This window comes from Bemisia tabaci, chromosome 9 (assembly GCF_918797505.1).
Source record: "Bemisia tabaci chromosome 9, PGI_BMITA_v3".
Classification (NCBI taxonomy): Eukaryota; Metazoa; Arthropoda; class Insecta; order Hemiptera; family Aleyrodidae; genus Bemisia; species Bemisia tabaci.
The window spans coordinates 29,807,862-29,926,656 of record NC_092801.1 but is presented as its reverse complement, the minus strand read 5'-3'; the positions used below and the strand labels follow the sequence as shown (position 1 = coordinate 29,926,656).

The following is a 118,795-nucleotide window of genomic DNA, read 5'->3' as shown; positions in this document are numbered from 1 at the left end:
ATCGGATCAAATTGACGTTCAACAAAAGCGCCTTCAAATAGTAATATAGATAACTTATCGTACTCATCATGTACGTTAAATTACATACTTACAAGATTGAAGGCGTTTTCCCCCACCGATGTCGTAAGGCTGCTTTACGAAATTACGAGGCATGCGAATGTGTTCAATACTCTTGATGATTGCGGTGGGTTTATACGAGCTCTTAGGGTACTTAATTATAATTTAAAATTATAAATGACAGCTTTCTGGACAATTTCATGGCTTTACTTTGGATTTTGAACCAACCTCGAGGGAACTACAAGGGACGGATGTATTTTGGGTGACGGATCAAAAATACGTGTTTTCATTTTCGTCGATTTTGCGTTAGCTGCATGAATGTATTTATTTCACTGCCGGAAAGAGATTATGGCCATAAATAGTCGAGAGATTGCTTAATAACCACGAAAAGTTTCAACACGCATATCCCGCTGAGTTCAGAAACACGTACCTCCGAACCTCGTCCTCGGCGCCTTTTTTATTGCTTCCGGTTTCCACCATCAACTTCCAATTTTCAAGATCTTTCTAACCTAACCCATGAAATGATTAGAAATTCGAGGCATTTTATGTGCAAAAACAATTCGCCTTCAGTTGCGTCTGCAGCAATTGTTGTTAAGAATATGTTGTGCGTGCTGATTTTAGCTCAATACGTACTCGACTCTCTGAAGGCGTCTTATGTGCACAAGTAGCGACATCTGTCGAAGATTGAACAAATTTACAAATTTGAGCAATTCATTCAATCTCACTTCTGTTGTTCTCCAAAAGGGCGCTCTACTTTCGCAGGTAAAACGCCCTCAGAGAGTCAAGTATGTAATGAGCTGAGATCAGCACATCAGCACGCACAATATATTCGCAACAATTGCTGCGGACGCAGCTGAAGGCGAATTGAAAACAACTGTATAATTCACGTTGAAAAACATTTTAGCTCTTTCATTAATTGTTATCAATGGGGAGTTGTATTTTATGGACTTTTCAGGGGGGATACTAGAAAAACTTTTCAACATAAACTAAGTTTAAATGCAAAATAAAATATACAAATATGTATGTATGAGCCGCTTTTACGGCGCGCTAAGGCGCTCTGCGACGCCTATTCTCCACAGGAATCTGTCACGGTAGAGATCCTCCGGAAGCTGGCATCTCTCCATCTCTTCATGGATGCCCTCTACCCACCGTTTGGCTGGACGCCCTCTCCGTCGCCTACCTGGGGGGACCCACTCCAACACCTTCTTCGGCAATCTGGTATCAGCCATTCTCTGCACATGCCCATACCATACCAATTGCTTGGTCATGATATCGTGCACAATCGTCCCCTCAACGCACATTATCTCTCGGACACGTTCATTCCTGACACGTTCTCTCCTCGAGATTCCAGCCGATCTTCGCCAGAAATCCATCTCGGTCGCCTTGAGCATTTCTTGAGTCCGCTTCTTCAACTGCCACACTTCACTGCCATAGGTGATAATAGGCTTGACAACCGAGTTATTAATCCTCTTCTTGTTGTCTTTGGAAATCCTTTGGTCAAATACAAATATAATATATAAATAAATCGCGCTTTCACAGGAACACTCGTTTCTGACGGTTTCTCGGTTCAGGAAGCCTCACCAAGCGTCGGGACTATGCGCAATCGATTTTACGCATCGAATTATTTGGGATTCGACTCTAATCCTAATTTTTCCCCGTCCAAAATTGAGAAAAATCGACAGGGTTACATGGACTATATTTTTAGGGTTAAAATCGGAGGTTCTTCGCTTGAGCCTAAACTAAGCTAGTCCATTTGAAAATGACTCGCTGAGTCCGTTCTTCCGGTCGGACAAGCTCCGTGAGTCAGCTGGATCTCGCATCGCACGTAAAGCAACCTTACGACATCGGATGAAAAAAACGCCTTCAATCGTGCAAGTATGTAAATTAACATACAAGCTGAGTACGATAAGTTATCTATATTACTATTTGAAGGCGCTTCTGCTGCGCACACACTCGCATGCCTCGTAAAGCAACCCTACGACATCGGCGGAGAAAAACGCCTTCAATCTTGCAAGTATGTAAATTTACATACGTGATGAGTACGATAAGTTATCTATATTACTATTTGAAGGCGCTTCTGCTGAACGTCGAATTGATCCGATTGCGATCTAGAAAACTCACACAAGTTTTTAAAAATTGAAGTCGAGTAACTTTCCATTTACAAAATAAACTACGATAATAAGTTTGTAACGCTGTGAACTGAAATACCAAAAACATAGGAGAAAAAACGGGAAACAAGGCTAAAAATTGTACATACAAATCCGAGACGTTTCGGCCCAAAACTGAGCCATTTTCAGTCGGAAGAATAAAAATAAATTATGAAAATTCCAAATTAGGGTTTTTTTTCTCGGCCAAAATGTAGTCTGCAGGTTGCTGTTAGGAATTTTTATATTTTATTCTTATTCTTCCGTCTGAAAATGGCTCAGTTTTGTGCCGAAAAGTCCCGGATTTTTGTGTGTCATTTTCCGCCTTGTTTCCCGTTTTTTCTCCTATGTTTTTAATATCACCATTGTCACGAGCTACTGTTTCAGAAATTTTAACCTAGAACCGAGACACGTAATTTGGGCGTCTTACCGTCGAATTCTTCCTCTTGCCCTCACAAGATAGAAAGCCTCGTGGGTCGTGGAGTCAGAGTCAAGACTCGTAAAAAAATTGACAGGGAGAAATACTCTTGTTTCAATCGGATTTTTGCTCGAATCAAAAGGAAATCCGCTAAACTAATAAGCCTTGATTCTCGATTTAAGAAAAAATCCGGTTGAATCAAAAGTATTTTTCCTTGTCAAATTTTTTGAGGGTCTGGACTCTGGATCAGTGGCGTGGCGTGCTTTGCGATGTATCGATATCTCTCCATTTAAACCAATGGAAAAGGATCGATAGACAGGGTGTTCGCAACGAAACCTTAATAATCGATTCTTTGCCATAGCTTCAAATGGAGAGATATCGATAGTCGATCATTCACGCCACGCCACTAATCCAGAGTCCAGACTCACAAAAAATTTGACAAGGAAAAATACTTTTGATTCAATGTCGGATTTTTGCTTGAATCGAGAGTCAAAGCTTGTGAGTTTAGCGGATTCCCTTTTGATTCAAACGAAAATCCAATTGAATCAGGAGTATGTGGCCTCGTTAAATTTTTTAAGAGCCTGGACTTTGAACCGGAGATACTTTTTTCACCGCGAGGGCAATAGGAAGAATTCGACAATGAAACGTCCAAATCACGTATCTCGGTTCATGACTTTACAGACTTTACAGACTTTACAGACCCGTTGCGAGATTGTCAAGACTGAACTGCTTTCAGTCTCACAAGTTCCCGTCCATTTCTTTCAAATGAGATTCTACCGCCGTGGATTCGTCGTATCGTGATGCAAATGTAAGCTTGTATGTAAAAGAGCCTCGCAACTCAGCCCTAGGTCAAGGGGACTCCATCCGCCGGCGAACATTTTCATGCCGCCTGTCTGACGCCTGTTTTCTGTTTAGCCTGATCGCAATCCATTGCGTTTTCTCTCTCCGAAAAGACAGCCACGAATTTTCATTTTCCAGGGAAAAAATATAATAAATAGGGATCGAGCACATTTTGCACGAAAGCATTATAAGCAGCATAACAGAAGTATAATATTAACTCCCGCTGGAATCTAAACAATTCATTGCAAATAAGTTAGTCTCTTTCCCTGCCATCACGAAAAGTATTAAAAATCATTACCTGAGTCAACAAAAATCAGAATAAACAATGAAGGATCGGGATATTTCGGGTGAAAGGGTACCTAAATGGAGGTTGGGAAGGGGTTGAAGAGGTTTTCTTTTTTCTTTCCTCCTTTCTTCCTTCCTTCTTTCTTCCTTCTTCCTTTTTCTTTTCGTGTCTTTTCTTTCTTTTCTTTTTTCTCTTTTCCTTTTTTTCTCTCATTTTCAAATGATTATTCATCAGTTAAGTTTATCAGTTAAAAAGACCCCATCCGACACGAGGTAGACCTCGTGGTGACCTTAAAGGCAGGGCCGGATTTACCTACTTGCCGCCTATATTTTTCCGCCCCCTTCTCATTCGTTTTGAAACATCAATAGATCGTATTCGATATAGAGTACCTATATTAAGAGAGTATGACCACTGGGCCCCATTTAGAGGCTTAGGACCCAAAAATGGCGGTGCTTTGTTTTGGTTTTTGAGGATGGGAGGGGGGTCATTGCCAACTTTTGACGGTTATCACCAACCGCACTTGCTGCCAACCTTACTACATCTAAGATAATTTTTCTCGAAAATTGCACACGATTAGCCGTAAAAATATGTAAAAAATTTGGGCAAATTTCTCGTTACGACAAGCAAAGAAAACTACATTTAGAGTCATTTTGCATTACATGAACTTATGGCGTCCGCCATTTTTGGGTCCTAAGGGCTCCATTCAGCCTAAGATGGCTGAGTCAATCAGAGGTGGTAACACCAGTGGCCATACCCTCTCAATATAGGCACTCTAATTCGATAGTGGTTCGATGTATCGTTGTGTTCAAAACAATAGAACATAAGCTCAAACAAAAATTTTAGGATTTAATTTGGAAAAGCTGAAAATGAGGAAATTCCTAACAATTTCACATTTCATTGCCATTTGGTATTCGAGAGAATAAAAATGCGATCACATAGGACCCGTTACCTCAGGTTTCTAATTTGACTTTTGGGGCTGTGTTTACATATTGGACCAATGGATATCAATATAATCTCACCTGTTTGATGTATCGAATACGATCTATAAAAATCATCGAGTGAACGTGCCGGTGGAGGAGGGGTGTATGAGACGTGTTTACTCGTGTTGGGCACATTTTTTGTGAAAGCCCTGTCAACACTGACAAAAGTTCACGGAGCTTTGAGCGAAAGTTAAGTTCCGTAAACCCATCCCTCTTTGGACAAAGCTTTCCATTTATAACAAACGAACGAAAAAATTATGAAAGAACAAACATAAATGTGGTTTAATAATTTTAACTTCCGCCGCCGCGCCGACCGCACTGCGTTCGGCGCAATGCGTGAAGCATTCATGCAGTCTTATAGGCGCTATGCGTTCCACGCCGACCGCTGCGCTGCTGACGCGCTGTTTGACGCAATGCGTTAAGTATTCATACAGTCTTGTAAGCGCTATGCGTTTCAAGCCGACTGCTGCTGACCGCAGTGTGTTTGACGCAATGCGTGAAGTATTCGTGCAGTCTTGCAGGCGCTACGCGTTTCATTCCGACCGCCACGCCGAGGGCTTCTCCTTTTCATCTCAGTCCTCGTCATCATTGCTCTCTGCGCCGCTCCGCTCAGGGTCAAATTGCTAGTTTGGTTTCTCTCCTATAAGTCGACTAATTAAAGGTGCTGTCTCTTGTATCATCGAAAGACGACAAAATTAGAAATTACTACCTATACTTATTTTACTCCCAGGAAATGAGAGATTTTGTCGCCTCTTGTCATGGGAACGGAGTTCCCCATGATATTACAATCGTTCCGTTGCTATCGCTATGGGATTCCCTATGCCTCTGCGACCTTGAGCGTTTCGCCCAGTCTTCGATTTTTGGTTGATTTTCCGATGTATCAAAAACCGTTGTATTTTTTAGCCAATCATGTCTCTACGTCAAGTTGTGTTGATTTCTAAAATTCGCTTTCAGCGAGTTTTTTTCCACCTTGAGATGTCGTGTCTGACTGGTAAATCTGCGCAGAACCACGAAGTTCCGATTTTGGGCAAATTCTTTTTTTTTTGGGAGGTTCTGATTGGTTATTTTTCGCCATCAGTTTTCTGTTCGTTGGTGCAAAAGATCGCCTACCTCGGTGCTCTTGAGAAGCCGCCATTATCCCACCTCAAATTTGAAAAATAGAAGTAAAGAAATAATAACCATCGCACAAGGTGGAAAATTGTTCTGGAGGACTCGTTACGGATATATGAGCCAAAATCAGAACTCGATTGATTGATTTAATCCATGAATACAGAAATATTGCCTCAGCTTACTGCCGCGATAGCAAATGCACGCTGAGATGAACCTTGAGACATATGATAGCATAGGTAAACAATGTCTCGCAGAGAAAGGCGCTTAGGTCATTCCTTTCATATCCCAGGAGCTACAAAGCGTCGAAAACAACTCTTGTGATAAGCCCCGCCCACCGTCAGAGTCTTTTGTATGCTATTTTTACACTCCTGACCGCGGAGCCGTGTTAGCCTGGTTGACTAAGACCCCACATTTTCATGATAAGGAGCGGGCAATAGGCAATCGGGAGTTCGATACCCGACGGTGGGAAAGTTAGATTTTAATGGTTGTATTGAATGTTTTAGACTAATCATCAAAAAATAATTAATACTAGATGATAAATGTGCGAAAATTTTCTCGTGAGTTAATATGTTAAACATAAATACTGGAATATACCTCTTTCATATAATCAGCCACATGTTCCCCCAAATTAATGACGTTATTTTCTTTTTTCAATAAAGTTAATTTGCATTCAACGTTCGTAAGTTAAGCAAAAAGTACCTATTGATACAAATAGAAAGACATGAAAATAGTATGTCTAACATTTCAGTTTTTTTTTTTTTTTTTATTTATTTTTTGTTTTTTTGTTTTTTCAATAAAACAAATTGACTGGGACTAGAATCATTGTATCTCTGAAGACAAAAGCTAAGTTTTTTGATACAGAAATACTAATATATTCATCCTTTATATAATCAGGGAGATGTTGACCCAAATATTGATGTATATTTTCTCTGTTCGCCCAAATTAATGATGGTATTTTCTTTTTTCAATAAAATTAATTTACATTCCACGTTCTTAAAGCAATATTTTCTCCAAAATTCAGCAAAAAATAACAATTTATACCTACGCAAAAAGTAAATAAATAAATAAATAAATAAAGCAATGACATGAAAGTAGTATAGATAGTACACATCTAACATTTCAGTTACATCTATTTAAATGAAAAAAATGGCAACTTAGGAAGCACATAGGTCACTTATGATGCGTATTCGGGCATATGCGTAGAGTAAAAATATCATACTTTACGCCGAAAAAACGAAACTGAAAGTTAAATGCGTTAACTTCCAAAAACCATACATAATCCAACGAAAATAAATAATTGGTAAATAACAGCTTTCTTGTATGCAAAGAAAAAAATTAAAAATGTTAAAAAAGAGATGTCGACACAAAATTACATAGCCCCTTCAATTCTGAAGATACTACAAACGAACTGTACCTTAACATTTTCATATCCCAGAAGCAAAAGTTCCCATGACGAATATTGCTATCGCTAGCGATTGCAAAAACCAACTTGTTCTCGTTTGTAATTTATTCTCTGAATCCGATTTTTTTCTCTACGTTTTTGTTCGAACTTGTGGACCACCCTGTAAACAGAAATGAGTTTAAGGTCAAGAAATACTCAAAACTTCAGCGTAAAATTATTATTTTGGATTTTACAAGGTTTGAGTCATGAGGTGCAGTATTCAAGAGATACGTGGGCATAAGCAACCCATTTTTAGGAAGGTAGCTAGGGTTGGCCCCCTTTTTTTCGGATGAATCTGGGATTTTTTTAATCACAAGGGAGTTTGAAGGGGGTGTTTTTTCCGGCAAATTTCTGTAACTTGACCTCTTCTTGGTGCAATCTCAGGCACAGACCTAAGGTTCAACACTACCGTGAAGTGGCGGTACCTATATGCACATCCCTGCATATTCTACGTAAAAACCGCTTTTTATTGAGAAAGTTTCGGATATCAACCCTTGAGTTGGCGAGACTTGAGTATGTACACTTCACAACGAGTGACGTCATTCGTCCTTCAATTATTCATGCACTGGAAAAAAAACATTGGATCTAGAGTCCAGACTCTTAAAAACATCGACAAGAAAGAATGCTCTTGATTCAATCAGATTTAAGCTTAAATCAAGAAGCAAGCCTCTTAATTTGAGCGGATTTCCTTTTGATTTAAGCTTAAATCTGATGGAATCAAGAGTCCTTTTTCTTGCCAATGTTTTCAAGAGTCTGGACTCTAGATCCACTGTGTTTTTTTCCCAGTGTGAACGTAAGGAGGGAGCGATAGGAGGACCTAGTTGCTCAGCCAATGGTATATCAAACATTGATTCCCTGCGGCGGTGTACAGATCAGAATACACGTTACGCTAATGGGCACTTCCTATATTGCATGCAACAGTGTTAAGTTTCGAGTCAATGGACTAGTTTCATGAATGAATCTGCCTTGGTAGTAGAGATACTTTGAATGAAAGCAACAGTGAATGTTAGAGAACACCTAGAAAAGTGGGATAGGAAAGAGAAGAAGAAAAGGAGTCATCCCGAGGATAGTCTCGCAGGCAACCACCAAAAGGCAGGCAACAAGAATAACTTAGGAAGAGAAAGAAGAAGACAGGTGGATAGGAAAGAGGAACGTGTGTTAACGTTCATATTTTCCACGCCCGAATTGATTGACCTTGAACTCTCCTCGAATTACGCGCGGAACTGCGCGCAAGCGTCGGCCATGATGAATATCGCCGACGATGGAGCGACTCCTCTAGCAAAATGTTCACCTGTGCTGTAGTATCGTTTTTGAAGCGGGAAGCTTAAAAAAACGCAAATTTCTTACGCAGATTGTGAAGTTCTGAGTGCATTTCAGAGTCTGCCGATGCGCTCATCGTGATTTTTGAGGCATTATCTACAAGAAACAACTCTTATTTTTGCTCTAGCAAAAGTTTGCAACAGGCCCATTGTATTCAGTAGCCTATGCCCTCCACTGCACTGTGTTCAAACTTCATTTTTTGTTGTCTAGCAAAAAGCGTCCTTATAACTCGGACTGCATGTTCAGAGATTTTGTGTGATGTGAAAATGGGCTGGATTTTTAAGCGAGGATTCGCAATACAATTCTGAAAAAAAATGTCTTACTCTGACGGCAATTTAAAATTGAATAGGGTGTAAAGTATACCCTTCAAAGGACTTTATTCCAGAAAGGGGATGGGGTGAAGTTGAGATGATTTCGTCCCATACCTGAAGATTTATCTTTCAGGAGCTAATAATGATCAACACTTTTTTCGTGTTACAGCGCAATGAATTTAGTTTTTATTCTCTCTCATTCTGTATACCTACGAACAACGATTTTTTTCTGCACACATCACGTGCTGTTTTCGAGTCAATAAAATCAAATATTTAACTCCACTTGAAATCTAGGTATAATCTACGTTGTTTGTATGTCACAGACAAGCCTAGACTTCTTGTTAAACATTGGGTTTTTGGAAGGAAATAGAAAGAGAATACTGAAAACATTAAAATTGATGCATTCATAGTCGAAATTGATGCGGAGAGCTTAAACTTTTTATCTTCATGCAGTTGAGAATGCTTACGTCACAATATTAAAGTTTTTGAAAATTCAGTCTTTTTTCAATGTATCAGTGACAAATATGCCTCCTTTAAGTTGAGAAGGCCGAAAAAATACCATAAATTCAACTTTGAAAATAGACAAAAAGTTTTAAAATTCATTTGAAATCACGTTCCAAATTTGAGGCTTCCGAGGGCATAGCCCATGAAAAGATGAAATACTGAGTTGAATGCAAGGATTTACCTACTCTACCGTGCTAAGGAAGAACACCGTATGAACATTCGAGAATTGCCAAATTTCCCTCGATAAAATATTTATTTTTGAGGAATGTTACGAATATTTTTCCTTGAAATTTTGAGGAACTGTAGTTTATATTGCGAACAAAATTATCTGAAAACTTGGAGGGAAAATTTCATAACTTTACGAGGAAAATCGTGTTTCATCAAAGGAAATTTGGCTACGCTTGAAGGTCCATAACGCGCTTTTACTTGGCACGGCAGTACTCAACACTGGAAAAAAAAACACATAGGATCTAGATTCCAGGCTCTTGAAAATATTGACAAGAAAAAATACTCTTGATTCAATCGGATTTTTGCTTGAACCAAAATGAAATCCGCTTAGATCAAGAGGTTTGGTTCTTGATTTAAGCTAGAATCTGATTGAAGCAAGAGTACTTTTTCTTGTCGATGTTTTTAAGAGTCCGGACTCCAGATCAAATGCGTTTTTTTCCAGTGAAGTGTGTGGCCTACTTTCATGGTGACATTGAAAAATGCGCTTCACGTATTTTCGCATTTTTGCTCGGCAATGCATTTCCTACGACATTTGCATAAAGGCACTCGTAAACTGATGTGCGTATCCGCAGAAGACCACGATTACGGTAAATGACGCGTCATTCCCTCGGACATTCATCCATCAATTTTCATTTTATATTAAATTCTGCTTTTTAGCAGTCACTCCGTCGCGAAGGAACGTCGTGGGAAGCGCGGAAGGCCTCAACTTTTTAATATCCCAGGCGCAAACTTTTTGATTTTTGAATTCATTTCTAATTTGTTTACTTTTTAAAGGAGACTCTTACCTCCATTCAAACTGCCGACTCAAATTTTCTGGTGTGACAAACGTGTTTTGGGACAACGTTGAAAAAGTTTTTCTATGAAAATAGTTCAATTTATTCGTGATTGAGTCTCCATGAAGGCGCCTAGTCGGTAGCTTTCACACCCGTGTTTAAAATATTTCCCTGGATAATTTTTTTCGATTAAAATTCAAGCGACGCGTATAGGTAAGTTTATCAAATCCTAAACGACCAGAAAAGTTTAATTATAATTGTTTTCTTTTCTTAATTTCTAACTGGGTCATAATGCTTCGAATCTGAATTCCAAAGTGTCCGGACTAATTTTTGCTTGTTTTAAAATTATGAAACTGTACATTCTGAGAGGAAAAACAATTTAATCTTCGAAATAAGCACATACTAGGGGCTTATGGGGCTGCTTCGCAGCCCCTTATTTTTCCTGTACACTTTTCACTTTCACATGTTTTTTTTTTTTTTTTTTATTTATTTTCATTTAATTTTCTGTTTTGTCTTTGAATCGGGTCTAATTATTTTTTTGAGAGAATAAATATAACAAATGTTTTCAAAAATTGTAATTTTATTTAGTAAACTTTAAACTAAAATTTTGTTTTAATCTTCATACAAAATTATTTTTTAGGTTTTACATTTGTTTTCAAACTAATTTTAAAGAAGATCTTTTTTTATTTTTTAAATACTTTGCTTTTTTTTTCGATTAAATTGTTGATTCTTCTTTTGCCATTTCTGTCCTGCTTTTCTTCCTATATTTCCTACAACTTTGCTCTTCTTCTTTCCTCCTTTTGTCTTTTCTTTTTTTGCTTCTTCTTTTTCTTCTTCAGTAGCTGTTCCTTCTGGTTCTTCTTCTTTTTCTGCTCCTGTTTTAACTTCATCTAATTTTTCCGCTTTTTCTTCTTCGTTTTTTCCATGTTCAGTCTGCTTTCTGGTTTCCGGGGAATGCAGCTGCATTCCGGATGCGTTAAGGGGTGGGAAGGAGGGAGGGACGGACTGAGAAACTGAAAAAAGTACGTTACGTAACGGTAAATATTAAATAAACTTACCTATATATGGATCCTTGAACTTTAAAGCAATAAGGTCCATCACCCGGAATATCAATTCGATTTACAGAGAAAGAGGCAAAAGCAACAGCACTATTATAATTTCTGATACGCTTTATGAAATTTGGAGAATATAAATACTCGGTAAAGAAATTAAGCCATTTTGGCAGCAGTTATTAAAATGACCATTGGACATTTCACCCTGAAAATGGCGAGCATCACAATGATGACAAATTATATTCATTGAACCGACTGAAAATTTGGTAACAAAATTTTCATCAAAGTTCTGATCATCAATTTTATACTTCCGAAATGAAGAAATGAAACTTTGATTTTCTATACTAATAACAGAGTTAAGTTCTTGCTTCACTAAACGAACATGCGAAGAATTCTGGAAAACGCGACCACGTTTTGGAGGACGACCGCCTCGGTCATTGAAAATTTCACTCATAACAACTGTTAAATTTAAAATTAAAATTAGTAAAAATTATTATTATTTTAACAAAATCATAACTGAAAAGTTCAATTTTTAAATTAAAAAAAATAAATCAGAAGAAAAAGGATGAAATGAAAATGGAAATTAATAATAAACATATTTATACACATTGAAAAGAAACAGCGTGAAAAGTTCTGATCGGAATTTTTTTTTTTTTTTTTTTTTTTTTTTTTTTTTTTTTTTTTTGGTATGTTAAAATGAGAAAAAAACTTGGAGGTTATTGACTTAATGAGGAAAAATTGGCAATAGGAAAAAGATGGAAGCAATCATGAAAAACCGTAAAAAAAAAAAAAAAAAAAAAAAAAAAAAAAAACGCGGGAAAAGAAAAATGTAAGTTGATGGCAGTTGAGTGTTGGAAGTAACCTCACTTAATGATGATTGTTGAATGAAAACAGCTGATAAAAAGACAGCAAACAGTAAAGTAAGATGCGTAGCAACAAAACTTTTCCGAAAAACAAAAAACAAAAAACCCCCACTTCCCCTCATCCAATTTATGAGTTTTTAGGGATTTAAAAATCGGGGACGAACCCCAGAAAATAATTTATAGTTTTCCCGAAGCATTGAGAACAACACCTTTCAAATGAACCAACGCCCCTCGCAATTAGTACAGTGGTTGATTCACAATTTCATTCTATTTTTCAAATTAAATATTAAGATATTAATATTTCCATTTGGACCGCGTAGGTATAGCAGAAAGGAATCAAGTCACACAAGTAACTGCCGAATTGATCGAGCCATTTCATTTTTTACAATGGAACGTTTCTGCAGATTCCTTTGACAATTATAAGGAATTTGCATCGTAATTATTATGCAGAAAATTCACTGAAATTTGCACAAAAATCCGCATAACCGTTTTCATGTGAAAAATTATATTGCCCAATTAAATATGGCAATTGCTGATGTGGATTGGTACCTTTCTGCTTTTGACCCCTTTATTTTGGATAGTTTGCCTACTACAGGAGTTGTATGCAATCAATCCACTTAAAAGGTTAAGAATTGACTTTTTCAGAGAAATACATAGGCATTTTACCTCGGATTTCAGGTGCAAAATGGATGAAAAATTCGAGGTTGTAATATCGGGCGTCTCAGCTCGAATTCCCGATTGTGACAATATTTCAGATTTCATGGAGAAGATTTACAATAAAGCAGCCATGACGGGGGTCAACACAACTTGGATGAAAGGTAACTAATAATGTAATTTCGATGAAGAATATGATCATCAATTGTAAAATTAATTGTGTCTCTCTTCTCCAAAATGAGTTATTTGTTACATATGTATGTTGTACGTCAATTTTCAAGTCATTAGTTTTATTAAAAATGTATGGAAATAATCTATTACTCCCCCTAACAATGCAATTTTTAAATATAGACGGTTTAGGTCGGTAATCGCATATCTCGTTTGCGGTGTCTGAAAATCTCCGCCTCTGTAATTTTTATAAAGAGGAACAAATTATTGACATCATTTCTTGAAGTTTTTACAGAATTTTCCTCGCACAGAGAAGAAAAATCACGGCACTTTTAAAGAATTGCCGTTGAGTAGTTTTCCGTTTAAAAAATAAAGTAGGTATGACAAGAAGTCTGTGACGTCGCAAACCGAGTTATGTGATTGCCAGCTTACGCACTGTCGATATACTTAAAGAAGATGAATTGCATCACAAAGTTTCAAAGTTCCTTTCGAACTTTTAACAATTTACTCGAGAATGATCGCAAATTTTCTTCGAAAAGATTTTTGTCAATTTTGATCACATTTCGATGGAAATTTTCTAACATGTCGAGACCTTGCCATGCGATTAACATTTTCTAGGTCTGATTGCTTCAAATTGTTTGTATTTTATTATTGCTATTTACATGCTACTTGATCTTTATATTTTATGGTTCCTGTGTTTAGGATTTGAAGGAGTTCCTTACTATTCAGGCACAGTCAAGGACTGGGATCGCTACGATACGTACGCCTTTAACATAAACCTTGCGCAGGCCAAATGCCAGATTCCCGCAGTTCCAAAGCTCCTTGAGATGGCTCATGAGGCTATCATCGATGCAGGTTTGCTCATCATTGACTCACGCAACACTAACGGAAAGAAAATGTTTGATTTGTTTCGCTCCAGCATTGGTGTGGTGTGCTCTGCGATATTCCGATCGATCTGCCATTTAAACCTATGAAAAAGGATCAATAAACACAATGTTCGAAACGAACACCTTAATAATCGATTCTTTACCATGGCTTCAAATGGGGGAAATATCGATAATCGATCACTCACGCATCGCCACCGCTACGTGGTGCTAAGTTAAATGAGTAATAGAGCGACAGAGCGTATTTCGCCTTCATTTAAACGGCTAGACAAAACCATATCCCACACGTCAAACTGGTCGTATCATCGTTCAGACGTTTATCAGACGATTCACCAGACGTTCTTGTGTGACTCTGGGTTTGAATTTACTCGTATATTATGAGTAGCATCATCAAATCTGTGTACTTTTTAACATAGCTCTCAAACAGCCAGTGTTTTATAGCGCATAGTCCGTGCGACATATTTTTTACATTATTGTAGAGTTTTCTTGATAATTTCTTCTCCTCCTGTAAAGTTACGGAGGACTTGAAGAATCACCCGCAAAACCCTGGTAAAAATAAGCCATAAAGGCGATAGAGAAATCTTATGGCCGGCTGTAGGATTTTCTATAGCTTTTATAGCTGGCGATAGGATTTTCTTATCGCCCTTATGGCCGGCGATAAAAAGCTCTATCGCCACGAATGGCCGGCGATAGAACGCTCAATCGCCGGCTATAGCCACGAATGGCCGGCGATAGAACGTTCAAACGCCGGCTATAGCCACGAATGGCCGGCGATAGAACGTTCAATCGCCGGCTATAGCCACGAATGGCCAGCGATAGAACGTTCTACAGCCGGCGATAGCCACGAATGGCCGGCGATAGAACGTTCTACAGCCGGCGATAGCCATGAATAGCCAGCGATAGGACATTCAATAGCTGGCCATTTGTGGCTATCACTAGATAGTGGTGATAGGATAACGGCAATAACCATCCGCTGCCAAGACAGCCATCTGTAGCCGGCAACAGAATGTTCAGTATCTGGCGATTGGAAATACGCGTGTGCACGAGGGGCAATCAAAAAAGTAGTTTTTTTCGAAAATCATCATAAGCGCCAGTGAATCTATCCTGGAAATTCCTTTTCTAAAAATATTTTTCTTCCATTTTTTCTCAATAATTCTTTCTTTTCCATAATTTAATTTGATTTGATTTTGATTTTTTTTATTTGAATCGGCCAAATATACACTGTTAAAAATCGTTGATTCCGTCCGACGGAAAATCCGGCGTGAGAATGAATAGGGGAGTGAGATTTAGCGCATAGGTGCTGAGATGTGTCACATGAGTGCGCAAAGCATCCGCACCGGAGCTTCAGTTGGATCCTAAGTCACGCGCACCTCTCTTTCTCGCACTAGCGCTATATACTGTCTCTTCTTCCCTTTAGGCCTACCACTCCCATAATGAAAATGAAATATTTAAAGAGAAAAAAATAAATAAAATAATAGAATAGTGGAAGTAATAGAATATCAGATATAATAGAATTACAGAGACAACAGAAGAGAAATAAAATAAAGTGAATTAAATATATGATAAAATGAAGTCAAAGACTAAATTGAAGTAAAAAATTAGAGAGAGCATGGAGATGAAGTAAAAAAATGAGGTGAAGAAAAAAATAAAGTATAAGGGAAAATCTAAATGAGGTTAAAGGATAGAATGAATTCAAAAAGTAAACATTATAAAGTATTAAAATAAATTAGAGTAAAAAATAAAACAAAATAAAGGAATAAGAAGTAAATAATTAAAGAAGAAAAATTAAGTACTTGAAAAATAAAATAGAGTGAAGAAAAAAATAGAGTCAGCAAGGAAATAAAACAAGTAAAACGATAAAATAAATTTCAAAAATATAGTAAAGTAAAAAGTAAAATAAATACACGGACAAATCCAGGCAGATTGAAAATAGCCCGTTCAAATCGACGTTAAATACCGGTTTTGCGTCAAGTTAAGGCATCATCTGGTATAGCTCAATTGGTAGGGTCTTCGGTTAGTGTTAGGTAGGTCCCGGGTTCAATCCCCAAGGTAGGTAGGAAATTTCTAATCCTCAAAATCGATTAAATTACATCCCAGAAGTTTCATTATTTTTATTTTTCATGGTTTCAAAATTTATTTCCACAATATTAACCCTTTTCCACCATCCCCTAGCTGCGAACCCCTAAATTTTCTATAGCCGGCTATTGAAAATTCCTACAGCGAGCCATAGGAATTCTCAATCGCCGGCTATAGAAAATTCCTATCGCCAAAAGGCCATGTTTCAATTTACCATAGGATTTTTCCTATGGCCGGGCTATAGGTAATTTGTATGGCTTATTTTTACCAGGGAAATCCCGCGCGAAAGAATTTGAAGATTGTCAACCATCATATCATCTAAAAACGCACTCAATAAAATAAGACACTTTGAGGTCAGAACATCACAAATCACGGTTTCATCGTATCCATGGCAGTGACCTCCAGAGCACGATGAATCTGATGAAGTTGGCCGGTCCATATAATCCATTAAAGTTTAATAACGATCTGATGAATCGTCATACTTCGTCGCTCCTCTGACGTAAGTGCGTATCTCGATTTCAGAATGAGCCCCTGAAAGCATTGAATTTTAAGGGAAATTAGGACTCACGCGGAAATTGAGGTACGCCCTTACGTCAGAGGAGCGACGGCTTGTCTATCATCCAAGCATACAGACCAACATTATAAAGGGTCCATGGAACTCAAGATCGCTTTGATGGAGTTCGGTTGAATCTAACGGTACTTGCATGAATTTCAAAAGGAACTATCTCTTTTGTGACACATACCCTGTTGTACATATATTCTCATGGGCCTTAAGAAATAAGTCACGACGGAAATAGTTCCTTTCGACTTCAAGGTGAATCAATGGACGCTATATTTTATGTCGTGATGTATCACATCAATTAGTTCCATTTTTTCAGCTACGTGTCATTTTTCTCGAATTTTGAGATCGCAATTCTGTTGTTAGAAGACTAAGAAATTCACTTACTAATTTTGACAAACATCAACGTAATAAAGGTGTAGTTTTTTTAGGGAAAAAATATCGCGTTCGATAATGATATCGAAAGTGCACTCGAATGCGATATTTTCTCTCTTTAAAAAAACCATGCCCGTAATACGTTGAATTTGTTTGTCAAAATGGGCAAGTGAATTCCTTAGTTTCCCGGCAACAGAATTGGGATCTCAAAATTGGAGAAAAATGACGAGTAGCTGAAAAAATGGAGCCATTGATGCAATATGTGGCATGTCCTCTCGACAAAAAATCACCGTAATACGTCCACTTTTATATGTGTCGCAGGCAAATAGTAAAATCAGGCATTTTATCAAATGCCTAGGCAGTTAGTTAAATTTTGAAAGTCTACAGAATTTTGTGAATTTATGGCGGAGATCTCACGAGTTTTCAATATTTTAGGAAAAAATAACTCATCAAACCTACGAACTCTTTTTGTCTATGCCTCTCCGATAGCTTCTCATATTTTTAAACGTTGAAATTCTAAAATTTCTGCTTTTTATGACATGCTGCAAATTTCCAGATAAGTGTCCGCTCAGGAGCTAAAAATCAATTAAAATACTATTGTGTGACGCAAATTTTTACTGATAATTTTTTCTTACGGGAGCAATCACATATTTTGTCTAAAATTAGGAAAAGAATCAGAATTTCAATCTAAGTTAATTTATTTTATTATTTGCCTAGGCATTTGACAAAATGCCTGATTTTACTATTTGCCTGCGACATATGTCTTTCTCACAGGAGTTCACCCAAAGTCGCTATCGGGTACCAACTGCGGCATATACACGCTGTCTTGTCAGGCAGACTTCAGCCCTCGCCTACTGAGGGGCAACAACAAACGCACCATGACTGGCTCCACCACTAGCTACGCAAGTGCTCGCATCGCCTACTGCCTGAATTTGAACGGTATGAGATAATTTCCACCTGCATGTTCAACCAATCTAACAATACCACCAAAAAAAATCTAATAAAAGCTATTTTATTTACTTTATTTCTTATATCGACGTTGATTTAGTCAGCAATTGCTACTCGTTTGCGACGTCGCAGACTTGCGATGTACATATATATTTTTTACGGAAAATTACTCAATCGGTACATTCTTCTATCAAACGGCCGTGATTGTCGCTCATATGTGCGAGGAAGATTCTGCAAGAATTTCAAGGATCTGTCGAATTGGTTCGTCCTTTATACCACTACTATAGTCGCAGATGCTTATCCACCGCGCGAGTTATGTGATTCCGACTTGACACCGTCGCTATCTTGATTTATTAGTATAATTGCTCAGTAAAAACTACAAATTGGCGATAGTACCTTTAGATGGTTTACAAAATTAGTCCAATCGCAAGTCATATGCACTTTATTTTGAGCCATTGGCATGTACCATCTGTCCCTTTTTTCATCCTAAAGGGCCTCGAGAAGATTAAGACGAGTGAGCCAATCAGAGGACCATCCACCAGTGGCCATTCTCTTCCTATGAAAAACTCAATACAACCACAGACAATCGAGATACTACTAATTATGGTAATCTGTTGTAGGTCACAACGTGGGTCTGGATGGTAGTAACAACAGCTTGTTCTACTTTCTGAGAAAGGCCGTGGAGGAGATACGAGAGGGACGGATCGAGGCATGTATCGTGGGATCCACAGATTTCATCCACGAGCCATTCTACAGTCAGGATTTTATGGCCCTGGGTGCACTCGCCGAAGACGGAGAATGTCTCCCTTTTGACGAGAAAGGTACTTATGGGGACTTATAGGTAGTACATATAGGTATTGCGGGGACGCCCGGTGAAAGCTTGGCGACAGGGGGTTATGGATGAGCCGAGGGAATGCCAAATCCCTCACTGGAAAAAAAAAAACACATTGGATCTAGAGTCCAGAATCTTAAAAACATCGACAAGAAAAAAACTCTTGATTCAATCAGATTTAAGCTTAAATCAAGAACCAAGCCTCTTAATTCGAGCGGATTTCCTTTTGATTTAAACTTAAATCTGATTGAATCAAGAGTCCTTTTTCTTGTCGATGTTTTCAAGAGTCTTGACTCTAGATCCAATGTGTTTTTTGTTTTTTTTTTTCCAGTGCTGATGACCTGTGGGAGGACCGAGTTTTGTGGCGGTTAAGCGTCGCAGAGCGCCGGAGAGCGCTGTGAGAGCGACTCTTATGTATGTAGGTACATATAGAGGTGATGCGTCAAAGGGTGTCCGTTATTTACAGCAGCCGGCTGATTATTGAAATCGATAGATGAAGCGATAAACAATGCTTTTCAAAAATACAAGAATTAAGAATGGGTCAGTTGCGCTGGTCACAGAATCGTGTTTTAATGCTTTATTCGGGCGTGTTTTAATGATCTTATCGCGATTGTATCGCCCGACTGTTAATCATGATATTATAGAAATATAAATCGTGATGAATGGCGATTTAATCTCGATTTTACAGACGAAAATTAATCGCGATTTTATCGAACCAAAAATTGCGACATACAGAGATTGAATCGTCATAAACGGCAATTTTTAATTCGATAGTATCACGATAAAATTCATCGATATAATCACGATAACCAACCGACAAAATCTCAATTTATCACGATCACTGCTACTTGGGCACTTGGGCAAGGGAAGTGGAAAAAAGGCTGCTCTGAGATTTTCAGATTAGCTATCCATTGACATGTTCTGCTTTTCGTTTTAGCTCACGGCATGGTACGTGCCGACGGCGGAGTTGTGTTCTTTCTGCAAGAGGCCAGTAAGGCAAAACGATGGAGGGCCATACCGATCGGCTTCGACTACAAATTCTTGGGGAATCATTCACTTAACTATGTCCACCACGACACGGATCAGATGATTAAAATGCTCAAGAAATTTTACGCCGACTGCAAAGTTGATCCCACAAGGGTAAAGTACATCGAGGCTGACGGTTCTGGTATCAAGGTAAGTGAGTTGGACAGCAAAGAAAGCATATCGATGGGCCAAAGTGCAAAACCACGTAAGTCCGTTTTGTGACGTTGCAGATTTCTTTTTATGCTTCATTTTTTTTGTGGAAAAGTAGGCAACTTAATTCCTTGAAAACTCCCTTGAATTCGCCTCTCTATTAGCACTTAATTTTGTACAAATCTCAAGCTATGAGGTCGGCTAGTTTCTCTTCGAAAAAATAAAATATGGGCGGAGATTTTGGAACACTGAATCGGAGATACGTGGTTTGGCACTTTAGCCATCGATATTCCTCGTCTTTAAGAGACCCGATGGATTCAGACGAAAGCCTTAAGGCTTAAGTCAGACAAAAGCCTTAAGGCTTAAGTCAGACAAAATCCTTAAGGCTTAAGTCAGACAAAAGCCTGACTTTATCGGGTGTATATTGCTTTATCACACAAAAACACTGAGATAATTGAACGAAAAACCAATACTAACAAATTGACAAGCAATAAGGCTGTTTCAGGGCAAATTTGTGTTGTAGTCAAGCGAATGGAACATTAAAGTGGGAAAAATAGGAATCATAACTGAGCGACAATTGCGACATTCACACCTACACAGTTGCGACAGTTTGAAGGAGTTAATTCTGCATCGTTTGGCGCAAAGAGCGCCCAGAAATTGACAATTTGACTGCAAATTAAATTTTGAGGAGACAAAACTCGCCATTGAAGTTTGCAGAAGCTGTTGCCACCCTTCAGGCTGATTACTTATAAACGATTTCAACTCAGTCATGTATGTGAATTAAGGCTTGAAACTTTGATTCTATTTGAGGCTTTTAGATTATTAGAGAAGGTATAGCGCAGCAAACTGATACTCGATTTTTTTGAACACGCAATTGTTCTTTTGATTCCAGTCGCTGGATGAGGCCGAGATTAAAGTACTGGCCAAAGTGTTTACCGAGAATCGTGCTGATGAATTGCTGGTTGGCTCGGTAGCGAGTAACGTTGGACGCAGTGAAACTTCGTCAGGTCTCATAAGTTTACTAAAAGCCGTTTTGGCATTCGAGAAGGGAACTATTCCACCTACCAGGAATCACACAACTCCCAACTCAAACTGTCCTGCTCTGTCACTTGGCTCCATCAAGGTTCGTTCCATCACGAAAATTACTTTGGTTAATAGAAACTTTAAAGAGAAACCTTATTGCGGGAACAAATGAAAGAATCAAATTATCGCTCGGCATACGCAATAAAAGTCTGCACTGGAAAAAACACATTGGATCTAGAGTCCAGACTCTTGAAAACATTGACAAGAAAAAGGACTCTTGATTCAATCAGATTTAAGCTTAAATCAAAAGGAAATCCGCTCAAATTAAGAGGCTTGGTTCTTGATTTAAGCTTAAATCTGATTGAATCAAAAGTATTTTTTCTTGTTGATGTTATTAAGAGTTTGGACTCTAGATCCAATGTGTTTTTTTCCAGTGTGGTAACACTCTGTTTCATCAGAGGAAAATTCAGTGCGCTTTGATTTCTCCGTATATGCAACACGGACTCGTATCCCGTATGCAGGAATACTTTCATTCTGCGTATTGGATTGTGAAACTTAAAACCTTCCACGGCATAGCGTTGCGAATTCGAAACAACGTATTTTTAGGGATTTTAAAGATTGAATATTTCCTCTGGGGAATGATTTTGCAAATTTTCATCAGCTTTTTCTTTTTTTGAATTACTGATTCCCAAAAATTTTAAAGTTTGCAAAAAAATTTAGTCCTCTATGTCTTTTATGCAAGCTAAAAAATTGCTTAGTGTATCTTAGAATTTGAGATCCAAAATTAATTCATGCCATAGAGAGTTTAAATGCTTCTTTGATCTCAATAAACACACAAGGCACGTAATGGGTAGGGTGAGTGTTGAAATACTTCAGGAAATGGTGAACAGAGCACATCAAATGTGTTGAAAATGTCTACCGTCTTAAAGTTGAGACATCCAATGATGCCTCACATCGACAGGAGATCACATCAGAGTGAGTACCTTAAGACTTCCCGCTCTTAAAAATGAAAACCGACACTAGCGCAAATCAAATTGGATATTAAATTTTAGTTTAAACGTTTGTGAAATATCTGAGGTTTAATTTCCTAAAAATTGCGTTCTTTCTTTAGCAGACGGTCCATAATTCATAAGTTGTCAAGGGAATTTCAATACTCTGAGAAGTATAATTTTCAGCGCATCAACTGTAGTTTATGTGACATTCTGATAAGGAAACATGATTTGGAGTGCTGAATTTTTTGGTATGTCTAGTAGCCCAATGAGGGAGGCTTATTTTGCAATGTATTGGTCAATACACGTATTGTCCAGTGGACAAGCTACCGATTGAGTCTCAATATATAAATTCCGATGGACGCAATGTCTGCTCATGAGGATGACTGTGTTACAATTGTTGCATATCTGAAAGATGAAGGAACTTTGCTAGTCGAAGTTTAACACTTCCATCATTTTTTGTTGGACTATTTGGGATTATGGAAGAGGCGTCCGCCTTAATTCGAGGAGATGAAAGCCTATGTAGGCTAGAATGGATGAAGCCTGGGGACCACTAACTTGTGGTTGACTGCTTTATAAATGCTTGTCAACGGAAACGGTCTAATCATTGTGTCATAGTATACAGGGTGCCCGGAAGTTAACGCTTTTAACTTCCAGGATCGATTTTTTGGCTCAAAATATGGCTTTTTTTCCTATACACATATACCCGAAAACGCTTCATAGGTACGTTAACTTCCGGACACCCTATATGACTTGAAGTTCATTAGACTTAAGTTGAACATATTCCAATTGTTTTAATGTAGCCCTGATCTTGATGTATTCAACATTCCTCACAGGTTGCAACAGAGGAGACTGAGCTTAAAGGTGATCTCATTGGGGTGAATTCGTTTTCCTTAGCTTCAGATTTTGCACACGGTTTGATCAAGAGACCACCTCCGTGAGTTTCTTCTCTAAAAATATATTTCTTCATTTGACAGACACAGTGCAAGTGCGTAACTAAAGTTTAGGCGATAAATGAATATCCGAAACACGTGTTTATAATGTGCACCCGTGGTACATAGTAGTGTTTAGATGCGGCCTCACTCCTATAAACCGCTCTACGCTGTTTCTTAAGTAGCACCACGAGATATTTCTGCGCTAAATTCAACGCAAACTATGCCCAAATTAACACAACATTTGTATAGTTTTGTGTTTCACTTCCTATATTAACCAAAAGTAACGCAAAAACACAAATATTTCTATCAGTGTTCGCAGTGACTGGAAAATCCTGAGGAAAAATTAGGAATGAAATGTACTCTGGGAAGAGTAAAAGAGACTCGCGCAAGAATGTAACGGACTCGGAACTGTGTCCCACGGTTTTAAGTTAGAAGTGCCAAAATAATTTGCTCAAAGACCATGAACCTATTTCGGGCCATTTTTGTTTTGTTTTTTTAAACATCTCTACTCAAAATTATGAGACTCATCAAATGAAACACTCACTGAAATTCTAAAGTTTTTTTTTAAAAAATAAAAGATTATAAAATATTATTTAGGAAAACTACGGAAGAGCCCCAAGCGGAGCATCACATATATTTGCTCTCTTCGCGGACAGAGGAGGGATTGGAAAAAATCATGGACAGAGCTGCCAAAGTTTCACTGAGTCGCGACTTCACGGATCTCTTGAACGGGGTGTTTCACAAGCAGCTGCACGGACACTACAACCGCGGTGTCATGGTCGTCACTGAAGCCGAAAAAACCATCATACGGAAAACAGGAGTAAGTAAAGTCTTGGATTCGCTGCGTAAAGCTTTCTAGTTGTAAGCTTTTTACACACTGAAAAAAGGTTGGTAGAATTTGATTCTGTATTTCACACATCATCAATTCAGAGTCAATTCTGCCAGAAGAACGGTAAACGTTACCATATACTGGTACAGGTAACCATTCCTCTGGCAGAATCGACTCGAAGATTGGTAGAATTTACCATTCCTTCACGCTGTATTTTGCACAGCTTCAATTCAGAGTCAATTCTGCCAGAAGAACGGTAAACGTTACTATAAACTGGTACAGGTAACCATTCCTCTGGCAGAATCGACTTGAAGATTGGTAGAATTTACCGTTCCTTCACGCTGTGTGAACTGCAACGCGATGGAATGGTAAATTTTACCAATTTTTTTTTTCAGTGCATTAAGCGTTACGCAGAAAGGGGCCAAGCAACATCAGCTTTTGCTATTGTCGTATTAAATTGGGCATTTTAATTTTCTACATGAGAACAATAGTGCAGATTTTGGTGCAAATTTCAGTGAATTTTCTGTATAGTACGACGCAAATTTTTTAAAATTTCAAAATAATCCGCACAAACGTTCTCCAGTAAAAAAAATCAAATCGCCCAGTTAAATTTGGCAATAGCTGATGAAGCTAGGTTCCTTTCTGCTAAACGCGGTCTATGTAGCACTATTCTGAAGAAAATTTAGAGCCTCCTAGGGTCTTTACGAACCTTTCATCCCTCAATATATCAGGAGGGGGCTCCCAAATCTCCTTTTGGAGATTTTGGACTCCTTTGGACTTCTTTTGGACTCACCCCCACAGCCAGTCCACTCATGGTGGCCCACTTTTGGCATGTCGGAAATATGAACCGTGCTGCCCCCTAGATTTGTTCCATTTAACCAGAAAAAGACCCCTACCAAGTGACAGATCTCTAGGATAATATTAAGTGGCGGCACATTGGCCTTGAAGTTGCCTCGCGGGAAGTTCAAATTATTGAAAAATGGCATTTTTATCGCCATTTGGCGGGACCGCCCGACCCTGATCAAATAGTCTCAAGGTCTTGAAATTTTTTTTACAGGCTTATTTTATTAGGTCCTTTTTGTGAATGTGAACAGTTTTGACTTGGTTTCATGGTGAAAAAGGCTCCGAAGTGAAATCCACTCCGGATTTAACTCCAAGGTTTTTAGCAGCGTTTTTCCGACGTGCGGCAAAAATCCACCCAAAAATTCCAGCTGAAATTTCGCAAAAGGTATATCAAATGCATGTTTGGCGGTAGTTTGTTATTTATTTGCATTCTATCTATGATTGTTATTTACCCTTCACATAATTAATGTTGCTGATTTTTTCGTTACAGCACGCTGACAGCTCACGGAAGAAACCTCTTTGGTTTTCATTTTCGGGGATGGGATCCCAGAAGAACGGAATGGGGAAGGCTCTGTTACGCATCCCTGTGTTCGCCGAGGCCATCGACAAATGCGACGCAGTTCTCACCCCGAAAGGGATCGACATCAAGCACGTATTGACGAGTCCTGACAAGACCGTGTTCGATGACGTCATACACTCTTTCGTCGGCATCACTGCCGTTCAGGTGACGAGCCCGATAGTAAAAGCAAGATATCAGAACTCAGACAAAATGGGCCTTAAGGAGTCCAGCGGGGCGATTATTGAAACTGATAGACAAAGCGATAGACAAAGATGACATAGGAGGTATAAAGCAATTCTATTGGTTGAAATGGGTGGTTCTCATCGACTAAGGGGGAAAATGATAGACTAACTGTCGGGTTTCTCGTGGGTTGCCGTTACTTAGTCGATTACCTACCTCCTTTGTCCATTGCAACAACCCGTTTCCACCAATAGGATCCCTCCAAATCCCTTTTGTCGTCTTTGTCTATCGCTTTATCTATCAGTTTCAATAATCGGTCCGCAGTGCTCCCATTCCATGTCCGTCAAAAGTTCTGGGATTCGGAACTTTTTTATTTCAATTTCTCCCGCTTAATGACCGTCAAAAGTTCTGGGATTCTTCTAATAAATTTCCAAAAGGTCCCGGGAGGTTTCGGAAAATGCAAGACATCCGGAACATTTTGGGAATTGTTCCGGGGAAGTTCCGGGGAGAGTTCAGGAAATTCTCAAAAGTTGCGAAATTTGGTACCATAGTTCCGGGAAATAAGGTAGAGAAATGGTGCTGGGTCCACACCATTTCGTGGGGAAACAAAGCCAAGAAATTCCAAAAATTAAAATTGGAGTAAAAATTAAATTTTTGAACTCTCGCGTTAAGCAGAAAGGAACCAAGCCCCATCAGCTATTGCCTTTAATCGGACAGTTACATTTTTTACAAGATAATAGTTTCGCAGATTTTTATGCAAATTTCAGCGAATTCTCTGCTTAATACGAGGCAAATTTCTTACAATTTTCACAGGAAACCAAATAAACATTTTCTTTAAAAAATGAATTTTTCCAGTTAAATTTGGCAATATAGCTGGTGTTCCTTGGTTCCTTTTTGCTAAACGCAGCAGTCCAAATATGCTGCCTCGGAGAGCTTATGACATTTAAGCGGACAATAAAATCGAGGAAAATCATGCATGATTCCCTCTGTGCACAATTATTTTGTAAATATCTGCACAAAATAATCACCGCTGCGAACAGGATTTGAACCTGTGCGGGCATAGCCCATTGGATTTCGAGTCCAACTCCTTAACCACTCGGACATCGCAGCTGCTGAAAGTCTGCTGCTACCAGTTTGCAAGGAAAAGTAACCATCTCATAATTACGCTCGCAAAGCTATTACCCGGTAATAGTCATCGCGTGTGCATGTGCTACTTAACGCGGCTTTGGGATTCCACGTCCATTGTTGCCGCTTCGCGATTCAATATCCGAATTTTTACGCTGATACATTTAGTGCCCGTCTTTTAATTGAACTTGGCAACTTCATCGAAGAGTTGCTGATTGTTTTCAATTTAAAGATGAGACTTTTCGGAGTTTCAGCGAGGTTTTTTTTCAGCCCTCACCCTCATCCTATCTGACACCATATCCACCAAAGTTGTTTTCCATTTATTCTGGGAAAGAAAATCAATAGCTGTGAAGCTACATATTGCTTTTCATTGTTGACCCCTTAGAGCACATTATAAACAACTAAACAATTTCTTTTCTTGATCGAGTCAAAAAGTGGTTAGCTAAATTAGACTACATTTTGCAATCATGAACTAATCATCATAACTATCAATTCTAGCTCAGTTTAGAAACAACGTATGCACCATTAATTTCCCTATGAACATAAGTGTTTTTACGGATGAGCAAGAAATTGCAGTTCCTGATTGCAAAATGTAACCCAACTATACTGCCGTGCTAAGGAAGAACGCCGTACGAACATTCGAGAGTTGCCAAATTTCCTTCGACAAAATGTTTATTTTGAAGAAGAGTTACGAATATTTTTACTTGAAAATTTAAGAAGCTTTCGGAGAAAGTGCAAACAGCATTATCTGAAAAATTGGAAGAAAAATATTCATAAATTTACCAGGGAATTCGTTATTAATAAATGGAAATTTGGCAAAGCCTGAAGGTTCATACGGTGTTTTTCCTTGGCACGGCAGTACAAGAGTGGTCAGCTGTAGGAATACAGCTAGTAATAATAATAAGAGAAATTAGTAATAAAAATACAGTAAGTTAAAGCTGATCAAATGAAAACCCTTACAAATATATCTGATCGATGTGGAACACTAAACGATCGGCTCCAACCCAAGTAGCACAGTGCAACGAAAATATTGAAATTAAATTGCAATTTGATTTCAATAAAATTGTAATTTTTTTACCATTAAATCGCAATATTTTTACATCATTTAGTCGATAGATGCCGATTTTAAACAATCAACAAAATGAGCTCCATGTGTCAGAAAGATAGGCAATATGCAATGCAGTGAAACATTGCAACTTATTTAAATTTTATCGCAATGAGTTTCAATGAATAAGTTTCCCCTTCAAATAGGAGCTAGGCAACATGCACAACACTCAGTGGAATTGCAATATTCTAACAATGTAACTGCTTCTTATTACAATCTGTGCTACTTGGGAATACGATTAACTTTTACATTTCAGTTCTGATGTGTTGTTTGGATTGCATTTTGCAAAAAGGAACCAGGAGCATTGCAATGTTGCTAAAATTGTGCATCTTCTTTTGTCTTGGAAGAAAAACCTGATTAACAGTTTCTATTTTCCTCGCCAAGACTGTAAATTTAAGACAAAAATTATCATGTAAATTTCATATTTTTTCATGGTTTCAGTAATTTCATTGCGAAGGATGGAGTTGCACAATCTTAGCACCATTGCAATGCTTCTGGTTCCTTTTTGCAAAATGCAATCCATTTGTCGTAGACCCTTTATAACAAACATACACACAAATAAAAAAATAAATATGAAAGATCCGAATGTTTGTCCACAGATCGGGCTGATTCATGTCCTGCGGAGTTTGGGAATCGAGGCTGACAAGTTCGTGGGTCACTCGCTTGGCGAGCAGGCGTGTGCATACGCCGACGGGGCCCTCACACTGGAAGAAGCCATCCTCTGCGCTTGGGCCAGAGGGTACGCCTCCCAAGAGGCTGCACGTGAAGGAACACTCATTCCCGGTCTCATGGCCGCTGTTGGTGCGTTATAGATATTGGCCAGCGGGCCGATTGCTGAAAACTGATGGACAAAGCTATAGACAAAGATGACAAAAAGGATATGGAGGGATCCTATTGGTGGAACGGGTGGTTGCAATGGACAAAGGACGTAGGTAATAGACTAACTAACGGTAACCCACGAGAGACCCGATAGTGAGTCCATCATTCACCCCCTTAGTCTAGTAGAGCCACCCATTTTAACCAATAGGATAGCTCCATACTCCCTATGTCCTCTTTGTCTGTGGCTTCGTCTATCAATTTCAACAATCGACCCGCAGCGGGCCGATTGCTGAAATTGATAGACAAAGCGTATGAAGCGATCCAATTAATTAAAATGGGTGGTTCTACTAGACTAAGGGGGTGAATGATGGACTCACTATCGGGTCGCTCGTGGGTTGCCGTTAGTTAGTCTATTACCTACGTCCTTTGTCCATTACAACCACCCGCTTCCACCAATAGAATCAAGTTTTCAGAAAATTTCGTCAAAATAGAAAGCATAAATCGACTCCCCTCAGAAAAAATGACTAATTGCCGAAAAACTAAAGCTTAAAAACTTAGGTAGTAATCCAAAATTGTCTGCTCTGAAGTTTTTCCGAAATTCAACAAATGGAATGATGCAAACGCTTATTTTATTTAGTGAATTACTTTATCAAAGTTTCAGAATCTTCTATCAATGATATTTCATGTTGTTATGAAATAACTACAGGTGATTTTTTTTAATTTTATTTTTATTTTTATAAAACTGGATTTTCTCTCTCCCCATTGTAGGTCTTGGGTACGAGGACATAAAAGATAGACTGCCACAGTCCATTGACGCTGCTTGCCATAACTCTAACGGTAGCTGCACTATTTCGGGTCCAGTGGAGGATGTGACGGCATTTGTCGAAAAGCTAAAGGCTGAAGAAATATTTGCCAAGGAGGTCAACGCTGCCAACATAGCGTACCATTCGCGATACATTTCCCCGATCGGAGAACGACTTAACAAGCTATTAAAGGAGGTACATATCGACGGTGAAACTACCAAAACACGTATCTCGTTTGCGGTGTTTAAAAATCTACGCTCACATTTTATTTTTTTGAAGTAGACCAAATCAATATCATTCCTTGAAATTTTCACGGAATTTCCTTCGCACAAAGAGGAAAAATTACAGAAGTTTTCAAGAATCAACATTGAGAAGTTTCCTCTTTAAAAAATAAAGTATGACAGGAAGTCTGCGACGTCGCAAACCGAGATACGTGGTTTGGTAGTTTCACCGTCGATATATTGAAGTACGAGAGCTCTTATTCTACTTCCTCTTTTACCCTCAAAGAAAAAAGAAAAAACTAAATTCGTCGTTAAATAAAATTAACTAACTATATATATATATATATATATATAAAGTCGCTTTATAACGCACTCTGGCGTTCTACGACACCCAAACGCCACATATGCCTGTCTTCCCAGAGGTTATCGGGCAACTGACACCGCAACATCTCTTCGTCAACGCCCTGCCGCCAACCCTTTACGGGACGTCCCCGTCGCCTCTTCCCAGGTGGTACCCAATCCAAAACTTGTTTGGGCAACCTCTCCTCCGACATTCTTTGCTCATGTCCATACCAGCATAACTGCCTGGACATGACGTCGTGCACTATATCTTTCTCAACCTTCATCACCTGGCGAATTCTCTCATTACGGACTAATAATTAAATAGACTAATATACGGGGGAAAATCTCAGTAGCATTTTTTGCGCCGAGCGATTTTGGTCATGATGAAGTTGCCAACTCCCCTCTTATTTCTGCTGGTTTTATGGCTTCGTGCCTAGCAACTTCAGCCAACTGTAGACTTTGTTTATTGTCCGTAGACATCGAAGGATTTAGGCAAATTCATGCTCAACTAACGAGTGGATCTGCAGAAACAGATTCTACTCGACCTTAATCCCTGAAAATTTGTAAGTCGGCGCATGGATGTGCCAATATCCCCCTGATGTCTACTGACAATAAAATAATTTCTATGTTAAAAGTCATGTATATAGATGGCTGTAGATTCCTGAGTTACAAAATAAACAGGAATAGAAGCCAAATAAACTGCAAAAAAACAAGAAGAAAAAAAAAAAACATTCATGCTCCAGCTCGAATTTTAGACACCTGCGGATTTTCCATTTTGATTCACGATTCACAATGGAGATGTTGCATGTTTGAGGTATTTGCGATTTGACAATTAATTCTTATGTAAAAGTTCGCGAGAAACACGATGGTGCCACTGGTTTTCTCTGAAATCAACTCCCAAGCTCAAAAAAAGCTCTCGAGTTGAGGCGAAAATGGAGGGGCTATCCCACGCTATCCTGAAAGTCCACCTCTACATCAAAACAAACTCTTCATGCAAAGATAGGGAGCAAATACATTGACAGGGCTGCCACTTTATTTGGTGACTCTAAAAGTGAAAACACGGCATCACTGCTAATGTATTTGCTCCCTATCTTTGCATGAAGAGTTTGTTTTGATGTAGACGTGCACTCTCAGGATAGCGTGGGATATCCCCTCCATTTTGGCCTCAACTTGAGAGCTTTTTATGAGCTTGGGAGTTGAAATCAGAGAAAACCAGTGGCGCCAACGTGTTTTTCGCGGATTTTACAAAAGAATCAATAGTCAAATTGCAAATTCCTCACACATGCAACATCTCTATTAGCGACCTATGAGTGTAATCTGTAATATTGGTGAATGCCTTGGTTTTTCCAGATCTTGAAAACCCCTCGAGAGCGATCCGAAAAATGGATCAGCACCTCGGTGCCGCGCGCGAATGGGGTGAGGAATCTGCCAAATTTGCGGGCGCCGAGTACTTCACCAACAACCTGCTCAGCTCGGTACTCTTCGAAGAGGCCTTCGCGGAGGTCCCTGCCGACGCCGTCATCTTGGAGGTGGCCCCGCAGAGTCTCCTCTTGCCCATCCTCAAACGTGCCTTCCCGACCTCCGTCACCAGCCTCTCGCTCACCGGCCGCATCAGTGAAGAGAAGCCAGCTTTCGTGCATTTCCTCGGCTCTGTCGGAGAGTTAGTGCCGTGTTATTCAGTCATTCCTGCGGGCTGATTCTTGAAATCGGTAGACAAAGCGATAGACAAAGATGACATAGGGAGTATGGAGCGATCCTATCGATAGAAATGGGTGGTTCCTCTTGACCAAGGGAGAAAATGATGTTCATACTGCCGTGCTAAGGAGGAACGCCGCACAGTGGATCGAGTCAATATCAGAGGTCGGACAAGATTTGGAAACTTTAAACGCTTATAGCTCCGTTTATACAAAACTTTGAGGTTCTAAAAGTGTTTCCATTGGTTTCCTAGTAAAATTTTCCTCTAGAAGCATCCCTTGAAATTTAAAATGTGACGAAATAAGCATACAAATTAGTAGTTTTAGTCAAGAATTCCATGTCCGACCTCTCTAATTGACTCGACCCACTGTGCGCCGTATGGACATGCGAAAGTTGCTAGATTTCCTACAGTAAAATGTTTATTTTTGAGGAAGGTTACGAATATTTTTCCTTGAAATTTTCAGGAACTTTAGGTGAAATTGCGGACAAAATTACCTGAGAAATTTTAAAAAAATTTCCTGAAAATTGGTGATTTGCTAGGGGAAATTTGGCAAAGCCCAAAAGTTCATACGGCGTTTTTCCTTAGTACGGCAGTATACTACAGGGTCCCGCGTGGGTTGCCGTTAGTTAGTCAACTACCTACCTTCTTTGTCCGTTGCAACCAACCGCTTACACCAAAAAGATCCATCTATGCCCCCTTTTGCTTCTCTGTCTATAACTTTGCCCATCAATTTCAAGAATTAGACCACTGAACTGTTTTTACGACAAAATGCAAATAAGGTTTTATGCATAAGGTCATCCAATGAACAGCCATTTTCCCCGAGAGGGCTCTATGAAGCTTACTTTAAGATAAAGGAAGGATATAGGAAGTATAAAGGAGACCTTTAAGAAATAACTGGAACGATTTTCGGGAACTTGAGTAAAATTCGATAATGTCACTTTGGACATAGATCTTTGAAGGGATCACAATAATTTGTCACCGCAAGAAATACAAAGAAAAAATTCCACGGTTTTACATAGTTTATGGAGCGCGCAGACCTGCCGCAATATATTTAAAACCTGTAATATGTTTACTTCTTTGGTACATCTCTTTTTTCAGGTGAAAAATTACCGGTTTTGCGTGAAGAAATCTATTTTCAAAGTTATTCACCGTTAAATTTTACATAAGGTCACGTCAAGATTGTTTGTATTATCATGTTATTATGACGTGAAAGCAAAGATACCTAAAACGCCTTCAACTTTGTGCATATGCAACACGAGCACCTCCTTCCGTCCGCGACAACGAATAGTTAATTGCAACAAGGCCCAAAGATCGCGGAGCGACGACAACATTACGATCTTAGGACCTGGATGCAACTATTCGAGCTTGAGGGGTGTTTGTGTTGCATATGCACAAAGTTGAAGGCGTTCCAGGCACCTTTGGCCTCTTGATATGTGTCAGACAACTCAATGAACCTCGCGTAAAATTCGAGAGTAAACAATTGCAATTTGCTCCTTGGGTCCGCCTATGCATTTGGGGAATTGATCCTTTATAAAACCTTAAAATTTGAACACAATTTTTCTTCTCCTCTCTAATTTTTAGACTTTATCTACTTGGATACGAGCCAAACCCTGCTGGTTTATATCCCCCGATCAGCTATCCAGTTGCAGCCAGTACGCCAGATTTGGCTTCGTTCGTCACATGGGAGCACTCGTTCCGCTTTGATGCCAAGAAGTTCTTGCTTGTACCCGATGTAAGTGTTTTTTGATCATGCTGGTAATTACTGGTGTGCGATATTTTTTCTTTTCTTTTTTTTTTGTATAATACTATGAATGATCGATGAAATTAGGGGAAATTTCTGAGGAAAGTGTCGGAAGGAAAAATTCACAAACCATCAAAGGAGCTGATTTTAACACAGGAATCAAATTCTAGGATTATTTCTAAGATAAAAAGGGTACCATTGATTTTCTCTATGCAAATAAGTATTTTCATGTACGGATGGAGTCCATCACTTTCCTTTAAACATTTACACTTTATTCATTTTACCCAAATATTCGACTGAAAGGCTCCAATGGACTACTTTGTAAGGAGGAGCATCAATTTTTGGCTTATCCGTAAAAACGCATATGTGCATGGGAAATTGATGGCGCATGCGCTGTTTCTAAGCTGAGTCAAAAATTGTAGGCCCTAAATTGTAAAATGTAATCCTGATATCATCGTAATTTTTCAACTGCGAACACATTTTAAAGCAACTTCCTAAAAATTACAAAATTGTATTTTATGTCCATCTATCATAGCATGTACAATGCAATCGTCTAATGTGATCGCAGACTGCTCCACTGCTCAGTTGAATTATTAGGCGTTTGACACACGGATGAAACCTTTCATGTTCATAGCTTCCTCATCAAATTTAGAAAGCCAGTCAGATAGATTTGAGACATTATTAATTCCGTCGTCGATGAGATTCTTGTTACATTTTACATTTGTTATAACATTAGGAGTCCCAATATTGGCCCAAAAATAAATTCGACGAGGAAATATTGACAGGAATTTCTCTTAGGCGCACTAGGAAAGTTTTCTCCATGTGTGTATTGTTAATCTAAGAAGCTGATACTGTATAAAAAGAGTTTTAACGTTTCAACAACTTAATTTTATATTATTATTATTTTTTTTTTTTAGGAGTTTGACTTAGTGAGCGAACCTCAGGAGAAATCTATGGATATGATCATAATGCAATTAAAAGAGTTCAGACACTTGTTCGAGGGTCATGTCTTGGTGTCCCGACCGATGATCCCGGTATCTTACTTCCTTGTAAGTTTTTCACTGTTATTATTGTCATTGTGTTTCCTTCAAATAATCAAAATATCCGATAATATAGGAGAAAGGTAAGGAGTAGGGGAGACCGGGGCTATGTTGACCAGATTTTTTGAAAACTTGTGTCTGAAAACAGAAGAATAGAATGCCATTTCTTTAATGCTCTAATCCTTGAGCATACAGTGTAAAATTAAAATCAACGGAAAACATTGTACAAAATACTTTAATTTTGTGAGTTTCATGCGTTTTTATAAGAAAATCCATTTTGGTCAGCATAGCCCTGCTTGGGGCTATATTGGCCACCCGGGGCTAAGTGAGCCACCTGTAAGGAAGCTATGTTAACCTTGTTCAGTTGATTGTAATTGCACTTAAAAGCTTAGTATTATGCCCTTACACTTATCTTTCGTAATGTTTGTAAAACTCAATACCTTTGGAGCTGAAAATTTAAAAATAAAAAAAAAAAATTTAAAGAACAGTATCAAATTTAATAAGTGAGTTGGCGTGAAAAGCAACTTAACAAATAATAAGAAGATCTACTTCTCCACTAAATAGGACCGTTTTAAACTCAAAGAAAATGGATTTGAACCTTACGCAAAAAAAAGTATAAAATGTATGTCTTCTTAGTAGGTCAACATAGCCCAGAAAAATGGTCCACATAGCCCCGATCGAGGTTACCTCAAATCAAAGTCATCCAACTAAGAAACAAGGAGTCAAAAGCCATAAATCCATACACTAAAATCAAAGGAAAGGGGTCTACTTCAAATAGAAACAAAGATTAATAAGATACACAATAAATACTCGCCACAGCAAACAAAATTCAAAATTAAAAAAATCGCGTTTTCGGGCTATTTTCGAAGGTAAACAAGAATGTTACAGCACAGAGCATAACAGAGGGGGACACCATCGATGTTGATATTTTAAATTGTTAGTCTACATCGCTGCCAACCTTTTTGCTCATCAAAACATCAAATTTACATTTTCCTCTACAAAATTCTCACGATGGTTATCATAGCCCCGTGGCCAACATAACCCCGGTCCCCTAAAACACGAAAGCTTGTACTTACGCTAGCTCAGTTGCGCTGGTCATAGAATCATGTTTTGATGTTTGATTCTTATAGGTCAGCTAAAAATAATAAAATCCGTCCAAACAGAAATTATTGCCTACGTTCAATATTAACCGAGAAATCGCGCTTTGAAAAGTTCGGTTTATGACGTCATCCACTGCGGCAGTGACACTCTTCGTTTCTTCTACCTTGCTTTCATTCGAGTTTCATGTTGAGTAACAGTGGAAATGTGTGTCTTCCTGATGAATGGAAGCAAGGTGGAAGAAACTAAGGGTGTCATTATTGCGGTGGATAACGTCATTCAACGAAATTTTCAAAGCGCGATATCTCGGTTAATATTGAACGTAGAGAGTTGTTGCTTGGACGGATCCTATTATTTTTAGCTTATCCACAAGAATCAAACATCAAAGCAGGATTTGTAACATGCGCAACTGACCCATTATACGTTCGTAGCAAACATGAAGGTTACATCGAAATCCATAGGCGGATCAAAGGGGGGCTGTAGGGGGGTGCGCCCTCCCCGCTCACGGAAGGAAAATAGGAGGAAGAAGAAGGGAAGGAAGAGAGAAGGAAGAAACGGAGGAAAGAAGAAATAAGAATGCATTCGGTAATTATATCCATAACGAAATTTACTCAAACTGCATATTAGATGCTTAAAAATGTTGACTTTTTTTTTTTTTAAAGAAAACCCCCACCCCTCGAGTTCGAAGTGACTGGATTTTTTGTGATGATTGTTTATATATTTTATGGAAATATTTTTACTTCGGACATGATTGCTTGTTTTATTTTTTTGTTTCTTTTGTAGAAAGAGATTTGGTTGCTGTTGGCACCGAAAGGTAGATTCAAAAAAGATTTCGACGAAATAACTCCACATTTCACTGACATTTTGGTGCATTCTTTAATTTGGATGGATGATCTTCCAGGTGAGGTATTAGGCGTCAATTTTAGACCAGCTAATCAGTGCTAACTACAGCGAGGCTAGTAGCGACCATACAGGATAGTTGACTATTCAACCTTTGAGATGTTCATTTGCCTATCCGATAATCTGAAGGAATTTTTCCCGAAATCAGGGCAGATCAAAACTGAATCCTAATTCTCTCACGAATTGAAATATGATAGATTAAACTAAGAATCCAGTCAATTTTGGCGCCTACCATTGAATAAAATCAAGTGAATCAATTTTCAAGTATTTAAGGTCTCTTTATTTTTAACCCAGCTCTGCTGAAACACTGGTGAATTCTTATCATATTTTTTGGTTGTCACGGTATGCTTAAATTTATCAGGTATTTTTTTAAAACATGCTGATTGAGGTAATGCCTCGACAAGTAGCAATAATCTTCCTATTCTGTTTGTTGTATTTTGCAATCGCACATACTTACTTCCTTTTTTTTTGCATCCTACATAAATATTTAAAGTGTGAAACCACGTATCTCCATTTCGGTGTTTCAAAATGTCCGCTCCTATTTTAATTTTTCGAGAAGATACAATCCAGTTTTATAGCTTGAAATTTCTACCTATTATTCTGATAACGGCGAAGAAAAATCAAGGAAGTTTTCTAGATTTATGTGAACTGGTTTTCCAAGGAAATAACAAAAAATGACAGGAAGTCTGCAATATTGCAAATGGAGATACATGGTTTCGCATTTGGTCATCGACTTGTTGAAGTCTCACTCACAAACATTATCCAGCGAAATGAAAACTACTTCCTTTTCCTTCCTCCTCGATTTTCTCCGAAAAAATCTCAATGGAAGGACCAAAGAGTGTTTGCACCTTCAACACATTTTATAACACGGAATTATAATTGTTAATTATTTTATTTTTTTAATCACAGAAGAAGCAAGTCTGGTTATTCAGTTAAGTCCCGCATCCGGCTCGTTTGAAGTGTGTCTGGCTTATCGGGGAGAGAAAACGCTCCCGCTAAAAGGTGACGTCATTGTGAGCGGAAAAGCAGTAATTTACGAGAAAGATTTTGAAAAAGAAAGATGGTGTTGCGAGCATCCACCCACATCTTGTATCAGAAGGACTCTCAACATTCAAGATTTGAAGAACGCTTACGGCGCTAAAGGCTATGATTTGAGCCCGGAATTCCAGAATAACATCAGCGAATTACAAATTTATGACGAAGGTAAAATTGACCAATTCTTTGACCAAGCTTCTGAACCTATTGGTCACGGTGATTCACTTTAGGTGTGTGATGATGTTGTCCAACTTCATGAGCATTTTCATTAAGGGGGTCTTAAGTGAAATTTTTACGCACATGCAATTAATCGCAAACAGAGGTAGTTGATGTAAGGGGGATCTGCAGCAGTAGATGTTAAGGTCGCACTGACTTTTGATGAGTCTCGCTTATTCAGCCGTGCTAAAAAAACGCCTTATGGATATTTGAATGTCGTCGAAGTCTCTCTCAGTGAATATTTATTACTGAAGAGAATTATGAATTCTAAAAAAAAATTCTTGACATTTCTAGACACTTTGGATCAAATTATACGATCAAACTGCGCTGAAAAATCGGACTTAAAATTTTTTCAGAAAATGCGTGATTTGTAAAGGGAAATTTGGCAACATCTAAAGTCTCATACGACGTTTTTCCGTAGCACATCAATATTGGATATTACCAGTTCTACATATTTTCAGAGGAGAGAAATTGCCAGCTATAATAATGAAATTCATGAATTCCAAGTAACAAAAAATCATTAATTCTGAAAACTCGAATCAAATTTGTCAAAACGTTTATTTCTGATAGGGCATTTGCAACATTTTGCAATATTTTTCGTGTAGAGTGAAGCTATATATTTTGTGATGCGTTGTTGCAGTTTCCGTTGGGAAGCTCACTTGGAAGAAAAATTGGCAGAGCGTGATTGATGGCGTCATCAAAGCCGGGTTGTTGATTAACGTCGACGACACAGAGGTCAGCTGCCCTGTGGCTATTCAGTCTCTCATTATCAAGCCGGATGATATCAAACTCATGGACTACGGTAATTTACAACCACATATTCTTGTAATAATGTAATATTATGAAGTGGTCGCAATTTTCACCGAGAGAAATTGTACATTTTGTGACTTTACGGTCGCATCATTTTTTTAATATTTGAATTGATTTTTTACATCCAATTTAACTGATGGTGAGACACAAATAAAATTCATTTTTATTCATTCGTGTTATTATTCGCAGGCTCTGATATCACATTCGCTCTGGATCGACGTCAAAATGTGCTAGTTGCTGCGGAAGGAATCGAAATGAAAGGGGTCATTTTTAAAGCTCCACCAAAAAGGGTCTCTGTCGCCCAGACCTTGGAATGTAGCAAATTTTTACCGTATTTCACTTCAAACTTCCAGGTGAGGGTAATAGCTCCATATATCGTCACCTTCCGGCCAAAGAATCACAAGTGCCATGCGACGTTTAAAAACTTCCACCGTTATTTTATGTTTTTTACACAGAAATTGTTGGTTGAATCTGTTTGTAAATTTCACTGAATTTTATTGGCAGCACATAGAGAATTCAGTGAAATTTTAGGACAGCTTTGTTGAAAAAATTCTCTGTAAAACAATGCAATGGCTGCGGAAATCGTCGCAAGGCGCCTGTGATACTTTGGCCGGAAGGTGACTATATCTTCTCCGATACTGTTTCACAACTTTGATTCACCTATATTATAAACCTTAAGTTTTGATATCTTTATAAAGACCGCCATAACAATTCAGCATGACTATTCCGTAAGATTGAGAGTTCTTTCAAATGATCATTTATGACATTGGAGCTACAAGAAGTCGGAACTCTTACATCACGTCGTATGCTTATTTCATGTATTCAAATTTTGCGTTTATGCTTTATTGAATTTTTTTTTTTTTTTTTTTTTTTTTTTTTTTTTTTTTTTTGCGATCATTTTCTTTGGTATGACTTGTGTGTAGACTCGAATATCTATAGTATTTATAGACTGTCATGTTGAGGGGACAAAAAAAGGCATCACTTTAATTTTGAATTTTTTTAATTTTTCTTTTTATTTTTATTTTTTAGCAAGTAGAAGAATTTCTCAGCGCAGCTTTGGATATAATGTTGGACTGCTGTCCAAGTCACAAGAAAGAGACGCACAAAATAAATATCTGTGAATGCGGTAGCTTATCGAGAGAAACCGGGATTCTGAGTGATCTCAAGAGGACGGTCCACAACCACTATTCGTCGGAGGTATTCAGATAATTCCGTCTACCCTTCATTAGGTTTTATGAGCTATCCCCAAAACTTGAAGGATATGTTTTGAAAATTAAAGATGGGCAAGAAGACCTTGGTGGGCCTCTGCAAAATTTGTAGTAAATTCATCGCATCGCCACCCAGTTTTCTACAAAATTCAAATCTCCCGTTAAAGATAATTGAACTCTCTTTTTGCAATAATCAATCAATAATTTCTTGTAATGCCGTGATCGTGGAATTTTTTCCATTTTGCGTGGAAAATCAGAAAAACCGTTTCTATTTCTGCACATAAAACTTGATCACATGACTTACTTTGTAAAGTTTTTGGTTTGATCAGCTTTCAGTGAATTTATTTCAAACGTAAAAGTTCTGTAATCTTGGTTAAATTCCGATGCTATATAGAAAATCGGCATCGCTAAGTATGGCTCCGTAAGCATTCTTTCATTTTATACCGATTGGAAAAATAACTAATCCTTTTTGAAAAGAGCCAAGAGCATGAACACGATTATTTGAGGTGAATCTCTCAACAAAGAATGAGACTAATTTAAGGGCAGGCCCTTCCAAAAAGCTGAAAATTTAGTAAAATCTAATTTTGTACCGCTAAAATTTGACAGATCAGTCTAACTTTTAATGACGAGGCTGCTACGAAGCATGATTTCCGTGGTCTGAATCTCTTGGTGACCAGTGAGAATGGATTAAAAGCTGGGTTCATCCAACAAGCTGAGGATCTGATGAGCGATTTCATCCTTTGCATCGCTGAAAATTTTAAGTCTCTACCAGTACCAGGATTTGCGGAGGTTATCCGTTACGTGGATCCCAATCAAAATGGCCAATACATCCTTCTGAAAAAGGTAAGTGACGGAAATAGCAGCAATTTTGAAGATTTTATTGGCTCCAATGTTTTTTGGCAAAAACTAGAGCAGAAAGTCAAGAATGATGACCTACAGTCTTGTAGGCAGGCGCTAATATGCGTTTCACGCCAACCAATTGACTGCAGCGCGTTCGGCGCAATGCGAGAAGTATTCATGTAGTCTTGCAGGCGCTAATATACTTTAGACGCCTGCTGCACTGTGTTTGGCGCGATTATACGAACTCGCGATAGAATAATCGCGGCATCGAATAAAAGAGCTTTAAAGGTCTACGTTATGCCGACGCTTTATGCGCATTCAGATGTAGCCTAGTTTCCTTCGATTATAAATTTTTTCAGAGAAAAGTTAGGATAGTTCTTTATACCCACGACTAATATTAAATCTTTTCACTTCATTTATCACCAGACGGTAAGATATCGATGCCTTGTCAAAATGCGTTTATTTTCCGACTGTTTCCTGTCTTGCCAAATTTCTACCTTAAATTAACTTCATTTTAAATTCGCGAATTTCTGTAGCATATGATGAGGTTTCTATTCAGGCAATCCTTGTGCATTTTTCGCGCAATCCTCATGTATTTTTTAGACCTTTAGTGCAATCCTGGATTACCGATTTTATTCATGTTAAAAAAACCCGGAATGACCACTTTCATGATTGAAATTGTAAAAGTCTGTTCTTTAAATAAATTACAGCAAACATTCCCTAAATAATGCCAGAACAGTGAATTTTAGACCGGTTTAGGAACATTTTTGAGAAAGATGATTATTTATTAAAAAAGTGTTCTTCCGACATTTTCACTACAAATATTTAATGTTGTGATACCACTATCTGTCACTGATTTTTCTCCTGATGTTGATTTACAAGTTTCCATAAGTAATGTTTTCATTGCTTGAATTTTCAGATGTGCCGGTCGAAGAAAAACATCTTTAAAGTAGTCAGTAAAAACTTGTCCAGGACTTTAGACGGTTTAAAGATGCCATCAAAAGATGTAGTCACCACTTTGATTTGGGAAAAACAATCGACACTCAACCCACATGATGTTATGGAGGAGTTGAAAGCCAACGAAAACTTGAGTGAACATATGAGGTATATACTTCCTTGGAATATGATTGAGGCTAAAATGTCTATAAATTTAAAAAAGAACATAAAAAAACAAATTACCTTTACATGTGACCGTCCAAGGGAAAGATACTTATTAAATGCAAAAAACTTAAACTAAGAGCTTTAATTAGGACCGCGTTAAGCAGAAAGGAACCAAGCCACATCGGCTAATTGGTCAATTTAATTTTTTACATGAAAACGGGTTTGTCAATATTTGTGCAAACAGTGAATTATCCACATAGTACAAATCAAATTTCTTGAAATTTTCAAAGGAGTCTGCCCAAACGCTCCCTTGTAAAAAATAAAATTGCCCAGTTAAATTTAGCAATAGCTGATGTGGCGTAGTTCCTCTCTGCTAAACCCGGTCCATTACTACATAAGGAGTTTTCGCGAAATTAATATTAAATTTTTATTTTGAGTTGAAAACCAAAAATGTTTCGTAACTTTAATCAACTCGAGTATCAATGAAACTTGTATATTTTAGAGAGTTTAAATCTTTTTTTTAAATCAGTGCATCTCACCTCTGCCTTTTTGCATCTCTTTAAATGTTTTAGCAATAATTTAAAAACAAAATAAAACTAAAAATGTTATTCTTTTTACAGATATGTCTTCATTCTGGACGACGACGCTCCCTCTTTTTCGGAACGAAACCCATTCTACTCAGAGCAGTTGCGTCTTGGTCTTCCTGTCAACATTCTGCGAAACGGCACATGGTGCACTTACAGAAGATTCCACTTACCCGGCGCCAATCCGGAACTGTTGCCCGATATAGTTGATATCTCGAAAATCAAGAGGGAGGACATTGATATTCACTATATCAGCTTGAACACGCAGAAGCAGCGAATTAAAAACTACGAGGTTAGTCATTCCATTAGGTTTTAAAACAAGTCGGGTTGTATTTTGCCGGAAGGAAGCATACTAGCATTGCAATTTTGCAACGTCTATGTTTACAATGAATTAACGGTAACTGTAAAAGATATATTTTTTATAACTAATTCACACACGGAAAAAAAGTACGAGGTTGTTGGACGATATGGACATTTCCCATTATTTGTGGTAGTACCCCAATAAATTAAGTAACTAACCTAAATGTTGCGTTACTACCCAACTTTGAATTGCGTTACCACCACAATTAATTAGAAATGTCCATATCATCCAAAAAATTGGGGTAGTACCACAATTTTAGGGGATAACCCCTGACACTTTTTTTTCCGTGCACATTTTTAGTGTACAAATAGTGCTAATTTTACCTTTTACAGAAATATCAATCCTTGAAATCAAGATACATGTATTTATGTTCTGTTCATTTTCAAATCAATTCATCCTCAGCGAATATATAGACATCGATGTGGGCGAGCTCTTCGTGTTTTGAAGAGCTTGTTGAATTTTGTAATTTTTGTAGTGGCAAATTAGTTTAAAATCTTGCGCAGATTATTTGTCATAATTATACTTTTAATATTTTTCTCCAGGCTCGTGAAAGATACCCTACACATGGTACTATGATAAGAGTCTCCTTAAATTTATCTTAGTCACAGTACAAATAAATTAGAACTTCTCTCAAGAGACAATCTGTTTAAGAACGGCTACAAAAACTGCCAACTATAGAGCGTCGCGCTGCAACGCGACCAACTCGAAGCGACGCACATCGCAATTAAAGCGCCTGAATAGTGAATACAACTATTCGTGCTCAAAGGATGTCCGCGTTGCATATGCAAAAAGTTGAAGGCGTTTTAGATATCCTTGCGCCCTCAACGCCAATCTTCGACCGTCACTATCCGTCCTTGCACGTTCTCCGAGGCCGGAGTTTTATCTCGAGCAGGTAGTAGAATCAAGACCTGAGACATCTGCTTTCCTCAAGTTTATACTCTTTACTCAATGTCTAAATAATAATTCGACGGATATATTAGTTTTAAACCTTTCGCAATTTTTCATTAACCAGGAGAAACATTATTTCACGTACTTCTTTCGTTTCATTTTAATTATCTGCTCAAATGTTGCAGCAAGATGTTTACGTATTGGAGTATTCTGGCGTGACTAAAGATCAGAAAAAAGTAATGGGATTAGCACGATATCGACCGGACATATCGAACATGGAAATCAACATCGACCCAAAATTAATTTGGGAAGTACCTCCGGGTGTGTCTATGGAAGATGCTGCCACAATTCCTCTGTTGTGCGGGATGGTAAGAAACATATATAATGAATTTATCAAGCATTCTATGAATGACAGTAAGAAGGAGCTCCTACAATGTATGGATTGATAAGTTTGCAGCCATTACAATATTAAGTAAATATTTGCGAGAAACATGATGGTGTCACTGATTTTCGTCTTAATTCAATCTATATAAGTCGAGGAAGGCTTATTTCAAAGAATCTATGATGCTAAAAAAATAACACCGTTACTGGGCTGACAGTTTTTATAAAGGGATATGACTGAATATATGATGAGGGTCACCGTTGTGGATTGTTTCAGGACATTCCGTCAACTATTTTTCGTCCGGGCACCTGTTTTGTGCGCTTAAGTCCACGTGTAAAATAAGCAACATTGACTTGGTTTAAGCGTTATATTTTAGTCAAGATTAGTTGCAAAAAAATTTCATTCACTTGTTCTCCAAAAAAGAAATAAATTATGAAAAGAAATCTGCAGCATTGCAAGTTGAGATACGTGGTTTCGAACTTTGTTCATAGATATGCTTCTTTCAGTAAACTCATTTTATTTGATTTTAAATATAGAGCTTTAAAAGACCGAACATGAATTTCACTTAATTTATTTATTAAAAACAAATTGAAGGTAAAGTAACGCGATCCTTTTATTTTAGGCGAATTATGCTTTAATAATGTGTGTCACGTCTTACGATGTGTACTCTGCACTTGTTCACAACGGTAGCAGCCTTCACGGACTTACCTGCATTGCCGTCGCCTTCCACGCGCAACTTGAAGTTTTTACAACCGTCTACAGTGCTGAAGAGCGGAACATCGTAAAGCGTCACTTTCCACAGGTAACTTGGAGTCATTGTCAATTAAGATTATTCTTTACCGTAGCCAATACATATAATGCAGCAAATCGTAGTTTTAAAGAAAAATGAGATTAGGTTTCTAGCGAGATTTTTGTGGAATAATATCTGGCAGATCATGGTGGCTTCTTAGCCTTAAAGAAATTTCATTCCCTAATTAAAATATTTGCAGTGGCGTGGCGTGAATTGCGATATATCGATTGTTATGTCATTTAAACCTAGGATAAAGAATCGTTTATTAAAGTGTTCGCTGCAAACACACTGTTTATCGATCCTTTTCCATAGGTTTAAATGGCATAACAATCGATATATCGCAATTCACGCCACGCCACTGAATATTTGAGATCATGCCTCTAATCAAGCCAATGTTTAATGGTTTTAGAAACTTACTGGAATGAAGAATAGAGTTGCTGCTTGCCACAATATCACAATAGAACAGTATATTTGATGGCTAAAGTGCGATTCCACGTATCTCATTTCTGCCTTGATAAGTAGAAACGTCGTATAAGCATTCAAATGTTGCCAAATTTCTTCTTTGAAAATATTTATTTTTGAGGAAAATTATAAATATTTCTCCTAAAATTTCAGACTCTTTCGATCAAATTACGAACGAAATCTTTTAAAAAATCGGAGGAGAAATATTCACAAATTTTCCTGAAAATGCGTAATTTTTCGAAGGAAATTTGGCAACGCCCGATGGCTCATACGGCATTCTTACTTAGCACGCCAGCGAGCCGATTATTGATAGACAAAGCTATAGACAAAGGCGACAAAAGGGATTTGGCGGGATCCTATTGGTGGAAGCAGGTGGTGGCAATGGACATAGGAGGTAGGTAATGGACTAACTAACTGCAACCCACTGAAGACCCGACAGTTAGCCTATCATTTTCTTCCTTGGTCTATAAGGACCAATCATGTCAACCAATAAGATCGCTCCATACTCCCTATGTCTTCTTTGTCTATCGCTTTGTCCATCAGTTTCAATAATCGCCCCGCTGGTGACTAATTATTGAAATTGATAGACAAAGCGCTAGACAAAGAAGACTCAGAAAGTATGAAGCGATCCTATTGGTTGAGACGGGTGCTTCTCATAGATTTAGGGGGGAAATGACAGACTAACTGTTGGGTCTCTCGTGGGTTGCCGTTAGTTAGTCTATTACTTACCTCCTTTTTCCAATCCAGCTTCATTTTTCCTCTGCCTCATATGTCTATCGTGTTGTCTATAAATTTCGATAATCAGCCCGCAGCATTACGGTACTTAAAAATTCCCGCTCCTTTTTTATTTTTTCGAAAAAAACCAAGCCAACTTTATAACTTGAAATTTCCAATGGTCCACTTGAAATTGATTTCAGCTGGAGGACAGCCACATTATCGACGCTTGGGCCGAGCAGTTCGACCTGCGGCTGAAACTCCTGACGGGAGGTCGAGGAGCGGACCTGGTCGTAAGCGACGTTCCTGCAAGCCGTATCACGGCCGCGTGGGAGTGCGTTGCACCCCACGGGAGCTTCATCGACCTGAACGAGACCAACATGACCGTCAACGCCCCGCTACCCATGTTCCACTTCCTCAAGTGCACCACCTACTACTCCTGCCTCAAGACCGGCCTCTTCTCCCTCGCTGATTGGCGCAAACAGGAGCTCTGGAACCTTGTCCAGGCCACTCTTACGGCTGGTGTTCTCGTCAAGGTCCCCAGGCGAGTCTTCGGCGCCCACCAGCTCGATGTCGCTGCCAGGTATGTCTAACCTGCCGGCTGACCGTTGACATTGATAGACAAAGCTATAGACAAAGAGGATATCGACGGTGTAAGTCGGCAATCACATAACTCGGTTTGCGACGTCGCAGACTTCCTGTCATACTTTTTTTTTTAAACGGAAAACTACTCAACGGCAATTCTTTAAAACTTCCGTGATTTTTCTTCTCTGTGCGAAGAAAATTCTGCATAAACTTCAAGGAATGATGTCGATTTGTTCTCTTTTAAAAAAAATAACATAGAGGCGGAGATTTTCAGACACCGCAAACGAGTTATGTGATTGCCGACTTACACCGTCGATATGATGAGTATGGAGCGATCCTATTGGTTAATTTTGGTGGTTCTTATGGACTAAGGGTTAAATGAAAGACTAATTAAAGGGTCTCTTGTGAGCTGCCACCTACCTCCTTTGTTCATTGCAACCACCCGCTTTCACCAATAGGATCCCTCCATATCCTTTTTGTCTATCGCTTTGTCTATCAATTTCAACAATCAGCGCACTGCTCGAGATAATTCTTTCCTGATATTGGGGATAGAATCAAAACAGATTTCAACGTGAGAAAACACACCACCTGGTGACGTCATTTGGCGACATTTCCCATTCAAACACATGTGCCGCAGGATAGTGGACCATTTTGTCATATCTTCTCCAATAGTTTTTCAATGAGTAAACCAAGGAATTCTTCGTGTTTAGTCTACTCAGGAGTTTCCACTTAGAGACGAAGCTCATCTAATTTTGGGCACCTAAAAATTCTATATTTTGTCTTATTTTCCCAGTTTATTCTCCTTTTTCCCCATACATACATAAAGTCGCTTTTATAGCGCCGCCTCGCGCTCTGCGACGCCCAATCGCCATTGCCCCCTATCCTCCCAGAGTTCATCAGGCAATTGGCACCTTCTGATCTCCTCCTCCACCCCTTGTCGCCAACCTTTCACAGGACGTCCACGCCGTCGCCTTCGGGAGGAACCCAATCGAAGACCTGCTCGGGCAACCGGTCGTCTGCCATCCTTCGCACATGTCCATACCAGACCAACTGCTTGGACCTGATATCGTGCACGATGTCCTTCTCCACACCCATGATCTCGCGTACTTTTACATTGCGGATACGCTCTCTTCTTGAGATGCCAGCAGACCTCCGCCGAAAGTCCATCTCAGTTGCCCTAAGCATGTCTTCAGTTCTTTTCTTGAATTGTCAGACCTCACCCCCGTAAGTTACGATACTCTTCACGATGACGTTGTAAATTTTCCTTTTGGTCTCCTTGGAGATACTCCTTTTTCCTATATCGTTTAAATGTAGCTTCTAACAGTCACGCAAAGACAAACTAATTACATTGCTTTTACTTTACAGGGTCCTGAATAAGGAAAAGGGCCAGCAGAAAATTTTACTATCTATGAAAATCCCTCCTAGAAACCCCACGAAAAATGTGTCAATGAACAAATCAATTTATCATTGCAATAGTACCGATGCGTATTTCATATTGAGTAAGTTCAACATTTTTTCAACGAAAATAAGATTATTTGGTACCTACCCTGATTTTGGACATTTTATTCACGTTAAACTTTCTATTATCATCCAAATTCACTAGAGAGTGTTACAGGACCTTGATAACTCACTATTCTTATACTAAACAGTATAAAAGCATGAGAGTAATGCTGCCACGAAGCGGCCAGCGCGGCGCACAGTGGATCGAGTCAATCAGAAAGGTCGGACATTAATTGTTTGACTAAAACTGCGAATTTCGTTGTTTAATTTGTCACGTTTTAAATTTAAAGGGGTGTTTCTTGAAGAATATGTTACGAAGAAACGAATGGAATCACTTTTATAATCTCTAATTGCTGTATGAACGGAGTTATGAGCTTTCAAAGTTTCCAAATCTTGTCCAACCTCTTCCATTGACTCGATCCACTGTGCGGCGTTCCCCTACCGCTTAAGATAAACATGCATAAAATCATTTTTCACACAATGAGAAATCTGAATCATGAAAATGAGAAAAAATGCATGTAACATATTGAATAAAAACAGAGTAAATTTAAGGCAGCTGAAAATGAGAAAATCATGGTTAGCTCTGTCTGGGCGCATTAAAATAGATTTTTGCAAGGATAAAATGAGGATAAAAGGATAAATTGACAATGACTTCTTTTGAGTTACAGTCTTGTGGAAGGAAAAATGCCCTCTTGATTTCTAGTATAGATGGACCACGTTAAGCAGGAAGCCACATCAGCTATTGCCAAATTTAATCGGGCAATTTGATTTTTTACATGAAAATGGTTGTGCGGATTTTTGCGCAAATTTCGGTGAATTTTCTACATAGTATGAAGCAAATTCCTTAAATTTTTCTAAGGAATCCGGACCAACTTTCTCTCGTAAAAACTTAAATTGCCCAGTCAATTTTGGCAATAGCCGATGTTTCTTGGTTCCTTTCTGCTAAATGTGGTCCAGATACAACTAGATAACCTCACTTGTATTCATAACATGACGAGGTAATTTGCTACTGTAACCACACGGAAAAAATTAAATTTCTGATTTAACAATTCAATCGCTAAAAAAGTGACTGCAACGTTTCAACGTAGATTTTGCAACAAAAAAAATGCAACTGTAACCACTATTGTATGCTAAAGTAACCACGGGGGTGGTTAAAGTAGCATTTTTTTGTTGTAAAATCTACACTGAAACATTGCAGTCACCTTTTGAGCAATCGAATTGTTAAATCAGCAATTTAATTTTTTCCGTGCAATTTATTGCCTTTAATGGGCAAGGATGGCTGTTTAATTAAATGCTTTCACATGTCTTGCAGGTCCTTCGATTGGGAAGAGTCTCAGTTTAATTGAGTGGATACTGATTCGTGGTGGACGGAAAGTCGTCTTGGTAGTGTCGAATCAGATTGGAGGAACCAAAAAACTGAACGATTTGATCAACAAATATGGAGCTCAACTCTTGATCTCTTCGATAAAGAAGTTCAACTCAGGCGCGGAGACGGCAAGTTTGATGGACCAGATAAAAAAACTTCGCCCTGTGCCTATTTTATTTAACATATATATGGTAAGAATGTTACTCTTAATCAGAGTGTTGCACTAAACTACATTTCGCAAGAAGGCGCAACTAATTCTGGCTCATAAAAGCACGTAACAGAATTGGGTAACTAGTGGCACACATGTTGTTCCTAAATTGAGTAAAAAATAGTAGTCCCGTCTTGAAAAATATCACTCAACGCATCAGAAACGCACGTTGTGTCAGCAGATAAATGTAAAATATAATGTCTCTTCATCATGGTATCACACTTCTTCAGTTAGTATTTACAAAAAGAACACGGGCCTTTTCATATCATTTTTTCTCGCTACGCAGTGGTCTTAAAGCAAAAAAAAAAAAAAAAAAAATACGACAAAAATGTACCCAAAAATGGTTTGCAGGGGATGAGTCTATTGCACGCGTGGATCCAAAATCGTGTAAAATAAAAATCTTACCTGATCCTAGATTTGGGACACCGCAATTTGAAATTTTCACAGTGAATGCAAGTTTTCTACTGATTTTGATTAGTTTTTTTTTATTTATTTGTCCTGAATCTGTCCGGAATCTGTGTTGATCGGTTCACATTTTTATTCTTCGTTCGATTCATGTCGATCAAATAAGTGCTCTCTTGTTGCATGCAGACTTCCTATCATTCTCTCTTTTTTAACCGAACAATTCGCCTTCTGCTGCGTCTGCAGCAATTGTTGTTACGAATATGTTGTACGTGCTGATTATAGCTCAATACATACTTGACTCTCTGAAGGCGTTTTTTGTGCACAAGTATCCCAATCTGTCGGACAACGAACGAAGTAGCGATTAATAGATTCATTCGACCCCACTTCTGTTGTTCTCCAACAGGGTGCTCTACTTTCGTACATTAAACGCCTTCAAAGAGTTAAGTATGTAATGGACTGAGATCAGCACGCACAACATATTCGTATTAACAATTGCTGCGGTCGCAGCTGAAGGCAAATTGAAAAAAATAACAAATTTGTAGCAGGACTTTTTAGGACAGACAATTGTAACGCGGTAATACGCGGTATATTTTATTTTGAATATAAACTTAGTTTACGTTTGAGTTATAAAATAATAAAACTAATTACACAGCGGGCAACAAGGTTGATTATCACGAAAATATCACTAAACAGTTTCGGCCGAAAACTCAGCATTCCTCAATTGGATTAAATGGCAAAAAATTGTAAAAATCTAATAACGTAGTACTTGGCTGTACCTTTCAAAGCGAGAAGAATTTTGTGATGCAATGTGAGAGAAAACTATTCTCTTCGGAGTGACAAGTATTTTCTCCAGAGAGAATATTTAAACGGAGGCACAATTATTTTCTACGGAGAAACTAGAAAATTGTTCTCTCGGGGGATAAAACTATTCCCTCCGGAGTGACATCTTTTCACTCCGGAGAGTTATCTCTCCTGAGAAAATTCATTAATAGTTCGAGTCTCCAAGAGACTCGAGTTAGAGAGAATAGTTGTCTCTCCCGAGAAAATACTTTCCCCTCCCGACTAAATACTTTTCTCTCTCATCAATCTAAATTGTTCATAAAAGGTTAAACCGAGATTCTGACGCAGAAATTGATGAAAACACGAGCTTTTTAAGTAAAATTGAGGTATTTCTCTCACTCTAGGACGAGAGACTTGCGTCGCATATAGCATCTTTCCTGCCAAATCTTCATCATATAGTAAACGTAGCTCGCACTCAAGACTCAATCCAAAACAAAAGTGGAAAAGGTGCCAATACTCAGAAAAGTACCACTCGTGTTTGTATCATTTGCGAAGATGGTGAGTCATATTTGCAGCTTTTGGATCAAGCTCTGTTAAGTAATTCGGACCCGAAAAATGACTCAATCTACTCGATCAACGATGGTAATAAAAGTAAGTAAAAACAAATTTTATATAACTCACTTTAACACTTCTTCCTCTTTTTTTATGAAGTACCTAAAAACTCACAGAGATAAAGACCTTAGTTCGTAAAGGCAACAATATCTTTAGGTGATTTTTGTCGCGTTCGGTCAAATGATGAGATTTTGAGGTTTCAAGGAAAATTCATCCTAAAGTTCTTAGAAAAGAATTACGACGGTTTGGGTCAATTTTGTTCTATTAAAGGCGCAAAGTTATATAGTAATCCAGAGATTTTGTAGCTTAAAAAAGGAATGTAATATTTTTAAATAGCTTGTCTTGAAACTACGTTTTTCGGACTGTGAACTTTAAACCACTTTGACTCCGATTTTATCTGACATTTTGGATATTTCTTGTCTCAAATGTTCTCAGAAAACACTTTTATACTCTAGTATCAATTGGTATGTCCTAAATTTTATATTCCTTTCAGCATTGGACTGTCATAGTAAACAAAAAACCACTCCTCAACTCGAGGTGTAAATGAATTAATATTCAGTCCAAGCATTTGACAGAATGCCTGTTTTCGATATTTTATTAGTTACGCATACATCCATTGAGATTTTAGCCCGTTGCAACGGCTATAAATTCATATTTTTGTTGTCCCTTAAGCATATCTGCTATGCAGAATCTATGAAGGCGTGCTGGCTTTCTTAATGGCAACCATTTGATACAACTATTCCTCCTCCTGGGAGGTGTGTGCTGCATATCCAAAAAATGAAGGCGCTTTGCCTTACTTGATGGCAACGCTTGTACAGAACCTCCTAGCATAGTATATATAAGCTCCAAGACCTCCTAATTTTGCATAACTGGTGACGCTTAGTTCCAGCGTTCTACCAGGCCGATTTCTGTGATTTTTGCGTAAATCGACAGGTGATAGGCCCTAGGTGAGCCCGCTCTAATCAGATTTTGGAAATGGGACCCAGGTTTTTTTAAAATCAAGTTATAAAATTGAGTGAATTTACGGAATGCTCCGGGACTGCTACCGCTATGCGCGGAAGGATGCGCAGTGGTCTAGGAGGTTGCGCAGTAGCTGGGTTGTGCGCATTTTTGTGCAAATTTCAGTAAATTTTCTGCCTAGCTTAAAGAAAATTCCTTAAAAACTCTAAAGGAATCAAAAAAATGAATTGCCCACTTACATTCAGCTATAACTAATGTGATTTGACTCCTTTCTGCTGAACGCCGTCCAATGATACTTCTCATTTCCAGATTTAAAGAAGCAAACCGTTCCGGTACGTGAGTACCTACCAAAATCTTTCGAGGAGCTGGAAGAGATCGGAGAGTATGCAGAATCCTTCCCGAAGCCACCAACGACTGCAACAAACGACTCAACAGTTGAATCCACCGATGCTGTCACCGATGATCCGTCCGATTCGAACAAGAACTTACCTCCGGACACGGAAAATAAACCCATCGACTTACCGCCATGCGCTGCGTTCGAAGAAGTTCCCACGTTGGCTCGGCGTCAGAAATACCAACGTGAAATTTTGCCAGTGTACCTGATTAGCAGCTCCGTGAAAAAATTCGCACCGATTCAAAAGAAACTCCTGTATCCACTGTATTTTGCCAAGTTTTCCGAGCAGATGTCATCTACAGCGGAGGCCGCCAAACATCTGTATAATGTAAGGGGTTATCGAATTCTTTTTGTTTTCGAAGAATTTTTTCTTTATCAATTGGACGGATGCGATCAGCGGCAATTTTGCAAGTTGGCACAATGTTATTACTCTATGTGAATCCATTAAAATATCATTTTACGTGAGGCAGTGTTGCCTCGCCAAGAATCGATTGTTTTACATACATTTAAATAGAGGAAAAGCTGTGGTGCCAGATTTAAAGAGTCGCCAATGGATGCAACGAAAATCAGCCTGACTCCATCACAAATTTTCTAATTTTTATTATTGCAAAAAAAAACTGACTTGACTGACTGACTGACTGTTGACTTGAAATTTCCTAAGTGTGTTTTTCATAATTCATAGAGAATTCTCCGGAAGTTTCAAGGTATAACATTGTTTGTCTCCTCGTTAAAGAAGATAAGACTTCAGGTAAATTAGGCAATATGAGATGCTGTCAGACTGATTTTGGTTAAATGCATCCTGGTCTTCGTGAATTCTTTTGCGGAATCTTTATCAAGTCATTCACAGAGATACACCAGAAAGGAGCAATTTTTGTCTCGCCTTAAAACTGGACGATTCCACCTGTTAATGAGGACACTACGCGTAGCGCGGTGTCGAAAATTGTACGAAAATAGGCATTAGTTCATCTACGAGTCCGAGAGCCCGACGGCATTTTGTGACAAACTCGGGACATGAGTTTTGACAACTTAAATCTGAACAGATACGGAAGATGGGTGTCTACCACGAGTTGGCACACACTACAACTTGGCCGATGATTATTATTTTGAAGAGCTTGGAGGACCAAGCGCATTAGTGCAGTTTTTTTTTAAAAAATTGAGCTATTAGATGATTTCAAGTAAAACTGGTCTTAATGCATATTCTGTGAAAAATTTGCTCCCGAAATCCAATTTTTAAGCATCAAAAAGTCACTTTGAACTTTTTTCCTCCGCAAGGATCCATGTAATTTCGAACCCTCAGACTCGTATTTGGATTGCATTTTTCAAAAAGGAACCACTAGCATTGCAATGTTGCTAAGATTGTGCAACTTCTTTTGTCTGGGAGGAAAAACCCGATTATCCATTAATAGTTTCTATTTTACTCGCTAAAAACTGTAAATTTAAGACAAAAATTACCATCTAAATTTCATAGTTTTTCACGATTTCCGCAATTTTATTGCAAAAGATGAAGTTGCACAATCTTAGCATCATTGCAATGCTAGTGGTTCCTTTTTGCAAAATGCAATCCATTTCTCGAAATAGCAAAAACTGCACTTATGCGTTTTCTCCTCCAAGCCCCTCATTTGCAGTGCCAGTGCATGTGAGGCTATGAGTCATAATGTCACGAGTTTGTCACAAAGTGTCATTGAGATGTGGGACTATGCAATTGGATTATGGAAACCATGTTATCACGACAAGACGAGACAAACTACCATTTTAACCATGCTACATATCGCATTTCGATGTCTTAACGGGCTGCTTTGAACTTTCAGTAATCGACCCACAGTTTTCCCAAAAACTATTTACATTCTCTCCTCACTTTCTGTCCAGTCTATTTGTACGATTCAACCCAAAGGACCATGCACCATCATGACAGAAACGTGGAATACCCCAATTGCTATTGATCTTATTGGGAAACTAAAAGAAAGTCATCGACAAGCTTCTCTTACTATTCTACCCATTAGTCAAAAGAGCTTACTTTCCGTAGTACCTCTGGAAGAAGAAGTGGAAGACATCATACTACGAAATTTATTGCAATCATCTTCAAAGGTAAATATATTTTCACTCTGTCAATGCCTCCAGAGGCTGGTCCTTTTCGAGGAAAAAAGTACTGACACTTAAAAGCGATGAAATGTTTTTAATGTTTTTTAAAATGTTATGTATGTTCGTGAAATTCCTTAGGCCAATAGCAAATTTTAGATCTCATTACCAAATGAGCCAAAAAATCTGCCTCTTCATCCCTTCTTTTACCTAAAGGCCTTAAAAATAAATTTGAATTTGCGTTTATATCTTTACTTGGGCAGAGAAAAAAATTAAAGACGCGAGTAAATTTAAAAACTCCCTGACTCATTTGAAACTTAATGGATGACCTATTTTCATGATAGAGTATTGACCACTTTGAGATTAGGATCCAATTCTAGGTATGAAAGAAGATGACGAATTTGACGGGTCTGATATTGTTTCATGACGACAAAGGTTGCTATTTTTTAATTAGTGTGAATTTAAGGGGCTGATTTTCAAAAATATCGTAGATATTAGAGGAATTTTAAGGTTTTTTAAGGATTGATGTACACTCATTTGGACGTATTTCTGTCAAACGGAACTAAGCGCCAGGGGGAGGATGGTAGAGGGGGGCTTGGATTGGCGGCGGAACCGGGCGTCCGGCTCATTCGTTCCTATACTCCCAATGCTTTTCCATGGCGCTTAGTTCCGTTTGACAGAACGCGCTATCCCGCATTCTAAATTCCTCAAAAGGAACTCAAATTGGCGCTTAGTTCCGTTTGATAGAAATACGTCCATTTCACCCATTGAGTAACTGGAATACACTCAATGTTTTAATAATGGCCTTTGATGAAAAAAATTCATGAGATCTTTCACTCTAAAACCGTTAAGTCAACTCTTTGTATTTGCCTATTCTTTTGTTTGACACTAATCGAGTCCCTAAAGTTGATTGCAAATGTGATCTTGTTGACAGGAATATCAAAGCTTATATTCCGAGATGGCTCTAGAGACGAAAGTGGCTGAAATTATCGGCAAGGTCAGTCCTAAATCCGATAAAAACTCGGCTCTTGCTGGCCTCACTATTTTCAAAAAGCAGATGCAGTTCTTTTTGGAAACTCCTTTACAAAACAAATTGTTGGACTGCCCCGTTTTGGTAGTTGAAATGGAGGCTAACCTTGTTAGTCAGACTGATTATGCTAAGGTAAGTCCTTTTAGTACGGTATATTCTTAAATCACTGTGATTGGAAGCGGGAGGGGGTGCTGTTTTGTCATGTTCTACAATGAGAATAATGTTAATAGGACTCCAGTTTGCTATGAGGAACTATCATTTCTGTCTTATATAAAAAAGCAACATATCTACGTGAGGAAGCTATTGCCTTCCTAAAATGAGCCGGAGCTAGTGGCTCATTATAATCTATTGCAGTCCATTTAAGAGATTATTAAGATTGTGGATCGGTGGCTCCAGAATACAACTGCCTGTTTAATTGTTGTCCGCGTGGAAATTGTGGCATACATAAACAAATGAAGGTGCTTGGTCATGGCATCGATGCTATCAATGTTCTGATCACTGGATGATTACTAGATTAACTGTTGTTGGAAAATGTTTACAATCATGTAGTTGCATATTTTTTAATATCTCAAATAAGATCTGTGAATAGCTACACAAACGTAAAAATTAATAATTGATAGCGTTGCCAACTTTTAAGAATCACCACTGCAAGTTCCTCAGGAGTAGAATTAATAAAATCTAATGTTCCTCTTATGATTTTTTTTATTAAATGTAGATATCAAAAGGAGAGGTCTCAGTGTTCAGAAGTCCATCAACTACTTATGAGGAACTGCTCGCTGACCCGACGTTGATCAAGGAACTTAATTCTCGGCAATTGTTCTCATGGCTGCATGAGAATGAAATTGTGTCAAAATAAACTGAGGAAATGGAGGCTGTTGTCAGATTTTGATCCTATCGCAACTGTTTAAGCTAATTTATGATTTCGCCTCATTATTTGCTTTAGTATTATATTCATGGGAGCGCAAACAAGTTGCGAATTCAATTAAAAAATGATCTCTCACTTACTGCTAATTTTTTCCGTAATCGTTAAGTAGCAATAATGCAACCTTACGTTTAAGAAAGTATCGTCTGCTTAAGGGACTAGAACATTTCCACTCTTGGAGACTTCATACTGTGGATAAAAGATTATTCTCTCTGGGAATCATAAAATCTTTCATCAGTATATCGTTCTGAAGTAAAAAATCGCAACGTGAATATTAGAAAATAAACACTCATGCCTCAAGATTTGCTCTTTTGATTTATTTTAGCATCGTAACACAATCAGATAGCGTGTATGGACGTGTTTCTGCCAAACCGAACCAGAGGCAGTACGAAAAGAAGAGGTGTGCTCGTAAGTCGAGGGCCGTAAAAATTAATGGGAATTGTAAAGCGCCAGTGACGTCAGCGGCGACGAAGCCGCCGCCGCGCGTCGGCTTCGCGTGGGAGTTTTTAACTGATGAGCCCTGTCCACAACGCTCTTGTCACATGCCCATGGCGCTTAGTTCCGTTTGATTCAATGTAAAATCCCGTTTGTCCATTTCTCCAAAATGAATCACGCTCCCTTTTCCACTCGTCTATCGTTCCGTTTGGCAGAAATGCGACCATATATCCTGAGATAACAACGACTTAGACGGATCCTAATAAATCTCAACAGAGTTATTTTGCGTTGCTATAACAGTCTGACTTTCCACTACATATGTTTTGTATTGTTTGATTCTATCAGACCCTTTAAAATAATTTCCTCACGAGATAAATGGACTCCTAACCTTCCCGCAAAGATGAATACACGACAGCAAACACTCCTCGGCAGCTGTCACGATATGGACGTATTGCGTGTCTTAAACTCCGCAAATGCAATTCACTAATGATAATTCTTGATATTGAATGATAAAATTAAGAACTGAAATAGAAACATGTGAAACGCGTTTAGTAGAAAGGAACCAAGCCACATCGGCTGTTTCCAAATTTGATCAGGTCGAAAATTTTGAGAAATTTGCTTCATCTTGTAAAGAAAATTGACTGAAATCTGTACAAAAATACGCACAGCCGTTTTCATGTAAAAAAATTGGATTGCCCAATTAAATTCAGCAGTAGCAGATGCGGTTTGGTTCTTTTCTGCTGAACGCGGTCCATATGTGTTTATTTCAGTTCTTACTTCGTCGCTCTCCTGACGTAAGGGAATATCTCAATTTTCACGTGAGCCCTGTTTCACATATGAATCTATGCTTTCTGGGGCTCTTGCGGAAATCGAGATACGCCCTTACGTCAGAGGAGCAATGACTTGTGACTTATAATTTGTGCTTCACATTTAAACAAACAATTTTCACTTGCAAGACCCAAAATAGTTTTTTGAGAAAAATACTTACTGTCAATGGCATAGTTAACCATCATCACCGTTTTTTTACCCGTGAATGGCACAATCAAAAAAAGTTCACTACTCCAACCTGCATATTTTCACTGGAGTCAACGCGGATAACAGGCGATCGTGAAGCATGTAGAACACGTGGAAGCGCAAACGAAACTTAATGCAAATGCAGAAAGAGACAATGTCACGGTCTATAGAGTCCGGCTGTTAAGGTACTTGTAGGTCAATAACCGGCCGCTGGTAATCTGCATGTGGATCAATGACCTCAAAACTACGGAAAAGTGGGTTAAACTCGATAAGAGTGAACATTTTTTTGGAGTTTAACGAGTATTCGAGTGAGGGAAGGTGCATTTGGAAGTATTTCTGCCAAACGGAGCTATAGTTGAGTGGGAAAGATAGGATGTGCTGTAGAATGCTGCATACGTAAGAATGTAAAAGTGGGCGGATTCCCTTTGGAAAAATGGAAAAGCGATATTTTACATTCTGTCAAACAGATCTATGTCCCAACTGTTTGTGGCATTCATGAGCCTTGGGCATGGCAAAAGAGCGTTGTGACCAGGGCTCATGAGTTAATATGAACCACGAGTGATAACGACGACGGCTTCTTCGCCGCTGACGTCACTGGCGCTCTAAAATTCCTATTCATTTTTACAGCCCTCAACTAATGAGCACACCCTTTTTTCTCACTTGTCTCTGGTTCCGTCTGGCAGAAATACGCCCATTTTATGTTCTGTAAATGTTTGAAAGAAAAATGAGAGCCTTTGGATATGGACAAAACAATGGTCAACCTTTTCAACAAGAAAATTTGAGAAAGGAAAGTCTCGAAATGCGCTGTTGCTCCGTGTTCACAGAAAAAAGTGAATATTAAGGATTACTCGTATGTGAACTATAAAATTTAATGTCTACAATTGCTTGAATGGAGAATTTGCACACAAAAGTTTTATTGCTTTATCTGAGCGTGTTTAGTAAGTCGAGTTCGCTGTATCTTTCATAATTTTTTTTTTGAAATGGGAAATCGGAGAAAAATAGATTAAAACACATGTTTTTTTTTTTTTTTTTTTTTTTTTTTTTTTTTTTTTTTGAAAATTAGGTTATTCTGTCATATTTCCTCCAAAAATTATCCAATTTAGAAATAGAGGATATCTTCGTGTTCAGTTTTCTTAGCAGTTTCATTTTAAGCATGGCATTTACAAAATTTCAGACACCTGTAAATTCTCCATTTCTTAGATACAAAAATCAAAATTAGTCACTAAACTGTATTTAGAATAATTATCGACAAAATATTGATACATTTTACGATAAAGCACTATCATACCTTTAAAATACATGTTTATGCACGAGTTCATTCATGAGACTACTTGAACACTAGGACAGAGAAGAAGTCGGCGACGTTGTCATTTTTGACATAATCTTTGGAATTACTCGACTGAAGTGACGTCACATTTGACTCGCATTTGAGCGTAAGCTGATAGTGAATAATTTGGCACTATTAATGGAGCCAATTTGACTTTTTAATTGATTTTTGGGGTGACCTGTAATCAAATGCATTTGGCGAGACTGACCGTCATGCTCGCCAAATTTTTTTCGCTTGTCTCAATCCGTCCAGTTAATTATTTTTCTCATTTCTCTCTTTTACATGTGCAATAAAAGTCTATATAATGAGGGAATTTCAATTAAAGCCTTCAAAAAAGTTTTTAAAGTAGAGTTGTCCAAAAAAGTCTCTTTAAGGAAGTTTTTACACTGTAACTTTTAGGTTGAATACAAAATCGGGGTCAAAGGAGGAACATACAATAATATTACGGTAAGTAAATGATAAAATTGACTTCATTCTTGAGAAAAGGAATATTTTTTTTTAGGGGGAGAAGGAGAATAGTAGATCTATTTGTTAAAGTTTTTTGATAGAACTATCCTAAAAATCGAATATGATTCAATATCGTATTCCATTGACATTTCCCACCTAGAAATTCAGTCCTAACCAAATTTCTCAAGAGAAACCGGTTGCTGACTCACTCAAAAAAAGGTATGACTCTAAGACCCATAAAAAATGGCTCAAAGATCCATAATTTCTAACCAAAGTGACTTACCGTCTACAGTATGGCTCTCTGAGCCATACTTCCTTGGTCGTGAACCTATAAGCATAGCTCCACGACCTATATTTTATGGCTCCATGATCCATAACTCGGCCGGTAAGTCACTCTTCCCATACTTGTTTTACGACTGAATATTCCAAAAAAATCCAACAAAATTAAAAACTTTACAAATACGTGCGTTGATTTTTTATGAGGTGTAAATAACAATATAACCATTCAAACCCAAATTTAAATTTGTTTGATATAAGTTGATACTGACCTAATTCATGAACGAAACTAAGGGTCGAGCCGTTAAGGTCCCGTAACTAAATCTATTTACCTTCCAGAGACTTCAGGCTTTGCGAAATTGGTCTGTGATATTTGCGTCATTTTTGAAATTGTATTTTCAAACATTGTTCAGTAAGAACAGCTCAAAATTTCTTCTAAAAGACCTTTTAATTTTCAAAATTTGTCTGAGGTGGTGAAAGTTGAAAGGTGAACGTCACATACTGAGGAGATCCTGCAAACCACCTATTGGAGTTAAGGGTCCCTTACACCATGTTCATGGGGGTGCCTTTTTTCTCCCCAGAGCCCCCTTGACGGGTGTCATTTTTACCTCCCTCAATCTCTTTGATAAGGTGCCCCTTTCGATACATGCCTCGCCACGTTTAATGTCTGTTACTTTAATTTAGGAAAATTGACAGATCTTAATACTTTCTATGACAATCTGAACACATTATGTACAGTTTAATCAAGATACTTGAGTTTCTTGTTTCACCACCAACATGCATCCTCAGTTGTGCCCTAGGAAGACGGTTAATATTGATTTAGACTAATCAGTCACCATTGAAACGAATGAGAGAAGGTTATTCGATAATTGGCGAGAACTCTCGCTCTATAATGTTTACAATCCACAAAAAGTTAGCAGCCAAAGTTCTGTTCAAACAATTTCAAAGTTGAGCCAATAAATTACTAGTCTCTTGCTAGTGTTGTCTATTTTCTCAGAAAAATTTACCTGTCGAACATTGCCTGAAAATTATAATTTTTCGCGGGAAAAACGAGATTGGGGCTGGGCCCTAGAATTGCTTCACCTCATACCCCACAGGGGCAGGCCCTGCGCGGGTAGGGCCCAGTCCTACCTGGATAGGGTCCAGCCCTTACCAGGAAGGGCTGAACTCTGAAGCAGGCTCGTTTGGGCTCTACCTGCCCCTATGGGGTATGAGGTAAAGCAATTTCACCTACCCGGTTAGGACTGGGACCTTCCGTGCAGGTACCAGCCCTAAACTCGTTTTTTTCCGTGTTGGCAGCCAAGCTCTATACAAAATCTTCAAGTGAGGTATCAGCTAGCGCGTATCTAACACTTTCTTGCATGTATTTTGATTTGAAAAAGTGTCTTGGCATACCAACTTTAGGGGCCGTCCTCAAATTACTTAAAACTAAATTTGCGGTTTTTTGACACCCCCCCCCCCCCCCCCCCCCCCGTCACGCTCCGTAACGTTGAGCTATACCCCTTCCCTAAAAAACTTCGTAACGCTTGCCCAGACGAGCCTCCCCCCCCCCCAGCGATAAAAAATAAGTAAATAAATATCACCCTACATCTACTGAACGTATTGGCATTTCTATGTAGTTTAGTATTTCTGGTGCTAGGTCATTTTTCCTAAATTTTTTTTTCCTACATCAGGTTTTCCTATTACTTTTTTCCTACTCGTTTTTTGTCCCATTACAGTAAGTCCTACGAGTGAGATGTCCCACTGGCTTTTTTCCTAAGGGTGTTTGTCCTAATAATTCAATAATAATTGAAACGTAAACATGAGCAGAGTAGAGGGAAATTTTTCAGAAAGAGTAAAGTTTTCTCAGCGAGCCGAATATAAGTGCGTGAACAGGAGACATTACAAGCTGAGCCTTCTATACCCTCAATATAAGGAGGAGGATGAAGCTCCACTACTTACGGGCATGCGGCCACAATTTTAACTTGTGAGGTACCTTAGGGTGCGTCAAAAAAAATGAAAGTCTGAAATGTTCCGCTCCCCAGGCGGCAATCGATGACGTTTGGTAAAAAAACATGTTTGCCAAAATTTGGGCCAATTTCAATCATTTTAAATAGTGCCAAAGGTCAATTTTGTGATGAAATTATGATATTTTGGTTTAGACCTCGATTTCGTACAAAAAACTCGATTTTACGCTGAAATCATGCGTTTACGAGAAAAATGTCAAAGAACTCGACTTGTAGAGGATAAAATTTTACACTAGGAGGACGTCTTTGTAACCGATAAAAATCAAATTGAACTAGAAAAACTAAACTCTGTATTTATTTTTTTGGTCCTCAGAATTTCCGAGGTCTTACTAAGTAGAGGTTTAAAAGACTCATTTTTCACGAAAATAAGTCGAAAGAGGGTATAAATGAACTGTAGGCAAGTGTTGAGGATGCAAATGTCATCAGAACTTCCTCAGTTTCAAAAAAAGTTCCAACTATTTTGCACAATCCTCCAAAAAGTGTACGACTCGAGAAGCAGGATCGTGCTATAATAGTAGGGGGAAAGTGCGGTTTTACCGGGAAAAATTGCGTAACAAACTTTCCCTATGTAATCGTCATCAGTAGGTCCCCCTGAACAACTTCCTAAAAGTTAAAAATGGCCCGACCCGGAATATCCCTCAAAAAAGTTAAAATTGAAAATGGCGGCCGTAATAAGAGGGTCCGGGAAATCGGTATTTTAAAATGCTCATTCTGTCTCATCATGTGAGGTATCATTTCCTATGTAATTTTGGTCGTAGATTTCATAAATAAATTTCGCAAGGCCCTCCGGCCAAAGGGGGCGCTCCAAATCAAAGATGGCGGCCAAATGTGAAAGGCAGGAGGTTGCATTTTTTTAAATATTCACCGAAGGAACAAGGAAAGTGAAGTGTGTTTATTTTCATGTATTTATGACCAAGAAACTTAAATTTGATGTTATAAATGTATTTAATAAAGGAAATTAAAGGAAACATACGACTACCGAGAGAAACGTAAGCTCAGAAGAGGCCTTGAGGGAATTTAATTATGAAATCTACGACCAAAATTACATAGGAAATGATACCTCACATGATGAGACAGAATGAGCATTTTAAAATACCGATTTCCCGGACCCTCTTATTACGGCCGCCATTTTCAATTTTAACTTTTTTGAGGGATATTCCGGGGTCGGGCCATTTTTAACTTTTAGGAAGTTGTTCAGGGGGACCTACTGATGACGATTACATAGGGAAAGTTTGTTACGCAATTTTTCCCGGTAAAACCGCACTTTCCCCCTACTACATAGGCTGTCCCAAAACAACTGGCACTAAGTCTGTAATTCGGGAACTACAATAGATATCGACATGTGGTTTGCGGGAGGTGATAGCTCATACTCTTAGCTCTTAAACTAGCCTAAGTTGAGCTAATTTGGTTAAAAACTCAACGAGTTACATCGATTTTCCCGAGACGTGTAAGAAATACCCCTACGGAATTTTTCGGTAATTTTTCATTCCTTAACTTTGCCTCCGCAAGCTGTGAAATTGGTTCAGACGTTATGAATCAAGTTTCCACTTCTCTGGATGCAAGTTTCCACTTGTCAGCAAGTGTTTCCATCACAGCCGAGAAGTTTTTTTCTGTTTGCAAAGTCAGTTTAGTGAAATTGTCCGGCCTGATAGAGCGTTTTTTTTGTGTTTCGTCATGAGTTCACCCGCGGAGTTGAAGCAAGAGCAACGATACGCAATTCGATATTGCGTTCGTCGTGAATTATCTGCTTCTGAAACTGTGAATGAAATGACAGTGGCTTAGAAATGTTTCAGAAGCAGATAATTCACGACGAACGCAATATCGAATTGCGTATCGTTGCTCTTGCTTCAACTCCGCGGGTGAACTCATGACGAAACACAAAAAAAACGCTCTATCAGGCCGGACAATTTCACTAAACTGACTTTGCAAACAGAAAAAAAACTTCTCGGCTGTGATGGAAACACTTGCTGACAAGTGGAAACTTGCATCCAGAGAAGTGGAAACTTGATTCATAACGTCTGAACCAATTTCACAGCTTGCGGAGGCAAAGTTAAGGAATGAAAAATTACCGAAAAATTCCGTAGGGGTATTTCTTACACGTCTCGGGAAAATCGATGTAACTCGTTGAGTTTTTAACCAAATTAGCTCAACTTAGGCTAGTTTAAGAGCTAAGAGTATGAGCTATCACCTCCCGCAAACCACATGTCGATATCTATTGTAGTTCCCGAATTACAGACTTAGTGCCAGTTGTTTTGGGACAGCCTATGTATTATAGCACGATCCTGCTTCTCGAGTCGTACACTTTTTGGAGGATTGTGCAAAATAGTTGGAACTTTTTTTGAAACTAAGGAAGTTCTGATGACATTTGCATCCTCAACACTTGCCTACAGTTCATTTATACCCTCTTTCGACTTATTTTCGTGAAAAATGAGTCTTTTAAACCTCTACTTAGTAAGACCTCGGAAATTCTGAGGACCAAAAAAATAAATACAGAGTTTAGTTTTTCTAGTTCAATTTGATTTTTATCGGTTACAAAGACGTCCTCCTAGTGTAAAATTTTATCCTCTACAAGTCGAGTTCTTTGACATTTTTCTCGTAAACGCATGATTTCAGCGTAAAATCGAGTTTTTTGTACGAAATCGAGGTCTAAACCAAAATATCATAATTTCATCACAAAATTGACCTTTGGCACTATTTAAAATGATTGAAATTGGCCCAAATTTTGGCAAACATGTTTTTTTACCAAACGTCATCGATTGCCGCCTGGGGAGCGGAACATTTCAGACTTTCATTTTTTTTGACGCACCCTAAGGTACCTATGTTGTTTTTTTTACTTTCTCGATCCCCTAGTTTTAAAATGGAATTTCGGACAAATGCCCCTAGGAAAAAAGCCAGTAGGACATCTCACTCGTAGGAGTAACTGTGATGGAACAAAAAACGAGTAGGAAAAAAGTATTAGGAAAAATTGCAGTAGGAAAAAATGTTTTAGGAAAAATGACTTGCCACCAGTATTTCTAAAGTATTGCAGAAAATATTTTCGAGATTCTTTAAACTTATAAAGACAACCGACGAAAAAGTCCACAGAAACTCGGAAAGATCACTTAAGGTGATTCGATGGACGCCATATTTTGAGTCAGAACGGCATGCGATATATCGCATCAATTGGTTCCATTTTTGTAGCTACTCGTCATTTTTCTCCAATTTTGAGATCGCATTTCTGCTGTCAGGAGACTAAAGCACTCACTTACCAATTTTAACGAAGAAATTCAACGTAATAAAGGCGTGTTTTTATAGAGAGAAAATATCGCATTCGAGTGGAGTTTCGATATCGGTATCGAATGCGATATTTTCTCTCTAAAAAAACACACCTTTATTACGTTGAATTTCTTTGTTAAAATTGGTAAGTGAGTGCTTTCGTATCCTGACAACAGAATTGCGATCTCAAAATTCGAGTAATATGACGAGTAGCTGAAAAAATGGAACCAATTGATGCGATATATCGCATGCCGTTCTGATACAAAATATGACGTCCATCGAATCACCTTAGACTTCTAATGTAACGCTTAATTCACTCTAAACCCCATCCTCCCTGTAACGCATTATAACGCTGGCAAAGACCAGCCCTCTGAAGCGTTATGTAATTTAGGGACAACCCGTTAAAAATTTGAATCCAACGTATCCAACCTCAGTCTCTGAGTGTGGGGAGAGGAAAAGGAGAGGGTACCTGCGACAACGTCTTACTTGCGATTTGAACGTCATTCAAATTGATTGTATCCACAGGTTGATTGAACCCAGGACCGTTTCAATAAAGTAGAGTCATGAACGCCGATGTGAAAGTAGTCATATCAGGAACGGCAGGCGTTTTTCCGGATTGCGAGAACATTGACGCGCTCGACCGAGCGTTGAACCGGAAGGCACACACTTGATCACAGACGATGACCGGAAATGGGAAAAGAGTAAGTTCTCGAGCGCTCAAAATGGCGACGAAGTGGACGAAATTGAGGCGCTAGGTGCAGAAAAGTCATTTTACCGTTGCGTTGTCTCAGAATCTCCGCTAACATTTCATCTATCATGACGAAAGCGAATTTATGGAATTCGTTGAAATTGTCACTGAACTCTTGTCATGATTTTACGATGCTGAAAACGAAAAATTTCAGAAAATTCACCTGAAAATTTCCTCTCTAGAATATAAAGTTGCAGCGGAGTTTCTGAAACGCCGCAACCAAGAAATTCCCTTTCTGTTCCCAACGCCTTAATTACCTTAACTACATTGATCGTTGTCTAATTTTCTCTGATGTTCATTTTTTCAACAGAAAACTGAAATGTTGAAATTTGAAATTTTGCAAGTGTATTCTTTAAATTCTATGGTAAATTTATACAAATTTTAAAGACGAGAAGTTTTTTACTTCTCTGTGAAGAAAATAAAACCTGAGAAAAATTAGGCAACGGGGAATGCAGTTAAGCTGATTGAGCTTGTAGCGACCTTATTTTGCATGTAACCTGCCACGTGTATATATGAAGCATACAGTGGCGTGGCGTGAATGATCGATTATCGATATTGTCTCATTTGAAGCTATAGTAAAGAATCGATTATTAAGGTGTTCGCTGCGAACACCGTGTTTATTGATCCTTTTCCATAGGTTTAAATGGCAGTTCAATCGACATATCGCAAAGCACGCCACGCCACTGGAAGCATACGTATGTAGGTCCAAAAAGGCACTAAGTCAATTGTTCTAACCTGTAGAGAATCGAAAAATTTTAATTTGTTTTGGCATGATCAATTTTTTTCATATACTTATTGTTAGAGCTTGAATCACAGCATAAAGCTAGTGTGACTAAACTTAAAAATTTTAAAAGTCAAAGTGTACATTATTCTATGGATTACTCAGAAGAAGAAAAGGGGCGGAGCCTTTTAATCTCAATTTTCTTCATGAATATAAATCCCATCGATCCATCCAACCCCCAAATTGGACTTAATTTCTTAATCAGGAACTGCCATTTTTGGCTTATTTTAGAGAGAACCATGTGAAATTGGATTCCCTATGCAGTAAGGTGCTTTTATGTTTGAGCACCTTACCCTTAAGTTTAACCTTATACTCATTTATTCATATTCCTTCACCACCACCTCATTTCATTAGTTGACTAATTCTAAGATATCTATATTTTATTGTAAAGTAAAAGTGCTAAATTTGTGTAACAAAGATGTGCTGAATAAATAATCAAAAAAAAAAAAAAAAAAAAAAAAAATGTTTGAGCCGGAAATAGTGGTTTCTCATTGCAAAATGAAGTCATATTCGATGGCCAAAGTTTGAAATCACGTATCTTAGTTTGCGACGATGCAGACTTCCTGCCTAACTAGTCAACGTGATTTTTTTGAAAACTTCCATAACATTACCTCTCTTTCAGCAGAATATTCTGTGTGGATTTCAAGCCATAAAGTCGGCTTGTTACTCTTAAAAACGTTAAATAGGAGCGGAAATTTGTAACATCGCAATAGAGATACGGGGTTTTGCACTGCGGTCATCGAAATGGCGCTCCCAAGTTGCAAAACGGTTTCCCCTCTATTAAATGAACAATTGACTTCATTTGAAATGAAAAAGTCTACGCCTCACCTAGAATCAATTATTTTTAAATTGTACATTGAGATGCAGGACAACGGTGTTGCCAACTTGCGAAATGCTTACCTGATATTATAGAAGTAGCCTTGCAACTTACTCTCATTTTAGATGATATACTGCAAAAGCACACGCCCTGATTGTTGTGCTTGCAAAATTGATGGTGCTTAGTAATGTAGTAACAATTGTTTTAGTAAATTTTACGCTCTATGGAAGACGTTAAGATTTTAGATGGATCAGCCAGTCATACTATACCAAGGCTGAAATTTTTTAATTCAGTTGCTGTGCAACGAAACGACTGGCGTCGTTGATGACTTTAAATTAAAGATAATTTTTTTATATTTCAGATGACAATGATGCGCCGATCTACTGCGGCAAAGCGATTTCACATGAGCGATTTGACGCCACATTTTTCAATGTTCCTTTTAGCTTCCCAGTCTCAATGGATCCAATTACAAGGCAATGTTTGGAAACCAGCGTGGAGGCAATCATAGACGCAGGTTCGTTCCATCTTTTACACAGCATCTCTGAAAGGTCTTTAAAGAAAATCATGTTACTTGTACTTGCACTAAAGACGCATTTGGATTTTGTAGCTGTGTCCGCTAACTGCGATTCTTGAGAGTTGGCAACCCTGCTTTATCCCATTTAAATCCATTACGAAAATCGATTTTAAGTAAGGCAGTTTGTCTCGCCGAGAATCAATTGTTTTGTTGTTACAGAACAATTTTGTAAAACTATTTAAAAACTAGGATTAGATACCTTTCTATCAGAATAATTTTTTATTAAAAGTTGGCATCACTGTTTTTTCACCATCTTTAAACTACCGCCAAAGTTTTCAATTTTGAAGACTGTTTGCATTATTTCAGCGATTCTCCGGTAGATTACGTTCTCATCAATGTCAATATGAGTAGTGTGGCCACCCTATATGACTTATTGAGTACGGTAATTTCTTGTTTTGTTACAGTATTTTCATTTTACTGTGTGCTTGCACATAAAATAACCTCAAAATTTTCTGATTTTCGCTGATTTTGCGATTTTTGCGACTTTGACAGCTATAAACCACAATAAAAAAATCATTGTGTTCAAAGTTTTTACCATTTTTCTCAAACGTTGTTTTGTGAATGCTTATTGTGTCAATTTTCACCCTTTGAGAGAGAATTTCTGGATTATTTTGAAGTGATCAAAGTTACTGATTTTCGCGAAATTAAATCATAAGTAAATGGATTAAGAAATGTCATTCTAACTGCTGCACAATCCAACCACTACGCAAGTTCAGGACTCTGTTTGTCTTCAATGAATTGTAGTGAGAGATTCTTCGTTGACATTAAATTTAATATAAACTTCTTTTGTTGTATCAAGGTGTAAATCCAAAATCTCTGGATGGGACAAATACAGCTGTTTATGCAAATTACGATTTCACTGAGATGGAAGTTATGTTTTCTGAATTCAGGAGGGACAAGGTCCTTGCCGGTATCGAACGTTGCTTGAGGGCAAATCGACTTTCTTTCTGTTTGAATCTTCACGGTAAGTGTATGGAACAGGATCATGGTAATATATTTAATTCGTAGAATCATATTTCCTTGCGCGTAACATAATCTTTACCAAAAGTTTGGTGGCCCATGTGCAATGATTTAAAGCATTATTGCATTCCTCTATATTTCAATGGCTAAAGAAACAAATTTAAATGAGAGTAATCCATACAGAGTGTGCAAACATTTCAAAATCATGAGCTGAAAACGCTGAATCAACGAGTTTAAATATTAGAGCCTAATACAGGGCGAAGCGGCGTGCTGCCATCGCGAGACGTGCACTGGCGCCTACAAACCTAAGGGGATACTACACGCATTGCGCAATGATTGAAGTATCCAGTTAGGTTTGAAGGCACCAACGCGCGTTTAGTGTTGGCCGGCCGCTCGCTGCGCCGCAGCGTGCCACGGCGCCTCAAGCAACTATTTCACCACGGAGGTGTTGCACAGTATCATACGAAACTGAAGGCGCTTCAACATATTAAGAGTGACAGGCATCCTTTATTGTACGGAGCTTTCCTCGCGAAACAAATCAAGATAATACGGCACCAAAAAGAGCGGCAGTCCAAAAACTCAATAAGTCCTACCATCCGTATTTAATAACTTTTACCATAAGTTTTGAATTTCATTAGAGAGAAAAGTGACTCGATTTAGTTAGGAACATTCTTGAATATACCGTCAAGATTTTATTTTGAATCAAGAATAAAATAGCTGAATGGAAGCAGGTTTCTGCTTGATGTAAGTGACTTTTCGCATTATGTAAGCATCTTTTCTTATTTAAACAAGCATTATATTCTTTATCGATTCATAAGAAAACCTTCTCGGCGTTGAATTTGAGCACATTCCTGCTTGAATCAAGTCACTTGTTCCTGTGATGAAGTTCAAAAATCATGCTAACCGTTATTGTATACAGACTCTAGGACTTATAAAGTTTTTTGACTACCGCTCTCTTTTTGTCGCCGTCACTCGATTGAATTTGCGAGGGAACTTCGTGCTGTTGAAAGATGCCATCAGTCATGATACGTTGGATGCCTTTAATCTCATATGAGACTGTGCAACACCTCCATGGCGAAATAGTAGCTCAAAGCGCCGCGGCACACCGAAATTATCATACACAGGAAAAATTTCAGAGCCTTTAGTTATGGGAAATCAAAAGGCGTAGGTATGTTCCAGGTATAACAAAATTGGATTTTCTTGGAAGATGATGAAATTCTGTTCCACCAAAAAGGTCTGAAGAGTTTTAGTTCCTTAGTTATTCCCTTAGTATTAATGGAATTGACACTCCTCCATTTTACAAAAAATTTCAATGATGTATTTTTCTCCGTTGGACCAAACAAACAAACAAAAGAGCAAAAAAAGGAGCAAGCCCTCATTCTTCCAAGACATTATACATTTTTATCCAAAAACGGTATGAGGAATTATCGCTTGTATTTACGCGTGGACCAAATTACTTTGTATTTATGGTAAAACTTAAAATTAAAAAAAATAAGTTCAAGACAAACCACGATGCTATTCATTTTATGTATAATTAAATTACTTACATGCCGAAGCTTTTTGAGACCTCTTTTATTTTTATTTTAATTTTAAGTTTTACCATAAATATAAATATTTCAGATGCTACTAATCCAAAAATGTTTGTTTTCAAATTACTTTGGGTCTCAATTGGTGAGTGGACTAAAACTTTCCTGTCGAAAAAACGCGTGGACGTAAACTACTGGAAAAAACAGGTGCTCGGATAAAACATTTTCGACGAAATGTCCAATACATAACCCTAATGTATGGGTTTTGCACTTTGGCTATCGATATAGAAATTCTACACAAAGTATCAATACTAGTAATAACTATGACAGTATGATTTATTATCAGGTCCAAGTTGTACTCTTGCGGGAGGATGGGGGACTTTCTTTCATCTCATCGAAAAAGCGAAAGAGGAGATTCAGCGCGGTTACATTGAAGCTGCCGTCGTAGTTTGCGCGAATCACATCATGAGTAAATACGCCATGCCCACTTGGGCCAGTCTTGGAATGCTGGCTCCGGATGGAAAATGCCGTCCTTTTGATTAAAATGGTAAGTAGAAGAGTTTCTGTATACTTTACTGCTTTCGATCATTAATCCAGAAGAAATGAATAGAAGTCTTCAAGTGGAGGAGCTCTATCTACAAAAAAGTCTTAAGTCAGATGTACGAGTAACCTCTGAAATTGAGCTGCAATGGTCTATGAGTTTTCTTAAATTCTATCTCTTCATAGATTTTTTATATGTTTTGATATGCATTCGCCTGCCTATTACGTTTATTGAAAACGGCAGCCTACAAAGGACACTAAAATAACTTGTTTCTCTATTTTGGTGAAGAAAAACACGTTTTAAAGACATACACACCTTATAGTGGGCGCTTTATTATTTAGACCCGTTTTTACCAGCTCAAATTAAAACTAGATGCACTATTTATATTCTTAATAATTTATATTCGTAATTTGTTCTTTTTCCGATCTTTACTTCAATATTCTACATAGAATTATTCCAAAGTTTGTATGATACACACTATGACGCGTACTTTCTGTGCTGAAAATTTCGAGTTTTTTTGGCAGAAAACTTTATTTAATAAGATTATTTCTTCGAAGTTACTAAAAACTCTTATGACTGATGAGATGGAGATGGTACGCTCTGCTTTAAAAAATACCTTCTAATTGAAAACGACTGAACCGAAATTGAACAAGTATGAAATCAGTGTATGTCTTTGAAAATATGTGAGGGAGGTATATAAAGATGAATTTTTTGCAGCTCAAGGTTACGCCAGGAGTGATGGCTGTGTCGCGGTATTCTTGCAAAAAGAAGAGGACGCTTTCCGCAATTGGGCCACTTTGATGGGTGCTGAAGACAAATTCTTTAAAATTGGGCGAAAAAATTACATGTCATTCGATACTGAAAACGCGAAAAATGTGCTCAAGAGTATTTACACAAAATGCCAAGTGGACCCCTCTAAAGTTGGATATTTGGAGGCGGATGGATATGGAGTTCAAGTGAGTGATGCGACTTTCTTGGAGTACTGCCCTAAGATTATTTTGATTTTTATGTCATTGTTTTTTGTATGACAAAGTTCACTTTGATGCTAAGTTGGGGCGTGCATCGATTCGACTTTGTTTATTTGTCTCTTTGATCAAAGGGTTGATAGAAAGTAACTTGGGCATATCAAACAGGAGAAAAACAGGGGGGGGAGGGAAAGAAGGGGAAAGAAGGGGAAAGAAGGGGAAAGAAGAGGGAAAGAAGGGGTAAGAAGGGGGAAGAGGAGGGAAAGAAGGGGGGAAAACGGGGAAAAACGCAAAACAAGGCTAAAATACAACACTAATAACCTGAGACGTTCCGACTCAAAACTGAGTCATTTTTAGTCGGAAAATAATTTAAAAACTAAAAAAAAATATCAAAGAAAAAACCTGAGACCCCTCTTCAATATTTTTGGCGCGTATACGTAGTATACCGCCTTTGCGATCGTTTTGAACCCTGCTCGATACAATAACCGAGTCCCTTAGTTCCTTATCGAAAAGTGACTACCGCGAACTTCTGAGATTTTCCAAAGCTTGTAAAAAATTTACTTATCCGTCAATAATTATGATTCTAATGTATTTCTCATTCTGGGGCTTTCTAGTTTATGTGCAATGAATACCAAGAGTCTATGTTACTTGGTTTTTTTTAAAAAAGCCTAAGAATGCGACGCGCTGATTTAAAATATGCATATATAAGCAGAAACAAGCGCACTGATTCGAGGATGGCTGACCAGGCCGGCACTCTAGGAATGAGAATTTTACTCCTCCGTTTCGTTCATAACGTTGCTTTGACAGATCTCCACACCACTGTTAGGCTTTTCAAAAGCTGTGATGAGCCTCAAAACTCATTAGGCCATGTGCTAACCATAACACATACAGAAATCAGTTTGCTTTTACAGAAAACCACTTACCCTTCTCCTCCCCGCACACCGGACCTCTGTCCCGACACCGAGGCAGTGTCTTTTGTCCTCCCGAGCGACCCGACCCGGACCCTCACCCTTGATTTTACGCTTGATTAACCATTTCACCGTCACGCTAGGATTCGTCCAATTTTCAAAAAAATTGTTTCGCGTGTACTTAGCAATTTTTTCCTTACTCTCCGTTAAAAGACGAATTAAAAGAGGTCTCATTCATAAAAATCGGCCGAATAGAAGAGAAGTTACAGTATTCGAAATCCGAAGAAATCAAACGAACTTCTCCAGACAAAAAATAAAATGAAGGGAAAAAAAGAAATGTATAAATTACAATTAAATATAATTGACCTCAGAATTTGACAAGCAATTCAATTATATAACGGAGTAAAAATTGGGAGAAATTACAAAAAATTCGCCTCTTGCAAGCGGCTTCCTTGTAAGAATTTTGACCTGAAGATAAGGTTTGAATAGCAGCAGTACTCCATACAATACACGATGTGCCTGAACGAACAATTTTTTTTGTCAAAATCGAAAATTCTTTATATTTTTTAACTACAGTGTCTCTTAAGTCGTTTAAGCTAAAAAAAAATTCCGTCAAGATACTGGAAAGTAAAGGCGCTTTAAAAGTATTCTGGGGCTAGCTAAATCACCGGGAGTAAATCCCGTTATATTATTAAAAAGAAACTGACGCCATAGTTTAATGCCTTAGTTTCTTGAATACGATTATTTTAAGCACTCAAACATTTATACCACCAATTATAGCCATGGGGTGATTTCCTGAGAGCCGATAATATCACGAATTTCTCATAGAACCTTTCAAAAATGGCTTGCTTTTTGGGCAGCCGATTCGGTCATCGAACCGGGATTTAAATGGAAGCTGATAATAACACAAAGCTCTGAGAAAAATTTCGAGATGAGTATAGGAACGGTTTGTAAATAACGAGGAGAGGCGGGCAAAGCGGCTACAATCCTATCTAATTTTTACCATTATTCTGTTGAATGGATGTTGCCGCGGACTGCTAACTGTGTCCACACATGGTTTCTGTTCTGGTTCTGGTTTTCTGATATGCATATCGATACGTGAGTATTTTTACCCGTAGAATCCAATGTTCACGTCAGGGAGTCGACACATTTCGATTTTTTCGATTTTATACGGAATATTGATGGTTTTTCGGGATTGAAATTATTATTGTTTAATGAGAAGTAAATGCACCCAAAATGACTTTAGCATATTGATTTTTACATATTTGCACTCACGAAATTAGTTGGTAAATTCAACGAGTGGGTGCATCGACTAGGTATATCAAGTTTCTGCAATTTTTTACGGCAAATCGGTAGATTTTCGGGACGTAGATTGCTTACTTTCAATTCATGAATGAATAAACCATGGACATGGTTGAACTTCTTTGCATGAAAATACGTTTAAAATAACAAAATCAAGACATATCTAATGCAATTGCATTTATATCGAGTCAATTTCTTTTCAATAATATAACGGGATTTATAATGCCGGTGGTTTAGGTATTTTAGCCCCAAAATACCTTTAAATCGACTTTATCTTTCAGGAGTTCGACAAAATTTTTTCTTTCTTCGCTTAAATTATTCCGCAGCACTTTTCTTTAAGAATCTGATAAGGTTTTGCTTGGGGCAGATCAAAAAATTTAAACTCATTCGAATGGCTTTTTACATTCACAATACACGGTCTCGTCAAAGTGCGTCGTTGACCTCTCAGTGTTGGATCGTATGAATTCTCTTGTTGTGCTACTTGCTTTTTTGAAATCTCTGTAAATGAAAACTAAAGGGGTTGATATGTGCGAGTTAATGACGCGCCTTATCAACACATTGTGTTGGAGTTCACTGCTTGTTTTATCTTCAATTTATTTTCCGACTTAAGATGACTCAGTTTTGAGTCGAAACGTCTTGGATTTTTAGTGTTGTATTTTATCTTTGTTTCCTGTTTCCCCCTGTTGTTTCTCATTTTCTCATTGTCTAGGGCTGCCTCGTAAAAATTCGATCTAGGATATCAAACAGGAGCCCCAATCGCAAGATAATTTGCAAGACAGAGTACAAACACTTTCTTTAGCGAGGACCGCAGTCCCAAATGACTCCTCAAAATAACGCCTTGTTAAAAACAGAAACGGCAGAAGGGCACCTCCAGACAAAGTCTCAGGGAAATTATTCATGGAAAGCAGCAGTAGCGTCTTAAAGCAAATCGTGCCGTGTCCATCACCGAAGTAACCCTACTCTGAATTTAACGTTTTCAGGAACGAGACAAAAAAGAAATAGAGGTGATTCGTGAGGTATTTTGCAAAAACCGCTCATCACCACTCGTATTAGGATCGGTCAAATCTAACGTGGGGCACCTTGAAAGCGCTTCTGCTGGAGTCAGTTTGATAAAAGCGATCCTTGCTCTCAGTAAATCAAAAGTTCCGCCAACCATCAACATCGACTCACCTCTACCTACGTTGACAGAGGCGCCGGAGCTACAGGCAAGTACTGCATTTCTTCATCGAGGGTTTTTCCCGAGAAATGTTTTGCAAAATTTCAGGAAACCAGAACAACTTATCAATATATAGGTTACAAGGGAAAAATTAAACAGCTTGCTACGATAAAGAGAAGACTACGTAACATTATTAGAACTCGTTACATTTCCTTGCATATTTTATTTTTCACACTAGTTTTTATTTTTTATTATTTTTTAAGATGGTAGCGAGCTCCTATTACATCACGTAATTCTGGATATTATATTATAAATACTCTATTAACATCATTATAGGCTCGACTACCTCATGCTAATTTTTGGTTTTAAAGTACTGCCGTTAAGAGATGGACACAGAGCTGCCTTTCAACCCCGGAGTATTAAGTGATCTCTCTCATCGCCATCATATTTTATTTATCATATTTATACATTAATTTAGAGGCTAGACAAACAGGGTCACGGCCCTAGTCAGAAGTTAGAAGAAGAAGAAGAAGAAGAAGAAGAAGAAGAAGAAGGAGAAGAAGAAGAAGAAGAAGAAGAAGAAGAAGAAGAAGAAGAAGAAGAAGAAGAAGAAGAAGAAAGTACTGCCGTCCAATTATTGAAACTATGTCGGCCTGACAAGACAAGTCTCTAGCCTATCCCTATCTTAACCATGAAATATATTGCAATTCAATGTCTTATCAGGCTACTTTAAACTCTCTTAACACTCATCAAAAGTTTGAAGCAAATTCAAAGACAGTGACAGTCGTAAACTGATAGAGACAGAGCTCGAATTTAAATCGAGGAACTTTAATGGTACAATAATTTGCATATATATATTATTATTTGGACTGACAAAAATTTCGCTCGGTTAGATGTTTCTAAATTTTTCTTTTCGTATCTCTCAAATCGTGCTTGTTAACAGGTTAGCACGGACGTGACCCCGTTTGATGGAGAGCTAGTAGGGGTAAACGTTATTTCACTCATAGGAGGTTTTGCCCATGCACTGATTAAAAAAAAACTCCAGGTAAATTTTACTTGGTTTCATATTTTACCATCGTCAACACGGAAAAAACGAGTTTAGGGCTGGTACCTGCGCGGAAGGTCCCAGCCCTAACCGGATAGGTAAAATTGCTTTACCTCATTTCTCATAGGGGCAGGCCCGGAGTGGGTAGAGCCCAAACCTAGTTAACCTATCTACTTCAGGGTTCAGCTCTACTTGGTAAGGGCTCGACCTTGTCCAGTTAGGGCTGAGCCGTACCCGCGCAGGGCCTGTCTCTGTGAAGTATGAGGTGAAGCAATTCTAGAGCCCAGCCCTAATCTCGTTTTTTCCGTGAAGTCATCTTAAACTAATACTAAGGAAAGTTAGGTCTTCAAAACATTTCTGTAAGCGGATCCGAGAGGAGGGCGTAAGGGGTACACAACCCTCTCCCCCTTTTGCCCCAAGAAGGAGGAAGAAAAAGGAAACAAAGAGAGAGGAAGGAAAGACACTGAGATTCGGTAATTATTATTGAATTACAGAATGACAACTATAAAATGTCCTATCGTTTAGAAAATCTTTTATAAGCCGCCAAAAAGTAAGTTCGATTGGCCTGTTGATCGAAACATTCATCGCGCCTTTAATTGCGATTTGTTGGAAAGATTGTTCTTAAATTACCAAGAAAAGTCAGAATAATTGAAGGCTAATTGAACGTATTTCTGCCAAACGGAACTATGTGCACATTTTGACGCGAGTCCTGTAATGCATATATTCTTATGGGTCTCAGGGCTCATGTCTTAATGCACATAGTTCTGTTTGGAAAAAATACGTCCAATTTGGAGGCACAGCGTGGATAGATTGAGTATCATCAAAACTGAATTAAATGAAATGAAGATGTTTAATTTTATAAATAATTTCAATGTATTGTAAGTAAATGAATAAAAACTAGGGTATTGTAGATATATTTCTTTAATTTACTGAGGAACTTTTCGGCTTACGCCATCATCTGAGCATTATGACAAATCTTGAACAAAAACACATTCGCAGTTCAAAATCTTCACGAAATTTTACAACACAAATACATTATAGTGACGAAATTAAAAACGCAATACATTATATGAAAGGTTATTGCAGCTAAAAAAGTTGTAAATATGCAAATCAGCCGATCGTTTTTTGGCGAAAGTTTGGTTCCTATTCATAACGAACAATAAAAAAAATGGTGTTGTTCAATTGGAACTCTATAAAGGACCCTACAACAAAACGGCCAAATCGGCCTAAACACGGAATCGTACGATTTTCTCAGGAATGATAGAGGTTCTTCCCAGACACTCAAAACTGGTCATATTTTTTGCCTAACCCCCAGGAAAAAGGGGGGAGAGGAGGTCAAAGTCAAAACCTTTAAATTAGCATAACTTCTCAACGGTTTGTCGTAGAAAGATGATCTTGGTGTCAAAATTTCCAGAACAATGAGAGCTTTCAGAATATAGGTATGAAATTAATTAAATTTTAAAATTTGACCCACTTTTGGGGCATTTTACAAGGTCCCCCTTTCGTAAATTTTCGTTTTTTGAGATTTTCGGTTGTTCGGTTCGCACGGATCAAAACAAAAACAATTTCAAATAAAAGTAGAGCGTTTAAGCTTTAAAACAAGCCCAAGATGATCTTGGGGAAACGATTAGAAGCGGAGTTATGAGTCTTCAAAGTTGACGCGGCGCGCGGGAACCTTGTATGTTCCGAGTCTCAAGGTCACCTGCGCGCCCCGGATTGCCTACAGGTTGCAAGTTTTTGTGTTTTTATGCTTCTGTAGGTCATTTTTAATGTAAATCATTCAATGAAGATAGTTTAATCAGAATTTTTTTATTTTACACAATGGGCCTTCGGCGAGGTACACAACATTAACGTCAAAAAAATTTAACTGCGTTTCAAATAGCCCCCTCAAGAATAACTGAGACTTGTTTTGAAGCTCAAAGCTCGTCTGCTTCTACGAGAAACTATTTGGCTTTACCAAGTGAGTTCCGTCAAGCGCTGTACCTTATAGCTCAATTAAAAAATTTTAAAATTAGGGGTACCCCAAAATTTGGCATCAATGGGTTATAATTTCTAAATGGTTCAGTTCTGTATGGAGCATATGTATATTTGAACTGAGGGTCCATGGTTTCTTCTAAATTATAAGAGCAGAATCATCATCGTTAGCAAATGTTTAATGAGGTATGATGGACATAATGGTTGATACTCTAAGCCCCCTCTCGCTCCTCCCGTAAAATTAAAAAATTTCGATTATTCTATCTTCATTGAATAATTTACATAAAGAATGACCTACAGAAGCATAAAAACACAAAAACTTGCAACCTGCAGGCAATCCGGGGCGCGCAGGTGACCTTGAGACTCGGAACATACAAGGTTCCCGCGCGCCGTGTCAACTTTGAAGACTCATAACTCCGCTTCTAATCGTTTCCCCAAGATCATCTTGGGCTTGTTTTAAAGCTTAAACGCTCTACTTTTATTTGAAATTGTTTTTGTTTTGATCCGTGCGAACCGAATAACCGAAAATCTCAAAAAACGAAAATTTACGAAAGGGGGACCTTGTAAAATGCCCCAAAAGTGGGTCAAAGAGGTTGTTCCATCCCCCATTAGATTTGGCCCCGTATCAAATATGATCCATCTTTTCAGGAGTTATACAGTAGCATGCAAAACGTTCAAATATGGCGGTCATTTTGACTTAGGCCCTCCCCAGAGAGGGGGGGGGGCGGGGGGTCAAAGGCAAACCTTCAACTGCCTATAACTTTTGAGCGAAAAATCGGATTGAGTTGAACTTTCTTTTAAATGAAAGATCTCAAAAAGATCTATCTGCTGATACCTGAAAAATTGAAAAAAAGTTAAATTTAATGCAAATTTTTAGCAGTTTTTCGATTTTTTAGGAGACAAAATTTTCAATTTTGTCGTGTTTCGGCACCGCGCAATGACTCTACTAAAACAAAAACCAATTTTTTAGATTCTACACTCAATTTCCTATAAGATGCAAAAAACCGCATCTTGGGGAAACGTTTAGATCGCGAGCTATGGCTTGTCAAAGGTAGCCCCGCGCTGTTCGCATATCCTCTACGCGTCTGCCACCGATCCTGTTGCCCCTCCTCCCCCATCCTAAATGAAAATTAGCATTCTACTACCAAGCTTTCGTATATATCTGCGTTATAGGTACGTGAAAATTTCAGCAAGTTCGTGATTTCCAGTGGAATTGATACTTTAATTCGCTCCCCCCCCCCCCCACCGGCCACTGGCACTGAAGTTTGCCCCTGCCTACAAGTTGTAATAGTTTTTTCTTGTGTCTAACTGGAGGTATTTGTTTTCTAGATTACACGCTAAAATGAACAGAATAGGTATAAAAAAAGTAATTTATTAAGTGAATTTAAAGCAGTTAAACAAGGATACACCCAGGTTACACAAGGAGGTTGGGAGGTGGGATAAAAAATTACCTCAATTCGATTTCGTAGTCACAGGGTGCTACATCAGCAAAAACATGTAACAAGAAAATGTTTATAATTCTTTTTCGCACAATATTTGGAGCACAGTGGCCGGGTTGGGGGGGGGGGGGAGAGAGATATAAAGCGTCAATTCCACTGGAAATCACGAGCTTGCTGGATTTGCACGTACCTATAACGCAGATATATACGAAAGCTGGGTAGTAGAATGTTAATTTGCATTTAGGATGGGGGAGGAGGGGCAACAGGATCGGTGGCAGACGCGTGGAGGATATGCGAACAGCGCAGGGGGCGCGCGCTCAGCGCGGGGCTAACTTTGACGAGCCATAGCTCGCGATCTAAACGTTTCCCCAAGATGCGGTTTTTTTTGCATCTTATAGGAAATTGAGTGTAGAATCTAAAAAACTGGTTTTTGTTTTAGTAGAGTCATTGCGCGGTGCCGAAACACGACAAAATTGAAAATTTTGTCTCCTAAAAAATCGAAAAACTGCTAAAAATTTGCATTAAATTTAACTTTTTTTCAATTTTTCTGGTATCAGCAGATAGATTTTTTTAAGATCTTTCATTTAAAAGAAAGTTCAACTCAATCCGATTTTTCGCTCAAAAGTTATAGGCAGTTGAAGGTTTTGCCTTTGACCCCCCGTCCCCCCCTCTCTGGGGGGGCCTAAGTCAAAATGACCGCCATATTTGAACGTCTCGCATGCTACTGTATCACTCTTGAAAAGATGGATCATATTTGATAGGGGGCCAAATCTAATGGGGGATGGAACAACCTCTTTTAAAATTTAATTAATTTCATACCTATATTCTGAAAGCTCTCATTTTTCTGGAAATTTTGACACCAAGATCATCTTTCTATGACAAACCGTTGAGAAGTTATGCTAATTTAAAGGTTTAGACTTTGACCCCCCTCCCCCCTTTTTCCTGGGGGTTAGGCAAAAAATATGACCAGTTTTGAGTGTCTGGGAAGACCCTCTATCATTCCTGAGAAAATCGTACGATTCCGTGTTTAGGCCGATTTGGCCGTTTTGTTGTAGGGTCCTTTCAATGTGCTGTTAAATTAATAATGTTTATCGCTCAACAGGATCTCAACCTCAAAATTAGACGAAAAATTACCACAATTAATTCTCCTATCATCGCGGACAGAGAACGGAATCGAAGATGTTTTCAGGAGACTAAGAACTACAAAAGCCACCCCTGAGTTTGCTTTTCTATTGAACAATGTGTTCCGTAAGGCGATGAAAGGTCACATGTATAGAGGTTTTACCATGGCATCTCCTGGGATCCCAAACATTCCACACAAAACGATGGTAAGTGATGAATGTGTAAACTTTAACACCATTGCGTATTTTAATTGACAATTCATAGAGACAGCAAAGTGAACGGGAAAGAGATGGCTTTTACTAACACTGATCTTTTGTCTCCAATTTTCGAGGTAGACTATGGAACACCTCCTGGTGTAGGAATGGTTGCCGATTTAGAATTTTGTTTTGTCCAGTTTTACAGCGCCTCTCCCAGGTACTCGGGTACATGCATTAACCCCATGCATTGCCTGAAGATCTAGTTTTATCATCATAATAAACGAAGAGAATTGGTAAATTACTCATGAAGCGTAATTAAGATGAAAGAAAGAAATAAAATTATTTGTAGCCTTTCTTTTAGATTTTCATTCCAGTGCCTTCTTACTCAGAGACTTGGAGTAAGAAAGTTAGATGGGACGAAATGCGTGATAGCCTGATAGGACTATTATTTCGAGTAGGTGAAATTGCGTATCCACAAAATGAAGGAGAATCTCTTTTCGACTGACTCAGAGACTTTAACGCAGGAGTAGAAAAGTTGGATGGGGCGAGACGCGTGATAGGACTATTTTGACTCCACGGAGGTAAAATTGCGTATCCCCCAAATGAAGGAGAATCTCTTTTTGACTAACTCGGAGATTTTAACGCAGGGCTAGAAAAGTTGGATAGGGCGAAACGCAAGATAGGACTATTTCGACTTCCAACCATGAAAAATTGCGTATACAAAAAATAAACGAGAAGTTTGTTTTGGATGGCCAGCGAGTCTACCAGAGATGCTTGCGGCGTGCAAGATGTTGCTAAGTTGATCAGTGTATAAGGAGAAGGTTGTGGTCGAACACTGAAAAAAAATTCTCGGCGTTCTTACCAAGGTCCTTTGTTATACCTTTACCATCTTACTTTTTTTTTTTACCAATTAATGATAATTTCCCCAAGACAGACTGGTAAGCTTACCTAAAAACCGGTATTTTTACTGTTTTTTCAGGTAAGAATACCACTTTTATTGGTAATCAATTCCCGGTAACTTTGCCATTTTATCTCGATAGCTCTACCGCAGTCGATAAAAAATATTGACGTTTTTACCAAGGTCCATTAAAATTACCGAGAAAGTTCAATAATTTTACTGAGATTTTTCGGTAAGATTACCAATTCCATAAATGGTAATTTTACCAAGGAAAAACTGGGATCAAATAGAACCCTGAATTCTTGGTAATTTTACCCTTTTCTCGGTAAATACACCGAGATTTTTTTTTCAGTGAAGCACGTTGACCGAATGAATGAAGAGAGATATGCATGCGAGAATTCGTATGACTGGACAACTCTAAGGAAAAAGATTACCTGGACAACTGCCTCAGAGATGGACTTAAAGCTGACTCTCCTCTCGTGAGAATGATTGAATATTTCAATGATGCTTTCGTTTCATTGATTTGACGAGTCCATCATATTTACCGATTTTATCTTTTTATGATGTTTATGATTTAGTTAGGGTGTTCGGTATCGGATGATCTTACGAACAGGTCTATGCCTTAGTCGTTTGTAGAAGTCTTTAATTATTTGGAAAATTACTGCAAACGTGGTATTTTTTTTGGCAAAAATTACTGCGAACGCGCGATATCATGTTGCGTAAGCTGAATCTCTAGTTGCTCCTCACTGCGCAGGCCGAAGAAAGTGCTGCTTCCCTGTTAGGAGGAGGAGGGGAGGAGAGAAATTTCAGTAGCTGCCATTTGAAATTTTGGTGGACCTAAAAGTACATTCTGTTTGACCTAAGAATATACCCGCGAAGTTTCAACTCGGCAGCATAATCAGCGAACAAATTCTTGGAGAAGCGAGGGACCTCCGGAATGCTTTCGACCATTATTATTTCGTCAACTTCCGACCAAAGTATCACAAGCGCCATGCGACGTTTAAAAATTTCCGCCACCATTTTATTTTTTCACAGAGAAATTTGTCAACGAAGCTGTCCGAGAATTTTACAACAGCAATTTCTCTGGAAAAAAATAAAATGACGGCGAAAATTTTGAAACATCGCATGGCGCTTGTGATACTGTGGCCGGAACGTAACGGTTTATTGGATGATGAAATCATCGATTATTTTTCAATTTCAGAAAGTAGAAAAACACGATCGACCCATTTGGTACGTGTTCTCAGGGATGGGATCGCAGTGGCCTGGAATGGGGCTGCTGCTTCTTCACGTGCCGGTCTTCCGTGCTGCACTCGAAAGGTGCGATCGCGTTCTGAAGCCACGCGGCATCGATATTTTTGAGGTTCTCACCAGCAAAGATGAAGCGATTAATGACAATATTATCCATTCTTTTGTCGCTATTTCATCTGTTCAGGTAAGGAAAGACTCTCTGGGAAGAGCAAGGTTCTTACTTGGACGTATTTCTGTCAAACGGAATGAAGCTCCACAAGGAGAGGAAGGGAGCGGGGGGCTTCAATTGGACGCATTTCTGTCAAACGGAAGTATGTGCATTATGACGTGAGCCCCGTTATGCACATATTCTTATGAGTCTCAGGGCTCATGTCTGAATGCACATAGTTCTGTTTGATAGAAATACGTCCAATTGGCGAAAGTTGCGGAGCGCGATGCTCGTTCTGTCCTATACTCGCAATGATTTTCCATAGCGCTTAGTTCTGTTTGAAAGAACGCGCTGTTCGGGATTCTGAAATCCTCAAAAGGAACTCAAACTGGTGCTTAGTTCCATTTAACAGAAATCCGTCCATTTGAGAAACTTCAATGCAATCCACCAATGACCTGGGAGACGAAAAATTGATTTTTGATTTTAATCTGCCTCTAGAATTCTTGTCTACCATAGAGAAAAAAAGGTGGTGTTTGCATTTCGGGCAGCTCGGATTTTGTCGATGACGTAGAGGTCGGTACGGACGGTTTTTATCATCAATTTTCTTGGAAATGGTATCGTTTGTGGGAAACACTTATTATATAAAAAGTATTTTAAATTATATTTTGAGTTGATCCAAGCAAGCAAAAAAAAAAAAAAAAAAAAAAAAAACCGGACGTCATCGTCCATTTCTCATGATCTAATTTCGGATTTTACCGGAGTATTAATATTGACGGCATATTGTACCGACGTACGTCACGGGGTGAACAATCCTCAAGATGCAAACACCTCCTTTTTTTCTCTATGCTAGTATACTAGTGCAATAAATGCACTCAATTAGAGCACCAGCTCAACAAAAATTTGGCGGAGAGAAGCCTAAAATATTTAGGATGGATTAATCTGTGATATCTCCATTTAGTGTTTCTGATGTCAAAGCACGGAGGACGATTATGGTTTTCCTTTCATTTATTTTTCCAGCGCTAATGTAATTTTTTCAAAATTGATAGTTGAAATTTTCAAACTTAAATTCTTTCATCTCAATGTTGCTCATCTTCTTTGGGGAATTTGAAAACGCGCACTATAATACACAGAGAGAAACTTCAACAGAAACGTTTGGTTAATACAGAAAGTAAACACAACATAACCGTAGCCTCTGATTGACGATTTCTGGGGTAAATTTTAGCTACTTTTTTTTGAAGAATTTTAACAAGCAGTGAACTCCAACACAATGTGTTGATAAGGCGCGTCATTAACTCGCACATATCAACCCCTTTAGTTTTCATTTACAGAGATTTCAAAAAAGGCAAGCAGCACAACAAGAGAATTCACGATCCAACACTGCAAGGTCAACGACGCACCTTCACGAGACCGTGTATTGTGAATCTAGAAAGCTATTCGAACAAATTTAAGTTTTTTGATCTGCCTCAAGCAAAATCTTTTCAGATTCTTGAAGAAAAGTGCTACGGAAAAATTTAAGCGAAGAAAGGAAAAATTCTGTCGAACTCCTAGAAGATAAAGTCGATTTAAAGGTATTTTGGGGCTTATTTTGGGAGTTGATTTCGGTAATTTTCGTTGCGCGAATCGTGTTTTACGTGAAATTCTGGTCAAGAAACATGTATCAGAATGCCTAAAATCGTACCTTGTCTAGTGGTCCATTGTCTTAAATATGTCTTGATTTTGTTATTTTAAACGTCTTTTCATGCAAAGAAGCTCAACCATGCCCATGCTTTATTCATTCATGAATTGAAAGTAAGCAATTCACATCCCGAAAATCTACCGATTTGCCGTAAAAAATCGCAGAAACTTGATATACCAGGTCGATGTACCCACTCTTTGAATTTACCAATCAATTTAGTGAGTGCACGTATGTGAAAGTCAAAATGCTATAGTCATTTTGGGTGCATTCATTTTTCATGAAACAATTGTAAGTAATTTCAATCCCGAAAAACCATAAATTTTCCGTATAAAATAAAAAAATCAAAATATGTCGACTCCCTGACGTGAAAATTAAATTCTACGTGTGAAAATACTTATGTATCGATATGCTGAACAGAATGCCCGCCTCTCCTCGTAATTTACAAACCGTTCCTATACTCATCTCAAAATTTTTCTCAGAGCTTTGTGTTATTATCAGCTTCCATTTAAACCCGGTTTGATGGCCGAATCGGCTGCCAAAAAGCAAGCCATTTTTGAAGGGCTCTATGAGAAATTCGTGATATTATCAGCTCTCAGGAAATCACTCCATGGGTAAAATTGCTGGTATAAATTTTCGAGTGCTTAAAATAATCGTATTCAAGAAACTAAGGCATTAAACTATGGAGTCAATTTCGTTTTAATAATATAACGGGATTTACTTGTCTTCAGGTCAAAACTCATACAAGAAAGCCCCTTGCAAGAGGCTAATTTTTTGTAATTTCACTCAATTTTTTCTCCTTTTTATAATTGAATTGCTTGTCAAATTCTGAGGTCAATCATATTAAATTGTAATTTATACATTTCTTTTTTTCCCCTTCATTTTATTTTTTGTTTGGAGAAGTTTTGTTGATTTCTTCGCATTTCGAATACTGTAACTTCTCTTCTAATTGGCCGATTTTTATGAATGAGACCTCTTTTAATTCGTGTTTTAACGGAAAGTAAGGAAAAAATTGCTAAAAACTCGCGAAACAATTTTTTTTGAAAATTGGACGAATCCTAGCGTGACGGTGAAATGGTTAATGAAGCGTAAGTAATTTTGCGAGGGGCTGAGGATCCCGGCCTCGCTTGGCGACCGTCATTAGCTATTGTTCGTCGAGACGCCGACGCAGTGATCAGGAGCGTGGGGAAGAGAGGGGTAAGTGGATTCCTGTATGAGCCACGTTTAGCTAATGGTCTAATGAGTCTCGAGGCTCATCACAGATTGCACTTACACAGATTGCACTATCATGAGTGGCGGTAGCCACCACCGGGCAAGTAACCTATCCTCCAACAATTGGCAACACAGCACAGCCCGGTCGAGGCAATGACACCATAGTTACACGAACTTGGCTTATTTGGGTTTTTCAGAGCACGGGTACCAACTTTTGAACAGTATAACCGAGGTTACAGATCTGTCAAAGCAACGTTTTGAACAAAACGGAGGAGTTAGATTCTCATTCCGAGAGTGCCGACCTGCTCAGCCATCCTCGAATCAATTCGCTTGATTCTGCTTATATATGCATATTTTAAATCAGCGCGTCTTATTCTTAGGCTTTTTTTAAAAAAACCAAGTAACGTAGACTCTTGGTATTCACTGCACATAAACTAGCGACCCCAGAATGAGAAACAACTTTAAATCATAATTATTGATGGATAAATAAACTTTTTACACGCTTTGGAAAATCTCAAAAGTTCGCGGTAGTCACTTTTCGGTAAGGAACTAAGGGACTCGGTTATTGTATCGAGCAGGGTTCGAAACGATCGCAAAGGCGGTATACTACGTATACGCGCCAATAAAAAAACGCGTAATGAATACCAACGTCGCAATCGGAGGAATGGAATTTCCCAGTTTTTCCATTGTGTTCTGCTCTCAATTCACCGCAAACTGTACCAAAATCAACACAAATTTGTGTTGGTTTGTGTTTCACTTCCTATATTAACCAATAGTAACACAAAACACACATATTTTTATTAGTATTAGATTTTCCCCACTCGTTGTCGTTTTCAGGTCCCTGGTAAAAATTGGCGGTAGAATGTTTGTTCCAAAATACTATAGACCTAAAGCCGGCTGTAAGATTTCTAGTAGCTTCTGTAGCTGGCTGTACAATTTCTTATGGCCTTTTATAGCCGATGGCAATTAAGCAACAGCCAGACGATAAAGTTCATGCTAAACGTTACTAAATACGGATACTAGGACTTACTTAGATAGTTTTTGGACTACCGCTCTCTTTTTGTGCCGTATCTTGTATATTGATTTATTTTGCGAGGAAAGCTCTGTACTTTTGATGGATGCCTGTCATTCTTAATATGTTGGAGCGCCTTCAATTTTTTAAGATACTGTGCAATACCTCTGGTGTGAAATATTTGCTTCAGACGCCGTGGCACGCTGTGGCGCGGCGGGTGGGCAGAGAGCGCGAAACGCGCATTGGCGCCTACAAACCTAACTGGGATACTTTACGCATTGCGCAATGCGTGAAGTATCCCTGTTGGGTTTGTAGGCGCCAGTGCGTCGCCGCGCAATGCGTGATGTATCCCTGTTAGGTTTGTAGGCGCCAATGCGTCGCCGCTCCGCTTTGTGTTAGGCTCTAATATTTAATTTCGCGGAGTCAGCGTTTTTCAACTCATGATTTTGAAATGTTTGCACACTCGGTATGGACCATCTTGTTTTAATTGATGAAAAAAAATATGTTTTAAAGGAAAATATAATGTTTGTTTTGTAAATATTAAAGTAGTTCCGTATCAAACTTAATGATTTCCAAAGCACACGAATTTCTACACAATTTCTTATAGCCTTTTATTGCCAATGGTGATAAAGTGTAAAGCCCGGCGATAGGAACTATAGCCCGACTGTATACTTTTTTATGGCTTCGTATAGCCCGGCTATATGATTTGATCCGCTTTCTACAGCCAGCTCCTTCTTTAGTCGGCTATAAGAACTTCTATGGTATTTTAAACGCAGCTCGTATCGTCAATTTTTACCAGGGGTATTAATATTCAAAATCTCTTGCTCAATGGAATTATTCCTTCTTTTCTTTATCAGATCGGACTGACGGAAGTTTTGCGAGCTCTGAAGTTGGAACCGAATGGAGTGATTGGTCATTCTGTTGGAGAACTGGGTTGTGCCTATGCTGATAATTGCTTAACTATAGAGCAGACTATTTTATCAGCTTATGCGCGTGGAAAGGCCGTCATGGAGTCAACTCTCATTGAAGGAACGATGGCGGCAGTAGGTTCGTATTCAAAAATAAGGGCAATCAATTAGTATTATAAAATGATTTTGTGTTAAAATATTTTCTCATGGAAATACAGTGCACTAACAATTGGCAGTTGAATGATTTGCGGGTTTCCTCCATGATCCTTCCATATAACTTTCGTCTTCTTTGTCTATAGCTTTGTCCTTCTACCTCAACAATCATCCCGCTGCGGGCCGATTATTGAAATTGATAGACAAAGCTCCAAGCAAAGAAGACATAAGGTCTCTAGAGGGATCCTATTGATTGAAATGGGTGGTTCTTATGGACTAAGGGGGTAAATGATGGATTATAACTATCGGGTCTCTCGTGGGTTGCCGTCAGTTAGTCTATTACCTACCTCCTTTGTCCATTGCAACCGTCTACTTCCACCAATTGGATCCCTCCATATCCCTTTTGCTTCTTTGTCTATAGCTTTGTCTATCAATTTCAATAATCAGCCCGCTTGTGCGGTAGGTCTGGGCCACCATGTATTGTATTGTGTCGTCCAGTGTCCGAAAATCACCTTTGAGTTTTAAGAGCCAAATGGCGCATCAAGCTCGAACTTTAGGCGCCAGTGAAGATTTTTTAGGGGCCAAATTGACTTTTTGCCCATATATTACTATGCATTTAGTGAAAAGTGCATATCCTTTTTTTCCCCTTTGTCTGTTGCTCTGTTTATCGATTTCAATAATCAGTCCGCTGATGATTTTATTCTCTCTTCCTGTTCAGGTCTCGGTTACCATGATATACGCGATTCAGTGCCAAAGTCCATCGACATAGGTTGTCGAAACTCATCTACTAGTTGCACCATATCCGGACCGGCGGCAGATGTCGAGGCGTATGTGAGTAAACTCACGTCAAAGGGAGTTTTCGCGAAGAATGTTAGCGCGTCAGGCATTGCTTATCACTCCAGATATTTGGAGCCAGCCGCACCTCTGATACTCAAATATTTACGAGAGGTAAGCATGGAAGTTATAAGGTCAAAAGAGCATAATATAGATATAATTCAAAATTCAATTCAATTCAAATTCAAGTCCACCGGTAAAAGAAGTTGGTTGACTAGGTCCAATACACAGTTGATATCAATGGGCTGCAAGACAAGTCACGCAACTTAGCATATTCCGATACATGCTCCCTTCTCTAATTTCCACGTAAATCACGATTTGCGCAACGAAAATGACTGAAATAGATACAATTTTTTACGAAGCAGCTTGAGACTATAGTAACATGAAAACAAACAAGGGGGAAAACGGGAAACAAAGCTAAAAATGCAATACTAAAAACCCGACACGTTTCGACTCAAGACCAAGAATCAAGAACGACGTTTCGACTCAAGAATTTTTAGTCGGAAAATAAATTTAAAATTAAAGACTATCAAAGAAAAAACCTGAGACCTACATTTTGGTGGCCGAGATCCGAGAAAAACAAGTATTCATTTTTGTTTTAAAAAAAAGTGCATTTCTTGGATCTCTGCCACTAACATGTGGGTCACAGGTTTTTTCTTCGAAATTTTTAATTTATTTTCCTACTGAAAATGACTTAGTTTTGACTTTGAGTCAAAACGTCTCGGATTTTTAGTGTTGTATTTTTAGCATATTCCCCTTTAGTTGTTTTCAAATTACTGAACTTGACTCCTAACAAAGATAATTACGTTATTATTGATTACTATTTATGGGAAGTTTGAATTTCCTGCCTGTATGGAAAACCAGAGTCCAATAAGTAAAAATATTGCAATTTTCTGATAAAAAATTAAAGCATTTTTTGTCCCTTTTGACCTGGCATGTTATAAACGCTCACCAAACTATGATTTTCTTTAGTATTAGCTCATGTTTATTGTTTTTTTGTTTTTTTAGAAGGAAGGATAGTGAGATTAAGTTTGCCTCTGAATGTTAACCTCCATTAAAAGTGGACGCAGTCCTTCACCGATTGGTCTGATTCGAGCTCTAAAGTTGGCTTGTCTCTCTCTGAAAAAATAAAATAAGGGCAAAAATCTCGAAACACTGCGATAGAATTACGTGGTTTTGCACCTTGGTTACACTGAAAAAAATTCTCGGCGTTTTTACCAAGGTCCGTTGGTACCTTTAACATCTCTCTTTTTACCAATTATTGGTAATTTTACCAAGACAGACTGGTAAGCTTACCTAAAAACCGGTATTTTTACTGTTTTTTCTCAGATGAGAATACCACTTTTATTGGCAATCAATTTCCGGTAACTTTGCCATTTTATCTCGGTAATTCTACCACAGTCGATAAAAAATATTGGCGTTTTAAAATTACCGAGATTCTCGGTAAAATGACCAATTCCATAAATGGTAATTTTACCAAGAAAAAACTGGGATCAAATAGAACCCTGAATTCTTGGTAATTTTACCCTTTTCTTAGTAAATACACCGAGATTTTTTTTTCATTGTATCGATTCATGACTATTCTTGTGTAATGTTTAGAAAGAATCTGGGGAAAATCCGAATACATATTGATGTTCCAGGTTATGCCTAAAAAAGCCAGAAGATCCTCGAAATGGCTCAGCACATCCGTCCCACAGGAGGAATGGCACAAGGACAAGGACATTGCTCCCCCGAGTACCATCTGAACAACATGATGAGCCCTGTCCTCTTCGAAGACGTCCTCAAGCGCATACCCTCCCACGCGGTTGTGATCGAAATCGCTCCCCACGGCCTTCTCCAGGCCATCCTCAAGCGGGAGATTCCGGACCGGGCTCATGTCCCTCTCACCAAAAGATCAACGACAGGAGACGGCGCCAGATTCCTCCTCGATGCTATTGGCCAGTGAGTACAACTAGAGTGCTTTTTCCAATGAGCAACCTACTATTTCTGCACAAGGTAGAGATCACATGATCATAGGCAGAGTGACGTTATACACTGCGTACGCAGTGCATCCTCACAATGTACCACTAGACAAGGTACGAATTAAAGGATTCTGATACATGTTTCTTACCCAGAATTTCACGTAAAAGACGATTCACGCAACGAAAATTACTGAAACCAATTCCTGACGAAGATATTAACGTTTTAATTTCACATTGGCTACGAGGAATTTGAACTGCCCGCTCACAAGAAACTCAAAGCTCTACGTGAGTCAAATCGCTCACTACAATGGTTTCAGCAAGCTTCTCAATCGAGCAATGTTCATTTCCCACTATGTGTTTTTCAAACTATAAGCAATTTGCTATAGCTGAGCCAAAGCGTCAAGATTGAGGTTGCCAGATTTTTATATCGCAGAGACTGTCATGATAAACGTTCAGCGCGCGATGTGAATCACGTAGAGCACTGAGTTTTCATGAGCGGTGGTTTGAATTCACGCACCATGAATCATTATATATCTTCGTAAGGAGTTGATTTTGGTAATTTTCGTTGTGTGCATCGTGTTCTACGTGAAATTTTGGTTACGAAACATGTATCCGAATGCTGAAATTCGTACCTTGTCTAGTGGTCCATTGAGGGAGAAAGCTCGTGAGAGCACAATTTTCTCTTATGGAACTTATGCTGGCTCCAACTAGAGCCGAAACGCGTCTGCAGCTGCTTTCTGACTGGGCGTAACTAGTGTTGCGCCAAATAGCATTACTCCATGAAGGAAAATTGTGCTCTTACGAGCCTTTTCCCTCAATCATTGTGAGAATGTACTGCGTATGCAGTGTATGACGTCACCATGGCTATGATTGCATGCTCACTATCTTGTGCTTGCGCATTGGTGACTCATGTATGGAGTCATCTACTGTGGTGGTGCAATCCATAGTTTCCTCCGCCTTATAGTATCGACCGTGTTTTAAATCTGTGAATCACTATTCGCTAAATCTGAGTAGAAAGAAGCATTGAGATGTATTATCGCGGTAGATGACGTCATACATGATTTTTTTCATAGGTAATATTGCCGTCATTATTAGATTTAAAAATTGGACGTAATTCTACCAAACAGAGCCATGTGCGGGTGGGAAGGATGAGGTGTGCTCGTTGTGAGCTAGATAAGATATAATGTGAAAGTGTGGTGATTATTCCTTTTGGTGAAATGAAAAAGCGGGATTTCAAATTCACCAAACGGAAATATGTGCCAACTGTATGCGAGATTCATGAGCCGTGGGCATGGGACAAGAGCGTTGCAGGCAGGGCTCGTGAGTTAATGAGTCCCAACCGTCACGTCAAGCTCCGTCTGTTGGTCGTCGCCACTTGCGTCAATGGTGCTTTAGAACTCTCATTCATTATTACCGCCTGAGAACTAACGAGCATATGGTCCTGATTGGTAGAAATACGTCCAATTAGGCGTTGGGACAGCTCTTCTTATTTTTATCGAATCCTTTTAGCTTAAACCATCTGAACGCACTTTTGGGACCGGCGCAATTGATCCATTACCGTAAACTAAACTCAAATCACGCAGTTGTGCGTACTCTCTCAGTTTTGGAACCAATATCCCACGTTAAATTTGGACAGGAGCATACAAAAAAGTTCGTTTCGATTATTCCCTCATGAGATCGGACCAAGATTATAACTCTAAATCACTCATCAAGAGGAACATTTTCCGCTTCACAGGATGTACCTTCTCGGACTTGAGCCGGACGTGAACAGCCTGTACCCTCCGATTCAGTTTCCCGTTCCTTGTGATACACCGAGCCTTCAGCCATTTGTGACTTGGGAGCACTCCGAGGCCTATCCTCCACCGGAAGCTTTGGTAAGATTCTTACAAAGGAATAACAGTTTTGAGTTGAGACGAGGGTGGAAGATGATGCCCCCAAATGAAAATAGGACGTATTCATGCTAAATGGAACTATGTGCAAGTGGAAAGATGGGGTGTGCTCCTTAGTGGTCGGGCCGTAATAATGAATGGGGTTTATAAAGCGCCAGTGACGTCAGCGGCGACGATCGAAACGCACGCAAGACGGTGACGAGCTCGTCGTCGGGGCGCTTTAACTCATGAGCCCTGTCCGCGATGCTCTTGTCATATGTCCACGGCTCACGAGTTAGCGCTCAGTTCTTTTTGATTTAATTGAAAATCCCGCTTTTCCATTGTCTCAAAAGGAACTATATCGACGGTGTAAGTCGACAATCACATAACTCGTTTGCGGTACCTAAAAATCTCCGTCTATCAGTTATTTTTTTAAAGAAGAACAAATTGACACCATTCCTTGAAGTTTTTGCAGAATTTTCTTCGCGCAGAGGAGGAAAATCACGGCAGTTTTAAAGAATTGCATTTGAGTAGTTTCCCGTTTAAAAAATTAAAAGTGTGACAGGAAGTCTTCGACGTCGCAAACCGAGTAATGTGATTGCCGACTCACACTGTCGATATCCGCTTTTACATTGTTCCTTATCCAGCTTCCACGAGCACACCCCATCTTTCCCTTGCACGTAGTTCCTTTCAGCATTAATACGTCCAATATATTTTCCAAAATGAGACGACTATCACTACAGTATTATTGACGAACGGTATTTCAGAACATCCTCGGATTACGGTTCCGCAGGGAGTTTGCGATGCGAAATCGGCTACTTTGCTGGGTGCATTGGTTTTAAATGGACCTCGTTTAGCAGAAAAGAACGAAGCTGCATCAGCTTTTGCCAGACTTAACGGGCAATGTAATTTTTTACATGAAAAAGTTTGTGCGGATTCCTTTGACAAGCTCAAGGAATTTGCTTCGTACTATGCAGAAAATTCACTGAAATTGGCAAAAAATCCGCACAATACCGTTTTCGTGTACATAATCAGATTCCCCTATCAAATTTGGCAACAGCTGAGGTGGCTTGGTTCATTTCGCTTACCGCGGTCCAAATCTGTCTGTTGCCGCAGAGTTCTCGTTCTCATTAGAGCAAAATTTTCCGGTTTTTTTTGCTTACTATGTATCGAAACGATTGCAAGGTAAGCCAGAATACCTTCAATAATTTTTTGAAAATGCATGCAACATGGACAGCCATTAAGCTCGAATAATCGCATCCAGGTGCATTATTATTAAGAAGGTGGTAAAATAGTGCTGGGTTCACACTTTTTCACAGAGAAACTCAAGGCCGAAGAAATGATAAACTTCACATAGTGATTATTATGAATGTGATATCTATGGATTGTTAGCCGGTTGGTTGCTCTATTCCTTCCGGTAAACGAATCGCAATAACCTTTGCCTTTTTCATAGGACCGAACCGTACAGCAATGTTATGGATGCTTCAAATAAACTGTAAAGCATTGATCATATGTCTTGATCGCGATGTTTAAGAATTAATGAACTCTTTACATTTATTCACTAAACAGTGGAGCTCGTATTAGCTATTATAGCGAAGCGTGATTTGGTAGTAAACTATCGATATTTTTAAAAAATCTATTTCGAATAGAGTCTAAGTGAAACAATTTTCTTTCCTACGTGTTGCACAAGATTTGTTTGTTTCAATTTAGCGGGAATTGGTCGCTAGTCGGAAACTAAAACCTGATAAAGTATTCACTTTGGGTCAGGTGGAAGACATGTTGAAACAATATGAAAAGAAAGGAATACCCGTCTTGCAACTTTCACTTTTTTTGGTAAGCTCCTCGTATTCTCTCGTTATATATTTCTCTGTGTAACTATACATCCATGTGATGCGAAAGTAGATTAATGTAAGTATATGATAGTTGTGAGTTACGGTCTACCACTCCGTTTTTCCATAAAAATTAGGAGGCCGACATCGCAAAGTTCTTATTTACTTGACTTCAACTGCGTGTAAAAGTCAACTCATGCACTTTGGAAGGTGTAAGTTTAGTAATTTTAGAGTGTAACATCTTCAATTGAAAAAGTCGGAGGTAAATCGGCTTGATTGTGTATCAATCTCCAAAGTTACAATCGACAGTTTATTTATTTGCTCAAAAACGGTTGTGCATTTCCAGTTAAAAATACTAGGTAACTTCTTTTTAAATTAGACACATTTTCTTAAAATGTACAATGTTAAAATATGTCTGTTATTGAGGAGCGATGTAAGTTTAATACTTGAAATTTTGCAAAAATGCAATGTAATTAAACTTTTTTGGTGTGACTCTTTGAGTTAAAGAGGGAGGATAGAGTGCGAAGTAAATGCCTGCCATAAAAAAAGAAGAAAAAAAAACGAGAACAATTAACAACACCGTCATCGCTTATTAAATAAAATAATGCAATGTTAATGTTGTTTTCACAGGCGGAGACTTGGAAATTACTGAGTGCCATAAACAAAAAGTCAGTCCATGAATTGCCGGTCATTTTCGAGGATGTGCAAACATTTTCTGAAATTAACTTCTCAACTGAAGGTAAAACTGCAGATTAATTTATTTTTTGGAGACATTCTGGAAAAGCTAGGAATGATGAGATGGATTTGCATTCATTGCAAGATTTACACCAAATCTCTTGCGAATTGGTGCATTAAGATCTAAACTTAAGTAAATGAACATAGTGAGGCATAAATTCATGAATAGCGATGGTAAAACCCCAAAACCACGTATTTCGGTTTGCGACGTTGCAGACTTTTTTTATACTTTATTTTTTAAAAGAAAACTACCCCTGGTAAAAATTGGCGATAAAAGCTGCGTTTCAAAATACTGTAGGAATTCTTATAGCCGGCTATAGAAGGCTACAGAAAATCACACAGCTGGCTGTAGAATGCGAAAAAATCAGACGGCCGGGCTACACGAAGCGATAAAAAATTATGCAGCCGGGCTATAGTTCCTATCGCCGGGCTTTACACTTTATCGCCTGGCTGTTGCTTTTTCGCCATCAATTATAAAAGGCTGTAAGAAATCGTGTAGAAATCCGTGTGCTTTGGAAATCATCAAGTTTGATACGGAACCACCTTAATATTTACAAAACACACGTTATATTTTCCTTTAATACATATTTTTTTTTCATCAATTAAAACGAGAATAATCCATACAGGATGTGCAAACATTTCAAAATCATGAGTTGAATAACGCTGACTCCACCTGATCAAATATTAGAGCCTAACACAAAGCGGAGAGGCGACGCACTGGCGCCTACAAACCTAACAGGGATACTTCACGCATTGCGCAACGCGTGAAGTATTCCTGTTAGGTTTGTAGGCGCTAATTCGCGTTTCGCGCTGGCTGCCCGCCTGCCGCACCGCAGCGTGCCACGGCACTTGAAGCAACTATTTCACACCAGAGGTATCGCACAGTATCATACGAAACTGAAGGCGCTCTAATATATTAGGAATGGCAGGCATCCATCAAAAGTACGGAGCTTTCCTCGCAAAATAAATCAAGATACTACGACCCAAAAAGAGAGCAGTGGTCCAAAAACTCACTAAGTCCCAGCATCCGTAATTAGTGACGTTTAGCATACACTTTATCGCCTGGCTGTGAGTTGCTTAATCGCTATCGGCTATAAAAGGCTATAAGAAATTGTGTAGCCGGCTATAGAAGCTATTGGAAATCTTAAAGCCGGCCGTACGCCGTAGGTCTATGGTATTTTGGAACACAGATTCTACTGCCAATTTTTACCAGGGAAGTCAATGCTTTTGAACTTCAGCGATTTTCCCTCTCTTAGCGAAGAAAATTCTTTGAAAACTTCAAAGACGTAGATTTGTTCTCCTTTAAAAAATAAAATAAAATGGAAGAGGAGATTTTAAAAGACCGTAAACGAGATACGTGATGTGGGAGTTTCATCGTTGATATGTAATGACTATTATAAGATTACCTTAAAAATAAACAAAGTGATGAAAGTAAGAAGAAGTGACTGCTAAAATATTAAAAATTCAGTAATTACTTCCACGAAGTGTATGTATTTTTATCAAATTGTTCATTTTTACAGGATTCAGTAACATTTGGGTGCAAATTCTACCTGGTGCGGGTGATTTTGCCGTGTTTCAAGAATTTATCGAGGAAAGACCAACGGCCTTTGGAATGGAGACAAGAGTAAAGAATAAAAACAATAAAGACACACTGCTAATGCAAGGGAAAATAGTGATTTGGGAAGAACCTAAAAAAACTTCCCAACTTGAGGACTTTCTAAAAAATAACGAGTTTTATCATACTTTGAAAAGCGATGAGTTCTCTGAAGGTTTCCTCGATGGAGTTGGAAAAATCAACTGATTTAAAACCAAGGCAATTTCGGACTGGCATATGTGTAACAATGGTAATCTACTCATTCTAATGATTTCATCACTCAAATTAAAAATGCAGCTTAAGCAAAAATTGTAATTATAATGTTTACTCCATAAGTAACTAATTTCATTTTTGATAGCTTACCGTGATGATAATTTACTTTACGGTTCACATTGTGTATTTTTAAAAATTGAGACTGGTGCAGGAATAACCCCCCTTCCCCCACCCCCACTGTTGACAAAGTATTAATCGCAAACAAGTTTTGATTGTTACATACTTACGTCGCTGATGTAGAAAATTTGAAAAGACGTTTTTTCAATGCACAATACCCTTCAAACGACCTGTGTGGAGTTTTTGAAGGTCCTCAGTTTTAATTTCAAAATAACCAAAATATCTCCCAGAAACTTATTTTACGAAAACATTTGAATAACCGAGAAAATTACGAGAATAACCAATCTTTGGTTTTAAAAAAAAAAACTTTTTTTTTAACTTTAACTTTCTTTTTAAATAAGTAAAACATGGAGGAATATGTCGGAATCAAAGGTACGCATTTCTTGGCTGTATTCATTGATGTTATTATATATGCACTATAAAGTCAACAGGGGTCGTTGGAAAGGTTAAATGGAACCCTGACTGGACCGTATATTTGGACACGATCATCAAGATAAATGTTCTACAAGATATTCAAGCCACTGGATGTGTCGTGAAACCTGTGTCAATCCAGTTCATACACTTAAATTCCGCCGAATTGCAGAATCTGAGAAAAGGTAAAGTCTCATTCTCTAAGAATATTAATCGAATTAGTTAGTGCCTTTAACTATGATCTCTATCAAGCTATAATGAGATCTTGAAAAAATTGACATCGGTGACGCGTCTCTCTAAAGGTTTTGCGGCAACACATGTAAAAATTCTCTATTTTATACGTCCAGTTGAAACACATCTAATAAAACATGACGTCTATGCATCTATGACATTCTGAACATATATTTCGAATGAGAATATTGATTTTATTTCGAATGAACACATATCTTGCAAACGAGGATCTTAAAGTGATTAGATGACCTCACACAAATAATGTATAACATTCATGAACTTCATTCACTACCTCTATCGGCTTATAGCCCTGGACTGAGACCGGAGACCAATAGCTAGTGTGTATCTGCAGTTGCAGCAGAAGTATTTGAAGGCAATTTATAGACATACAATACTCCTGCTTCGGGGAGATTGTTAATTGTTCTAGCTGATTTTTCTAAAGTTTCAACTTGACCATTAGGTCATCCATCTTCGCGATGTTTCATCATTAGCAAATTACTTAATGTAATCCTTTGTGCTCTTTAATGTACAAACATCCAGCCATAAATGAGTTCCCAAAAAGGGAAAAATATTTGAATTAATAAAACTGATACATTCCGAGTTTTAAATTTGAAGACATTGCGCTAAGATAATAGGTTGGTGGCTATAGTCACTTTTGAAATCAATCGCAGAGTAATGTATGCCTTAAAGTGAATCAAGGATCCATAGAACGATAAACTTCTTTTATAAGGTAGCACTAAGAACTGCCATGCGGCCTGTGTATTTGACAGGCATTAACTGTCATAATCAACGAGTATTGGAGAGATACTGGACTTCAACTCAGAGTAGCATTCATACGAATCTTACGCCATAGTATAAAATCATGATCGGGAATGCATAATGCACATTATATCGCCTGGGGCACGAATTACTTGAGAGGGTTGGACCGCAAGACGGTCAAGGGGGTAGCCCCCTCTGCCCCTATTCATGATGACATCTTTGTGCAGATGTATTTGTGCATGCAAGATTAGAGAAACGGGCTTCATTCATTAATTTGATTGGGAGAGACATCAGAACGCTCTCTCTCCCTCTAGTCTCCTCTCTCCCATCAATTATTTCAATGGGAAATGTTGCTCCTTAATTTTTAAGATGATATTCATAAATATTCAAACATTTGATATCTCAAAACTCAGTAATGAACATTATACACTATAATGTTACACTCTTAGTAAAACTTGTTATTGTTTCTTAAGGACATTGAATATGTAACATGAACATGTTGTTTTTAGTCCCTAAAGCCCTTCGGTTAACCTTAAAATGTAACTACTGGTAATGGAATAAATTGACTCATTTTGCAGGCTCAAAAATTGATTACTTTATTAATTCTGTGGTGCGTCATTTCGAGTGTGATGGAGTCACGGTGGACCTGTTCAAAACGCAGCCAATCAGGGAAGAGCTCCAGAGCCTGCATAACATTCAAACCGAACACCTGACTTTTGTACCTTACGCAGAGAACTCTTTCAAGGTTTGGAATCTCGCCGTCTATATTATCAGATCAATCTTCCGGAAGAGGGTGATAAGCCCAGAAATAATGAAGCATCATCATGAAGTTCGAATAATGTTCGGAGTTGAGAAAATATCTTCGATGATCATCACGACAGTCTTGTCGAACGGTGATATGGTCCATAAAATGTGTCTTTTCGGAATTCAAGCGAGTTTTCGGATAAAGAAACTGCCTATCGGAATTCAAGCGAGTTTCCGGATAGAGATACTGCTTATATCTGCATCATAATCCGACAACACGTGTCACAATGATCATGGAAGACCTGTACAAACCTCCAAAGACCACTCGAAGATCATCATACGTTTTATTGTTACCAGGAATTTGAATTGTTTTAGGGTTTTTTGTCTGATTTATGAAGGAATTTCATTTACACCGAAATTCAAAATCCGCTGATGAGCTTGAATTGTACCACCAGCCAATCAGAGACCGTATGCCATATTTTGGTGCGGTCTTTACTCATTTCAAGTATGTTTAAGTATACTCGTCTCCCCCCCCCCCCCCAAAAAAAAAAAAAATTAGGCCCTTGATGAATAAAGACTCAATCAAGGTTGTGATGTTTTCTTTAATCTATCCCGCAATACCATGTATTCATAAAAGCAAGCAACTTTCTCTTTACTAGGTAAGTCAATAATTTTCAAAAATGTTTCAACATATAATCATGGCTTTTACAGGATCAGTACGAGTTTGTGCGCACCAGTCTTCAGTTAATCGTCGAGAACTCAGGGAAAGTGGGTCATACGAATGATGAGCCTCTTGAAATCCAGATATTTGGCGGGAACAATGAAAAAGAATATTCACTTCTTCTTAAAATGTTTACAGAGGTTCTTCGATCCGATGACAATGACCTAAAAGTGAGTATTTTTACTGTGACTGTATACATACAAGAGGAAAGAGAGAGACAGAAAGAGAGATTAAACAACTTGTCACTAGTTTAAGGTTTATGGAAACTTTCTCCTCTTTTTGGAAAACTGCAAGCTTTATGTTCACTGAAAAACATTTCCTTGAAATATTATTTCGACTTATATAGAGCGTCGTTTTTCGTCTACACAATTTCGTTTTTTTAAGTTAAAAATTAAGATTGAGTTGCGATTATTTCTTTTTCCTTCCTCTTCTTCTTATTCTTGCCCTTCTGCTTCTACGTCTAAGTTTCTTTTTGTAGTCAACCCTGTTGGCGAAACATTGAAATAAATGGAAATCGGAAGTATTCATTTGCTGGATGTCGTTTCTTCGAAAGAAGGCTTTTAAAAGTTTTTTTTTAACGATTTATTTGTAGGTGAAGTTAACGCCTACCAATCTGCCTAAAATTTCGGAGTCAAATCTGAAAGCGAATCTCCATTTTGTCAGTGATCTGAGAGCCGTCACAGCTTTAGCTCCATCAAACGACTCGATCATTTCATACATTTTTGTAACGATTCCGGCTAAAATACATATGAAAGACGTGCTTGACGCCGCATTGAGGTCGAACAATCACTACGAATTGGTGTTTGAACAAATTTTTGGATCGCTTCGATTTGGGCTTTTGAAAACGGTAAGTCAATCGTTTATGGTATTTTTGATATCTTCAATGTGGATATATACAATATTTGTGTATCGTATAACGTTTATTTTTTGTTAATTTTTAGCAGTATTATCCAAAGAACCCTCATAAAAATCGCTCGATGGTAAAACTGCGGTAAAACTGTTGAAGTTTCATCATCACGCTGCTTCGTGCATAATTTGTGATGCCTTCGGCCTTTTGTTTTTTGAGCTCTCAATGATATTTTTCTGTTCTACTCGCATGCAGGTACAATCTGCTAACCAGAAAAGTCTTACATTTTTTATGGATAGAACGGAAAGAGGAAGAAAAAAAAAGTATAATGCACAGTGACTTTTCTCTGGTATATCAGTAAATTAGTTCATAACCAACACATTTATCTCATAGGCGCATTTGTATTTAACATTTTTATTTTCTTTCCAGATCATCCCTGAAAAGGAATTAAGGGTATTCCAAGTGACAAATAACTTAAGCTCAACTCTGGAGCTCTTGAAATCAGAGAAGATCTTGGAAGATGAGAATGTGATTTTGGTCATTCCCAATTCTCAATTTAATGCACAAATCCTGGAATTCTAATCCGGAGATTACTAAGAGACTTAGGAGTGAGTCAGTACAGGTCAGTTCCGTTTTAGGAAAACTTCTTGTTTCTTTAGTTTTTAGCAGGCAGTGCATGTGTGGGGAAATTCTGAGATCACATACCCTAATTGAAATTTGTCAAAATATCCGTGTATCTTCGTTTTATTTGCGAGCTCAAAATGTAAACACGGGTGTAGCCCGATTCCGTCCCCCGATTCCGTCCTGAGTCCGATTCCGTCCCGAAATTAAAACCAGATTCCGATTCCGTCCGGAAAAATAATTTCTAAATACAATGCAGCAACATCGCAGCAATCTAAATGGTAGCACAATAGAAGAATTAGGAAGTGATAAAAGAAACTCACCATGCGATTACGTTGAGAACCAGCTTCTGAGCAAAAATTTTGAGAAGTGTAAACTGATCGGGTGTAAAGAGCCCGATGCGCCAAACGGTGAAAAAAATAAATAAATAAAAATGGAAATATTACAGAAACATGTTAAGCGTATTTTTATGGGAAACAGCGCAAATAAATTTGAATAGAGAATCTTCACTGCTATCACCGAAGGGTTTGGTGATGCTCGCTTGTATGGCCTTCATTTTTTTCAGTTTTAGATTGCAGAGTGGCCTCAGATTTATTCGCAGAGTTGATTAAAATTTTGGAATCTTTAAAAACTTGTTTCAGCACACCGACGAAACTGTACAGATCTGGATGGGTTTCATAAAAAGTGGAGTTATAACGGGAGTGGAAACTCTCACATGCGTTGGTGGTTTTTGTTGGCGCTGCACTTTTCTCAGCCCAAATGCATGGTGGGAAACGAGCATCAGGCGTTATATAATTGTCCGTCAAATAATCACAAAATTCTGTTAGTTCGTTACACTGTGGCTGAACCGACGTAAAAAAATCCACGAAAGCATCCCTACTTCCGACGGGTCCAGGAAGGGTAACCCGAAAATACGACGCAAAAAAGTACCGATTTCTGAAGAAGGGTCTCGGAAAAAAGGAGTTAAACGCACTTCCTGAACTTTTCGCCACCACGCCTGCCCCAAGTGGAAACGGCAACCACTGATAAGACATCCGGGAAAAACTTCGCGCACAGCTTTATGGATACCTGATTCGAAATCGGCAATTACCGTGAGAGGATGAAATATTAAATTCTGACGATGGCATTCGTCAACTAAAAGTTTGAAGGCATTCATGTATGTCGTGGTCTCTTTGTCAGGGAGCAACATAAATACCAGTGGAATGTAGTACCCATTTGTCAATATATGTAATGTGAACAGTTGTAGGGAATGTCGATATGTTTACTTTCTGATATGCTACCATTCAAATTGCTGCAATGTTGCCGCTTGTATTTAGAAATTATTTTTCCGGGACGGAATCGGAATCTGGTTTTAATTTCGGGACGGAATCGGACTCGGGACGGAATCGGGCGATCCCGGTAAACACATCTTCGCCATAATTTCGATAACGCACATAGGGAATGCAGCTAACTAAGTCCTCATTTCATTGGTAAAATTGCACGGAAATTACGCTGAGCACATTAGAAATGTATGTATATCTTGTTTGCAGCAGAACCATTATAACAAATGAACACCGTCGCTTAAAACTCTCTAAAATTTATCCCGGTAATGGAGACTTTGCAGGTATCTAAAATTTGGCGAATTTCATGTTTAAGATGAAACTACTAAGAGAACTGGGCACTAGGTTATCCTTGGTTTCTAAATTGAGCAACCACTAGAAGAAATATGACAGAAAAATCTAATCTGTTAAAATACACGTGTTCGAATGGAAAATACTGCCAGATGACGTCACAGGGCATTCATTTTCCCTTTTTTAAATCTAATTTTCTACAACTTCCCATGACATCAAAAAATTACGAAAAATATTGCAAACTCAGCTCATCGAGCACTCTCAAATGGACCACATTTTGCAATGAGGAACCAATATTTCTGGCTCATTTTAGAGACAACATATCGACGGTGAAAGTCGGCAATCACATAACTCGGTTTGCGACGTCGCAGACTTCCTGTCATACTTTATTTTTTAAATGGAAAACTACTCAACGGCAATTCTTTAAAACTGTCATGATTTTTCTTCTCAATGCGAAGAAAATTCTGCAAAAACTTCAAGAAATAATATCAATTTGTTCTCCTTTATAAAAATGACGTAGAGGCGGAGATTTTCAGACACCGCAAACGAGTTATGTGATTGCCGACTTTCACCGTCGATATATGACATTCGCTAATGGAATGATCAAAACATTAAAATTTGTTCACTTCATTTTTTAATCGTATTTGCCTTGAAAGAGTTTATATGTTCAATAGCTAAAAAGTAAAATAGTTAATCTTTTGATAGACAGCAAGAAGCAGTATGAATTGAATTGTTATTTTTGTTCTCTCTGAGATAATCCTGAATTTGAAGAATATCGAATAGGCCCTTTTATTCTGAAATTGGCATTCCGAGCTGTCCAACGATTATGATAAAAACTGAAAAAATTTAAAAAAAGAGAAATACTAGGACTTATTCAAGTAAAAAATGTATTTCTCTTCTGCATGGAGAACAAAAATTCTACAAAAAACTGAAGAAACCAAATTTCCAACATTTTTAACCCACTACTTTCTTTTTAAATATGATTGATGTTACTCGTGCCAACTTATAATTTATGTACTGTTGAATATATGTCTGTCATTATAATTGAATATAACCGTGTCAAATGCATTTATCTTACTTCTTTTTTTCCCGTATCTGTAATGTTAAGACATCCTAATAGTCGTCATCTAAAAACATATCTTTATTCATCATCAGCGTCAAATAAAATTATACAATTATCATACTCGAACAAAAAAGAAAAAAAACTCACCATAACTTGCTCAAGAATTAGATTTAGGAGTCAGTTCACAGTCTATCTACAGTTCATTCATTAAATTTGATAAGTAGTCCTTATTGGTCGTTATACTTTCAAATCGATCATCCTTGTCTGCTCAGAGGTTTTTAATCAATGCAGATGCGAATCGCAGGTCAGAAAATTAACCCTTCACTCCAAGCGTTGTGACGAGGTCTGGTGAGAGAAGCAGATAAAGTTGAAACAAGTTCAAATCCCTTTGTTTTGCAAAGCTCGCTGCTATATGAACCTGATTTAACTCAAGGATGCAGGATGCACCTAATACATTTCCACAAATTGTACAAGACAAAGACCCTACTCCTTGTAGCCTCATTTCACTTTCATATAAACCGATGATCACTTTCCTCGAACGTTTTATCTTACTTTCGTAGTTTTACCCCGCTGCTGTTTCATTACTCTTGGCTTTCGGGATACCGTGGAAACGTGGCGGGTGCAATTTTATTGAAATTTAGCAAAATCCAATCAAAATAAAATTTGATTAGAGTCTTACAGTTTCTACTCGTTTACTTACAAAACATTTCCTCGCTCGTTCCCATTAGTGTACCCTGTTCGGTTCATTTAACTTAGTTATTTACCTTCCGAAACTTTGATTTTGAAGGATTCTTTAAAGTTACATTGGTGTCAAGTGTCTTAATTGTCTATGCAGATTATATCAAAAGCAAAATTACATCACGAGGATGACTGATTTTTTTGAGTAAACATCATAGACATCTACTCATCAAGTCGTAAACACGTAAGTTAACCCTTCAAAAACCTCATTTTGAAAAACCGATTGCTTTTTTCACGTTTTTGATAGAATCAGCCCAAGGATAAGTCAGTCGGCCAAATTTAATTTTTCTTTCTTAAAATAATTCTGCTCACAATCAGTAAAAAACATACACCCGAATGCTAACGAGGAGGAGGGCTTCTGATTTCTGAGAGATCCTGTAAATTGTTTCATTATGATTATGTTTTGTGACTATATTCTATACATTCTCAGCTTAGTAAATTAACCAAGGATAATTATTATACGAGGTGAAAAATATGTTTAGTATTTTCAAATCTTAGCACACCGAACTCTGACAATCCAAAGATTTAAGTCGAAAATAAAGTTTAACTTTGGTATATGAGTCCATGAAATAAGGTCTCATTGCGGAGTTCTAGGAACTTATCTCAAGCTCTATTTATTCACCAGAATACTAAGCATCATGCTTTTAAATTTCGTGATATAATTTTTCATAATCAATTAGAAACTTTTTAAAGAAATGAAGGAGTAAGGAGAGGGGTGTTTCATTTTCTGTCGAAAGGATATATCATGAGAGAAAGTTAGACAAAATGTAATTAGGTTGATGCTGGATGACTCCGTCCAGATATAAGTCGGATTCTATTTTGGGAAATTTTCAAACCTTAAAAAAAAGGGTCGAATGCGTAATACGTCCGGCAACCATAGAGCCACGCGCGGAGGGTGGAAAGTAGCATGTAAATTCACCGAGTTGAGGTGCACAATGCACACGTCTTGGAGGCTACACTATGCATTTGCATAAATTTTCTTCGGATAATGAACTCAAAGGCTGTCGTGATTGGTGAGCAGCGTTACTGATTACCCACCAGTTTGCTGAGTGGACCAGATAGAATAGAGCTACTTCTTTTATGGGATGAAATTCCCTTTCCGCTGCAAATTACGTGGGGGAAAAAAAGTTAGTGGAAAAAAGAAGGGCAACAATAAGACAAGTTGGATTTTGCAATCTCTAGCGATAGCAATATTCGTCATGGGAACTTTAGCTTCTGGGATATGAAAATGTTAAGGTACAGTTCGTTTGTAGTATCTTCTGAATTGGAGGGGCTATTCGTGTTGACATCTCTTTTTTAACATTTTAGCGGCTCTAGTGCTTGCACTAGAGCTGCTATTCCGGACGGTCCCAGCTGGGGAGTATCAATGGACCATGTTACATTGGAGAGACCGCGCGTTGGTTGATGGGAATCGGCGCCATTTTCGACTATGTACCTTGTCATGACTTTATTTTATTGCATATTGTTTTATTGTTAGCCAATGCTATGTTGTGTAGTGTATTTTTGGAATCATGGTGATACAGTCAATAATTCAAAACTTGTCTGTGCTTTAATCTCGTGATGGAAAAAATGTACTTTACGTTCAAAATTTGAAATTTTGAATTTTAAAGTTTTCGCGGTTTTTTGGAAGAATGCAGTGGTTGGAGCTTCCTAGGCATATTACTCGATATCAGCTGATAGCAAACAAAGGTTACCAAGGAAACCGTAAACGTTTAACAACTACCGTCGCCAGAGCCGCTTTCCGACGCGAATGCGTTGGAGCTTACTGCTAGTTTAATTATTTTCTTTGCATACAAGAAAGCTGTTATGTACCAATTATTTATTTTCGTTGGATTATATATGGTTTTCGAAAGTTAACGCATTTAAGTAAGTTTTAGGTTCGCTTTTTCGGCGTAGAGTACATAAGGTGTCCCAAAAGTACCGGGACTGGTTCTGTAACTTCAAAAGTAAGATAGATACAGACATGATCTTGATCTCATTTTAAAGATCAACTCAATACCTATCGATTAAAACCAAGATCAGCTCAATCGGATAAAAATTGACCAAGTTATGGCAATTTGAAATCAGCGAGGAAAGTTTACCCCTACGGTTTTTATGGAAGATTCTTCATCGCCGTAAATCGAAAAGTCGGCCTATAAAGTGATGCTTATTGTGTTTTTTTATTTTCGAGGTGTCATTTATCAACATTTTGTACCACCAAACACAACAGTTGACAGTGCGTATTATTGCAAAGTGCTAAAGGAGTTGAGAATGCACATTTCCCGGAAACGGTCGGACTTGAAAGCTTCGTGGATACTCCATCAAGACAATGCGCGGCCTCACACATCGAGCTTAACACGTGAATTTATGAGTAAAAATGGAGTTGAAACAATCCCTCATCCCCCTTATAGCCCTGACTTGGCTCCACGTGATTTTTAGATGTTTCCTACGCTTAAAAAGGAGCTTAAAAAGGTACTTTGAAAAGCAAAAGGAAGTTATGGAAGATTCGGAGGAAAATGGATACGAATATTAACTTTTTGAATCCTGGTAAGCGAAAAATCTCCCTAAAAACCGTAGGAGTAAACTTTCCTCACTAATTTCAAATTGTCATAACTTGGTCAATTTTTATCCGATTGAGCTGATCTTGGTTTTAATCGATAGGTATTGAGTTGATCTTTAAAATGAGACCAAAATCATATCTGTATCTATCTTACTTTTGAAGTTACAGAACCAGTCCCGGTACTTTTGGGACACCCTACGTATGATATTTTTACTCTACACATATGCTCAAATACGCATCATAAGGGATCTATGTGCTTCCTAAGTTGCCAATTATTAATTATTGTTAGATGATGGTCTAAAACATTCAATACAACCAGTAAAAATTAACTGTCCCCTACGAGATTCGAACCCCCGCTCGCACTAAAAAGGACGCACTACCAGAGACTGCATGGTGCCGCAGACGGCCGAGCCATCACGGCATTCAAAATAGATAACAAAAAAGAGAACAATTAAGTAATCTCGGACGCTGAGCGAGGCTTCACAAGAGATGTCCTTGCTATGATATGAGCCAACGGATTAAGCGTATTTCTCTGTGAGACATTGTTTCCCTATGGTTTCATGTGTCACAAGGTTCATCTCAGCATGCATTTGCTATCGCGGCAGTAAACTGAGGCAATATTTCTGTATTCATGGATTAGATCCATCAATCGAGTTCTGATTTTGGCTCATATATCCGTAACGGGTCCTCCAGAGCAATTTTCCACCTTGTACGATGGTTATTATTTCTTTATATCTATGTTTAAAATTTGAGGTGGGAAATTGGCGGCTTCTCAAGAGCAACGAGGTAGGCGATCTTTTGCACCAACGAACAGAAAACTGATGGCGAAAAATAACCAATCGGAACCTCCCAAAAAAAAAGAATTTGCCCAAAATCGGAACTTCGTGGTTCTGCGCAGATTTACCAGTCAGACACGACATCTCAAGGCGGAAAAAAACTCGCTGAAAGCGAATTTTAGAAATCAACACAACTTGACGTAGAGACATGATTGGCTAAAAAATACAACGGTTTTTGATACATCGGAAAATCAACCAAAAATCGAAGACTGGGCGAAACGCTCAAGGTCGCAGAGGCATAGGGAATCACATAGCAATAGCAACGGAACGATTGTAAAGACAGGGCAACTCCGTTCCCATGCCAAAAAAGCTTTTATCTATAATGGCAATCTGGGTCCAATACAGGTTTTTGGGTGCGATTATTATTGCAATGAAAATGCCTTGATAAACCCTCATAAATGAGCGAATGTACTCAGAGTCAGTTTGAATACATCTCATTTTTCTTAATAAATTGAAAGTCAGGTGTAAGATTGAATGAGTAACGGGCTTTTGAACTTGTCCCTATTTGACAGTGTTATGTTTTTAAAATTTTATTAATCCCTCACACTGCTCTCATTTTTGCGCACATTTTTCATTTTACAGGGTTATCCAAAAGTCACTGATCACCCCTGTAACTTTTTTCCAAATTGAGATAGAAGTTTGAAACTTTGGGAATGTTCCTCGGTCTAAAGCTGGGGGGCGGCCCCCCTTAAGGGGGGCGGGGGCTAACTGTTTTTTTTCAAATGGCAACCCCTCCTTTGTGATACCTCATTCGAAAGATAATATAAAAGAAAATTTTTGGAGCAAACCGCAGGTCAAAATGTTCATTTTTGACAAAATGGCGGCCGGTCAAAGTACAAAATGGCGGAAATTTGGCATCTCCGTTCTTTATTGACGGATTGGTGTAAAACTCGGAATCCTAGGGTTTTTTGAGATGAGAAAAACGATTCTGGCATTGGTTTTTCAGAAAAGTCAGTCCTTTTCAAAATGGCGGCGGTGAAAATGGTGGCCTCGAGCGGGAAGTGGATATTTAGGCTGCATATCGTTGGATTTGCATGTAACTTGGTATCTGGGGGTATTCCGGCACTAGAAGAACGAATCTTCCATTGGATATCTAAAATTTTGACAAATTCCAAAATGGCAGCGGAAAAAATGGCGGGAAATCAGTTTTACGGCTCTTTACCGATGGATTAGCATGAAATTATTTGATATTTCAAGAATCTAATGAAAGATTCCTTTTTAACCAACCAAAAACCGCCAGGATATCGAATTTCATGCAAATCCATCGGTGAAGAGCCGTAAAACTGATTTCCCGCCATTTTTCCGCTGCCATTTTGGAATTTGTCAAAATTTTAGATATCCAATGGATAAAAGTTGGGAACAATTAATGCTCACTCGTACTCCAACTTATTATTGAGACACGTTTTAATACCTTCTGTGTCATCATAAGTCGTGACTCTCAAGGTGACAACGATGACACCCAAGCTGTTGAAACAAGTCCCCACAATAAATTAGGGGTGCAAGTAAGAAAATTGATTATTCCATACTTTTGGTTTATTCTTATTCATAAACTTATGCTGCACCAAATAAGTGTATACGAAGTCCATATTTTTCTTACCGACTAAGAACCACAGAGTTTTCTCATTTTATAAAGTTTTTAACTAAATGAATCGTATTTACAATTATTTTTTATGGTGTAACTTTAAAAGTCTTGTTGGCGCTCTAGTTCTTTTAAATAGAGAGTTCGTTCACTCTCTCAATTCTTTGGGTAGTCCGAAATTCGATCTGAAGCTTCGTGGACAGCGCCTTTAAAACAAATTGCTTTTCTCTAACGTTTTGTGATAGTCTGATAGTGTTTTTGGTCATTCAACTTTATAATACATATCATAAAAACAGGTCAAAAATCCGACTTTAATTCGATTATTTACACGTTGCGCATGCACTGACTTTAAAACGTCGTGCATGTAAGTTATGTTCTGTCCTATTTTCTCACCCATTTGGCTACCTTGGCATGTGTAACAATATTTGGTTTCCAAATATTGATGGACGAGCATAGCATCGCTGACGCTTCTTAATTGAAGCTTCTTAATTAAGCATTGTCTTCGCCAACTGCGGATATTGGATTAACCTTTACTCCCAATGGAGAATTTGCACGCAATTTTTTTATTGCTTCATCTGAAAATGCCTAATGAGCTGAGTTCGCAATATTTTTCATAATTTTTTTCTGACATGGGAAATTGGAGAAAAATTGATTTAAAAGTGAGAAAATGTGCCGCCTTGTGACGTCATCTGGCGGCATTTCCCATTTAAACACATGTATTTTAACAGAATCGGTTATTTTGTCATATCTCCTCTAATAATTGCTCAATTTATGAATCAAGGGTATCTTCGTGTTCAGTTCACTCAGAGGATTCCACTTAAACAGGAAATTCATCAAATTTCAGACCCTTGCAAATTCTCCATTACGTCAATAGACCTAGATAAGATGTCATTATAAAATGACACCCGAATCTTTCCAAATTTAATCGTAGTCTCTCGCCGGTGATCCCCGTTAGGCTCCGGTTCCCTCTGCCCGTTACTCTGTGTGTTTCTAACTCGTTTAATGTGCCGTTGTATTTCTTACTTTTGAAACTTAATAAACGTCACTGGGTTTCGTACCTCTGATTTTATTATTTTTTGTTGAGCATACGCTCTGGCGCAGTTTTGCCACTCCGCTATTTTATTAGCAAAACTTAACTGGCACTCGTCGCTAGGATTTTTCACGTAAATCGTATTTTCGTGGAAAAGAAAAAAACGACTTATCGCTCCTGAAAAACCGTGTCTATGTCCGTTGATATTTTCCCTCGCTACGGTTCCGATCTTCCTGTACCAGCCAAGACGGAACGTCGTTTTATCTACGCGAACGAGAAGGAAGAACAGAAGTTATTATTGATTATCTACGAACATCATCTACAATTTCGTCAAGATTGGCCGATTGAAGTACGTCGCACTCAAGATCATGTCATTGTCTATATTGACAATATCGAAGCATTTTCCTACTTTGGTGCGCCTAGACTCTCTAAACCTATCATAGAGTGTTACAAGCGTGACGGAGATTTTGCCATCATAGAATCTGGTCTGAGGCGTCATCGTGCCTGGTCTTTCCTTTGGTTTCGCTTGCCGCTAAGACATCTTCCTGAAGCCAAGATCCAGCTCAAACCTGTTCCTGACCCGAGCATCCCCTGGAAATCCATTGGGTGCGTGGACGAATACTTGGGACCCCGTTCGGACAGACTGATCAGCACACCCTCCGGACTCCAGATTCGAGATTCCAACTCCGATTATCTTGATTTTCACACTTGCCCGCTTCGAAGATGAGGATCACTGCCTTCCTGCTGTGAGTTAATTTGTAATGATCGATAATATTCTGACCATTCCCCCCATTTTATTTTTGAAGTGAATTTTCTATATTTTTCTATGCTAAAATTTTTTTTTTGAGATTTTTTCTCTTTTTCTTTTGTTTTTGCTAGTGATTCCCTAGTGTGGGGCTACAAAAATTTTATTTGCTCTTTCAAAAATTTGCGGAGTGATTCCTTACTGCTAGGCCTCCGAAGATTATTTGAAAGTGTTCTTGACAAAATACAAGGTGATTCCTTACTGCTAGGCCCTTGGAATTTGTCCAAGTTTCCATATTCTCTTATCTGCATCCTATTTGTCCTATCGTCCGAGATTTAACCAATTTGGCTAGGCAAACGGATATCCAGAACTTAGGAATATCTGAAGCATCTCATTTGATTTGGGACTTCTTAGTCGCGAATGAGTATAGCGATCGGGTTAGCCAAACAATCAAGCTTCGTCTTGAAGAAAATTTCACTTTACCTTTACGTTCACGGCAAAAATGGTTCGCTCAGTACGTTATTATTCAGAAAATGTTTAGATTTCTTCTAATGAACGAAGATTAAAATTCATGAGTTGGTTGAATAAACCTACATTAATCACGCAAGATTTAATTGAGTTTATTAATGACGTAAATCTGTTAGAATTATCTTATGACGAAACTGTTCATTTCCTCAGAGAATTTCTAGCTGAAAATCATTACCGGGATATTAGAAGTCGTATTATCAAAGAAAGAATTCGTCAGAACTTCACAATAAAACGAAGTAATTTTTGGCCTCATTTACGAGAAATCCGAAATAACTTGCGGTATTTGTTGTTAAATTTTGATGAAGGATATGAATCAGATCATTAGCTTAATGTTTTGATTCATGGCGGAACATAATCCAAATCCTAATCAAATTCTTAGACCTCCTAGGTTTGTAATAAATCCTGACGAACAAAATCTCGAAGATAATAATCCCCCTGAAAACGTCATGGCTCAAAATTTGAATCAACAAGAATTCATTGCTGAATTCGCGCGTCTTCAAAATGTAGTCAACGTATTAGAAAGGAGAAACGCTGAAAATCCTTTCTTTCTAAAAAATTCGGATATAAATTCGATCCCTGAGTACAAAGGTGAAACGAATTTATTACCTCAATTTATAAAAATTTGTGATCAATTGAATAATTCTTTCTTTATTAGAAATGAACCAAATCACATACAGAATTCTCGCCTTCTGCGCGGAATTCTTTCCAAAATTAAGGGACAAGCTCAGATCCAACTTGGAAATTTTGATTATGAAAATTGGCCTCAATTAAAGAAAAAACTGACCGAATTCTATGGTGATCGGAAAACTGATCGAATTATCGAATTATGTCGGATGTCTCAAAATTCCAATGAGAAACCGATTGATTTTTACAATCGTTTAACTTATCAATTGAACTTGATTATTGCTTTCATGAATACTCATCGCAGACTAGCTCATAAGGAATTCATCAATGAACTAGCTTTGCAAGTTTTTCTACGTGGACTTAGGGATCCGCTCAGGCAGTACCTGAAATCCCGTAATCCCCTCTCGCTGGCTGAGGCTCTCAACCTCATGACCAATGAATTTCAATTTGAAAATTTGAGCAATTATGAAGGAAATAGTTCTGGTGGCTCTGGTGGTAAGAAACCGCACCAAAACCAAGGTCACAATTCCCAAAATAAACAGGGAAATAAGGGTAATTATTCCCAAAATTATTCTCAAAATAACTCCCAAAACAATAAGAAATTTGATAATCAAGGGCATTTCAAACCCAATTATCAAAATCAAAATCAAGGCCAAGGTCTAAATAGACCAAATAATCAAAACCAACGATTCAACAATCGCCCTTTAGGTAGTAACAATGTTGCTACAAATAAAGCTATTCCAATGTCTGGAATATCTCATGCTCACGTCACTGACACGCACTCTAATGAATGTGAAGTGAATGAGACGAATGATCGTGAGGTTTTTGTAGAAGAAGCACCGGAAGAAATGGAACTACCCTTTTTTCCGGATAGTAGCCTCGGGAGATCCGAACTTAACTTAACCAGTACTACGAAAAATATTTTGCCGTACATCATTATTCCTGAATTTAAGTACGCGAAAATTGAAGCTGACTTCGGATGGGAAGCTGGATCAGGCCATTTGGGACCGTAATCTTCTAGGAAGGAAAGCCATCGCCATGCTTAATGGGATCCTTTGGGACCAAAGGATTTCCAAAGACAACAAGAAGAGAATTTATAACTCGGTTGTCAAGCCTATTATCACCTATGGCAGTGAAGTGTGGAAGTTGAAGAAGCGGACCCAAGAAATGCTCAAGGCGACCGAGATGGATTTCTGGCGAAGATCGGCTGGAATCTCGAGGAGAGAACGTGTCAGGAATGAACGTGTCCGAGAGATAATGGGCGTTGAGGGGACGATTGTGCACGATATCATGACCAAGCAATTGGTATGGTATGGGCATGTGCAGAGAATGGCTGATACCAGGTTGCCGAAGAAGGTGTTGGAGTGGGTCCCCCCAGGTAGGCGACGGAGAGGGCGTCCAGCCAAACGGTGGGTAGAGGGCATCCATGAAGAGATGGAGAGATGCCAGCTTCCGGAGGATCTCTGCCATGACAGATTCCTGTGGAGAATAGGCGTCGCAGAGTGCCCAAGCGCGCCGTAAAAGCAGCTCATACATACATACAAGTACGCGAAAATATTAATTGATTGTGGTAGTACCGGTTCATTTTTAAATCCTGAACTAACCAAATAATTATTTCCAAATTTTATTCGAAGTTTAAAAATGGGGATAAGCACACCACACGGATCCAGAATTTCGGACGAATGCGTTTATGCCCCGATCCCCGGACTATTCAAACATAAGGGTTATTTTAGATTGTTCATGTATAAATTTCACGATTTCTTTGATGGACTTATTGGAATTGATATCTTGAAAGAGTTAAAAATGAACGTTGATTTTAAAAAACAAAGCCTTGAGGCAGAGACAATCAGTATTCCTTTGCTTTTTCATGACACCAATCCCAAAGTCACGAAGATTATTTCTCCCCCGTTTTCGGAGAAAATTATAAAGGTTCCTGTGAATACCACGGAAACTGAAGTCTTTATACCACAGGTTAAACTTGGAAAAAATTTGGAAATTCCTGGTTGCCTAACTAATGTAGAGAGTGGTTTGGCTACTTGTTCCATAGTCAATCATTCCGATACTACTTACAAAATGACTCCTAAGGGCTTCATTCCGTGTGAACCTGCAAATGATTATTTGATCCAAGTTACGGACAAAAATCAATTAAATGTTCTAAAGAAGTTTGAGGATAAGAAGGGAAAAACCTCGATTCACAACTTCGAAACGTCTAAAAAGAGGTTTGATCTGTCAATGTTGCGTACCGATCACCTCAACGCGGAAGAATATCAAGTAATTAAAGACGTTGCGCTCGAGTACAGCGCTGTTTCTTTATCGAGGGTCAACCTCTGACCTTTGCAAATGATGTCGAGCATAAAACTATCACCACGTGTGATAATCCGATCAATGTACGCCCTTATCAGTACCCATTTGCACTGAAGGAAGAAATTCGCAGACAGCTCGATAAAATGCTTGAAACCGGCGTCATTAGACCCAGTTATTCCCCGTGGAACTCTCCGCTGTGGATTGTTCCCAAAAAGGCGGATAGTTCCGGGAAGAGAAAATATCGAATAGTTATCGACTTTAGAGCATTGAATAAAGTTACTGTAGGTGATTCTTATCCAATCCCCGTCCTGAATCACACCTTGAGCATGCTTGGCAGATGCCAGTATTTTTCAGCACTAGATCTTTTTAGTGGATTTAATCAGATTCTGTTAGACGAAGAATCTATCCCCAAAACCGCATTCAGTTTTGAGAACTGTAAATTTGAGTATTTGCGTTTACCATTTGGATTGAAAAATGCACCTTCTGCTTTCCAAAGAACTATGGATAACGTGTTGAGAGGTTATCAAAATGATTTCTGTACGATTTATCTTGATGACCGCTTAATTTTTTCCAAAAATTTGGTAGAACATAAGGTCCATTTGTGTAAAGTACTCGAACGATTCCGGCAGTTTAATCTCAAGGTTCAACTAGATAAAACTGAATTTATGCGCAAAGAAATTGAATATTTAGGACACGTGGTCACCCCTGAAGGTGTGCGTCCTAATCCCAAAAAGATCGAAGCTATAACGAGATGGCCTATTCCTGATAATGTCACAAAAATAAAATCCTTTTTAGGACTTTTATCATATTATCGTCGCTTTATACCCAATTTTGCGTCAGTAACTAGGCCTCTCACTCTTCGCTTAAAAAAGGGCAGTGTTATTAAAACTACTGACCCAGATTTTGTTGAGTGTTTTGAAACATGCAAAAATCTGTTATGTAATGACCCGATCCTGCAGCATCCACGGTGGGATCAGCCCTTCAAACTCAGTTCTGATGCCAGATCTTCGGGCATTGGCGGATTACTTTTTCAGGGTCCTGAGGGCTCAGAATTGCCAATAGCTTACTGTAGTCGTACCCTGAATGCCGCGGAATCCCGCTACGCTGCTGTGGAACTTGAAACATTGGCATTATTGTTTTGTGTTCAAAGTTTTAGAAGCTATCTATATGGTAGGAGATTCATTCTTTACACTGATCATAGACCCCTAGTGTGGCTATTTTCTATGAAAGAGCCGAATTCAAAGATCATTCGCTGGCGTCTAAAACTCGAAGAATACGACTTTGAAATCAAATACAGACCAGGCAAGCTGAATATAAATGCTGACGCATTGTCACGCGTCGTATTGAATGTGATACCCGCTGCGCGAAACCTCTCTCTTATCGGTAATACGTCAGACGACGAGTCGGACGTTGATGAGCCAAGTGCTACTGAACCTGACCCTGTCCGGACGCCTCGCCGTCTACTGTTCACAGTGCAGTGAATGAACCTGTTGTAAACATTCCCATTGTTGAAAAGCCGATTAATTTAAAACGATACCAGCTGGTGTTCTCTCTAACAGCTGATGCCGAGGTCGGAATAAAGGTAGAGACGTTTTTCAAAGACAAGGTCCGAGTCTCTGCTGCATTGCCACATAAGGATACTGGAAATCATATTTATGAGTTTCTACTCAGTCACGTCGTTCCCTCGGAACAATATGGTTTATATTTTAAGGATGAAGAATTATTTACTGTTTTTACTAAGGTAGTTCAAACGTCATTTTCAAATATTAATTTTACAAAGTATACTTCACTTTTGATCGATGTTGAGACGAAAGATGCTCAACTCGGTATAATTAAGAGTTATCATCATTCGCCTCAAAATCATCGAGGAATTTTGGAAACTGAAATTAACCTGCCTAAGAATTATTATTGGCCTAATATGAGAGAATCTATTCAAACTTTTATAAATAATTGTGAACTTTGCAATGTTGCGAAATATGATAGAAATCCAATTAAATTGAAATTTAACAAGACTCCTACACCTACCAAACCTTTTCAAACGATTCATATTGATTTATATTCTGCTGAGCAACAAAATTTTCTGTCAATCGTTTGTGATTTTTCTCGTTATGCCCAGTGTTATCCTGTTGCAAACAAAACTGGTCTTGAAGTGATGGATAAATTATTTACATTCTTTACTCATCATGGATGCGTGAAAGAGGTTTGCTCTGACTTAGGTACAGAATTTGTCAATCATGTTGTAAAGGATTTCTTGACATTTCACAACATTAAGTACCATACAACCTCTCATAATCACCCAAATTCACAAGGCATTGTAGAAAGATTTCATTCTACTTTGGCCGAACATTTGAAACTTTTTAAATTACAGCCTGCTTACAAGGACGAAAAAATTACTAAACTAGTTCAAATGGCCGTTTTAGCTTATAATAATTCTTACAGCAGTGTTACCAAAATGACACCTTTTGAAATTATAAATTGTCACATAAAAAATGACCCATTAAGCTTAAATGAAGAACTTATTACTTCTCAAGATTATGTTAGTAAACATTGTGCACTCTCTAAATTTGTATTCCAAAAAGTGCACGATAGAATAGAAGATAAAAAGGTTAAGGTCTTATCTAAGAGAAATGTGAAACGAGTCGATCCCCCTTCATTGAAACAACCTATTTATAGGAAATGAGTGAAGATAATTGCTAACCAGAAAACCTCTCCTCGATTCCAGGTTTCTAAGGTAACTAAATTTGATAAACAAAGAGGAACTTTAGCTGTAGTTAATCCGAGAACTAACGTAAAGCAAAAAATTCATGTTGATCAAATGAAGAGACCTAAAAAGCAGCAAGGCACTCCTTTTGTTCCTGATCCTGACTAATTTTGTTTCAGATGTTTGGGACTTGTGCTGCTTTAAGTGGACTTACTAATATAACCACTAATCCTGGCGTCTTGCATTAAGATTAGGCTATGCTAACCTTCAAAAAACGTCACACACGTTTGTTCATTATCTAAATGTAACTTCCCTCAGAAGAGAGATACAACTTTATCAAAATTCTTACGGAGTTCTGATGAAAATGGTCTTGAATAAGCATGATAATTATACTTCCAGTCTTCAACTAAT

At 38.3% G+C, this 118,795-nt stretch overlaps 3 protein-coding genes and 1 non-coding gene across 4 annotated transcripts; 3 read left to right on the top strand and 1 right to left on the bottom strand.

Annotated features, from left to right (window-relative positions):
• Nucleotides 1-13,012: 13,012 nt before the first annotated feature.
• On the top strand, nucleotides 13,013-30,284 carry LOC140225525 (fatty acid synthase-like). The gene is made up of 12 exons (XM_072304722.1): nucleotides 13,013-13,145; nucleotides 13,852-14,004; nucleotides 17,818-17,982; nucleotides 18,612-18,812; nucleotides 19,761-19,999; nucleotides 20,892-21,122; nucleotides 22,848-22,948; nucleotides 23,544-23,766; nucleotides 25,109-25,357; nucleotides 28,187-28,388; nucleotides 29,175-29,404; nucleotides 30,249-30,284. Exons 1-12 carry the CDS (start codon nucleotides 13,013-13,015, stop codon nucleotides 30,282-30,284), a joined length of 2,163 nt encoding a protein of 720 aa, XP_072160823.1.
• On the bottom strand, nucleotides 26,386-26,467 carry TRNAS-CGA (transfer RNA serine (anticodon CGA)). Its single transcript has one exon. It is a non-coding gene; the product is annotated as a tRNA-Ser (tRNA).
• LOC109030398 (fatty acid synthase) lies at nucleotides 29,265-56,778 on the top strand. Its single transcript, XM_072303986.1, has 22 exons — nucleotides 29,265-29,404; nucleotides 31,123-31,432; nucleotides 33,050-33,200; nucleotides 34,127-34,258; nucleotides 36,131-36,248; nucleotides 37,157-37,450; nucleotides 38,139-38,300; nucleotides 38,498-38,661; nucleotides 39,338-39,505; nucleotides 40,123-40,359; nucleotides 41,276-41,460; nucleotides 42,078-42,333; nucleotides 43,476-43,658; nucleotides 44,295-44,474; nucleotides 45,842-46,221; nucleotides 47,589-47,722; nucleotides 49,036-49,280; nucleotides 50,887-51,133; nucleotides 52,364-52,776; nucleotides 54,315-54,533; nucleotides 55,459-55,686; nucleotides 56,270-56,778. Exons 2-22 carry the CDS (start codon nucleotides 31,155-31,157, stop codon nucleotides 56,408-56,410), a joined length of 4,515 nt encoding a protein of 1,504 aa, XP_072160087.1. The 5' UTR covers nucleotides 29,265-29,404; nucleotides 31,123-31,154; the 3' UTR covers nucleotides 56,411-56,778.
• An 11,260-nt stretch (nucleotides 56,779-68,038) lies between these two features.
• Nucleotides 68,039-90,396, top strand: LOC109030331 (fatty acid synthase). The gene is made up of 11 exons (XM_072304721.1): nucleotides 68,039-68,096; nucleotides 68,956-69,120; nucleotides 70,989-71,111; nucleotides 71,901-72,139; nucleotides 75,339-75,563; nucleotides 76,458-76,477; nucleotides 81,075-81,300; nucleotides 83,391-83,621; nucleotides 88,339-88,528; nucleotides 89,261-89,490; nucleotides 90,385-90,396. The coding sequence occupies exons 1-11, from the start codon at nucleotides 68,039-68,041 to the stop codon at nucleotides 90,394-90,396; spliced, it is 1,719 nt and encodes a 572-aa protein (XP_072160822.1).
• The last annotated feature ends 28,399 nt before the right edge of the window (nucleotides 90,397-118,795 follow it).

What these genes read in the sequence shown, in the direction of transcription:
- LOC140225525 (XM_072304722.1), top strand. Translation starts at nt 13,013, where the DNA reads ATGGATGAAAAATTCGAGGTTGTAATATCGGGCGTCTCAGCTCGAATT. An exon ending in CTGACGGTTCTGGTATCAAG is followed by an intron (nt 20,000 to 20,891) that starts GTAAGTGAGTTG and finishes TTTTGATTCCAG; the next exon opens with TCGCTGGATGAGGCCGAGAT. An exon ending in CGGTCTCATGGCCGCTGTTG is followed by an intron (nt 28,389 to 29,174) that starts GTGCGTTATAGA and finishes TCCCCATTGTAG; the next exon opens with GTCTTGGGTACGAGGACATA.
- LOC109030398 (XM_072303986.1), top strand. Translation starts at nt 31,155, where the DNA reads ATGGATCAGCACCTCGGTGCCGCGCGCGAATGGGGTGAGGAATCTGCC. An exon ending in TATCAAACTCATGGACTACG is followed by an intron (nt 38,301 to 38,497) that starts GTAATTTACAAC and finishes TATTATTCGCAG; the next exon opens with GCTCTGATATCACATTCGCT. An exon ending in AATACATCCTTCTGAAAAAG is followed by an intron (nt 40,360 to 41,275) that starts GTAAGTGACGGA and finishes TTGAATTTTCAG; the next exon opens with ATGTGCCGGTCGAAGAAAAA.
- LOC109030331 (XM_072304721.1), top strand. Translation starts at nt 68,039, where the DNA reads ATGGATCCAATTACAAGGCAATGTTTGGAAACCAGCGTGGAGGCAATC. An exon ending in GGAGGCAATCATAGACGCAG is followed by an intron (nt 68,097 to 68,955) that starts GTTCGTTCCATC and finishes TGTTGTATCAAG; the next exon opens with GTGTAAATCCAAAATCTCTG. An exon ending in GTTAGCACGGACGTGACCCC is followed by an intron (nt 76,478 to 81,074) that starts GTTTGATGGAGA and finishes ATCGCTCAACAG; the next exon opens with GATCTCAACCTCAAAATTAG.